Source organism: Sceloporus occidentalis, unplaced genomic scaffold, assembly GCF_023333645.1.
Source record: "Sceloporus occidentalis isolate IW3139 unplaced genomic scaffold, rSceOcc1.0.p SCAF_5, whole genome shotgun sequence".
Lineage (NCBI taxonomy): Eukaryota > Metazoa > Chordata > Lepidosauria > Squamata > Phrynosomatidae > Sceloporus > Sceloporus occidentalis.
Window position 1 is genome coordinate 130,017,928 of NW_028316985.1, and position 121,896 is coordinate 130,139,823.

General features: G+C 38.6%; 4 protein-coding genes and 1 long non-coding RNA gene across 18 annotated transcripts; 2 read left to right on the forward strand and 3 right to left on the reverse strand.

Annotated features, from left to right (window-relative positions):
* Positions 1–6,462: 6,462 nt before the first annotated feature.
* Positions 6,463–18,200, reverse strand: SPCS3 (signal peptidase complex subunit 3). Its single transcript, XM_089525440.1, has 5 exons — positions 17,942–18,200; positions 12,607–12,682; positions 9,488–9,562; positions 8,637–8,752; positions 6,463–6,879 (listed from the first exon to the last, which is right to left on the reverse strand). Exons 1-5 carry the CDS (start codon positions 18,082–18,084, stop codon positions 6,747–6,749), a joined length of 543 nt encoding a protein of 180 aa, XP_089381566.1. The 5' UTR covers positions 18,085–18,200; the 3' UTR covers positions 6,463–6,746.
* Positions 9,618–12,600, reverse strand: LOC149312819 (uncharacterized). Its single transcript, XR_016281308.1, has 2 exons — positions 12,512–12,600; positions 9,618–10,510 (listed from the first exon to the last, which is right to left on the reverse strand). It is a non-coding gene; the product is annotated as an uncharacterized LOC149312819 (long non-coding RNA).
* A 174-nt stretch (positions 18,201–18,374) lies between the features above and the next one.
* On the forward strand, positions 18,375–44,406 carry ASB5 (ankyrin repeat and SOCS box containing 5). 5 transcript variants are annotated; one of them, XM_089525436.1, is made up of 9 exons: positions 18,375–18,392; positions 21,405–21,474; positions 23,411–23,704; positions 37,886–37,965; positions 39,617–39,724; positions 40,884–41,034; positions 41,257–41,391; positions 42,128–42,319; positions 43,376–44,406. In XM_089525436.1, exons 3-9 carry the CDS (start codon positions 23,509–23,511, stop codon positions 43,501–43,503), a joined length of 990 nt encoding a protein of 329 aa, XP_089381562.1. In that variant the 5' UTR covers positions 18,375–18,392; positions 21,405–21,474; positions 23,411–23,508; the 3' UTR covers positions 43,504–44,406. The 5 variants fall into 5 exon arrangements, with proteins under 5 accessions (XP_089381562.1, XP_089381561.1, XP_089381563.1 ...); XM_089525435.1 differs by lacking the exon at positions 18,375–18,392 and having other exon boundaries at positions 20,550–21,474; XM_089525437.1 differs by lacking the exons at positions 18,375–18,392; positions 21,405–21,474; positions 23,411–23,704 and adding an exon at positions 31,937–32,262.
* A 5,023-nt stretch (positions 44,407–49,429) lies between these two features.
* Positions 49,430–56,515, forward strand: SPATA4 (spermatogenesis associated 4). The gene is made up of 6 exons (XM_089527003.1): positions 49,430–49,687; positions 50,828–50,957; positions 51,678–51,796; positions 53,427–53,647; positions 54,366–54,482; positions 56,141–56,515. Exons 1-6 carry the CDS (start codon positions 49,587–49,589, stop codon positions 56,266–56,268), a joined length of 816 nt encoding a protein of 271 aa, XP_089383129.1. The 5' UTR covers positions 49,430–49,586; the 3' UTR covers positions 56,269–56,515.
* A 3,322-nt stretch (positions 56,516–59,837) lies between these two features.
* WDR17 (WD repeat domain 17) lies at positions 59,838–121,243 on the reverse strand. Of its 10 annotated transcripts, XM_089525444.1 has the most exons (31): positions 121,160–121,243; positions 111,839–111,955; positions 108,269–108,397; positions 105,670–105,853; positions 103,838–104,068; positions 101,258–101,509; positions 100,383–100,505; positions 98,359–98,546; positions 94,416–94,584; positions 92,714–92,805; positions 91,107–91,189; positions 89,219–89,305; positions 87,346–87,510; positions 85,440–85,642; positions 85,186–85,335; positions 84,581–84,711; positions 82,434–82,559; positions 81,183–81,338; positions 80,498–80,562; positions 78,515–78,647; positions 76,702–76,793; positions 74,638–74,737; positions 72,700–72,839; positions 70,700–70,720; positions 69,536–69,647; positions 67,408–67,549; positions 67,197–67,299; positions 66,488–66,589; positions 63,206–63,304; positions 62,866–63,049; positions 59,838–60,593 (listed from the first exon to the last, which is right to left on the reverse strand). In XM_089525444.1, the coding sequence occupies exons 3-31, from the start codon at positions 108,389–108,391 to the stop codon at positions 60,474–60,476; spliced, it is 3,876 nt and encodes a 1,291-aa protein (XP_089381570.1). In that variant the 5' UTR covers positions 108,392–108,397; positions 111,839–111,955; positions 121,160–121,243; the 3' UTR covers positions 59,838–60,473. The 10 variants fall into 10 exon arrangements, 8 of the variants coding, with proteins under 8 accessions (XP_089381570.1, XP_089381571.1, XP_089381568.1 ...); XM_089525445.1 differs by lacking the exon at positions 111,839–111,955 and having other exon boundaries at positions 121,160–121,235; XM_089525442.1 differs by lacking the exons at positions 111,839–111,955; positions 121,160–121,243 and adding an exon at positions 112,030–112,245.
* Between the last annotated feature and the right edge of the window lie 653 nt (positions 121,244–121,896).

Here is a 121,896-nt window from a genome sequence, read left to right on the forward strand (position 1 = left end):
ACTACCTACATAGCTATAATCCGTTGTTGATGCTGTTGTCATATGCTTTGAAGTCAACTCATACTTATGGCAACACTATACTGTTTTGTTTTGTTTGTTTTGTTTGTTTAGCAAGATGTATTCAGAGATTTGCCATTGCCTTCCTCTTAGGCTGAATGTCACCCAGTGAGTTTCCAGAGGTGAGCAGGAATTTAGACTGCTGTTTCCCAGATTCTGTAATCCAACATTCAAACCACTACACTGCACTAGCTATCAAGTTGCCATTAGCTGCATTTGCTGAAGCAAAACCAAACTAGCTAATGAAGTATAAAGTATGGCCAATGAGATCTGATTGAAACTGCCACTTACCAAATAGGAAGGAAATGAATCTTACTGCCATAAATCCAAATCACTTTGTTGGACACATTTTTAGTGTATACAAATCTGTCACATTGATCTGACATACAAAGCCATGAGAACAATGCAAATAAGAACACACATATAGAGAAAAAAAATGCTCCTTTGGATTAAAGCCATGAACATATTAAAGAAATACAAGAATAATCAAGTTGAGTTGGAGGTCAGCTCAACTTAAACTACACAAACACATTTGTATTATTTCATGACTGGACATCTTGCAGTAGTGCTGTAATTGTGTATTCCTGCATGTTGTGGTTATACTAGATAGTATTTGTGACTCCTTCTACTTCCAATTCTACTTCCATTTCTAAGTTTGATGACTTGAACCACTGAAAGGTACCGCAATCGTGATGAAAAGGATTGTTCTAATTTAGGTTTACAACTCAAACAAGCCCATCTCACCATGGTTCCTCACTTAATAAAATGCTCTATTGCCATCTTGTGGTAAACAGCAGCATGTGCCCACTTTTTCAAGGCTTAATTTAGGATCAAATGGTGAGCAAGCTTTTAGTCTTCAGGTAAGACAGTGTATTCATAAAAATCCTGGTGGATTCTGCTGGTGGGGAAAATTCCTCTAACATCTTTATTAAAACACTCAGTTTTCCACTTCTGTTTTAAGATGGAACAGAAAAAGTTATATAAATTACATTAGGTTAATACTGTGCTTAAATACAAATAGGTTCTCAAACTGCTCCTAAGGCTACTGCAGAAAAGAAATTATTACCCTGGGGTTCCATGTCAGTGAGGTGATGAATCCACTCCTGGTTTCGGTTAAAAAAATAATTTAAAAAATTCACTGCCTTCAAGAGATCCTTTAAAGTTTTGGCCAAAATTTGTAGTGGATTCACTGGCCCTGACATGGGGTCTCCTAGCTCCAGTGTCAGTGTGAGAGAATCAGAAAACAATAAACATAGAGGAAAGACATGTAGCCTTTATAGTCATAAAGCTGGAGATTTATTTTATGAAGTACATCAAGTTAATAAAACCTGAATAGTATCTAATGGTGAGAGAGCATCTTTGTCCCATGGGCAAAATCTATCATTAGGCTACAAGTTACAGTTCTTCAGCTCTAGGACTGACATCTTCTGTAATATAACATTTCTAATCATATTGAGATCATTACAAACTTCAGTGCAGCTTCATCACCACATACTGTAAAATCCTATCTTTTGCATCCTTTAGTTAATCAGGGCAATAGTATTGCTTCAACAATTACCAGATTAAAGTAGTAGGGAAAATATAGTGTACTCCATTGTACTCCAATGCTAAATGTCATTTATTTTATAATGGCCTTTTTCCATCTTGAGATTAACAATGCTGTAGGACTGCAGCTCCCATAATCCACAGTCAATGTGGTCAGTTGCAAGAAATGAAAGAAGTCATAGGGGTCAAACAGATGGGCAGAAAAAAGAAGCCCAAAGCTGCTTCTTCTGAGAGCGGACTGAAACCCAATTGACCCCTCCCAAGGCAGCCCACATGCCATGACTGCATGGCACAGTATCAAGCCACACTGCTGGATAATTGTTTTTTTAAAAAACTCCCCCCCCCTCCACCATCCATGCACACCATCACAGGACACATCGCCAGTGACTGTGTGGGGCCTAGAGGCCACCCCATTGGATGGCCACTGGTGGTGCACAGTTGCACCTGCGACCCTCACCAGGACATTGGCAATGCACAATCATGCCACCTTCACCACCACTCCCTTAACCCCATACCCGTTCTTGGACTGTCTGGTTTGTGCATGTTGTACTTATATCCATTGGAGGTGTCACACTTTCCTTTTGCATTGTCTTCCTGACCACTGGCTCTGTCCTGTTTAAATGCACACCTGTACCAGTGCATTTATACGTTGTTTTAGATGGAGCTCTCCTTTGAGTGATCAGGGCATTTATATGCATGTTCGAAGGTGCAAACTTTGTGTACTAGAGATGTTTACTTCTTTCCAGTCCAGCTTTTCCTCTGAGTGGGCACAGCATGGTTTCCAGCCACTTCAGGGGCATGCTTCATCTAAGTGCGATTCACCCAAACTGGCCTGAAACCACTTCTTTTGACCTGTCTGTTTGAAGTCATACTCAGACAGGCTCTGGGGATTAGTCTATTTTTTTTAAAGTAATACACACCCCTCCACACACACACACACACACACACACACCACTTGGTGAAAGGACTCTCTTCTTGAAACAATCCAGATCAGTTCTGGAATTTGCATCTGCCTGGTCTACTAACAGAAGTTATTAATAAAATGACATGTTTTGCATGCAAACCTGCAGCCACCTGCCCAGAAAACCTGGAAAACTGCTGAAGTCTTTATGAAGGAGCTGCTCATGTAAGGTAGCTCCCCAGATATGGTGCTACACATCATTCATATTCTTCTTTTTCCCTACTGCATGCAATGAAGGGCAGTTCCACACATGAAGAAAACAGGTTTGGTATTTAAAGATAACCCATACACCATTTCCCAAAAAAGGAAAATGGCACACTTGTGTTTCTTTTATGCTTGTTTTCAAAAGCCTTTGAAAAGTTTTCCTTCTAGTAGCAAGTACAATGACCTCTCCTTGGAAACCAAGATGATCAAACTGAGGCTGTTGTACTTTGGCCAAGTTGTATGTGATGATGAATGTTCCTCCTCTTTCACCAGGAACAAAGGGCAAGATGCAACAGTAAAATCAAGTAGGGTGCAATGGCAATAAGATATCCAGAAAAGAACTAATTCTTTGCTCTTGTACTGGCTGCTGTGGCAGGCAACCTGTCTCTTCAACAGAAAACCAAACTACTAGGGGGCCGGAACAGTTCTAAAATCCACTTGTATGTAAGTCATGGACAATGGGTGGTCGGTCCTCAAGTACAGGAGAGTCTGGCTGGCTCATACATAATAAAACTGTTTAAGGCATGACAGCACCCAACTTGTGTAGATTTACCCTGTAAAGTAACTAAGCTCCCTTTCAGCATTATAGTTCGCCAAACATGACTATTTACACAACTATTACAGTGGATCCTTGGTATCCACTGGATTGGTTTCAGGACCCTCCCATGGATACCAAAATCTGTGGCTGCTCAAGTCCCATTATATACAATGGTGTAGTAAAATAGTGTCATTTATATAAAATAGCAAAATAGGGGTGATGATGATGATGAAATAGGGGTTTTGATTTTTGGAATTTTTGTTGTGGGGGAGGATATTTTCAAGCCGTGAATGGTTGAATCCGTGGATACAAAGGTCTGACTGCACAAAATTAGAAGAGGACTCTCCACACAAGCAACGTCAAGCAATTATCAGGAGAGATTCCCTTCCTTGACATTATCTGCCAATGGGAAACTATTGACATTTGTTTTTTGCACTTATCTACATGTTTATACTGGGCAGCTAGTTGACAAGATGGCATCACTCTGTGATATATCAGACTATGCAGATACACTCAGAAATCCTATTAAATGGGATGTGTGGGTACAGGATTAGAGCCCCACGTGGTTTCAGTGTAAGCATCTTTATATACTATTACTGGATAAAACTAGCAATAGGTTAATTCTATTTCGCTTTCACTCACACACAAATATATTTTCATGTCTCTACAAAGCGACCAATCTAAATGAGTTACCAGGAAAACATGACTCCTATCTAAAGAGATTGCTCTTCTTCACCAACAGCCCACATGGCTGTGAATGTGTGAAGTAAAACTCTTTTATGTGCCTTGCATTTACCTGCCAGCTGCAGCAGATGATCCCAGGTTCTTGTATTATGAAGAAAACTTCCCCTTTATTTTCTTGCACCATGCATATTCCTTTAAGAAGCCTCCCCCTGCTCACCATCTTTCCTAAGTTAAATAGCTCTAAACACAATCAACGTACTTCAAAGGGAGGTTCATCCAACTCCTTAATCATTTGATTGCCCTTTTCTCTTTTACAGCTCTACAGTCTTTCCGACAAAGTGACTACAGTATTTATTAATTTAGGCCATTTTATACCTGAGACATCTGCCAAAAAGGTTCCCAAGGTGGCTAGAACCCATATGCAGTATTATGTCTGTTGAACCTATATAAGGATGGCATATTGGCAGTGTCTTCATTCCTTTTCAATTATTCCTAATATAGAATTTGATTTTCTTACAACAGTTATATGCAAGATTTGCCATAACCCTAAGAACTCTTCCTTTGGTTATACATCCAGCTCAGATCCCATTAGTTTATATGTGAAGTTGGGATTTCTTGCCCCAGTGTCCAAATGTCGCACTGAAGGACCTAGAGATTTCTAGACAGAAAGCTCCACTAGGCTTTTATAGCTCCTCTGGTGCAATTCTATGGCCAATGTCTGGCAGATGTTGACCACAGAGTTGCATTGAGGGACCTAGAGATTCCTAGAGAAATGTTTTTTCAGTGTTTTTGTTATTTGCGGCTTTTCCACATTGACGGGGGTCCTGTGTTGCTAACCCCAGTGAATGTGGAGGGATGAGTGTATTTGACATTAATCCTATTTGTTCAGTGTTTGATTAAAACAATTTTGGTAAAACTTAATTGCATGTTTGCTGAACAGTCTGAACTATAAAACATGACCAGATTTTATAGGGCAACTACAAATCTAAAAGGGAAATCCTCTGGCAAAGAAACTGAAGTTTGATGCTTATGGACCTTAATTAGTATGTGATTTGAACTATTACATATTAAAAGAATTCTTAATTTCCAACATTCCCTAGCACTGAGCCAGGACTGTTAAAGTGTCAGAATTCCCAAAGTGGTCAGATAACTTTCAAATCATAATTTTTTAATTCGCATGTGGTTCCAACTCTCTGCCCATTCATACATTCGGAAAATCAAGTTTCCTCTGATAAGCAAGAGTGTTTGCTGTTAAAAGCTGTGGAATATTCTGGCCTGTATGCACAGTTGGCCTTCAGGTAAAGGTGACTCTAACTTAACAGGACATAGGAACTCATTTCAAGGAGTCATTTGATTTTTGCATTTTGAAGGTACATATACAGTTCTCTGGAGCAAGATAAAGTAGGATGGTTGGACTGTATGAGAGAAGTAGTAGGAATTTTATAAGTAGAGAGGGATGATTTGAAAGGGTCAGATTGGGTAGGCATTGTATAAAAGAAAAAAGAATGAGACACAAGGAAAAAGGGATTTTAACAAGGCTTCTCTTTGGCAGGATAGTCTACATAGTGAAATTAAGCTTTATTTAAAGTACAAATCACTCTATGGGTTGGAACTCAAATTCAGTAAAGGACGTTCACAGTAGAAAAGTTTCCAGTCTTCTCTCCTGGCCAGCAAGTCTCTTAAACAATGTGGATGGAGCTACTAATGAGTCACACAAAATCAAGTTGACTTCCTTGTGCTCCATCCTGAGCATCAGAAGCTGCTTCTCTACTCCCAGCTCATTTGCAGGCAGCTAGTTTGCAGAAAAGTGACAAAAAGCTTTTAATTTATGAACTTCCTAAATTTATGACCAGACTGATACATTAATGTTTGCTTTTTTTAATAGTATTGCTTTATCCTATCCATTTTATTTTTATTTTAAACACACTGGTCAGCATCTGTTCATTCAACTTATGCAAAACTTCTGTAACTTGCAAAAAGGTGCTACATCTTTCTGCTTGCAGAAACACAGTTTTCATCCTAGCATGAATATTGTATGAAATACCTTGCTTGGGTACATAGCCCTGCGCAAATGTTTTCCAAAATGATTACAACTTCATGTTCATGTTCAGGACTGCTTGTGCTAGCTTTTCTAACACTTGTGCAAACACTAGTGGAAACCACTGCTACTTTTAAAAGTACTCTTGTATTTTTCCCACCACCATTTATTTATTTGGGTTATAGGCCACCCCTTTCTTCTAAAATGGGATACAAGGACCCCGTTTTAAAGATCAATTATAATATTCAATAAGTTTTTAGTATCTCTTAAATCTTTTATATAGTGTCTTCATAGGAGGATATCATCTGCTGATAAATATTTTACGCTTGATGTTAAAGCACAGGTTGTGAAATCTCAAGAAAAATCTATCCCAATATATAATTAGGAGACTGAAGGGGTGAGAATGAACTCTCAGTACTCAAATCAAACAAGCTATTTTCTGGTTTCAAAAAGTTTTATTCATAAGAAAGGTTTTTCTTGTCCCAATAGCCAACATAAAAACTTTTAGCCCAAAACTTAAGCAATTAATCACCTTTCCTTGAGATTTCAATTTAATTTCTTTAAAAATTAAAACAAACCCAACCAAATCTTTTCCCTCCCTCTGCTTAACCTAAAGAAATTCACTTCAGTATCTTCCAACTGCACCGGGTGGGAGAACAGTGATAAAATTTGTAATATACAAGTATAAAAATATGTTACTCAAGGTTCAGCATAATAATTTAATAGCTTTTTGCTGTTTTGTAAGTATCTGGAAAAGGAACTGATACATGTCCTGCTCCTGTCACAAGAGGTAGGATGCCTGCATTTGGTACGACATTCCATGAGAGAGTCAATGTGACGTTTCTGTTGCCCCTGCAATTTGAAAAGAACATTAGCAGAAAAAATTGAATAATGAACGTAATGACTGCTATGATACAAGCTAGAAGGCTTATGAATTAAGAAATTTTTTTTTACAGTTCTGTAACCGTATTTGCTCAGCTGTGCTTTGTTATACATGATACTCAATTCTCACCCCTGTGTAAAATTCAGGAGATTTTAATCTTTCTTTGGAAGAAAGCAATTGTTGTCATCTGAAGAGGAAACTGCTTTATTTTCCTCCTTTTCTTTTACATAGGTTCTTACATTTAATAATTCTATTTTACATAACATAATATTCTCATACAATAAAGATGATATTCCTTTGATATAACTGTATTAACTGTTACTAAGCTTCCTGTATTTTTTGGTTTGTGCGACATTATTCTCTTTTTTTTCCTCTTTATTTTCTCATTGAAAGAGCTCTCTCTCTCTCTCTCTCTCTCTCTCTCTATATATATATATATATATATATATAAACAACATATGCATCATTTTTACCACATGATATTCCATCTTTCCTTTCCCATCTGTTCGAAACAAGTTACCTATTTGTATTGTAAAGTTCTACCTTCCGTTATAGTAACATCTTTATGCCTCGCATTATATACCAATTCTTTGTCTGGTAAGTTTCCTCAAGCCCACAGCACATTAATTCTTTCCCATTTCTTTTGGAATTGCTGTTCTGTTTTACCATTTATAGTCATTGTTAGTTTGTCCATTAATGACAAACCATTTAGCTTTCATATCTATTCTTCAAATAATTGGGTATTGCAATACCTCGTGAAGGTTAGGTGGGCTGCTGTAATCATGTCTAAAATAACGCCTATCTCTTTTTGGTTAAGTTTCCCTTTTATATCCTCAGTAATGTTTAATTAAAATAATTCTGGCTTCATCTCAAATTTAATCTCAAAAATGGCTTGAATTTTTTTTTATAAAATATAATATGATATAATATAATATAATTCAAGAAATCCACATGCAGATTACAAATTTTTCTCATCAACAAACTATCTCGCTGAATTCAAAGACATAGCCATGTTAATCTGGAATATCAATATGCAAAGAGATCTTGTAGCACCTTTGAGTTTAACTGAGCAAAAGAAATTGTAGCACAAGCTTTCATAGACTTGGTCTACTGAGGAATCTACATCTAAGGAAGTAGACAATGTCTACAAAAGCTTATACTACAACTTCTTTCACTCAGTTAAGTCTAAAGGTGCTACAAAATTCCTTTGCATATCTCACTGAAGTACTTAATATGCTTCATCACACTGAAGGCAAAACCTCTTGCCATCATTTCTAAGCTTTTTTATCCCACTGTAACTGTTCTCAGTGCATCTTGCTCTCCATCTTATGCTTCATGTCCATTGATTTCTCTTCTTCAGCCAATGCAGGTTAATTTGTGCTGGTGGGTAGGAAAGGGGAAACAACTCCAAAAGATATGTAAACCTTCCAGTGTTTTCCAAATGGCAAAGGCAAAATACTCATACATGTGGATGCAGGTGACAAATTCTGCACAGTAAGCGACACCATCTTTAGCTGTATGCAAAATCTGCTATACTGACAATAATGTGCAAAACTGTTCTTCTTTAAGAAAAAAAACCATTTTGCCTTTAAAGGGAAAGATATGTCAACATGACTGTATTCCTGTAATTATACTCTCTGTTAAAGACTTCTCTCACCTCTAGAAATGAATATGTATCACAATTACAATATGGCTACAAAACAATACTGAATGAGGTTTTACTCACTTCAGACCATTTCCATCATCAAAGAAGAAATATTTTGATTTCATATCTTTCAAAAGCAATTTTGGGTTATCTCCTCTCAAAATGATTTTGTCCCAGAGGACAACCTGGTTCAAAGCCTAAAATTAAAGGTACAATTAATTCACAAGTTAATCCAATGTAAACTTGCAAAAACAAAACAAGAAAATACACACATCCCGAACAAGAGAACTGAAGACATGGATAAGCATGCTTGAAGAATTAAATAATTAAGCATTCTGAAGTCAACCAAGCTAATTTGCACCTCTTGGACCAGTGCCTACTCTGGAACATATACATGTAGATTAGTTTTAAATGCTTCTGCCACATGGTTCAGCTACTTTAAATCTGACAAGGTGAATACATTTTGATTTTTAAAAATGGTGTATTAGTTTTAAGCTGCTTGCAGCAGCTAGAAATCACAAACAGTTGAAACTGCTTGTGAAAATCGCCCCCCCCAAGAGAATGGAAGGCAGCCTGATTTGACAAGTATTTATACACATTGGGAAAGACGAGAATATAACAGAAATGCAAAGCATGCTAAGTGTGGTGATAGATGAGAAGTACAAGCCTTAATTACGTTTTTTTAAGAATTATTCAAAAGGCCATAGGAGGGTTATAAGTACAGATCAAATACAATCACATAACTAGTTGCCTTCATAACACCACAAGACTATTTATTTCTTTCCCTTTTTTATACCCAGAGACTGAAACTACCCAAATAGTTAGAAAACTACTACGTATGAGATTGCTGTATTGTTCTGACATAAAACAAGTACAAATTTTTGTAATGCAACTACAAATTCTTGTTTATTCACTTATAAATTCATACTTACATTGTTCTTTGTTGAATATTCTGCTGATAAATACAGAAATAACTGTTTCACATTCCAGTCAAATATACTATGAAGATGTGAGGAAGTTAAGGAACCCATAGAATATGAAGGTTTGTTTCTTTTTTTAAAAAAAAAAAATGTTCCATGTATCTGAACAATTCAAGCTTTTTTTAAAATTCCCTTTAAAAGGCATTAGACCACCTGAAAGCTGTCTCTTTCAGTTACAGGGAGGCCTTCCCATTTGCAGGGCTTTTGTCCACCCCCCTCACGGATGGGAAAATACATGGAAGCTCATCAAGCTTGTTCAGTATTAAGCAGTGGGCAGCAATGTCCATATGTCCATGTCAGCACAGCTGCATTAATGTGCCACCAATGAGCAGGTTGATCTGCCAGAGTTTTACTCTATGGATGGGTAGCCCAGTGATACAGTATATAACATCTGACATCTTTTAAATCTAAGTTTTGGATCTCTCTGGACCAAACGATTCATTTAATTTGATCTTGAATTATGTACAGGAGGCAACTGTTAGTATTATTGTTTTGATGAAAAATAGAATATCCTTTTCCAAATATACTGCTTTTACCTGGACTTTTCCCTGAGTCCCCATCCCTCTAATTTTTAAGTCTCTTCCAAAACATACTAGCACCGTCTTTTAAAATAAGCAATGTCCACTTATTTTGAGAAGATTCTTCAGTGTTTAAAATGTTGCTTGAAACACAATTTCAAATCTTATAGCCAATAAAAACATGAGAACTACAATAGCAAATGGCTACACAACATTGATATTGGGTGCTTAATAGGTACTATGCAAGTTCAACAAGTTCATTTTATGTATAGGATATGGATATTTTGAGAACTGAAACTCCATGCCTCCTGTGTTATGTGTACTGGAATTCTAAGACAGAATACAAGGACTATGTATCTGGCACTGGATTTCTCAAATCCACTGTTGACACTGATAAGAGTTTCTGATATGATACAATGGGTCCTTTACACTCTCTGAGGTTAGGGGTGCAGGGCTCCTGCGAAAACGGAGGGAAATCGCTAATTAAAAAAACACCACCTTTTACCCGAGAGAACACCTTTCTAGAAATCTCTAGGTCCTCCAGTGCAACTCACAGAATATGGAAGAGACTGCCATGCAAGAAATGTAAATCAAAGCATCACCGACAGATGGCCATCCAGCCTCTGTTTAAAGACCTCTAAGGAAGGAGACTCCACTACGCTCCGAGGGAGTTTGTTCCACTGTCGAACAGCCCTTACTGTCAGGAAGTTCTTCCTAATGTTGAGGTGGAATCTCTCTTCCTGGAACTTGTATCCATTGCTCTGGGGCCTAGTCTCTGGAGCAGCAGAAAACAAGCTAACTCCCTCCTCAATGTGACATCCCTTCAAGTATTTAAACAGGGCTATCATATCACCTCTTAACCTTCTCTTCTCCAGGCTAAACAACCCCAGCTTCCTAAGTCATTCCTCATCGGGCATGGTTTCCAGACCCTTCACCATTTTAGTCACCCTCCTTTGGACACACGCTCCAGTTTCTCCACATCCTTTTCAAATTGTGGTGCCAAGAACTGGACACAGTATTCCAGGTGGGGCCTGACCAGAGCAGAATATAGTGGCACTATTACTTCCCTTGATCTAGACACTATACTTCTATTGATGCAGCCTAAAATCGCATTGGCCTTGTTCGCTGCCAACATTGGGCAGAAGCTGATCATATATAACTACACTGGGGGACTTATAAATGCCTAGAAAAGTGTTTTCTTTAGGAATCTCTAGGTCCTACAGTGTGACTCTATGGCCAACATCTGGTAGAGTTGTGCAGGAGGATTTAAGAGATTCCTAAAGAGAATATATTAATCAAATCCACGAAAGACAAAGCTACAAATGTGGAGGGCCAACTGTATTTGCCTAAGAATGGGGGACACTTCCTGGTAAAATGTTTTCATCAGTGCAACTGGGAGGAAGACAATTTCCCCTTCCCACTGTAGCCCCCTGACCACCCAAAAACTTGCTCTGGAGGGATGGCATACTCCCTAGAGCAAGTTTTTCAGGTGGTTCCAGGGGCTAAAGAGGAGAAAAAAAGGAAGTCTCATTATGCTGCTGCTGTCATGACAACAGGGTCTATTGTATCTAGGTCATTAAACATGTAGTTGTAACTAAGAAGTCCCATTAGAACAGTGCAAGCACTTGGAACAGGTATGCATAACATAAGGCCAGGCCGACTTCAAAAGACCCCAAAAGAACTTCTGAATTTGTTTGCACTGGTTCCCACCTTTTTATAGGAACATCTCCAACATGGAGGTACTTGACTACAGTGAAGGAGGAATGGATGATCATCTGCCTTCCAGATTCCAAAATGCATGGTGACGTTAGCATCAGTCTGTCTGTCTTCTCACAGCCAACCCGCCCTAATTTTCCATTCTATCCAAAACTCTCTCAGTATGGGAATTTAGAGTGAAACCATGTGAAGCTCAGCAAGAGGCAGGGGTAATAAACCCCTAGGGATTGGGTGAGAAAGAAGAAATCGCAGCAGAACAAAAAAACAGGACTGAAAGGGGAAAATGAGGGAATTAAGAAATCAAGAGTACAGGCTATGGGAACGAGACCAGGGAATGTGCTAAGTGACAACAAAAAGGAGCTAAAAGGGATTAACAGAATTTAACAAGTTTTCTTTCATGATCAACACTGACAACCGTACCCTTCATAAACCTGTTAAACTAGTTAAAAGATACTTGTGCCTAGCAATTCTCTGTGCAGATGTTGCATGACACCACAGGATTGAAAGGGAGGGAAAATATACAGCTAAGAAGGAAAGCAGAGGAACTATACAAGTCTGTAATCCACTCAGTCATGGTTAAGAGATCCAGAAATCTTACATTTGCTCAAATCCTAAGAGTACACCGCGCTGTTGTAAAAACCTCAACTGCCAATCTAGCACTTTAGCTTTTAACATCTGCAGCAATCTTATCGCGCATTCTCTGTTCTTACATTTTGCTACAACTAACCTTGAAGATACTCACAAATATTTCATCTTTTCAGCCTTCTATTAAAGTGTACTTGAAAGTAGGATTTATATTCCAGCTGTACTCGACAGTTACCATTTGTTCTAAAGGATATCTGCACTAATGTCAAAAGTAATGATTCCAAGGTCACTTCTTTCTCCTGGGCCAGTGAAATCTTCTACATTTTTTCTAGGGGAAAAAAAAAGATCCATATTCAGTTTTCTTTGAACAGTAGTTAACACAAGATCACATATATGTCTACAAGGAAAAGATATCTTTACTCAGAGTGGGGAATAATGGGGATCACATAGCCAATATTATTGTATATCCCTTGTAATATATAGTTCAAACAATAATGGGTAAAATTTAAAATTAGCTTCATTTAAAGCATGATCAGAAAAAATATATAAAATTACATTAATAACTCACAAATTTGGAATTATTTTAAACAGTAATATAATTATAGTGGTTTAGAGCCAAATTCAGATATAATCTCCCCAGAAATTCAAATTTCAGGTCAGAAAATATACCGTACATGTAATTATAATCCCAGATTTAAGTATAAAAATTCAACTATTAAGATGTTCAGATATAGTCATTAAATGGTAAAGGGGAAACACTGTCCCATCCTCAACTTCATATTGGCATTTTAACACAGGAATGAACTGGAGGTTTCTAATCCGAAGACATATATTCTTTGGTTTATTACAAGAAAGAACAGAAGTCCAAAACGTTCTCATGTGACAAAGTTTTCACAAAATATTATAACATATTGTAACAATTTAGGAATTTTAATTTAATAAAATCCTTCCTGATTTGTGGATTCTTTAAAATGAACTTAGAATTGGGAATACACCTCTAGATTAGTACAAGATTAGGTGACTAATACATGAGATTTCACAGCTGACCAGTGTGTAATTTGGATCCTATGATATTAACTTGTGGAAGTAAAGTTTTCCCGCCCCTCCAACCCCATCTATCTGTGACCCATAACTAGAAAGAGTTTAAATTTCATTTTCCAAACTCTCTGGATATCCTAGCTGAGGTTATCAAGTAGAAAATTACTCTCCAATGTTCCTCCTCAATCTTTTCTAGCAAATTGTTCATCATATATAGTGCTTATCGTCATGTGTATTCCCCCGCCCCCCCAAAAAAATATTCTTGATTTCATCAAATCACCACATATGGATCCAAGTACCTTTTGCTTTTTAACATCTCCAACATTTATTTTGTTGAGTCTTATATATTTTTGAATTTTTTTTGTGGTGTGAGATACCAGCATTGTGCCATTTTTTAAAAGTTTTCTTTTATATAGTATTGTTTTTAAATTATATTGTTTTAAACTTGCTGTTCGCCACCTTGAGTCCCTATATTGGCAGAAAGGTGAGATATAATAATAATAATAACAACAATAACAATAATAATGCCCATGAGGGATTCCAGAGGCCAATGATCAAGGAGTTAAATGGGAATCCAGAAGCATCACTCTCTGGGATCTTCCCTTCAGGAAAGAATGGATCCACTATTAAACTTTGGTCCAAAACATACTGCAGAAATAATCCAATTTGAGACCACATTAATTGCCCTGGTTCAATGCTAGGAAATTCTGAGAACTGTTAGAGAACACTGGTGCCACAATAAACTACAATTCCCAGGATACACTAGCACTGAGCTAGGGCAAAGATACCATGACATCAAAAGCCACAGAGATGTACAGCAGAAACTTCAATGACCGATTCTCCTGCCGATTTATTTATTAAGTACCCTTTTAGGACTAGTAGTCCAATCAAACCACTGTGGGCATGCAATGCATTAAGCAGAACACAATTTGCATGCTGGGGAATTAAGAAGCTGGGTAAAATGTTGGACAAAAACATGACAAAAGAAGGTAAATTATGACCCCTGTGGTTTGGGGCTACATTATTTTCCTTTACTTACTTTCAGAAGCTGTAACAATTGTGATATGATTATATTTTGGCAACTGTCCTTACCCAGATGACCCAATATATGAGAAGTCCATAAGCGCATTCTCCATGCATTGCCGTAACTTCATTAGAGCAATATAACATATCTTAACTGCATATAATGCATCAGATTTCAAACTCACAAAGTAATTTATTCATGCGAGATCCTCCTTCCTAGCTCCAAGCTCCACAAGACACATAAAATCAGCATTTGAGAACTGCAAATGATTTTAATGATATCTGTGCAAGTACTCAGAGTAAAGCTCACTCTTAATCTCTCCAAAAACAGGGCTTGCTTTTGTTAAGTAAAACAAAGAAAAGGGGAATTTCTGTTACAAAGTACTAGTGAACTCCTTTTCTAACCTGCTTTTCTAACCTGCCCAAGGAAGAGCCACCTATCTGATGTGTGCTAGCCCCGAACAGCTGAGTTGCCTTTCCATGCACACCCCTAAGGGAGCCTGGCAGCGAAGGACAAGAGCTCGTGTTGTTTGCTCATTGGCTCATGGAAAGGGGAAATGAGAGAACAGGAAGGAAAACTCTACAGGCTGCTAAGAACAGAAGCCATGCACAAGGTATGAAATTAAAACTTTAGTGGCCCTACAGAGAAGAAACGGCAGCAGAAGCATTTGTAAAACAAGCAAACAATGCAAGCTGATTTTACATCAAGGCCCCTTTAAGATCCATAATTGCAATGGAGATGTGAAAAAGAAGTCTATTTTGGAAGATAGTGTGTGAGATTATGACACTTGGGGCACAGCGTTCATCCTATCAAGGTGCTCAACATCCCACTGTTAGTTGTTTGTGGGGTTTTCAGGCTATGTGGCCATATTCTAGAAGAGTTTCTTCCTGACATTTCTGCTGTTCTTCTAATCCTACTGTTAATTATGCCAGCTGCTGTGCCAGGAGGCAGAAGCTGGTGATGGCGTGGCACAATCCATAACCAGGTTAGAGGAGGCTGTGCCAGGTTTCAGGTTATCCGGAAACAAAATATGGACTCGTTCTGCACTTTGTTGTTGTTGTTGCTGTTAAATGCCCTTGAGTTAAAGACACCATTCACACTATCCCCTTCATCCAGGATACTCTACACTGGGGTTTTCACTGAGTTTTCCTGAAAGATCCGCATCTTCAGCAGTGTGAAAATGCACCTGAATTGATTTGGATTGATCTGTTTCATTCACAGGAATGGAGGCAGCTCCCAAAATGATGGCATGTGTGCATAACACAAGGGTCAAAACGATCAACTCATGGTGACAGTTGTGGGTGAGACATCTCCAAGACCCTCTATCCCAGTGGTCTCCAAACTGTGCCCTTTAAGAGATTTTGGACCTCAGCTCCCAGAAGCCTCAGCCATGTTAGGCAACAGTCTGGGATTCTGGGAGCTGAAGTCCAAAATCTCTTAAAGGGCACAGTCTGGGGGCCACCGCTCTAACCTCTACCGCCCTGCTTTTAAGTCTTGCAGATTCATATTAGTGTCCTTTCTGACTGAGCCTAACCATCTGGCATGTGGCCTTCCTCTCTTGCTACTGCTCTCCACCTTCCCCAGCATCACTGTCCTTTCTCATGTTCCCTTCTCATGATGTGTCCAAAGTACAAGAGCCTCAGTTTTGCCATCTTGGCTTCCAGGGATACTCCTTGCTTCATCTGCTCATGGACCCATTTGTTTGTCTTTTTTGGCCATCCATGGCATTGTTTCCTTTCTAGCGATTCATTTCCCCTCATGATGTGGCCAAAGTACGACAGCCTCAATTCAGGCTGCATCTCCACCGCAGAGTTAATACAGTTTGATACTGCTTAAACCAGGGAGTAGTGGTGATTTTGAGGTTACTCCTTGTCCTACACCAGAGTAAGATATTTTTTCTTAATGTTACTCCTACTTCCATAAAAACCTCTTACTCTTTTACTCCTTACCCCTACTTCCCAATCCCGGGGGGGGGGGGGGGCCTGGTTGCTTTGCAAGGCTGGTGTGTGTGTTTGTGTCTCTCTTTGCCTCCCAGTCCCTTCCCCAGTGCAATATAATGACACTGTTTTTTGGTGTTTGCATGTACAATATGGTCACAGGAATAAGGAGCAACAAATATATTCTGTTACTCCTTATTCCTACTCCTATTCCTGTAAAAACCTTACTCCTTTATTCCTTACTCGTACTCCCCAGCCCTGGCTTTAACTCCCAGTGTTCCCTATGCCCTGGAATTCTGGGATTTGTAGTTCTGTGAGCTACTCAGCCTTCACTGTTAGGGAGTTCTGGTGCCGACACAAACTACAAATCCCAGGACCCCATAGCACGGTGCCATGGCAGTTATAGCAGTCTCAAACCGCCTGGTTTCTCCATCCATCTTGGCTTCCACCTGAGGAGGCATTAAAAGGGAAGGGGGTCCTCTTTCCCAGCAAACACCCTGTAAGGCTCGGCTATGGAAACCCAATGACGGTTGAGTTTGAGCAAGCCACACTCTCTCAGCCTCAGGGGAAGGCAATAACTAAACCTCCTCTGAGGAAACATGCCAAGAAAACTCCATAATAGAGTGGCCATAAGTGGGGAAGGACCTGAAGGCACACAACAACAACTACAACAACAACGAACCAATGGTCACACTCTCTCAGCCTCAGGGGAAGGCAATAACTAAACCTCCTCTGAGGAAACATGCCAAGAAAACTCCATAATAGAGTGGCCATAAGTGGGGAAGGACCTGAAGGCACACAACAACAACTACAACAACAACGAACCAATGGTCACACTCTCTCAGCCTCAGGGGAAGGCAATAACCAAACCTCCTCTGAGGAAACATGCCTAGAAAACTATAGAGTGGCCATAAGTGGGGAAGGACCTGAAGGCACACAACAACAACTACAACAACAACGAACCAATGGTCACACTCTCTCAGCCTCAGGGGAAGGCAATAACTAAACCTCCTCTGAGGAAACATGCCAAGAAAACTCCATAATAGAGTGGCCATAAGTGGGGAAGGACCTGAAGGCACACAACAACAACTACAACAACAACGAACCAATGGTCACACTCTCTCAGCCTCAGGGGAAGGCAATAACCAAACCTCCTCTGAGGAAACATGCCTAGAAAACTATAGAGTGGCCATAAGTGGGGAAGGACCTGAAGGCACACAACAACAACAACAACAACAACAACGAACCAATGGTCACACTCTCTCAGCCTCAAGGGAAAGCAATAACAGAGGAAATGTGGCAAGGAAACCCTATAGTAGGGTAGCCGTAAGTGGGGAGGGACCTGAAGGCACACAACCACAAAAACAACAACCACAAAAACAACAGCCACCAGTCCACCATCAAACCCCCAACAGCAAAACCAGTGCCCCCCAAACAGTGCTCTTTAAAGGGTTTTGGACTCCATCTCCCAGAATCCCCAGCTATCGGCCGTCATGGCTGAGGCTTCTGGGAGCTGAAGTCCGAGGTCTCTTGCAATCAAGGGCCCGGTCTGGCGCCCGAGAGGAAGAAGCCAGGCCCGGCTACCCACATCATGACCCTGGAGACGGCGATGCTGACGGGGACGGTGCGCTCCTTGAAGGCCGTGGTGATGAAGCAGCCGAAGGTCAGCGCCGCCATGACGCTGAGCGAGAAGGCGAAGAGGGAGTTGGCGCGGGTCAGGACGGTGTTCATGGTCTCTCTTCCTCCCTCGCAGAGGCGGCCCGGGAAAGGAAGGCCAGAGAGAGCGGGAAAAGCCGCCCGGAAGGAAACAGAGGGAGGAAAGGCAAGCCACGCCCCTCGGCAAACGCCGTACGCCTCGGCCCCGCCCACCGACGCCAGGGAACCGTCGGACGCGCTTCTTTTCCCAGCAAGCCCTGGAGTCCCAAGAGCCTCGCGGGCTTCCGTAGCTGTAGAGATAGGAAAGCGGAGAGTGACCCGTGGCCTTTGAGTGGGTGTATATAGATACACACATGTATCTATATAGGTATAGATAGATATGGGTATGTATATATATGTGTGTATACGGATATAGATATCTGTGTGTGTGTCTATATAGATACATACTTCACACGTGTATCTATATATAGACATACACGTATAATGTATATACACACAATATATATGTATGTGTTTGGTGTATACCTATATCTATATAGACACACACACAGATATCTCTATCTGTATACACACACACACATATATACACAGTACACACATACATATATACCCGCTCCGCTCTGGACCCACAACAAACTCCAACTCCCAGAATGCCATAGCCTTGAGCCAAAAAAGAGTTAAAGCGGTACCAAACCGGGTTATTTCTCCAGTGTGGCTGCAGCCACAGTCAGTGCGCTTTGACATCGCACTGATTGCCATGGCTGCCTCCTGTGGGGTTCTGGGGTCTGTAGTCGGCTGAGGCACCAGGAGAACTCTCAGGAAGCTGCCATAGCAGCCAAAGCCGACTCACTGGGGCACAGCTGTGGTCCAAGACACACTGCAGAAACAATCCACTTTGACGTCGCTTTGACTGGCCTGGCTCAGTGGCAGGGCATCCTGGGAACTGTAGTTTTGTGAGACATTGAGCCTTCTCTGTCAGAGAGAGAAAGAGAGCGCTCTGGTGTCACAATGAACTACAGTTCCCAGGATTCCTTAGCACTGAGCCAGGGCAGTCAAGGCGGTCTCAAACGGGATGGTTTCTGCAAAAGGGCTCCCTGTGGGAAAGGCCAGGGGAGGAGAAGATCAAAACTTCATAACTGGCTCCTCTGTTCCCCCAGTACTAGTTGTGGTGGTGTTTTGCCCACAGTAAACATGGCGTCAGAAACCACCCGGATATCCGGTCTGAGTGTGAAGGGGGGAAGGCCCTTCAATCCTGGATCAGTAGCGCCACCCTCTGGCTGCCTGCTGGAAAATGACCCTAAACTGAAATCAGGGTCGTCCTTTAAAACAAGGGACTGAGTATCTGCTCCTTTAATGCAAGCTTTTGAGACTTTGGCTGCATCCACACTGCAGAGATAATCCACTTTGACGCCGCTTTAACTGCCATGGCTCCATGCTGTGGAATCCTGGGAAGGGTAGTTTTGTGAGGCATTTAACCTTCTCTGTCAGAGAGCTCTGGTGCCACAAGAAGCTGCAGTTTCCAGGATAACACAGCATGGAGCCATGGCAGTTAAAGTGGTCTCAAATTGGGTTATTTCTGCAGTGCGGATGCCACCTTAATGAAAGATAGAAGAACAATGTGAGGGGGGAAATGGGACAGTTGCTAGAAGTTTGATATTCAGGTATACAGCATATAGTTTGATACTTGTTTTGTGATAGTAGCACAAAAAGTTAGACATATAGAAACAGATACAGATCATATAAGGTGGCAAAATACATTATGAAGTGGAAAGATGCACAAGGTTATACGTAATTTCATTAAACTGTAGGATTCGATGTTTAAAGATTACAGTATATTGAAGATTGAAGGACTGGAAAAAATATAGCGGGAAAACATGACTGGTGGAGAATTAAGGATGTTACAGAATGATAAAAATTATACAGTATTTGTTAGGATAAAAGATGGTAAACAAATATGTTCATATTGTTTATATATGGAAAACAAAAATTAATAAAAAAGAAGTTTTCATAGACTTGAGCTCCTTTAATGGTTGCTGTTGTTGTGCAAACTCCTTCTTTTGAACAACCTTTAAAGGAACAGGAGCCCCTTCCCTAGTTGCAGAGAACTTAATGGGATTTACTTCTGTGCTGTTCAAACCTTGTACTCCTTGGTCTCCACAGGGATTTGGTTCCAGAAATACAAATACACAATACCAAAAGCTGTGGATACCAAAATCCGTAGATGCTCAAGTCCCATTAAATACGATGGTGTAGTAAAATGGTGCCCTTAATATAAAATGGAAAATCAAGCTTTGCTTTTTGGAATATTTTCAAGCCGTGGATGGTTGAATCTGTGGATAAGGAATTGGTGGATATGGCGGGCCAAGTCTATTAATTAAATCATATTATACTGAAATTTAGGATCTAAATCAGCTGGCTTTTATATAAAGAAACTTCATTTCTACCTCAGTTCTTTGTCCCAACTTGTGATTGCCATGACCCCATAGCTAATGTGTCAATACCTTCTTTATGTCTCAGAATTGTGAATTTAGGATTGCTACTGTTTTACATTGTATAAATACCCCAAAGGCACCAGATCCCATCTGATTTTGGAAGCTAAACAGGGCCAGCCTTGCTCAGTACCTGGATGGAGGAACGGCTAACAAATAGCTGTGGGCTATATTTCAAAGGAAGGAAATGGCAGCACCACCTCTGAGTATTCCTAACCTAAGAAAACCCTATGAAATTCATGGAATCGCCATAAGTAGAGAAGCCATTTGAAGCCACACAGACATACACTGTTGTACATACTATGTATTTTGGCATTTGAACAACCAAGAAGTTTGTTTATTTTTAAGCTCTTGGAAAAATCTTGGCGGCTCCTTGGGTAATATTCATGCATATTTAATGGATGGGAGTTGAAAGCAGTGCTAGATGGTGACTCCAGTGTTGTTATTATTGTTGTGTGCCTTCCAGTCATTTCCAGCTTATGGCAACCCTAAGGCAAACATATCATGGAGTTTTATTGGCAAAAGTTGTTTAGAGGAGGTTTGCGATTGCCTTCACTTGAGGCTGAGAGCATGTGACTTGGCCAAGGTCACCCATGGCTGAGCAGGAAATCGAACCCAGGTCTCCAGACTCAAAAGTCAAACCAATATGCCACGCTGGCTCTCAGGTGGCTCCACTGTCAGGCAGACAATCCACTCCAGGTTGTAGTCTGAATTTTAAAAAGTACTGAACCTGTTTCAGGACCTTGGACATATTTAGTCTAAAGCTTGGATTCCCTACTGTACAAATGGAAGTCATCAGTAGGCACTGTTTATGGCACAACCCCATGTCCACGGGGGGTCCATTCCCATGGTTACTGTGGATAAGTAAAACTGTGGTTAACAGCAAACACTGTACTGTATTTCCAGCAGAAGTTCAACGTCAATGTTACATTTGAGGACCTCCAGATGCCTAGATGGACCTTTTTTCCAGACGCAGGTAAGTGAAACTACAGTTACTGGTCCCTTAGATACAGGGGTTGTGCTGTAAAAGCAAATAGGTCTGATGGTGGAATGGAGTTAAAATTTCACTGGGCTCTTGTATTTTGGATCCTAGCTTTTGATCCAGAGTTGTGAATGCTTTAAAAATGCAATGGGGTTTTCTATTTTTTTAAAAAATGAATTTTGAAAATGGTAATGCTAAAATATTGTAAATCGTGGCTACCTACCTCTTCAGTGTGTATTGCCTTTGTACAGTCAGTCCTCTGTAGCCATGGATTCCTTATCCATGGATTCAACCATCCACAGCTTGATTTTTTTTTTAATCCAAAAAGCAAACTTTGATTTTGTCATTTTATATAAGGGGCACCATTTTACTGCACCACTGTATATAATGGGACTTGAGCATCCCTAGATTTTAGTATCCACAGGAGGTCCTGGAACCAAACCGCACCTGATATCAAGGGCCCACAGTACTATTTTTAACCTTGCTATTTGTACTGATCTTACATCAATGGGCCAAATTCAGACCTGACTATCATTAGTGACCCTTCAAGTGGCATCACTAGGGTGGGTGTCACCCCAATGTGGCTTGTGATGTCTGCATCCCTTGGTGGCCAGAAAGTGGCGGGGCAGTCATGGAAATGAGGGAGAGCCCACACGCACACATACAATGCAACTCAATCCCCCTTCCCACAATGCTCAGCTTCCCCATGCACAAGAACACATGCTGGATTTCAGGGAAGCCACTGCCCCCCAAACACCCCCCCCCCCCACATTCTTGGCTTGTAGGAATACTACTACTGACCAGGTGCCACCATTGGGGATACAGGGCTGGCCCAGCCAGGGCAAAGAGGCACAGTGGATCCACAGGCACAGTGGATCCTGCTCATCTTCCTCCTCCCAAGCAAGGGCAGTTGCAGTGGGAGGCAGTGGGACAAAGGGAGTGGAGGCCAGTACAGAAGGGCCTCAGGACTCACTGCCAGCCCCACCAACCAGGACAAGGTCTCCATGGGGCGCCAGGGACAACACCAGCATTAATACCTCCCAGGTGGTGTCATCCCCTCTGATAGTTGCTACCCAGTGTGCACCCCCTCCCCACACCCCCTAGTGACGCCACTGTGACCCTTACTAAAACTTTACTGGTTTGTGTCCTAAAGCAAGACACAGATGAGGGATAGATTGGGACCTTTGATATTTATGTTAAAACAAACCAAAACACTGAAGCCCTCTCTCAACTCAGAACGTTTGAAGTGGGTTCCCCTTATGCAGGTACTGGAGAAAGAGACATGAAGCCCTCCTCCCCCGTTGAAAGATGGCATACTGCTGTATTATTCCTTTCCCCTTCTCTCAACTTTCCAGCAGTATTTGAAAATGTATAAATCAAATTTGAGAATACACTTTTCCTTGAATGAATGAAGTATAAACCGGCATACAATTGGTGATTGTTCAGCTTACTACAGAAAACCATTTTGTCAGGCCTACATGGTAGGATGTACAACAGTGTGATTTGACAGCAATAGATCCTTTTTAAAAAAGTAATCTCAAGTTTTTCCCCCCAAAATGCTTCTTCACACTCATCATCACATTTGAGCAGGCCGCCAACAACCTTCTCTATCAGCTTTGCAGCCCATTGTTAGTGAAATTATGTAGTGAAATCAGAACACTGGATGCCGATATCATTTGACATACATTTTAACTAGGTATAAAACTGAAACAATTCCACACAAGTGATTTATGAGCTGTGAATAAAGAAACTTTTTTTAGAGTAGAGGAATCTGATCCAAAGCTTTTGAAACTACTTGCATGTATTCTTCTCCAGTTGAATACCACCAAGCTAGCAGGAGCTTAAGTGAACTCAGTGCTATGTACAGTATAAATAATCCTCATATTTTGAGCTGCAAGCATCATGACCAGCTGATATTTTCTTTCCTCAGGACCAGCTGTTCCCTAGGAGTGTCTGGCTGGAGCCATATGATCTTATCAACATATTTCAGAGCCGTACCTAAACACTGACAAAGCCTCTTGTGCAGCTATGACTGTCATAGAGGAAAATCGTCCGTTCGCCCAACAGCTATCCAATGTTTACTTTACTATACTTTCACTTTTCTGCTTTAAGCTTTTTGTGAAAATCAGCCTTGCGATACTCAGCCATTTCTATATCGTCAAAGGGAACCGTAAAGAGGCAGCAAGAATAGCTGCTGAGTTTTATGGAATTCCTCAAGCCCAAGGTATGTTCCTGTTTACTTTTATGACTATTGTAATTTGTTGCCATTAACTCTAGAGCTGTTTTTATTAAGCAAATTATGTCTGTGACTTTAAATACTCCCCATGCTATTTTATTAGACAAATTTTACTACTTTACGTATATATTGAATAACATGTTCCTTTGTCATGCCCTATCCTACTAAATACTTGTTAAGCATACTCTATTGAAGGTCAATACGCAATGAGTAAACTGTGAAAATTCATTTATGTTTGTTCTTGAATTTTTTTAAAAAAACCTCTCAGAAGGAGAAAGTTGTTTAAAATGTATTTAGAGTACAGTACTAGTTATCTGGACACATTCATACTGTATTACCATAGTGTATGGAACCTTGTGCTAATTTCTAATACAGTTTCACATATACCCTTTAGGTACCCTTGTTTACAAAGGTCGTTTGTACCATAAAAGTGTGACTAGCTTCTAATGCAAACCTGTTCAGAAGTAACAAGAAGCAGTTCTTAACAACTTTGAAGATAGGAGGACAGTCTTTTTTTTTTTTTTTTTGGTTTAGTTTGAAAATGCTCAACACTCATTTTATGAAGATATGATATTTTACATACAAATCATATTTTTAATTTTTTTTACACACAATATAACTGTAAGGAAGAAATACACATTGCTTGCTTTGATCCTTCTAGTCCAACAACTGACTCCTGAATTAGGATGTAAAGAATATAATACTTTCTTGTCTTTGGTGAGAAAGAATGTTTTAGTGATATATCAAGTTCATGTTAAGAACATGATCTCTTGATATTTTTTAGGGGGAAAAATGCAAAAAAGATTGGTTTTCTTTGCAAAACTCTGTCTATTGTACAGAGGAGGGGATTGCACAAAATTCTTATGTGCCTTTGCACAAGATTCTGATGTCTTTTGAATAAAATACATTTTCCACATAAAAAAGAGGGGGTTTTGGTGTGTTTACAGTATTCTCATAAAATGTCTAAAATGCAAAAAGTCATATCTACAAAATCTCCAGGGGGTGGGAAATGGAAACATTTTAAATACTTTATTTTCATTTATAGAGATGGGAAAAAAGCAAAGGTTTACATAAGCATGATATTACATTTACATTCCTACTTCTGAGTAAAATCCAACTGAAATCTATAGTTTTTATCTTAATGGAAATACAGTTACAATAATGGGCTTAAATTTTGATTCTCTTCTTTTATTAACCGAAAAGGAGTGAGCTGAAACTGTCAGGATCTGCCTCACGGAGAGAGAATATCAGCTGTCATATCCAACACCTCCTAGGGTTTGTTCTCCATCGATACTTGGGAATCCCCCTTACCTTTTAAAAGAATGGAAAAAAAATACAAACAAACCTGAATCTAAAAGAAAAGTAGGATGTTAGTTTAATTTATACATATTAGCAACGATAATAAACTGTCATTAAACTTTATATTTTTCTCAAATGGAATCAGTGTTTGGATAAAAGAAAGGGAACGTTTTATTTTTTTAAAATATTTCTATCACATATATATCATGATAACACTAACCTGAATCATCAGCAATTATGTCAGCACATCCAGATGATATCTTAATCAGAACAAAGTCATATACTTGTTCTAATACTTTATTTCCATATAAGGCAAGCTTCTTTTGGTAAATTTCTAGCTTAGAATAAAAACATTGGACCCTTCCTGGAAAAAGCTTGCCAACTCTAAAAGTCACAGTAGGAGCTGCTCTGGATTGAAACTTTAAAATTATGAATGTTAAAATCTCAAAGTACTGGAGAAGAATGAATGAACTAAAATTTTGATCACTTTTGTCTTCTTTGGACACATGGGTAAGTATGAACAGATACATGTGTAATAGTAGAGGCATTTGTGCCAGCATATTCTGTTCTGCATATCCCACATTATATGAATTGTTTGGAATGCATTTTAACAACAAGGAACTTATTTATGAGGTAGGGAGCTTTCCATAATGTACTCTTGTGCTTGAGCCGCCTTGGGTCCCTTCTGGAAGAAAGGTGGCATACAAATGAAATAAATAAATAAATAAATAAATAAATAAATAAATAAATAATAGTTTGATTCACCAAAATATTTAATATCAGAGTGAGACACCTGCTCCATCTGAATGATGCTGCAGTAACTGGGACCCCCAGGCGTGCAATCCACAGTCCCATGAAGAAGCTTTAGTCACTAGGAGGAAAGAGGCAGCTCTGTAATTCTGTTCTTTGAACTACTCACAGTTGGCTTCAGGCTGGATTAACTACAGCCCTATGCATTAAACATGCAGGGATAGCTGTTTTGGCCATTTAATGAATACAAACAAAAATCAATCAGTGATACCCTTACTGGCCAACCAAAATGCACAATATACTTGTTGCAAGCTTTCGAAGCTCCATGAGCTTCTTCATCAGGCAAGATTTTACAAACCTAATGGGAGAAAAAAATGCCCTATGCTTTAGTTAGGGAAATTTGCCACCTATTGACTGAAGATAGCACTGCAAGTTTCAGATACACAGGTATACTAAAATTGATCCATTTTAAGTCAAACAATCCTCAGTGCCTCCCCCATCCCTGGGACCTTATTGTCTCAGATTTTAAGGTTTGGCTTCCAAGAACTTTAAGCTTTTGACACACACACACTTTTATTATTATGGATTACATTGCTTGAAAGTTAAATGAAAATATTTTATATGAATGTGCCAATGCTGCTCACATTAGAACATATGTTATTTGCATAGAGAGGAAATAAAGCTTTTATTGCACAACTGATGGTCTTTTACAACAGTAATAGTCTCTATATTAAGATGTGGAACATGACTGGGATGCATTTTTATGTGAGTATTTTCCAGTTGGCCTAACTTAGACTAGCTGTAAAGTATCTTTCAGGCTAGTGCCTGTCTATTCCCAAAATGAAATAACAACTGTTTTTACAGTGCAGTCATCTACATTCCTATTCATTGAGTGGCGAAAGATAAAATCCATTGAATTCAATAGGAATTGGCTCTGAAATGCATAGGATTGTACTTTGTCACCTTTCTCTTTTAGCATTAATAGCTCATGATCTGCTGGAAATTATTTAGTAACTCATATTTCTAGATGTGTTATTTGAAGAGATTTACTGCATTCATACAGTTATGACTGATAAGTAATGTTTTCCTACCACTCTGTTTAACAATGGCAACTGATAATGTCACTCAACAACAGTTGTTGGGAGAAGGAAAATAGCACAAGATGTTTTCCCAGGTCACATTCCAGATAGATCATAGTTCTATTAATAAAGACCATATAGACAGAGCCTAGCTTTCTAGGTACAATAGAGTTCTAAGTGGTCATGAGAGAAATGTGGCATGCCACCAGAATGAAGCGTTTCTTCCCCCCCCCCCCCCAAAAAAAATCCCCTTAAGCTATGTTGTAAACCATTGAGCAATGAGAGCTGTGAGCTTGGTTTTCATTTTGGTTTTTTTTTAATATTGCTGGATGATTAATGAGGGAGGAAGCTGTTTTTGACCTAAGGGGAAAATTACTTCTGGACAAGCACATTGCGGAGCACATGACCACTCTCAGTACTAGCATGTGGCCTTGATGTGCTTTCCTAGATCCCATTCATACACATAAGTATTCCATACATATATACACACACGCCCTTGCCACTCTTTGCCTTTCAGGGAGTGGAATATGTCATCTCAGAAGATGGCAGAGTCTTCTTTGTTGGAGGTTTTTAAACAGAAGTTGGATGTCCATCTGTCAGGCCTGCCTTAGCTGTGAATTCCATGCATCGGGAGGGATGCAGACTAGACTTTTGTGCCCCCTTCAAGCTTAGAGTCTGTGATTTTAAGTCAATTCCCAAACAAGCCAGTTCCTCAAGGAAGGCTCTTTGAGGCATTGGCCCAGTCAGAAGCTGGCTTTTCCTTTCTTTTATCTTTTCCAAGAGCCTGTACAGACAGGCCAAAATAAAGCAGCTTCAGGTCACTTTGGACTAGGTATGCTGTTTAAATTATGCATGCGTCCTAAGAGGCCAGAGGCCACGCCAAAGCCACACTCCGGTCCTATGGATTGGAGCGCAGTTTTGGCACAGCTTCTGGCCTCTTAAGATGTGTTTGTCATTTAAACATCATACCTCCAAAGTGATCTGAAGCAGCTTTATTTTGGCTTGTCTGTTCAGGCCCCAAGTGCAGAAGGTAAGGTGAGAGTAAAGTCCTGAGCTGGGGTTGAGAAGCCCTTAAGGCAATGACTCACTTTGCAGCTACTTTCATTTCACCTTTGCTTTCCCACTCAGGAAAGGTGCAGAATGTGCAAAATTAACTGAATTAGGATCTCAAACAACTGTCCCACAAAACTGGAGCTTAGTCAGGAGTTACACTCCCACCTTTCCTCCCTTCTCTGAGTGTGAGGGAGGAGGCTTCTGAAGGGAGAGACTTCATGACCACAAGAAAGCCTGGAAGCTTGAATTTGATCCCTGTCCTGAAGGTTTTCCATCTGTGCAGAAATCTGTTGCACTGTTTCTTGTACTATATAACGAGTCAGTTGTATTCATAGAAATGATACCAGGCTACTATTTTGCATTTTTGGAGTGGCTTTTCCTGCTTTTAAACTACATTTGTTTGCTGGTCTGTTTCAGTATAAAAATGAAGGGGGTGCATATAGACCAGGAGTGGGCAAGGTGTGCCCTGTGGGCTGCATGTGACTCCCAGGTCATTTTTGTGGCCCACAGGACCCTCTAGATTTCAAAAATTATATATATATATATATATATATATATATATATATATATATATATATATGCGCGCGAGTGTGTTTTTTAAAAGTCTGCATTATTTTCATCAGAATTCCTCCAAATGATTGTAGCAGGTATAGAGGGCATTTGCACCATGTTTGGAGGCACCTTGGGCCTCCTGGGATAAAAAAAAATACCCCTATTTTTATGAAATTTTTCTAAAACATTTTTTGCCCCTCATTGCTCCAAAATGTCTACTAGTGGGCATGAAGTGCATTTCCTGCACATTTTGAGCCTCTTCAACCTAATTTAAGCCCAAGAGAGGACTTTTTTGAAACCCAAAATATAGTAAAAATGTGCCCATACCCACTAGAGACATTTAGGGGCAATTGTTGCCCTCCCAGATCTCCTAGGAGACTAATGCAGCCCCCTAGCCTTCCACAGTTCCCTTCCCCTGGTGTAGAAGAAGTCTACTAGCACCTTTTAAACTAACTGAAGTATTTTAGCATGAACATGTGTGGACTTCAAATCTCTTCTTCAAATGTATTGATGGAGTACAGTATTCAAGTATTAGGTATTTAAGCATACCTATCTAGTTATGGGAGAGGGCCAAAGCATTATGGGATATGGAAATATTCAGTTCTGATGCTGGTCATAGACGTTCAAAGGATTGTATAAGGTGTAAAGTATTCATGCATAGCTCTTGACTCTTTTCCTTGCTCTGACTCACCCAGTCTTTTCTTTGGATTGGCTTCCAAAGTAAATGCATGTAAGCCAATGGTGGTGTCAAGGACTGTCACCACTTGAAAGCCAACAGTCTAGTAGATAGGAGGGCACTAGAGATGAAGCCTGACATGGTCAGAGTCCCATTTTTAGGGATTGTAGGTGAAGATGCACACATTGGCAGAAAACATGGGGGGAAATACTATGTCCATTTAAGGCAGGGGTGAAAGTCGTGCAGCCAACCACAGTTGGACTGTGGTTCTTAGCATTCTTCACTATTGGCTATCTTATCTATGGTTACTGAGAATCTGAGGTCAGCAGTTTCCACATGGTTCCTATACCAATCTAAAGCACTGAAGTGCATGTTATTAGGTGTATAAACATACACGTGTTCTTGTGCATGTACATACAAACATGCATTTATATCTGCAAGTGCCCCTTCAACAGTACAAGTATATCTGAGTTATGTGCAGAGCAGTTCCTAGCAGGAATTGTTTTTGTTGTTGATGTTCTTGTTGTTGTTGATGTTAGTCTTACCAGTCTCTCCTGAAGGCTCGAGGTGGGGTACAACATAGATTAAAACACATAAAACCATTTAAACAAAGCAAGTTAAAACCATCAGCTAGAAGTGAATTCACAGACATAATATGTGTAAAACTTTCTTCGCTGCACATATTGCCACCCCATAGGAAGAACAATGTTTCCTGTATCATGTCTTGACATATAAAAGTCAAATTTTCTTCTATCTATGCTCTAGTAGTTGTTGTCCTTCCTGTTTCAGCTCCCTGAGAGTCTCTGTATACCAAGGAGCCTGGTTAATAATGGATCGTAAAGGAAGTTTGGCAGCAACCATGTCAACAGCCTTGTTTAGATTTTGATTCCACTTCTTGACCAGGGCTTTAACAGGATCATTGTAATACCAGCCATAAAACTCTCTATGGCCTCCTGGAATCTCTAGGAATCCATTAGCCTTCTAGAGCAGACTATTTTAATAGTTCCTCCATCCTCCAAGAACAAATTGTAGCTGATACAACCTGACCAGAAAATGATTGGTCCATAACTCAGAGGTACTGGAGACTTCCACCCACAGATCCATATGTTCCAAACTGAAAACCACATCAAGAGTGTGATCGGCTGAACATGTAGATTCTGAAGAGGCTAACTGGGGAAGGCCCATGTTTGTCAAACTCCCAAGCTGTACCTAACAACCTGGCCTATAATGGTATGTTGAAGTAGTCCAGAAGCAAAAGTCTGGGAAACTTCAGCAACAACTCCAAGACCAGTTCTGTGAGCTTGGCCAGGGAGTCTGATAGGCAGCGGGATAGATGGTACGCTAACAGAATTTCCAGTCTATCCCTGGTTTCAGACTCGGGTATACACGCTTGATGTGGCTCAGCAATAGCAAGTATGTTTCTATATCGCTCATCAGTGCACTTAACCACTCCCTAAGCGGTTTACAACGTGTAAGCTAATTGCCCCCAACAAGCTGAGTACTCATTTTTGCAACCTACGGGAAGATGTAAGGCTAAGTCAACCCTGAGCCCCTGGCTGTTATTAAACTCACAACCTTGTAGTTTGTGAGTGAATGGTTGCAGTAGAGTAATTTAACCACTGTGCCACCAGGGCTCAGCTCCCTAATAGTAATCTGGTTAGGTTACGATTGGCTATAGATCACAGCTACCCCATCCCTCCTTCCACTTTCCCCCACCCGCTTGCTAACAGAGACCTGAGCACATCCCCCAGCTATCATCCTCCAGTCAAGTTTCTGGGGGAAGATCCCACCATGAATGGAAATTGCAAGACATTCAACCTGCCATGTCCAATCAAAGGCCCCATTAGTGGCCGTGAGGCTTGAGAAGAGAGGCTAACAAGGACACAGACGTAAAGGTTTAAGATAGGTGATTTGCCTAACAGACATAAAAATTTAGCACCCCATCTTAATATATCATATAACTCTCTGTGTACACTGACCTCTATTTACAAACATAAATGTTTAAGCTTCCTTTCCTAAATGGAAACCTGTATAAATGTGTTGGTACCTGCAGAAGCTTAAGTTAGTTAAACAAAACCACAAGATAAGTACCTCTTTTATTAGGCATTTCACTGCTGTAACAAGATCGGCGCTCCAGTTAATTTGTGCTGTAACTTTATCCTGGATTAGTCTCTTCTGTTTGCTTGTTCATGCAGATTTGCTTCCAGCGTTAGAGCACGGTTATTTTGTGCCATGGCTAAAGGATAGTTACTCTGGTTTACTGAAATTGACTGTTTATGCTCCCTTTTGAGTCAGCATATGCCTAATTAGTTCATTGGCTCTTCTGAAAAAATCATTGTTCCTTATGACTGGTCCAGCAGCTATATTTCCAGCAAACATTGATTGTTTGAATTTTGTAATTAAAAAATTGCAGCACTCTTTTAATACTATATCAGCATTTCAGCAGTATCTTAAATACATTGCATATTGCAAACATTAGCTTCCCTCTTAAATCCCGTGTCCATTGCAAATATTAATTAATGCAGCCATGATTTTCTATAGCTTTTAATTTGCAAAATGCTACCAAATTATTATTATGTTTGTCTTCACCAAATCCCTTAGTGTTAGCTTCCCATTATTCCCTTTTTTATTATTAGAGAACTGACATGAGGCAATTCTATCTGTCTTGAATAACTTTAAGCAAAAACCAAACCCTGTCTTCCATTTTACTTGATGTAAACAGACCCAGGTTGCAGCTAAGCTGATTCTTTCTTGTTTTATAAATAGAACAAGCCAATGCAATCCTTTCCTTCTCTCGCTCTAGCTGACAGTCCTGCTACTAAATGTTGCTGAATGGGCTTCAATGTACTGCAATAGCTATTCTGCAGGAAGCTGTCCTACAGCAAGTACAACCATACCCTTTGTGAGAAAATGTCAAGGAGAATAGAAAGTATTTTGTGGATCTTCCTCAGGGAAGAGCATCTGCATTACTAATACACAGATCTTGGCAGGAGGGGGAAAATCTGTTAAAATTATGTCCACAAATACTGCTGCTGTGAGAAACTGCACTAAACAGAATCTCTCCAAGAGAAGCCTAGAATTCATAGGGGAATGTCCTCCGAAACGAAAAGCTAGCTGGGGTATTCTCACCAGCCAAGGTTAGTAAAGCAACCATTTAACTGACTGACAGGGCACCGGAATTTGCTAATGTAACAAGTTTTACAGCACCCATTGAAAATGATGTATGCTGTTTTTTTAAAAAATTGAAGCTTTAAGTGTAAATAATATCCATCTACAGTATTGTGTTACATGGGAAGTGTGTGTGTGCATGCACATGTTTCTAGTTCTGCCTTAATATAAAACCATCCTCAAATGAGTTCTGCTTTTGCAAATGTTGAAGCCATGTTATATATAAAGCAAAGCAAATGGCAATGTTACTAAGGACCAAGGATTGTTTACAGAGTAGAAGGGGTGGAGCAACCTTTTATGCAAATATACAAGTGGATGTAAACAAGCCAGGGGAACCTTTAAATGATGTAAACACTTCGGAAAGAAAGATGAATATAGATTCTGTTTTTCTGGCTTCAGAAATACTGTGAATCAGACAAATTATGCTTGATTCCAACATATACAATTAACAATCCAGTGCTACTGTCTTTTATATGTTACCCAAAACCTGTTAACAGGTCTCCTCCATCTGGTCATCCAATTATTTCCGGGTCATAAAAATTATCCAACTATATAGAATCCATTTCTTAGACTTGTTCCTGTGCTAGGGCTGAGATTCTCCTTTTAAAACAACAGCAACAACAATGGCATGTGTGAAGGCTCCATATCTAGATTTCAAACAGATGCTCCAAATTTGGTGAAAATTTATCCAACCATTTTCATGTAATGCAGTAATAAATGTTCAAAGAAAGAGAGAAAGGGTGCACCTACACTGTAGAAATAATCTAGTTTGACACTACTTTAAGTTTGCTGGTGCCTCACAAAATTACACATTTCAAGGATTCTGTAGGACAGAACCCTGGTAGTTAAAATGGTGGTAAACTATATTTCTACAGTGTAGATGTACCCCAAAACTTAAATTCTTTTTGTATGGTTCCAGGAATAGTGTGGATACCGAAATCCATGGATGTTCAGGTCCCATTATATACAATAAAATGTAAAATAGTGTCTCTTATATAAAATGGCAAAATCAAGACTTGCTTTTTCTGGGGGGGATTTGGTAATATTATCAAGCTATGTATGGTTGAGTCCATGGATATGGAAGCTAACTGTAAAAGAAAAGCCATTTCAGGCATGAAGCAGATCACAGTGGAGTAGACTTCAAAAGGTAAATTGCATCCAGGGTTCCAGATGCACAGGTATTTTGGGGTGTGTGTGAAGGGGCCAGAGGGTTTCACATGTGGTCTATGGGCACCCTAAACACATGGGCTAAATATGGCCCATACTTGGGCTATATTATATTCGAGGCATCACTGGAGGGGTGCAGGAGGTGTGGGCTGCATTGAGTGACATCCTAAGGTGACACAACTGCTCCCCAAAGGTCTGCCTTTTGGCAGAAATGAGTTGTGGTGTTCACCAACATCCCTTTAAAACCCTGGAGCTCAGTGGAAGAAAAGGGGTGGGAAAAGGAGAGGCCTCATTCTTTTAAAATTTTCTTTAAAACATTACATTTTACCAAATTTTCACTTCAACCACATGACATTATGTACATGTAAATACCTTTCCTCTGTGCTTATGATATTGTAATTTAAAGGTAAGGATTCTGTATAGTGTAATGTGGGAGTTGGTCGATGAGTGGGGGTGACACTATAAATTATTGTACTGGGTGAAGCCAATCTTAGTGATGCCACTGATTATACCCACTAAGTTTTAATCATAATCTTGCAGTACTTCACAGAATAGATTAGATTTATACTTCTGGTGAAATGGGGAGGAATAATTCAGAGAGTTCATTAAATCAATTTAAATAGGGATTGTTGTGTATGTCTTTGGCTATTGAGTATATTATAACCATTCCATTTTGTTACAACGTGCCCTGTGGATCTTTGAAGGAAATTAGATTAGGTATAGATGAAAACTTGATTAGGTATTGATTTTAATAGAATTGCTTTTGTATGAGTTCATGGACTGACTGTGGGAAAGTTCATAGTTCACAAAACTATGTGAGTTTTGTTGTTTATAGATAATGTGAGCTCTCATGGTATTTTCAACTCATGGAATCCTTAAGGCAAAACTATCACAGGGTTTTTTCCAGCAAGATTTGTTCAGAGCGTGTTTGTCATTGCCTCTGAGGCTGAGAGAGTGTAACTTGCCCAAGATCACCCAGTAGGTTTACATGGCTGAATGGGGATTGAAACACTGCCATGACTCAGTGTTATGGAATTCTGAGAACTATCGTTTGGTGAAACATTTAACCTTCTCTATGAGATACCTCTGGTGCCACAATCAACTACAGTTCCCAGAATTCCATAGCATTGAGTCGTGGCAGTTAAAGTGGGATCAAACTGGATTATTGCAGAATCAACCTGAGATGAACAATTGATTTTTTTACCATGTTTGGCAAATCAGTACTGCTCTTTATCTTAGGCCTGGGACAGGCCACCACACAAGGGTGGCCTGCCGGCAGCCTATTTTCCTCCAGAGGGATGCCATAGCCACCACCAAACCGCACTGCGTCCCTCTGGAGTAAAAAGAACCTGGAAAAAACGGGTTCTTTTTCTGTCGTTGGGCAGACATCACGAGTGCGCCAATGGCGACACTGCCATTAGTCTGCCGCCGTACAATGCTGTGCTGGGGTTAGGGACCATGCAGTTGCTGCAAGGTCCCTAACCCAAGGATTGGCAGCGCTTTGGGACCGTCTGTCCCACGTCTTAATTGCATTTTCTTATTTTCAGAAAGAGTCATCCTATGCTTTCATGGTCTGACCCTATAATAATTTTTATTACACTTTAGACCCGTAAAAAGGATCTCTGGTGTTCATTACATTTGCTCTCTCCCTAAAAAAAATTGGAGGCAGGTTACTCATCTTTTTGTACAAATGAGAAACTGAAGTTAAGAATCTCCCCCCAAATCATCCAACAAATGCACAGCAAATGACTGACTTTAATCCAGAGCTCAGCCCAAATGGCTGTTTATTGTTTATTTAAAAATTCTAATTATTTCTTAAACTATGCATTATTGCTTCTAGTATTCCTGCTGAGCACCTAAAGTCAAGACTTCTGTTTACTGCAGAAAACGTGGAGGTGATAGTTCATATTATAATGAGTACAGAGCTCTTTCTAAAAATGGCTGAAGTCTATTCACAGGCATCAGTTAAAGGGGACAGGTTTGGTTTTTTAAAAAATTAAAATGAGCAGGATTTATAACTGCAATTGGCTGGAAACCCCATGGGGAGATGGAGATTTAGGTACTGTATGTGATTTTTAAATTATTCCTTGTTCTTGCCTGCTTATTGTAGTGTTTTAAGTTTTTCTGTGCCGTATTGACAGAGCTGCAGGCTCTGTTCCTAGTACGCTAGCTACCAGATGGCCTGGAATGAATGCAGTGTCTAAATATAGTCACTTGTGCTTTCTGATTCAGTCGGAGAGAAAAGAACTACAAGCGAGGAATAGATTGATATTTTTAATAGAGGATATTCTTTTTTCAGACTATTTTAAGGTGTTATTTAATAGATCCAGGATGGTTTGGAATCTAGTTTTATTTCCATTACAATTACTGGCAAAGCTTCCATACACCTTGGGAAGAATACAATGACCCCCTTGCAAAAGTGCAATAATTTTGTAAAAATTAATACACCCGGAGTATAGTACTACTACCACAACTCTGCCAACAATTAACAATTATTCAGTACCTGTAATGACAAACTGCTGAGTTCCACCATCATACATGAAAACAGTCCCTGGTTATTGCTAGTTACTTGTCCCTGAGAAATTACAACCCCAGTTTCCCAGCTGGTACACATATTTTGTCAGGGATGCTGCACTGTAGAGTCTGCTTTCTGCAGATGTTTGGACTAGATCAGGCATTGGGAAACTGTGAACCACCAGATGTTGCTCTGCAGCTGCCAACATCTGCCACCACTGGCAAGGCTGGCAGGAATTGCAGGCTAACAGCACCTGGAGGAGTTGTAGTCTAACAATAGTTGCCTACCCTTGGACTAAATGATCACTGACTTTCCTTCCAACTCAATCATTGTGTATGCAAGTATTTTATTTTATTTTAGGCATTTGCTTATTGTCTTTAAGCCAACCAGGGCCCCCAATGAATAAAAACATTTAAAAGAGTAAATACAAAAACACTTCTTTATAAGTAGTTCTAAAAACATAAGGAATTATTTTTTTAAAAAAAACAGCCAGAGAATCCTAATTTTAAGGACCAAAGGCCAAGTGAAATTTCATATATATCATTTAAGAGTAGTATATACATTAATGTAGACAGAGGCTTAGTGCAAGCCTTGGATTGTTTTGGCACCAGGAGAGAAGCAAATGCCATGCCACTGCAGTAATATTTGCAGGTATCTTTTGAAGTTGCAAAAGTGAAGACATGAATAGGTATCACATGAATACATATCTTATGTAACATAGATGAAGATTAGCATGATTGTCAGGAAGTAAAATGACAGCATTGACGAGAATCTCAGTTGCAGTGAAATCTGTAATTTTGGTATCAGTTCAGAGAACTTCAAAAATGTTAATAAGTTACTTTATATGCTTGGTGTCCTTTCCCAATGTGGTTGGCAGCAAAACAAATTGGCAGGAAAAAACAAATTGGCAGGAAAGAGTGTTGAATTCTCTGCAGTGAGGATGCATCGTTGTAAAACAGCAGCCACTAATTTTCGAAGCTGTTTCTGGTACACAAGAATTAGCTGCAAGTAAAACATTTTTCTTAATTCACAACTGACTTTTAAAAACATTGCTTCAGATTTTTAAAGCTCCCTGACCTCCATCAAATGTTAAAACTGGTTTTGGGAGAAATCTCTAACTCAGTTGCTCCAGAGGAATCCTTATTAGTCCAATCAATGGACAGTCACTAGAGTTCTCAGGCCTCTGAATCTGAGCCTGTGTTGTCCTGAATGCTTTTTGCACACCTGTCTTGCCTCTGAAGTTCCCATAGGGATCTTGTCTAGTCCCTGTGAAAAGAGAATGCTAGACTAGGTAGCCCTTTGGTTTGATCCAGCAGGTCTGGCAACATGTTTTTAGGTTAACTTCTTATTTAAATGAAGTTAACTCACCTTATTTAAAAGGTGAAAGGTTGTTACTGAAGGCTTCCAGGAGAGGTAATTCACTTCTTTCTAGCCAGTAGAAAGGAGTCTTGTGCTGCTGCTATACTGGAGAATTAATGTAGTTTGACACTGTTTTAACATTCATGGCTCCATCCCATGGACTCCTGGGATTTGTAGTTTGTTATGGCATTAGAACACTCTGATAGAGATGGCTAAATATCTAACAAAACTACAAATCCCCGAATTAACCTAAATTAATTCTGTAATGCAGATGCAGCTCTCAAGGGAAGAATGGGCCACAAAAACAGCTTGAGGGATTGCCCTCCCCACCATAAAAAATTGCCTGGAAACTCCAGACATTGCCATATTTTTCGGTATTAACAATTTAGTGTACACCAGGAGATGAAATGTATACTTAATAAGAACAATGTAGACTTTTTTTTAAAAAAAAAAAAACTTTATTATTTTTATATGTACTTTTTCATCAATTCTTTTATATTAATGGGAAAATGTTCATGTCGTTTAAACTATATGGTTGCATTGTTCTACAGGTTCTTGGGCAGATCGTTCACCGTTGCATGAAGCAGCAAGTCAAGGACGCCTCCTTTCTCTAAAAACCTTAATTGCACAGGTAAAAAAAAACCCTACTTTAAGCATGGTCGTCCCATCCCATCCTTCACTTGTATCCAGTGTTAACATGAAAATGACATTCTGGCATCATTTTTATTCATCATTTCTTCAGACATCTTTGGGATAATAACTGCATACAGCACTAACTCTTTTAAAAACGTTTCCTAGAATGTTTTGCAGGTATTTAGAAAAGCAAGTGTATTATCTGAACATATTTTTTGGCCACACCAAAATATTAATGCTTATAAAGATCAACACATTTTTAATAAAGATTAACAAACAATTTATATGGCATCTTTTCATAGCAAACAAACAAAAACCCAAATATGCTAGAAACATTTAGAAAGACCCTTGTTCAGTTTTGGGTTTGGGGGAGACTTAAATTATGGGGCTTGTCATAGGTCTAAAACTGCATTTCATAAATGTTTACTGCATTTATTACAGTTTGGGTAGCTGAGAATCTGGACCATGTTTTTATTGTTAAAGTAGACAAAAATATAAATATTATTGGAAAACATCTGAAAAAATTAATACATTAAAGAAACAAAGTATACTACAGTTCACAGAATCACCAAGTTGTTCTGTAATACTCCACTGATAAATTATCCACTGTAGAAATCAATGTTCTAAGTGGCATAAAAGGAGAATGTTTTACAAAACAGAAAGCATCCTGCCAGGACTCCAAAGGAATTCCATCATGAGAAAGTTCCCAGCTTGTTAACATTTCCCACTAATTTATATCTTGTTCTCTCTGTCTATACTGAGATTACTGGAGCTTAAATGCTGCTCTTTCCAAAGTTTATCTCTCACTTTGAGAACATTTTAGCATGTGTTTTCATAGTTCCAAATATAGCCAAAAGTATGACATGTGGGAAAAGACCACCATTTTGCTTTCCTGGAAACAGTTTACTTAAAGAAGATAGTGGCAGCCAGTAGCCGCTATATCAATGATATGGTAGTTCTACTCTAGGCTTTATTCTGCATTTTAAAAGAACAATCCAAAAGGCTGGACTTATCTGGGAAATAGGGTTCAGCACCATGGACAACTCCTTTATTTTTTTAAAGGCAAGAATATAACCCAGAGGGTTATATGTAGATGCTGACATGGATCCAGAGCTACCATTATGAGTATAGATCTCCTGGTGTAAAAAAGCAAAGAGGACTGGTAACATCCAATAGAACTAAGTCTCAGGGTGTTGAAAAAGATTATTTTATTCTTCCAATTAGCCCAATGCATTTCAGCCTTGTAATATTTATTTGCCTTCTTCAAGGTCTGCAGAAGCCTCAGAAGAAGGTCATTAATTATTACAGGGCTGAAATGTGTTGAACTAATTGCAAGAATAAAATAATATTTTTCTGTGTCCTGAGACTTTGTTGATTCTCTACACCTTCTCTTGGTGTAAAACAACAATGCTAAAAACAGAAACACAGTAGTTTCAAACGGGGCTGTAAAATCTAACACTCACTGATGATGAGCTATTCTAGGTTTACAAGGTTTTATTCAGTAGCGTTGATTTCAAATGACAATTAAACATGCTTGTTACATATTCCATAAAAATGTGTGTTTCTGTAATTGTTAGACAAAGCAGATTTCTAACTAAGAGGCTGAATAGCTTTAACGAATATCTATTTATTTCTTCTATTGCATTTAGGGATATAATGTAGATGCTCTAACCATTGATCAAGTTACTCCATTGCATGAAGCATGCCTAGGAGATCATGTGGGATGTGCTAGACTCCTTCTTGAAGCAGGAGCAAATGTAAGTATAATTTTATCTCATACCACAAGTTGAATTGTGTCTGGAAAACACTAAGGAGTCAATAGATATTTGGGATCCCTGGTGTAACATGTTACCACTAATTTATATGTTAGAAGACTGCTGTTGCTCTTATGGGTCTTCAGGTAAATTCTGACTTATGATGACCCTGTCATAGGGTTTTATTGGCAAAAATTATTCAAAAGAGGTTCACCATTGCACTTCTTTAATGCTAGGGGAGCATGACTTGCCCAAGATCATCTAGAGGTATCTGTGGCTAAGTGAGGATTCAAACCCTGATCTTCTGGAGTTTTAATCTGACACCCAAACCACTGGCTCAAATGACATTTTACAACAATAATTAGGGGAGAACTTGGAAATAATTCATTGAAAATTAATATATTACCCAAATTTGCAAAAATGTTCAACAGTTCTTTCATTGTTTAAATGCCAACAGCATTATTTTTGAGTAAGTATTAATATGTCTTTTTTTAAACTATAATTTCTTATTCATCATTTCTAGGAAATTTAATGTAATGATATAACAGAATAATTAAGAGATTGATTTTATTGCTTCTTGAGTTTTTTAACAACTTAATTTTAACAAATTAGCACTAATGCTAAGATTTCCAAACTCTGAATTAGAGTAACTTATTCAATTTACTTAAGAAAAATGTATAAACCATCTTTTAAGGCAAACCTTTCCAGTTGTACAATATGTTAAATCCTAAACATGAAGAATAATAAAGCAACGATAAATCCAGAATTAAAAGTTGATATAAGGAGGTTTAACTAGAGTTTAGATTAGTGCACAATCTGTATAGTTTCCACATTCAGTGTGTTAAGCGCCTGTGTTACTTGAATCAAGATGATACACAAGTTCCTGCCCTACTTCATTCTATCTGTTTCCATCTTCTGCACAATATCAGGGGGTGTTTATCCCTAAGATTTTGCCCATGATTTTTCTTGGCACATACTGTACGTGGATTTATTAATGCAGTGGTGCTGGTAGCTCTTTGCTGCAAGCCATTTTGGCAGAGCTTCCATTTTTGCACTGCATTTTCTGAGTAACAGAGGCTTTTAAAAGAGAGATAAGAACAGGGTAAGATCTTAAACACTTTCCATGTATTTGACATGTAAAGTATTTTGTTCCTACTCATAGGTGAATGCTACAACAATTGATGGAATGACACCCCTGTTCAATGCATGCTCAAGAGGAAGTGCTTCTTGTGTAGAGCTTCTGTTGGCATATGGGGCCAAAGCTCAGTGGGAGACATGTCTTCCTTCTCCAACTCATGAAGCAGCTGGCAGAGGTATGAACAGAATGGACCAAGAATTGTATCAAGCATTGGAAATGTCTCCTTTTCCCATCCCTTATTCCTTGTGTGTCATATCTTAAATCTGAGGGAACAGACTGTCATACTACAAAGATTGTAAATTGCTTTGGAAGCCTTTTTTTGGCAAAATGTGGGATAAATGGTTTAAATAAATGTCATGTCCAGTTTGGAAAATTCATCACATTTTATTTTGGCTAGGCCATAGTGATTGTCTGGAACTGCTGATCTCTTGGGGCATAGACGTTGACCAAGATATCCCTCACCTTGGAACCCCACTATACGTGGCCTGTATTTCACAGCAGAAACAATGTGTCCGCAAGCTTCTCCATTCAGGTATGTACAGTTAAATGTTTCCTATTCAGTTACTTTGCTAACTTTTTAAACGGAATTAGCCTTTCACTGTAATAACCTTGACACTACAGTATGTTGCTGATCACTTTATTTGCTCAGCCCAGTATCCAAGATGTTTTACCATTAGTGTTGTTTATTCCCTAAAATCTCCCAGTTTTCTTATCTTTCTTTTAACGCATCTGGCCCATATCTGAAGTGGGTTTTTTAAAATTTTAATTTTATTTATATCTGCTGTTTTCCTAGCATAAGACCACAGTGGCTTACAATAATTTAAAACAAAATTCAGCTAAAAAAATTGCAAAAGTTAAAAAAAACCATGAAATTGTATTGAAAATCACATGATTAAAAACAGATTGAGACATATTTAAAGCATAATTTAAAAGATGAATGGTAAACAGCTCACTACTTTCAAACATCCTTCTGCTGCACGATTTAAGAATCAAAAGCATGCCTAAATAAAAAGATCTTTGCCTGCTAGAAGAAAACAGGCAAAGATGGGGCCAATTGGCTTCCCATGGAAGAGATTTTCACAGCCTGAGAGCAGCCACTAAAAAGACTCTCTTGTGTGTCTTCAACAAATGTGAGATTGAGAAAAAGTCATCCCCTGAAGATCTTAAAACTCAGCCTGACTCATATAGGGAGATGACAGTCTTTTAAGTAGGCTGTGACAATTTAAGAGGCATTCTCTCCCCTACCTTTTTTTTATTACAATCTATAGGTGCAAATGTACATAAAGGAAAATTTTTGGAAACTCCATTACATGCTGCTGCAAAGCAGTCCAATGCAGAAATAATAAACATGCTTCTTGACTTCGGAGCCAATATAAATGCCAAAAATACAGAGTTTGAACGACCACTAGATGTAGCTCCTCCCAGCAGCTTGGCAGAAAGAGTGCTGCTTCTGCATGAAGGTAAAAATTATGTCTGTGTGTGTATAACTGTATATGTATGTATGTGCCTTCAAGTCACCTGTTGACTTACAGCGATCCCATGAATTTCATAGCCTCCTCAAAGCTTTCTGATGAATGACCACTCTAGCATTTCCATTTGTAGGGCAAACCAATGTGTTTATGGACTCTATCAGACTGGCAGAAAAGACGGGAGCACAGCGGTATGCTCCCATCAATATCGAGCAATAACGCAAAGGTTATCACATGATGTTGTGCAATATTGCTATTATCGTACAATTATCCCATAAATAAAGAGGCATTCTAGTGCCACTTTTTATTCACAGGAAGATCCTGTGAATAAAAAGCAGTGCTAGAATGGCTTTTTCTTCACAGGATAATCGCACAATAATCACAACATTGTGTGATATTCTTCGCATTATTACATGATATTGACAGGAGCTTACCTCTATACTCCTGTCTTTTTTGCCAGTCTGATAAAGTTCTCCCTTTCTCTGTGTCATCTGTCCTCCATTATTACCCATTTCCAATAGTGTTCTGGCTGAATTTTCACAGATGGATTTCATAGGTGATTACTTAACTCAGTTCCTCAATACTTTTCACAGAAAATGGTTATAAAATCGGGGGGAAGGCAGTCTTGGAAAAAATGGAAAGCACATTAAATAGGAATATATGTATGTCCAGCTGAAATGTTTGTGTATGTACATGTGCCATCCAGTCACCTGCCAACTAACAGTGACCTCATGAATGTCATATGGTTTTCTCAGGTAAGGAATACTCAGAGGTGGTTTTGCCAGTTCCTTCGTCTGAAATATAACCTACAACACCTGGTATTTGTTGTTGGTCTCCCATCCATGTACTAACTAGGGCTGACCTTGCTTAGCTTACAAGGTCAGACAGGATCTTTTGCCTTTAGATATTTTGGTCTTTATTTAAATTAAAAAAAAAAAACTATTAGCAAAATATCCATTTGAGTATACCAGAGACAACTGTAACTTTATAAAAGATACTTTGCAAATTCCTGACAATATTGAATTTCCACTTTATATCCACTTGCAGCTACTCCGTGTTCTCTTTGCCAACTGTGCCGGCTACGTATCCGAAACTACATAGGAAGAGCCAGATTGCATCTTGTATCACAACTCCAGTTGCCCACCATATTGAAAGACTTCTTACAATATAGATAATTTGGTGACTAGCTTTTCTGTTACTTGAAGAGGAAGTATTTAACTTTATGTTTCACATGAGAAATTGTTAGGATGAGAAAGGGGAATGTGTGTCTAAACTAACATTTATATACTAACATATATCTAACAACTGAAATCCTGATCCAACAGTATTTAGGATCCTCAAGCAATCCAGCATCAAGGTGCTAATATAATTAACAGAAATCATTCATACCCTAGAAGCATGTTACACGCTTCACTGTGCAGTTGTGGTCTCTTCTCCAGCTATTGTATGTTGTTGGACTGCAAAATCCACCATTGTAACCCGCCTTGATCTCTGGAAAGGCGGGCTAGAAATAAAGCTTTTATTATTATTATTATTATTATTGTTACTGAAGGCAGAATAACATTTTCCTAGCAGGGCCATACTGTGAAAAAATACCATTTGCTAATGTTTGCAATACTTCTCCCTCATCCACTCCCTGTAGAAATTAGCAGAACTGGGGGAAAATCTTGCTTGCTCTTTCTGAACAAGAACATCTTGGTATAGTGAAGATTTTATTCATTTAAATGCTGTTGCACCACTCAAAATCTGTTCCCTTCCTTGTTCGCTATTGCAGAAAAAAAATCAAAAGCCCTGTAGTTATCAAGAGCAACAGATTTTTAGTGGACTCATGACTGGAGCTGAATAGTGTTAATTATATATCCAGCATTGAAATTCTCAGTGTTGTGCTAGTAACACTGTACCATAGGTGAGAGAGAACATGTTGAAAGCTTGGGTCTGTACAAAATATTTTGTTCTCTGACATTTTAATTATTGTTTGGTATTGTTATATTCTGGTTCAGGATGTCTGTTATGTATGCATCTAGAAATGTGATGTCTCTAATATATACATATAAAAACTTAAAGGCAATATAAATAAGTGTGTCATTTTTCTTTTTGTCTTGTCTGCTTAAGCAGGTAATAAAGCAGAGGCTGTGAATTTCTCTTCTCCCATGCTTAGTCAGCTACTCATTGTAACAGAGGTGCCCAGAGGCAATCTGATCTAGCGCTAACAGTCCAATCCTATGCATTCTTATTTAGACACAAGATACACCAAGTTTGGTGTATCTTCATAAGTCATAACTCGTTCAACATAAGTCATTCTGGACCAGCACATCTCACGCATCATTCAGGTACCTTGTTTATAAAGAAAAGCAACCTGATGATGGAGGTACCATTTCCTTAGCAGTTAAGCACCTGTTTATATGGATCGTTACATTAGTACTGGACAATGTCAATTTTGTTTTGATCTTACCTATTATGACTACAAATAACCAACCATGATCTGCACTCTCCCTGTGGACACAAATACAGATGTATAAAAACACACCACTGAGAAATGCTGTGTCCAAGTATCTTTACATTGTTTCACAACGCAAGAAAATAGACTTAATTAATGATGATTTACTCTTATACATCCTAACTAGGAAGATTCGGGGTGATGCACAAGGATTTCCATTTCCCCCTCACCATAGTGAGGTAGATTAGGTACAGAGAGCACATAATCAGTAGTTATGCACTGAGGTTCATGGTTGTATATAAAACTGAGATAACTCTTATTTGATGGTTTTTCTTCAAAACTACAGATTCTAGAAAAGCAGTAGACACAGCCACCTAATAGTACAGTTGGCCCTCCACATTTGCGACTTTGACTTTTGCAGATTTGATTGTTTACGCATTAGATTAATATGTTCTTTCTGGGAATCCTTAGGTTACCCAGTGCAAGTTTCACTGAAAGTTTCACTGAAAGGTCTAGAGATTCCTAGAGAGGACACTTCTCTAGGTATTTGGAGGCCTTCCAGTGCAATTCTGTGGTCAATTTATGGCAGATGTTGACCACTGGTAAAAAATAAGTGTGTGTGTGTGTGTGTGTGTTAATTTGTGGTGTTTCCACTTTCAAGAGAGTCCTGCACCTCTAACCCCAGTGAATGTGGAGGGACCACTTTAGTCTGCTTCATGCAGCTGTGTCAGGCATTATCTATAAAGGATGTATACACTTTCTGAGGGTGGCACACCTTATTTAATTGTAAAAAGTAAATCAATAACTATTTTACCTATAATCTAAACAGTTAGAAATATATTTTAATAGTAAACTGGTTTATGTTCAATGATCAACAGGGGCAGAGTTCACAGGGAAGTTTGTATTACAGATATTCACGCATTTCACATGCTACAGAGTCATTCTTTATGCTACATTAAAAGCTGTGGAAACTGGCTCTTTTCAAATTGTGGTTATCCAAGCATCAACAGAATTAAACTCCACAGAATAACCTTGCTTCCAGCTACATTAAACTGGTGAGGTAAATCAGAAACCATCCAAGTGCTACTGTTAAAGATTCAGGCTTTGCGAAACAGATTCCTTTTCCATAACAAAGGCTTGGGAGAAAGCCAAAGTAAACTGTGAATTCCTTCCTAAATGTCACTAGGAACCTATGTGGCTTTGGCATTTGATATGGATCCCTGGATTTATTTTGTCCTTCATATTCATCCAAAGTACTTACACTTACATGCTATTTTAAAAGCAGCTTTTAATCAAATCCTTTAGGAGTGGGATCTCTTCTAATTAGCAAACAGGATTGCCCAAGGTTTGAAGAAACAGGAGTGGAAGAAAATGTAGCAATTAAATTTCAGCACAGAGATCAGCATGGCAGAAATCAGGAGAAAAATCTTGGGAGGAGAAAACAAAGAAGAATACCTACCTATCAAGTTGCATGTGGAGTTACGGTAAACCCATTAATTGCATGGGCTTTCTTACATAAAGACATTGCAAGGTAGTTTGCTGTTTTTTTCCTCAGAAATACAGTGCCTGATATTCTTTGCTGGACCAATATCTAAGTATTAACCAGGCCTGACACTGCTTAGCTTTACAGACCAGATAGGATCTGTGTCATTCAGGATTTTTAGGCCCTTAAGCAAGGGAAAACTCATCTTCAAAGAATCAACAAGTTACAGAATTAACTTACAGCATCTAGCTACATGAGTCCAAAACACACTGCAACAGCTGGGAACTGTGGCTTATTGTGACACCAGAGCAATCTCTGATAGAGAAGGCTACAGTTCTCAGGATTCCCTAGCATTGAGCCAAGGCAGCTAAAGCAGTCTCCAACTGGATGATTTCTGCATTGTGTTTTGGACCTTAATGGTAGTTTAAACATGGAAACTACCATCCTTTGTATTCCTGTCATTGTTTGCTAGCAGGGCTGGATCCAAAGTGAATTAATTGCCTCAGGTAGCTGAGCTCCCACAGCCAGTCCTCCTTCCTTTCCTGCTATGTCCAGGGTCTATCCCATAAAGCCTATCCTTACAGTCCTATGCAGTTTATCACTCAAAAGAGATCGGGAGTTTACCCCGTGAATATCCTGGGGAAAGCATGTAATTACGTGAAACAATTTCACACAAAACCCGCCATTAAAGTGGTTACAAAGAAGCATTAACCCACATCTTTTTACTTGCGGGATTTCAGTGACAATGCATTTTCAATATCACTTTATTTGTACAATTGCATGTGATAATCATTTGTGCGATTACTCGCCATTTTCGCTTTATTTGCAGGATGCTTTAAATACACTTTAATCTCTCTTTAATGCCGAAATTAGCTGGGGACAAGGTATGCGGCACTCCAACCGCATACACACATTTCAACACTGATTCCCCCATCCTCACGAGGGTGCCTTTGACCGGTTCAACACATCTCCTCTCTGGTTCTTACAATACAGTCCAATACTGTTTCACAGGGTTATCTACTCTCCTTGGCTTTAGGCAACATCCTTCCTCCTGCCTTTGTCCCCCAGTGACTATCCTTAAAGTTGAACTTGTCACCTCCATACCCACAAGGTTTTGAATTTCAATGGATATTCTCACACACAATAAAGGCCCATCTCAGGACTCTAGACTCCACCCCACGCATCTGAGGAAGTTGGCTCAAGTTTACAAAAGCTCATGCTACCAATGTGAAGTCGAAGGTTTTCACAGTCAGTGTCCATAAATTTTATGGGTTTTTCGAGCTATGAGGCTGTGTTCTAGAAGAGTTTATTCCTGATGCTGTGGTTGGCATCTTCAGAGAATGCTGGCATAGAAGAGAGTGATATATATATATATATATATATATATATATATAGGGTTGAGATCTGTGGTTGAATGGCACGGCCTCAGGGTATTGATTTAATTAATGATCCATGAGGAGGTTTCCTGGTAGACAATGGATCATTAATTAAATATACACCCTGAGGACTTGCATTCAACCACAGAACAACACACAGATTAACAAGCAAATTGTTTCCTCTCAACCAGCTATATATATATACCCCACTTTCTTCCATGGTGGCAGTATTCTCTGAAGATGCCAGCCACAGCTGATGGAGAAATGAATAAACTCTTCTAGAACACAGCCTCATAGCTTGAAAAACCCACACACAAAAAAATCATGCTACTCGTGCTGTTGTTGGATTAAATGTCCCTTTAAGGAAATACAAAAATAATTATATGGCTGTAAATGGGGGAAACACCAGGTGCCAATCCTTTGTAATTAGTTATGTATATAAGGACTCTGAAACCCAGAGCAGGTGTGAGTTGAGGATAGTGGATTGGAGAGAGAAGTTGATTTGATGAGTTTGGATTGTAAATATGATAGTATATGTCAGAGCTTTTGTTGTACATATAGCAACTGGAAGATAAAATCCTCCAAAGTCATTGGAAGAAGTAAACTGTATCTGTGTGTTCTTAGGTTGGTCAGTGCCTGATTGCCAAATACTGCACACTGGGTTGTGCTTCTGCACTCTGCTGTTTGTGAGCTATTGCTGAGATCAAGCACTTCAGAGAGCGCTGAACGTTGGCACCTCTGTTTGGGCCTAGTTCGTTTTTGTCACTAAGCACTTGCAGCACAAAGAGGGAAGCCAACAGCTACCAGCTTATTTCTTTCAGGAAGGTCCAAAACACACTGCAGAAATAATCCAGTTTGAGACCACTTTAACTACCCAGCCTCCGTGCCAGTGAATCCTAGGAATTGTAGTTTATTGTGGCACTCTGACAGAAAAGGCTAATTGTCTCCCAGTACTACAGTTTCCAGAATTCCCTAACATTGAGCCAGGGCAGTTAAAGCGGTCTCAAACTGGATTATTTCCGCAGTGTGTTTAGGACTTTATTCCAAGGGTGCTACCTCATCCCTTTGCAGCAGCTGGAGTGCAACTCTCAACATCCCCAGACATTGGTTTCTCAGCCTACTAGGGCTGAGGCCAGTTGCCCAAAATCTAGATGTTTTTCATCCCTGTTGTCGGATGTGGTGACGGACACTGTCCAGGCATTAGTCACGAAGTAAAATGTTAGCCCAGTTCACTTCTGCACATGGCAGAGTGTATGTACGAGTGTGATGGGTTTTATACTTTGAGAGACCAGGCTTGGTCCTCCTTTTCCAGGCCACGTCCTACATTTCAGCCTCCTCTTCGGCATCCTCCATTTTGTGCATGACTAAAGTTTAAAACACACGGCAAGAATAATCCAGGCTGCATCTACACTGGAGAAATAACCCGGTTTGGCACCGCTTTAACTCTATCTGGCTCAAGGCTATGGAATTCTGGGAGCTGGAGTTTGTTGTGGGGCTCTGCTCCGCTCTGGGCCCACAACAAACTCCAACTCCCAGAATTCCATAGCCTTGAGCCAGATAGAGTTAAAGTGGGTGCAGCCCCAGTTTGAGACTGCTTTAACTGCCCTGGTTCAGTGCCAGGGAATCCTGGGAACTGTAGTTTTGTGAGGCATTGAGCCTTCTCTGTCAGAGAGCTCTGTTGCCACAATAAATTACAATTTTCCCAGGATTCCCTATCCACTCAAAGAGGACTCGAACTGGGTTATTCCTGCAGTGTGTTTTGAACCTATGATGATTATGAACCAAGACAAAAGGGTTCCATGATGATTTCCACAGGACTGAGCATGCGCAGTCTGGTGGTGGCCTCTCTGTTGGGCCTGCCTGTGTTTTTGTTGCCGTAGTAACCGTCGCCATGGCCACCGCAGCCCAGGCCTGAGGACTAGTCACCACCAAGGAAGCGCTAGGCCTCTGCGCATCCCCGTCATGTCGTACTCCACCTGCCCGAGGAGGACGGGGCTTCCCCGGACGGTCTTGCGGTGGCTCCAGAGCCTCGACCTGACCTTCTCGCCTCGACATTTCCGCAGGTGAAGAGGGGAAGCCGCCTCTCCTCCTTCCTTGGCTTCCCTGGCTCTTCCCAACGCCATTCAGAGGAGAAGGAGAAGGAGAAGGAGAGCCTTATCGAAGTGCTCTGCTTTTCTGGCTGGATCTTTTCAGAGTTCCCCATCTTCTCCAGTCATGGCAGGGCAACTCCTGGCCCTCAAGCATTATATTATTATTATTATTATTATTATCCTTTGGACTGCAGGTCCCATCATCCTTGGTCTTCTTGCCTTAGCTGGGGCTGCTGGGAGATTCAAAGGCGAACACTGTCTTAGGATCTCAGGGTGATCAGAGGTCCTCCTAAACTCAAAGGAGGATGAGGCACTGCCAAATGAGGGCATTCAAAATGGAGGACATCTCCCCCCCCTGAAAAAAGCTAAAAACTACTGTATAAGTGCATGCTTCTTAGTCGTGCTCAGAATGGAGGACAGAAGGTGGAAATGGAGGGCATGTCCTGAGAAAGGAGAAGAGATCTCCTCTTCATGCTTCTTACTCATGCTCAGAAAGGAGGACATTTGGGAATCCCACCTGGACAGAAGGTGGAAATGTAGGACATGTCCTGGAAAAAGGAGGACATCTGGTCATCCTCCTTAGGCTGCTACATTAACACACTTTGACACTGCTTTAACAGCCACGGCTCCATGCAAAGGAATTTGGGGATTTGTAGTTTTGTGAGATGTTTTAGCCGCCCCTGTTGGAGAACTCTGGAATCTCACCATACAAATCCCAGGGTTCCATAGGATGGTGCCATGATAGTTAAAGCACTATCAAACTGCATTAAACCTGCAGTGTGGCAGCTGCTTTGGAGCCACAAGACGGTGTCGCGCCCCCATCACCACCAGAATGAAGTTAAACTTTATTCTTGTGTGCCTTCAAGTTGTTTCCAATTTATGGTATCCTTAGGCAAGCATGTCACAGGTTTTCTTGGCAAGGTTTGTTCAGAGAGGATTTGCCTTTGCCTTCCTCTGAGGCTGAGAGAGTGTGACTTGCTCATGGCTGGGCAGAGATTTGAATCCTGGTCTCCAGAGTTGTAGTCCAATACTGAGTCCACTACACCAGTCTGGCTGAAAGTAAGCTGTCAGTTAACTAATCTCTTTCTCTTTTTGTTTCCTCTTTCGGCATAGGGATTTTTCAAATGGCTACCTCATTGCTGAAATATTCTCTTGGTATTATCCTGAAGACATTAATATGAATTGCTTTGAAAACGGGACCTCCTTACCTTCCAAACTCCGCAACTGGGCACAACTTGGGATGGTAAGCAATTGCAGTGTTCTGCGAATTTCAGATAATTATTTATCTCTTCCAAGGAAGTCAGTGAGATGGAATATTCTTTACTGCCTTTGTAAATAGCTGGCAAATATCTCACATGTAACTGTATACATGACTACTCAAGAGTAAATCGCATCTAGTTCAGTGATGCTTATTTCCAGGGAATAGTCATGACATTCATAAGAGTGATAGGTTGTGCATATCGTTTATGTATAAGTGTGCTAGGAATACTTGTACTGTTTAACCAGTACTGCTGTTTTTATGTTAAAAATACTGAAAGGTGTTGCTGTTGTGTACCTTCAAGTCATTTCTGACTTTGGGCAACTATAAGGTGAATCTATCACAAGGTTTTCTTGTCAAGTTTTGTTCAAAGGAGGGTTTGCCATTGCCTTCCTCTAAGGCTGAGAGAGTACAGCTTGCCAAAGGTCAGCCAGTATGTTTCCATGGTTGAGCGGGGATCAGAACTCTGGTCTCCCAGAATCCCAGTTGAATATTCAGACCACTAGACCACATTTGGTTGCCGGCATTTTTGTTTTAAAAATAAATACCTGTCATGGATATATCCTATTACCTGGGTGCTCAGATTTTGTGTGCTAAGGTTTTGTCTGTTGTTTAACACACACACACCTTTTTATGTAGTAAAGAACTGATACTGAACAAAAGAGAATTAATATATTTGAAATGAATTTCCTTTCTTTCTTAAAGTTCTTTGCAAAAAGAAACCTGAAGCCCATCCGAGAGCTAATTGACGGAACAATTCATTGTAAACCAGGAGCTGCAGAAATATTTGTACAGGACATTTATACAATGCTGACAAACAGGCGGTAAGTTTTGTTATGCACAACATTACACCAGGTTACATACCAGTACCTACATTTTGGTGGTATTTTATTCCAAGTCCAAGGGTGAGCTTCTCTGCCAGAAAGAACGATGATACACTAGTTCAAGTGGAGAAAAGATGGCCATAACTTTTAATTATTAGAGCTGCAAATAGGGTTGGCAAATAGGGTTGGCATCAAGGGTCCAGATTCCTGCATTGACTAACTTAGTGTTGATCAGAGAGCCCATTACTCTGTCCAGCTGGCAGACCTCTGAGATGGCAAGAGAAAGGATTTTCCAGACTAACATAGCTATGTCTTTGCATGCTAATAATAAAATACGCAGTAAAATATTAAGAGCCCAAAATATTTATTTAAAAGCATCTGACAGGTAGTCAGTTTTGAAGACTTACCTGACTGGAAGAGTCTTTGCCTGCTAAAGGAGGACAACAGGGAGGGGACTAACCTAAATGCCTTTGGCAAGGATTTCCTTCCATCCTAAAAAAATCTCTTATCATTGGTGATGGTGGAGTCCCATTCTAAGTGCTGTAAGATTAAAGGAAATGGAAGCCTTGCCTGTAGATTCAAAGTCATGTTAGAAAAAACAAATAGGAGAAAAGGAAAGTAAGCACATTTCAGAACAAGTCCTTCAAATTAAATAATTTTAGCAAATGTAATGTGGAAAATTGGATCCCTTATCTCTAAGTATGTGCATAATATAACATACTGTATACTGTTTCAATTATTTGTTCTAGGTATTTCCATTAGTTAAGATTTTTGTCTTTGAAACCCTTCCATTTTGTCTTTAAGTACATACACACATATACAAGCACATGTATAATATTCCCATCCACCCACACCCTGTCTCTTTTGCGTGGTATAAACCAGGATGTCCTTTCCGCACAGCTACAGTCCAAGGTTAGATGGCAATTGGAGCAATATTTTCACATGGGCAGCTTTAAAGAGAAAACAAATAGTTGAGTTGCCATCTTAGAAGTTCTTCCTTCCAATTTTAGTCTTAATTAGAGCAGACCAACTGAAATCAGTGGGAATATGCATGAGTATTGATGAACAAGTTGCATTCATTTCAGTGGATCAGCTTTAGTTGTGATTAAAATTGGGTTTAGTCCCCTGTGAAATATCTCATTCTGTATGAAATTGTAATAAAAAGTAGTTAGCAAGTTATAGTGGACCCTTTCCATGGACGGTCACACGCCATATTATTCAGTGGTGGTGATGTGCATGCAGATGCATTGGAGGGCCTGTGGACACATGCCACCATTGAATATTATGGGGCGTGACAATCTGCGGGTGGTCAAGTCCGTGGAGCATCATCCTGCTGATATGAAGGGCCCACTATATATGCTTTTACTATTTGGTATATAGTGCTGTCTGTTGGATTCTTTGATCCTTGCATCTCAAGTTACCTTATATACCTAAGTTATAGTCATAATTTGGTGAGCAAGTACAGTCGCTTATAGACTTCTGGTACAAATGCTTTGGCACTACAAACAAGACCCACCTGCTGAACCAAGTTGATAACAGTTGGGATTAGTTTAGTAATTTATGTTTTAAGATGTTTAATTTAAAGATCAGTCAAAATATGTGCTTAATTTACAACTCCTTCCCCTTCAAGGATCAAACATATCCAGGATGAAGAGGTTGACTTTACAGACAGACTTTATCAGGATAAGTTACCAATGGTTGCTAGATCAACTGCTTCAAGGGCTATTAAATCCAACATTAAGCTAACAGAAATAATGGTGGAACCCAATGAAAACAAAAACATACAGAAAATCAATGCCATCATCAATATGCATATGCAGCGAAGGCAGCAAGAAAGGGAACAATATCCAGGTGAGTGGTTCTTTCAAAATATGCTTTGGAGCACAAGAGCATTCTTTATTTGTTGCTATATTATTTGTTTGAATAACGACCTGGTCAAAACATGGAAAGATAAAGCCATGTGGTACACATAAATTTTGCTCTTTCTCCCTGTCAGTACCAGCCATTCCTCTAGTTAAAGCTTTTATCAAAAATTCCTTTTATTTAGTCCGTTCAGACATGAGCCTGTCTGATATCAGACATCATCTGGAACAAGTCTCCCATATGCCTCATCTTGACAAATAGAATTTTTTTTATTCATCAACATCAGCTTCTAGTTCTGATATTTATGGAATCTTATATGACCAGTTATGTTACATAACTTTACATACACTTAGCAAAGTAGCAGAGGTGCTAAGATACCATTTTACTGAATTGCAAAGACACCTAAAGGGTCACCAGTAAGAGTGCTCAATGTGCATCGGGAACATTGTGCACCAGGATCTTTGCTGGCTTTCCTACACAGTAATGTAATATCATCCCTGTAATGGATATGGACTTCACCCAACTGTGCAGTTCTAATTCCCGCATACGCAAGTCCACTTACGAAGACACAAGTTCTCAACAGGATTCTATTCCATTTCTTTAACTTCCACAGGTATTAATCAGTTTTGGGGAAGGACAATGTAGATTTGAAATATTGACATGGTTATCTGCATGCATGTTGCTCATGGTAAATTCTGTTTTTAAGCACGTTTTGGTATTAAACCAACACTGGGGCAACGTGCCGTTCGTCGTCCTTCTGTTGTGGCACCTTCCTTGAGTATGACTAACCTTCCAAAGGAGAAACCTGTTCTTGCACCAAGTGGTAAGCTTTGTTTTTGTATTCTAAAGTCTAAATCTACACTCTTAATCAGAATATTGTGACAATATTTCTACTACACCAAGTGACACTTAATTCATTTATTCTAAACCAGAACTAGACAACTTCTGTCTCACCAGATGCTGATTGATTAATTCCCATCAGCACCCGTAGGAGCAATTGCAGCTTCTTCTTACTCAGCCTTACTCACAACAGCAGAGAGGTTGGTGTATTGAGCAGAATCCATTTACTGCCAGAAGGAAAATTCAGTGGACCGAGTGAAGTGGGGGCTTCTTGACACTGTGCAGCACACACTACAGATCAAAGCTAAATTGAAGCGCTGCTTCCGGTCTCTTTCTATAGAGTATTGCAAGCCGAGTCCACAGTGAACATTGTGTATGCATGTGCAAGAGACTGGAAACAGAAGCAGCCCAATTTCTTTTGGTTGCATATTCTCCCACTGGCCCTTTGATATTATTAAGAGGATGTGCCATGGTGAGAGAAATCTTGGGAGTTCCCTGATAAGGGGAGCCCCTTTCCCATTCTACTCTACCATCTAATGCAGGGCAGGGAAAAGGAGGAGAGATGGCCAGTTATTACTTATTGTTTGATCCTTATCAACCAGTTCACATTCTTTCAAAGGAAAAAAAGCAATGTAAAGTCGAAGGCTTTCATGGCCGGCATTTTTCCATGTGGCCATGTTCCAGAAGTTTCTTCCTGATGTTTCGCCAGCATCTGTGGCTGGCATCTTCAGAGAATGCTTTGCCTGGAAAAAGTTGGATGTATATATACTGTGTGAGCCTGGGAATGCAGGAGTGATTTGCATGTGTATTGTTCTGTGCTGATGGCCGGCCTCAAGCTGGGAGGCTAATGCAAGAGGATTAATGTCTGCAGAATGAGCATCCTTTCTCTCAAATAGATGTTGTTAACATTTGGTCCTAAGAATTTATATACTTTTTTTACTCCCCCTTGCAATAAAAAGCTATCTGGCTCTATTTGAAGCACATTTGTTTAGGCCCGAAACAGACAGGCCAAATAGAATGGTTTCTGGCCACTTCAGGGGCGCAACATTTAGATGACACATTCCCCTGAAGCAGCCAAAAGCCACTGTGAGGCCACTGGCAAAAGGAATGGATTTAATCCTCTCCTGCCGGTGGCCCGTTTAGGACCACAGTGGCGGCCCGCTTCAGGAGCAGACCATATAGTCGTCACAGACCTGTGTCAATCGGTAGGAGCGGCTAGAGGCTGCTCCTTCTGGGCCATCTGCTTTGGCCCCTAGTCTCATTACATCTACACATTATTAGGATTGACAAACAACCAGCAAAAGCTCTACCCACTCTGTTTGCGACGGAAGCTCAATTTACAACACATGAAGATTTTTTATTGTATGTTGAATACTGTCAGTGTCTCTAGAATAAATAACTAAAGGTAGTGGGGCCAGTTAAGTTGAGCAGATGCTGACAACATTGTACTGCTGACACTTTGGTGCTGAGCATTCAGCTTTCTCAAATATTCCTTGACACAATTCCAGCAGTGGCCCAGTTTCATAAAGGCTGATTTGTACACCATTTCTTAAGATGTTGCTAAAAGTGTGTACTGTATGTATTTTATAGTGCAATTGTTCGTTTGAAGAATACTAACCCCTCTTTCCTATTTTTGTGTAGCTTCCACAGAAATCAGAGGCAAAATGGGTGTTCACTTTAAAGCCATCCAAGTGAAGCAAGCGGAAAGACACCCTTTTGATTCACATACAAATGCTGATTCTACAAGCGCACATTTTAAAGGACTGTGACTAGAAAAGGGGATCTTTGCTTATTTTTAACTCAACAGAAAACTCATGAACATGTTTCTTTATTATATCAGAAACATGGGATTTATGAAGAAAGCATTAACAGTGAAATAGAATACAGAATAAGAATTTAGGTAATCTGTGCTTTTCTTACTTCCCTTTCTTACAAGAATCTTATTCATTCTACATCTTCTAATATAGAAAGAAGGAAATATCTAAACTTCAGCATGTGTCTAGCCTTGTACTTTTGGTTGATGTTCTAATAAAACTGATTATTGGGATAACTCAGGTCTTGTTGTCAAATTTAGAATAGTGCACTCTAAAATGTTCTGACTAAATTTACAGTCCTGAGCCAACTGTAAAAGTGTGTTGTAGAAAAACTGTTGCACTTATTTGTTACCAGTTTGGCTGGCATAATAACCCATCCAGCTGTCTGTGGATTCCATTCACTCTCACAAAGGAGAATCCCTCCCCCCAATAATAGTCAGTGTAAGACACAAACACTTGAACAGAGACAAAGTTGATGAGCTTCAGATTAGTCGAAACCAAAGTGGGCTGTTTTCTGAAGGGGTCTTAACTGAATCCCATGTGTGGTCAGTGTACATACTTAATCTGTGAGTCTTGGGTCGTTGCATTTGACTTCAGTTTAATAATGGAGTATTTTTGACCTTGGATAAAAATTACCACTCTGAGGAAAAAATGAGAAATGCCTCCAAAGAATGAATAAGTGTGGATGTAGAAAACATTTCAATATGAGAATTTATTGTTAATTTATGAACAGCAGCTTAGGTACTTATGGCCAGCAACTTGTGTGTGTGTATGTGAGAGAGAGAGAGAGAGTGTGAGGTGTTCCATTTTGGAATGATAATATATGGAATATTGTGGCCAAAATTATTTATTGAGGAACGAATGCTGAAGTGTAAGGATAGAAATAGAGGTTTTTGAGGATGTGGATTTGACAGCATGGCGTAGTGGTTTGAGTGTTGGACTATGACTCTGGAGACCAGGGTTCGAATCCAGTTCAGCCACATAAACACAGTGAGTGACTTTGGGCAAGTCACGCTATCTCACCCTCAGAGGATAGCCATGACAAACTCCCTCTGAAGAATCCTTGCCAAGAAAGGTTCGCCTTAGGGTCACCATAAGTTCGAAATGACTTAACAGCACAATAACAAAATATTGGAACAATGCCATTCTACTTTTTATAATAATGCATGCTGGAACTCTAGTAGTTCATAGGAATTACTAGAGTATTGACAGGATTGTTGTCATTATATGTCTTCAAGTCATTTCTGATTTAGGGCAATTCTAAGGGGCTTTCCTGGCAGAATTTGTTCAGAGGGGGCTTGCCTTTGCTTTCCTCTGAAGGCTGAGAAAGTGTGATTTGCTAAAGGTCACTCAATAGATTTCCATCTCCAAATGGGGACTTGAACCCTGGTCACCCAGTGTCTGAGTCACGCAGATCACTACATCACATTGGTTCTTTTATGACAGGATGCTTCTGGGTTCCTTTTGGAAGATGGCATAGAAATAAAATAAATAAAAATTATAAATAAATAAAGTATTTGTGAAATGTGGAGTTCCTGCTAAAATGCTCCAGGAAGACACAGGGTATATGGAAGTCTTCTATGATCAAATACTATATCTTGTCCAGTTCAGGCATGTTCTGGCGCCAAAGCTGGCTTTATAACATCAAGTATGTGCTTCCTTTGAACTCCAACCTCTTGTTTGTTAAACCATAGTTGCCATAATATTTGAATTAAGAATCTCTGTTTTGAATACACTCTACATAGTAGAACTGCAAATAGGGCTAAAATTGGGGCGTATATGCCTGGGATCCAGGAATCAAACTACAGATTTCCTATGAAACTACAAATTAAGTCTTATCTGGAAAATGTCCAGTAAGGGTGTTCTATGAATGAAGCATGTTACAGTTCCAACAAGCCTTTGTTTTCTATACTGAGAACACAACAGCTGAATCAGCTTTCAAGTACATTTGAAGTATACAGTTGGCCCTCTGTACCCACAGATTCCTCATCTATGGATTCCACCATCCACAGCTTAGAAATACTATATATATATATATATATATATATATATATATATATATATATATATTACAAAAAGCAAACCTTGATTTTGCTATTTTATATAAGGGGCACCATTTTACTACACCATTGAGTATCCAGGGATTTTGGTATCCATGGTGGGGGAGGGGAGCAGGCGGGCGGTCTTGGACTCAACACCAGCCGCTACCAAGGGTCCACTGTATACACTGTGCCTCTGGTCTAGATTACTTTCTCTGTTGAGGTTATTACAGTTACTTGAGTGTCCTCAAGTGGAAGGCAATGTGGGCCAAGTATTGGAACTTTGATAAGATGGGTTGAGTCATGGCACACTGAATAACAATCTGAGGGAAATATTAACAGTTTCATCATAGGCAAAATGCAATGTGGTCTGAAGAAGTGGTCTACCATTTGAGTATGGATATCATGAATTTAGCTATCTAAATAAGAATAAAAAGACTAACTGTAGCCTCCAAAGTTCACATCCTGAAATGAGAAGAACGATTTAAAAAAAAATCAGTAGTGTAACACTCAGAGAATCTCTACCTTAACTGAGGAGCAGAACAGACCGCTCCTTTGTGCTGTCTTCCCGGTGGCTTGGGGGCATGGTGTTTATATGCCACACACCCCCAAGCTGGCAGAAAGCTGTCCAGCCATTTACATGGGGGCAGCTTCATGATGCTCCAGCAGCATGGAGTTTACATGCTGCATGCCACCATAGAATCATAGAATCACAAAGTTGGAAGAGACCGTAAGGGCCATCCAGTTCAACCCCCTGCCATGCAGGAAATCTCAAAGCATCCCTGACAGATGGCCATCCAGCCTCTGTTTAAAAACCAGGAAGGAGATTCCACTACACTCCAAGGGAGTTTGTTCTACTGTTGAACAGCCCTTACTGTCAGAAGTTCATCCTCATGTTGAGGTGGAATCTCTTTTCCTGTAGCTTCCATCTATTGCTCTGGGTCCTAGTCTCTGGAGCAGCAGAAAACAAGCGTCATGAAGCCGGATTCCGGCTGCAGTATGGGCAGAAAAGCTGGCTTTTGCTGCTCCTTTTTTGGGCAGCGTCAAGGCTGGATTGGGGCCATGGTGTGTGGTTTCTGTGGCCCCAATCCGGCTTCAGAAGGGGTAGCTTCAAGCTGCCTCTTCTGTCGGTCTGTTTCAGCCCCGGGTCTATTTTCTATCAAATATCTTCAAATGATGATGCTCATGGTCAACGTTAATACTTACATGCAGTATGATACAAAAATTTTACCTTACACTTCATTTGACTAATACGTTCTTTTACTGGAGCATAATCATAGCTATAAATCCTTTATATAAAACATGAGTAATTTATTAACATATCAGAACTTTGAATACCATCCATTTACAATCACTAAAATTAAAGGAATTAAATTCTCTACATTTACATCATGTATTTTGATACATTCCAATAAGTAATTTACTTACATGGTATTTGTCAGAAAATAACTTTTAGAAATAAGCTTATTCATTTAAAATAAAGACAAATGTCAAGTGTAAATCTAGATATTCAAAATATAAGAAAAATTCTCATGTTAGTTGAAGTGTAAAACTAAATATTTCAAAATACCCGCTAAACAGAAATCTGTATTATACAACCATTTGATTTAGACTCATTAAGCATTAAACCATTTATTGGATTTATTAGAACACAATCTATCATGAACAACAGCTGCATAAACTTGATTTGTTTCAAGGGTTTTGCACTTCTTGTACTGTGCTCTTAATTTCCAACAAGAGGAGACAAATACACAATTTAATCTAAAACATGGATCAGGTACTGCTCATGATAGGCTCATAATTCTAAAAGCAGCTTATAAGAGACTTTTCAAAGAGGCATAAGTTACTTATGCATGAATGTGCTTCAAATTGTGCTACCCTTGCTGTTTTGCCTTTCACACATTTGTTCACGGAAACAGCATATTCAATCCTTTTTAAATAGCCCATGGTTGCCAATGATGTGTGACTTTCTTTAGATTATTAACTATAATATAAATTAAACGAACAATTTGCAGAGTTCATGAAAATATTCTTCAAGGAATATTTCAGTCTAATAACCTTCGACAAATAATGACCATATTGTTGTACATTTTTAGTAAAGTGGAGTAGTGTTTTCTTGCATTAGAATGGGTTGAGCCGTATTCCTGTTCCCAGTGGAGAAAAGGGGTTCACTTTTGCCCACATCAATGCATCATTAAGCGAAATTGCTGACTTTCCATCTTCAAGAAAGAACACTGGACCCTGTATAATGTAAGAAGTATGAACAAAGGAAACAAATATTATGAATCTGATGCATAATTCTTTAAAAAAAATTACCACAGCAAAAACCAATGGCTTGAATCCTAAATTACTCTTCAGTTCCCCCAAAGGAAAGATCAATTTCTGCCAGCTCCCTCCTTTTCTCCATCAGCACCATATCCCCATGCCATTCCCAAAAGTTCTCCAACCTCTAAAAACAGATTTTCAGGGGGGCAGAGGGGTCTGCAGAGGAAGGGGGGAAACAAGAATCAGGCTTTTGTGATCACATGCAGTCTTTGAAAGTCAAAGATTTTTTTTATTTACAAATAATTATAGAGCACTTGCATCTTAAGTTTTCAGTACAACAGACTACAATAATAAAGCACACCTTGCATTTGTTTTGCTATATGTGAAACAAATATGCAATATATATATATATATATATATATATATATATATATATATATATATATATATATATATATTATCTATAAGAATATTCAGAGTGCTGGTGGTGAACTATAAAGCTCTATAAGGCTCAGGTCCAGGCTATCTGGCAGAGTATATCTCCCCTATATAAGCCTGCCTGGGTCCTGAAATCATGAGAAATGTTCTCTCAGTTCCACTACTGATGCAATCAAAGTTGGTGAGGATGCAAGAGAGGGCTTTCTGAATGGCTGCCTGTAGACTCTGCACTTCCCTTCCCAAGGAGGCCAGATTGACCTCCTCCTTGTTGCCCTTCTGTTGGCAGGCTAAAACCTTTTTACTCAGAGGCTTTTGAAACAAAGGGCTGAAGCAGACAGCCACATAGATGCCAGCCACATCTCCTGAGCACAGGTAAAGGTTTTTCCTTTGATGAGATTGTCATGTCGTGTCCAATAGTAGTGGGTGGTGCAATTGCTGGGACATGTAAAGTATCCGGAGAAGGACACTTCACACATAGGATGAAAACTTGCTCAATGTCTTTCTCCAAACAACTGCAGGATTAAAATTGGGATCTAAGACTAAATAAAAATCTATGGTAGTGGCCCTTTCTTACTATTTTATAAATATATAACAGGAAAGGCTGTCTTACTATATTAAGTAGGAAAAAAACTCAATGGAAGATTTTTCATTAAAGTATTAATTGTAAAAATACATGAGATCTGCTAGTTATCCAGATTTTGGGAGAGGGCAGTTATTACTGGCTTGAAGATTATTTTGATTGCTTAGTTTTTTGTGGGTTTTTCAGGCTATGTGGATTGCTTTTATACATTTTGATTTTGGGATATAAAATTTATAAATTAATTATTAAGCCAAATATTGTTGTTATTGTGTGCCTTCAAGTCATTTCTAACTCATGGCGATCTTAAGACCATGATTGGTTTGATCATGGGGTTGTCTTGGCAAGTTTCTTCAAAGGGGGTTGCCATTGCCATCCCCTGAAGCTGAGAGAGTGTGATTTTCCCAAGGTCACCCAGTGGATTTCCATGATCGAGCCAGGATTCAAACCCGGTTCTCCAGAGTCATAGTGCAACACTCAATCTACTACACCATGCTGGCTCTCATAAAGCTAAATATATTACAGAATAATTATTTTAAAATAATCTGCACCATTAATTTCTGGTCATAACTGATGACAGCTAATATTGCTTTCTATTTTCACAATGGTCACCAGCACTTTGTTTCATCAAGAAAGGAAAGGAACTTTCAAGACCTAACTGCTTAAGCAGAGAAGAATTCTGCAATAAGTCAAAAAGGAAACAAGGATGAAGAATAGGGAAAAGTGCAGTATTATTCTGAGCATGGTTACTTAAAAGTAAAACCCACTGAGTTCAGTGAGACCTACTCCAAAGTAAAGTATAACTAGGACATCCACAAGCCAAAACATTATAAGTACAACTATAACATACTACATTGCATTGTACAAAAAGATTATGTGAATGCAAAGCTGCTTGTGCAATAGGTTTCTCTCATCCTCTTTCCTAGAACACTTACTTCAGCGCCAGATATTCTTAGGAAAGATTGGGATAGGTATTTTTTTGGCAAGGGCCAAAATCCGAGGGGGCAAGGAAAATGCGAGAAAATCAACCTTGTGTAATGCCTTGCCTAAGGGTCTTGGATACTTAGGAGTTTTGTTTTTTTAAGGAGATGCCGGTGCCTGCAGCAGCAAGAACAGAGTGGAAAACCCCACTGTTGAGCAGCTTTCCACTTTTTAACTCCTGGATATAACCAAAGTGTGTCTTATTTGCAAAGATGTCAGTAAGTGCCACTCATCCAGTTCTATAACAAATACCTGTATCCTCAAGCCTGTAAGGCAAGAGACATGAACATCTGAATGACTAGGAAGGTTAGAGCCAGTAACATAATCTGGCCCTGTCTTTACTATCAGAGGTTCTTCTTTTATTCGTGACAGTAGTGTTTCATAAATCTCTAGTTGTGATTCAGATGGAGGTGTATGTGGACATTCATCAGACGATCTATGAGAGAAATACATGTTATTTGTTATGCTGAATGAAAACTAAAGGATAGCATCTATAAATTCTCAGAATTCCTGATACACTTATCTTCAACTAAAGACAAAAGATCACACATTCAAAACTACTTAAACTCTGTTAGGATCACTGAAAACCTACTTGTTTAGTGGTTGAGTACAAGCTCTCCAAGCATCTAGCTCCTCAGAGAGTTGTTCAATTTTCAAGGGCACACACACCTCCCGTCTTTTTAAAAGCTGGCTGGAAAAAAATGCAACATAACAGAAAGGTTGAAGGCATATGACACACATTATAGTTCTATATGACTGTTTGTTCTGATGAATGATTCAATAACCATTCCCTTGATTTTTTCTTTAAACTGAGCACAAATATTACAGACTGCTTTTCTCATCTCATCCCGAAGGCTCTGCCAGGCAACTATTATGTATATACATACAAATACATGCCCAAAGAGATTAATGAAAAACCATGCAGCATCATTTGCTCCCTCCCATTTCCACACTGCAGCATTCTTCAAAAGTATTAACAGCATAGACGAACCTATATTCAACTGTGACAATTAATACGCCTTCAGTACTGTGGATTACACTGTTTCACAGTAGTCTGTGCTCTTGTTTCCACATGAAACATGAAGGAGAAATATCTATTGTTAATAGCCTGGCTCATTGGTAAACACTGTGGTATCAAACAACCTCCCATGCATTCAGTGATAAAACATTTTGAATGAAAGGTTCCAGAGTGGCTCACAAGAATTCAAGTGTCAAATTATACAACTGAAAGACATATAACATATTGTTATTTCTTTTTTTAAAAAAAATAATTGTTGGGAAGGGTATCTGATTTTTATTGGCGCTCTCTTCACACACGTACAAAATTAGGGAGGTCTCTTCCAACTCTGTGATTCTAGGTTCAGTCCTTGACTGTCCAACTGTGGATATGGTGTTCAGAAAAAAAAGTTCAAATGTGAATCAATGGAGGCAATAACTACAGAATGGGTGGTTACTGGAGAATTAAAATTGTATTTTGCAAATGAAGAACTAAGCCTCCCCTCTCTGCATAGCTGTTCATAATACAATTTGGACTACTCCAGTTTTTGTTTTAAAAGGAGAAGTACTGCCTACATCTTTAACGTGCTGCTTGACCCTAGGAGAATCCTAACAAGGATTTGCATGTATGCTGAGATCCCCCCATCCCATTTTGAGAAAACTATCTTGGCACCCACCTTTTAAGCCCATCTGCATAAAGTGTAACTCTATCGTAAAGTAAGTTTGGAATACTTTAAAGATTAACAATTATTATTGTACAAGTTTTCAAGGAGTGGAAACTTCAGTTCATAAAATGTTATATTCTACTGTAAAGTATTACATATAAACTGTATGAGAAACTGTAATAATTAATATTAAATACAGAAACAATACTCATTTATAATCTTTGGCCCTATACAGACAGGACAAAATAAAGCTGCTTTGAGTCACTTTGGAGGTATGATGTTTCAATGATGCATGAGTCCTAAGAGTCTGGAAGCTGCACCAAAGCTGCACCCCAGTCCTTAGGACTGAAGCGTGGCTTTGGTGTGGCTTCTGGACTCTTAGGATGCATGTATCATTGAAACAGCATACCTCCAAAGTGACTCAAAGCAGCTTTATTTTGGCCTGTCTGTATCAAGCCTTTGTTAGAAATTTTTGTAGCCTCATATTTCCATTTTGGGTAATAATAATAATAATAATAATAATAATAATAATAATAATAATATCCCTATGGATCGAGGTGGGATTACATCAATAAAAATGATATGATACATCTGTAAAAGTAATAAAAAGAAATATAAACAATAAAATATTAATATTACTATTAATTCCATAAAATAGCTAGGTCGGTGCCTGGATGTCTAAAAACACACAGTCATACTTGGAAGTGGAGTCTTTTATCTCAAAAATCCTATAAAAGGTCGGGTAGGTAGGTTCACCAGAAGAGATCTGTCTTAAGTGCCTTCTTAAAGGCATCTAAGATGGTAATAAGACAGATCTCCTCCGGTAAGCTGTTCCACAATTTGGGGGCTGTGGCGGTAAACGATCTATGGGAAGTTGTTGTTAACTTGGTTTTGTGATGTTCCAATAAATTCTTCCTGATGTTCTGAGAGTGCAGGACGGCTTCCTTCAAGTAACTCAGGCCCAAGTCATGTAGGGCTTTAAAGGTAATTACCAACGCTTTGTACTGCGCCTGGAAGCTAACTGGCAGCCAGTGAAGAGATTTTAAAACTGGTTATATGGGCCGTCCTATGTGTTCCGGTGACCAATCTGGCTGCCGCATTTTGAACCAATTGAAGCTTCTGAACTTGGTACAGAGGTAGCCCCATGTACAGTGCAATAGAGAAATCTAAACAAGAGGTTACCAGTACATGTACCACTGCTTCAAGGTCCTTTTGGTCTAGGTAGGGATGCAATTGGCGCATCAACCGAAGTTGGTAACAAGCACTCCTGGCCATCGGATCTACTTGAGATGACAACTGTAGTTATGAATCCAGGAGTAAACCCAAACTGCGAACTTCATCCTTTAGGGGAAGTGCGACCCCGTCCAGGACTGGTTAACAAATCTCCATCCCTGGACTTGGGGTACCTATCGCAAGGACCTCCGTTTTCTCTCGATTCAGCTTGAGTTTGTTTTCCCATATCAAGCCCATTACCAACCTAAGGCAGGCATCCAGAGGAGAGATGCCATCCTTAAGTCAAACCAAACCCAAACCAACTTCTTAACATTTGTTTTCTGCTAGTTATGGTACACTGTTTTCAATTTTATGTCTTATTTTGAATTTGAATTTTTTTATGTCTCTTTATTAGAAATTTTCCAGAAAATGTTCTAGTATGGGGGTGGCATACAAATCCAGCAATCTAGCAATAAATAAATAGTTAAGTCAAGGTAGCTGGAAACAACTAATGTATGAGCCCTGCTGCAACCGGTAAATAAGACATGTTGGTCTGAAACAAGACTAGTTCTGTTTCAGAGAGATTTACTCATTCTTCAAGTACCAATGAATTTTGTCAGTTGTTTGTGGAAATCATTTTAGCAGAAACCTGATAAATAAGGACTCTTTAAGATCAGACTTGGGGAAAAGTTACTTGGGAAAGATTGAGAGAGTTTGATTTTAAAAAAAGTAATTTGCTACTATTATAGTTCTAAGGACTAGAGATGTAGCTTGTTTTACAGTAAAATCCGATTTTCACATTTCTCAAAAAATAAATAAAAGTCTTAAGCACTTTAATTTTTTTTACAGAAAGCATTTTAACTTCATTTTTTGAAAGAAATCAATTACAAATAACCAGTTATTTGCAACTAATTACTTCCCAGCTCCAGGAAGAGGAAAGTATACATAAAATCTATCCTAATCCCAAATAAAACAGCTGCTGTAGCAATAATGAATATTACCTTGTATATTCATAAAGTGCTGGCACGACACTAATGTATTGTCTTCTAATAGCCAGTAAAGCACCAACGTAACCACATAATATTAACAATTCATTGCGAAACCTGAAAATAGAAAAGTATTCATAGATGAAGGGTCTATTATTTTGCCCAGTCATTATGTATGAATATCACTTGCATACTATTTACCATATTTCTGTACTGTTTTCCAGCTAATTTGCCCCCCAAAAATGGTTTACAGAGCAAGTAAAAAACAAGAATTAAAAATTTAAAAGCAGTAAGATGCAATAAAATATACATATATAAATAGACTTAGCCGGGGTGAAAAAAAGACAAGCTATCACCTGATTGTGGGGACATGGAAAGGGATGTTACTGGAGAGAAGGGTTGTTCCACAAGGAGATGCTGAATATCTCGTTGTGCAATAGCTTTAAAATCACATAGACAAATGTTATGGGAGGCTGTGACTGCACAAATCAACAGCCACTTCTAGAAAGAAGAGATATGTATTTAAAGCATGCTTATCTAAAGTCTTAAATTTATCAACTCTGTTGTCAACTGTAGCTTTATTTCATTTTATTCAGATTGGTTATGCTGAAGCAATGTAGTAAGATTTACTAGTTGTACAAGGCATGCAAATGCAGCTATATAAGGCATATGAAGCAATCAGCTAAGAATCAACTTTCACAACCTTAAGATGAAACATACTTACTCACTACATTTATGAAGCAGTAACTTTTCTGTGCGTATATAGCTTAAAAGATCAAGAAATGGCCAGACTGAGTCCAGGGTCCAGACTGAGCTGACGATGTGCTCTAGAGAATACAAATGGGAGAAAAAAACCCTAAACATAATAAAGGACAAAGGAGTCAAGCACACTGAGTATTTTTGTTCAGGTTCTTTGAATTTATTTAGAAGTCTACCTTTTACATGCTGAATGCCTATAGGAAGTGCTTTTTCTGGCTCTGTAGTTAACAAGAAATATTTTATTGACTCAAACGTATTTCCTTCCATTTGAGCTGTCTCTGCTAATTGCATACATTTTTCGACATCTGGTAAGCTGCACTGGAAGACAGAACACATACAAAGAAGCAACAGCATTGATGAAATTATTTGTACAGAAAAGTGCAAAAAAATGTTATCTTGAACACAGTGAGCTTGATCTGCTTGAGAATAGACAGAATGCCCAAATATGAAGAAGTCCTCTTTGCTGCCCAGCAACATGAGGACACAGATACATGCACGCAGACAATACAAAGTAATATCATAGAGAATGGAAAGTATCTACATACATTCTTCTCATATCATCAGCATTTCATCTCTGTACTATCTATGTTAGCTACATAACTTGTATGGCATGTGTAGAAAGATCTCAATAGTAATATACCACAGACACACAGATTTGTCATTCTCTGTAATGCTACTAGCAATAGCACTTATATTTCTATATCACTTTATGATGCTAGGCACTCTCTAAGCAATTTACAACATGTTAGCCAATTGCCCCCAACAAGCTTGGTACTCATTTTACCAACCTACAAAAGGATGGAAGGCTGAGTCAACCTGGAGCTCTGCAGGATAGCCCTGTTTAAATACTTGAAGGGATGTCACACTGAGGAGGAAGCCAGCTCGTTTTCTGCTGCTCCAGAGACTGGGACCCGGAACAATAGATGCAAGCTACAGGAAAAGAGATTCCACCTCAACATTAGGAGGAACATCCTGACCATAAGAGCTGTTTGACAGTGGAACAAACTCCCTCAGAGTGTAGTGGTGTCTCTTTCCCTGGAAGTCTTTAAACAGAGGCTGGATGGCCATCTGTTGGGGATGCTTTGATTGAGATTTCCTGCATGGCAAGGGGTTGGACTGGATGGCCCGTGCAGTCTCTTCCAAATCTATGATTCTAGGATCAAACTCACAACCTTTTGGCTGCAGTACTGGCTACATCGCCTGTACCTGTGTTGAAGATTGCAAAAACAGAGTTTATTGTATCCTGCAGCCATGCTTGGCATACATGCATTGTGCCAGGTTTAACCAGATTAAGTCCATCATATGCACAACTAAGTATGTATTACCCTCAAATTGGAGAAGGATAATTTCCTTACTTTAAGAGTGTAAATCTACTTTTCATGATGATGCAATTACTGTAAGGTTATAATTTCACAGGTCTAATAAGCTTCATCCGTATAGAGGTTTCCTATTTGCTTTTGCAGGAAAAATTACTGGCAATCCCTCCAAAAAAAAAAAATCTGTTTCTTTCTGCACAAATACTGATCTGTGCAGAATCAGATTCTGTGGCAAAATAGTTAAAATATGTTGTCATTTTTTCAAAACGGAATTTATAATGTCCATTTGTAAATGTTAACAGTTAAAAACAATGCATTCCTAATTTTGTATTATCAATAAATTTTAATAAGATATTATCTCAGACTTTGATTCTATTCTAGCTCCAATTGAAAATATAAAATTGAAAGAAATAAGAATTAAATGAACTAGAAAACAGATGACAAGTCTCTGTAAATGTTGTGTTTTGTGTGCCTTCAAGTCATTTCAGATGTATAGTGACCCTATCACAGGTTCTTCCTGGCACGATTTGTTCAGAGGTGGCACACAATGTGTAAAGTAATGTAAAGTAAAGTAATGTGGAGGGAAGCCTTGTCTGCAACTAAGCATGCAGGCTCTCCCTTTGTATCAGATCAGCTGTGCAAATAAGTGGGAAAGGTAACACATGTACACATATAAATACATGCACACAGCCAGGTTTCCCTTTCCTCCTAGACATGTTAATATACATTTTCCTTCATCAGCTGAGGTGTGGACAAACTGGGAGGACAGGACAGCTGGGTGATAGTGGTTAAATCTCCCCTACCCATGTGTAGGGGACCCAATACACTCGGTCTCACCCCTGTGTGCTTTGTTGCTTTGAAGTAGTGTTTCCCTGCACATTTTATTTAATGTGTTGCCTAGTTCAACCCCAGATATTAGCAAATTAACAGGAAATCTCTTCTGCTACTCACATAAATGGTTAAGAGATAGTTGGCCTTGCAAGTGTACCTTTTCATGTAGATCATTTATCTCTGCTGTGCATCCAGGATAGAAAGCACAAAGTTTTACTAACTGTAGTTCATTATTGGGAATCATCATGAGCAGATCTGCTGCTAAGTCCCTGTGAAACAACAGAGGCAATTCACATTTCACCCAACTTATACAAGGGAAGAAGTAATGACAGAGATAGAAGGCTTGTTTTGCTTCTTTTCCTTTTTGACCAATGACAACTACAGGTGACAAGAAGCAGCTTTTACACAGAGGACAGTTTTGTGAGAAAAGGTAATAGAAAACACAATGAAATACTGAGGGTGAGAGAAGAGAGCAGTTAATGTAATTGCTCCATGCAGACATACACATCCAATTCAGATGATCACCTAACCTAGGCATGATGAATCTTCACAAGTCCTCCACATGTTGCTAGCCTTGTGCGATCAGGAATGAGCTGTAATGAGCTTTAGGCTATTTCCCCATGATCTCACCAAATAAGAAAATGAAATCCATTGTTCCAGGATAACCCTAAACTAGGGCTAATATGATTTTGTTACAACCACAGTTAGTTACCTAATTTTAAAAAATGAAATTATGGTTTAATCCTGCTTTGGTATCGGTATCCTCGGGGGATCTGTTCCATATCTCCCCCATGGATACCAAAATCCACAGATGCTCAAGTCTGCATTGTCCCCAATGGTGGTGCATGCATGTGTTGACAGGAACCACTGATATACAGTACATGTACATTTCTGGTTACAAATAAATATTTATTAAAAGACTGGAGTCTTTAATTAATTTGCCTGATAAAAGGGCCATACACTTGGAAGAACTGGGCATCAAAAAGCTAATTTTCCCTCCTAGTGTAATGAATATGCCCCAATCCCCAATGCTAATGTTCACCCTGCTACAAGTTCAGCAGAATGGTTTTTGTAAGCCACGGCCATTTACCTGCTGCATTTTTCATGCTCAAGTATATGGTTAACATTTTTATCATATCTTGAGTTATCACCAGTATTCTTCTAAAACACTATTCTTTGAAAACCCATTCAACAAGCTTATAGTGAAAAAATATTTTCCTCTATGAAAAAAGCCAAAATAGACTCTTGAATCTTTTTAATCTAACCACAAGGAACATGTCCCAGAGGACTGATTAGAATCTGTCTATAAACAAGCAAATACCTGTATCCAAGTGATGGAAAGCTAAAACAAAGATATTTAAATTGTAACAAAAGTACCATTCAGATAGTAACATACAGTACATACAGTGGAAATGACAAGAGATGGTGGAAACAGTTGTGATTAAAATATGTAGGACAAGAAATACAAATTAACAAAACTCCCATTGTAATAAATTCAGTTTTGACACACAACAATTACAACTTGATCTTATTATCAAACATGCAAATTGTGATTAGTATTTCCTATGCCCAAGTACCTCTCAAATTTAATAAAACTAAATATGAAGCTGGGTCAAATCATGTTGTTTTGGCAATTAAGCAGTTCTGTCACTTTTCACATTATTTCCTCTTATTAGAAGTGACTGTAAGTCATATACAGTATACCTAAGGCCATATATCTGTTCTTAATCATCATGGTTCAAGTTAAAAATAAATAAAAAGATACCTAATTCAGAAACCAACATAATGAAACTATTATGTTTTCACAGAAGGAAAAAGTGAAATGTTCTGACTGTTGACAAATTTTGTTGCCCCCTCTCCACAATAGTCTGAGATTATAAAATAATATTTCATAGGCTTTTAATTCTTGTATTAAATTGATGTCCCCTTTTGGACTAACAAAACAGTCAGGGAAGTGATCTTTAGGAATCTGGCCTCTTCTCTGCCCCAAATCTGTTCCCATGGGTTGGGGAATCCTTTATTAGAATATGGGAGTTAATAAGGGCAGGAAAAATATTGAAACTTGCTTCCTCTGAGAGATGCTAACCTGGATCAAAAAATATTTAGTTAGCATAGGGACATGACTTAGGTAAGAAAGTAAGGAGCAGCAAGGTAAAACAGAGGCCCATTTAGTTCAATATTCTGTTCCCACATGCTTATGAGAAATCTACAGGCAGAAGAGATAATCAATAGCATTCAGATTTGGCACACAACCATTATATATGCAAACGTATTTTCCTGTAATTGGTAAACAGGATCCTGGAGGTAATATAACTAAGAACATAAGAGGAACCTAGTTAGTCCAAAATTCAGTTCGTATAACACCCAACTAGTTGCTCAACATGGTATCCTGCTAGCAATACATGAATGCACCTGCACCCTCCATCCAGCAACCGATATATGGCTAATATACTATTTTTGATACTAGAGATGATATATGGGCATCCTGACTGGAAGACATTGATGGTGCCATCATTCCTGAACTAGTAGCACTGTCCTCCATAAACCCTACAACGTTTTATTTGGATGAATGAAGAAAAACAAAAAGACATCTTAACCAAAGCATCTTAATATTTGGAATGAACTATAACTACATTAGAAACAGAAGATGGACATTATATCATCTGACTCTCTTTTAAGCAATATGAGAATAATTTATTACTTTTTAGTTTATTTTTATTTTTGCACACTTTATTGCACTCATTGACCTATGCCAATTCAGATCCATAAATGGCAGGGATCCTTAATGAGCAGCATGAAAAAAATTGACAGAGATTCATATGTACAGAGCTATGTGCTTACTGCAGCTGATCTGTACAATCAGTTTTATGCACAGTTGGTGAAATGTTGCCCACTGAGTTCTTAAGTTTATATAGACTTAATGGTGAATGATAAGGGCAACAGCACTCACACAGATGTCACTTCAGTTACTAAAGCAAGCTACTAGCCCTAGGAATCACCTTAACACAACTAACCTTGAATAATCTTACTGTAGTTATTGCTTTAATTATATAAAAGTGCTTGATAGTAGTTGAATGAACAGGTTTTGACTATCCTCCTGCTAATTTTATACATTATCTCTCTCCAATAAGGGCAATGGCACTAATTTATAATATGCTTAACTTGTTGCTGTAGATGAGGTTCAATTTTTGATTTTTTTTCTGAATAAAAAAAGGATTTCTTCCCCCAACAAATGATGATTTTTTGGTATACAAGAATTCTTGTCTATAATAATGTGTATGGTTTGTCAAAGAGAAAATTCTTTGGAGTAAGCATTCTTACCATGTTGTTACAGTCATACATTTTCTTGCTAGTAACTCTAGTGCATAATGTGTTGCTTGGGCTGCACATTCTCCTAAGACAGTACCCACACTGACTGCCAACTCCAGTTCATTTCCACGAATCAGGTATGCCATGGCAAGCTTGCTCAATAAGAAAATCATATCGTTAAGCATCACAAGCACTTCAGAGATTCAATGATGCCATCATGTTAACATTTATTTTCAAGACTACTCTATTAGGCAACAGAAATATGCATTGCTGAAAGAGACACAAAGAGCCTGTTTGTCCATCATGATAAGCCATGGTCTATGTAACCCCATGAATTGTACAGAAGATCTACCAACCAAAACGTGGCTTATCTTTCCTGTTTTGGCTTGTTTCTTTCCTTCCCCTTTTACCAGTTTGAGTTTTAGGATTTCCAAGGGTGAAAACAAGCCAGGAACAAGCTATACTTAAGTCTGGACATCACAACAAGCCATGTTTTAAACAAGCTAGAGTTTGTAACAAGATATCATAAATTTAGCCTGTAATTTATAACTGGACTGCTTAATAATTCATGACATGTTAGCAGAGGTAGCTTTGCAAACCATGACAAACCATGATGTGGTTTGTTGAAATACGACTTGTGATTTATGAACTCACTTCTAGTAATAAGCCAATGGTGTTAACCAAACATAAACCAACTGAGTTTAGTTTGCTGTATTTCCCACCATCATACAAATATTCCTTCTATTACCTAATGTGAAGCAAAAGCTCCACAAGTCTAGCTAGGGCCATCTAATGACAGCTCACAGAATCCCATGAGAAGGGGCTTATGGGGCCAAAATCAGAGGCTTGCATGTAGTGACACATATAGGGGCCAGTTCTAAATAATGTGACAGCCAGGAAGAGGAGAATAGAGAAGATCTGAATAGGGGTTTTGGGAACTGAGAGTGTGGAAAGAGTTCAAGAAAAGGTTTTTTGTTTGTTTGTTTAAAACATAGTTACTATATGCGCAAGCCTGGCTAGGGTCAATATACTATATAAACACTAGATATTTATCTTAACTGGTACAATAAATCTTTACTGTTTTTATTTCCCAAATCTCTGTCTAGATGTTTTAATTAAATTATTGACAAGGAGGAACAGTCATACTTCTATTCCTTCTATACAAAACTGAATCCACCAACCAACATATCCATTTGTTTAGCCTAGTGGTCACCTTGAGGTCTGAACACCAGACCCAGAGAGGGATCCTAAAGGTAAAAGGGTAAGGGAGTGATAGGATTGGAGTCAACCTGGGTATGGGTTCTGTCACACCTTGCAACCCAAACAAACAATGTAATGGAGGAAGATACCGAGATCTGAACCTTTGCCAGTTTCTAGAGATATTAGAATAAAGTAAGAAGTTTTTTTCATCATTTAACTTGCTGAAGATGAAAAGGCAACAGGATTTCAAAAGAAATACCCAAATCAGGGGTAGAAGAAATCCTGAGCTTTTAAAACTGTCAGTTGTAACACTTGCTCTACAAGGCCAAAGATGCTCATTAGAGACAATGCATATTACTGCATTTCCATCTCCCATGTAACATATAATGCTACACAATGTGTGACATAAACCTGCTTGTCTAAGCATATCTGAGCACCCTGCTTTTCAAAGCAACCTTGGAAATTCTGACTGCTTGCAAGTCCTGGGCATATCTATAAGAGGTAGATAGGAAACAACATCAATAAATAGATAATAAACACTGCGGCAGGGTCCCCTCTTGAGGTCTTCTAAGAAAAGAACCAGCCATGTGGATACAAGTTCTATTGCCATGCTCTGTGTGTGTGTGTTCCTTCCCTCCTCACCCACTCCTCTTCACATGTGGTTGAAGATCTCATATTCTGGATATTCTAAGATGTAAAAGCCAGCTTAATTTTACAGATTCTGTATAAATTTTAAATAAATATATTTACCTCAATATTCTCAACAGCTAAATGGCAACAAGCAGCCAGCACTGCGCAGCCATCTTGAAAATACGACTCAGCAAGTTCTCTACTGACCTTATGGAGGAGCCTGTAAAGAAACAATTTTTGAATGAATAATTAAAGCTATTTAATTAACGATAGTCTTAATACAGACTTAGTATCCCTTATCCAAAAATCCAAAATGCTCTAAAATCCAAAACATTTTGAGTACCGGCATGATGCTTTGAAACAGCAGCTGCAATGATTCTGCTTGTTCATTCACAAGACAAAAGCCTTGTTTCAATTCTCTTTCATGCACAAAATTATTAAATGTATTATGTATAAAATTACCTTCAGACTATGTGTTTTAGGGATATAAAAAATATAAAGAATTTCATATTTGCACACTGGTCCCATATACAAAATATTTCATTATGTATATGCAAAAATTCCAAAATTAAAAAAAAATCAAAATCTGAAACATTTCTGATCTCAAGCATTTCAGATAGGAAAGATTCATCCTGTGAGGTAATGTGGAGAACAGCCTAAAGTAAAACAGCTAAAATTCGCAGACCCGTCACGAATGGCTTCTCAATTTCCTCATGAAGATCCTGTTATATATATCTTTCAATTTCTGCTATATCCACAGCACAAACTGGTTTATCAGTGGCAGAAGGGAAACCAGTCATCATCTATACAATGTGCAGTTCAACCAAACAACTTTGTTAGCTCTTGCTTTCAATGATTCTTTCAATGTGCCAATCATTTTTCCTGCCCCTGCAACTACAATGAATTATTTTTACTGTGGACATCCAGGATAATCCCTGCAATTGGCATATGCATGCTGAGAACCTAGTTTTATCGTTGTTCCATATAAGCTATATAAAAATTAAATTAGTTGTGTTGTTTTTTACATTGTACCTCACTTCATTTATTCTATTCCCCCCCCCCCCCCCACTTCATCTTCAATAAAATCTTTGTAATTGGATGCTTAGGTCTCTCATTCAATGAATAATCAATCCCCATATCTCACTCAATTTTGACAACGGGTTTTAATAGTGAGGGAAGTAAGAGGAAATAGATTGTAGGCCTGGGATTTAGCTGGCTAGCTACTGTAGGACTTTCTTCACACATTTTTGTACAGTGTTGACTAACAATAACAAATGAAAGTGTGGGTAGTCACATTGCTTCTATTTATTGCTCTAATGAACTTGGAAGTAAAAACAAACCAGTGACACAGGCAACAGGAATCTCAGATGGTTACTTCTATTTTCTTAAATACCCTAAAGGCATCAGATCCCTCCTGATCTTGGAAACTAAGCAAAGTCAGCACTAGTTATTATTTGGATGCGAGACTGCCATCAAATATCAGGTGGTGTAAGTTGTATTTCAGAGAAAGAAACGTGCAGCACCAGTTCTGAGTAGGCCTTGCCATAAATCCAATAGGCAACTTGAAGGTGCACACACACACACACACACACACACACACACACACACACACACACACACATAAATAACTGAACTGGGCTCATTGTAGGCTCTCTAAACCAATCCATGTAATCTGCAAACTTCAGTAACTTTGGAAGTCCAAACAATATTTATTATGCCAACATAATCGGCTACTTTGGGGTCAAGCAGACAGGCAGGAAAAAGAAGCCAGAGGCTGCTCTGCCTGTTATCGCCTGTGGATTGCGGCAACTGCACAGCCTAAAGCAGACTGCCGTTGTAGTCCCAATTAGCCTGCCAGGAAGGAGTGCTTTTTTGCACTCCTTTTTCAGGTGGCCTCGGGCCACCTTATGCGGCTTCAGGTCAGATTCTGGCTGCCCTGGGAGCCAATGTCAAGGCAGCTGAAAGCGATTCTATCTGGCCCATGTGTTTCAGGCCTCAGTGTAAGCAGAGTATCTACTAGAACTGGCAAATATGAGGAAATGTAAAACAGCAGCTTTTCAACTTCAACAGAAAGCATCAAACCTTATTTGAAATAAATTATGAATGCTAATACACTAATTTATCAAATTGTCAGAAGGGACAAAAAAGATAGCACATTAAAAATAATCTTCCAGCATGACTCACTCATTGTAATCGTCCATGGTGCTTCCTTCAGAATATGCTGATCCATTTGATGCAGAACACTGGAACATCTGCATATTTCCTTCACATGCTGCCTATAAACATTAAAAGAACATCAGCCCAAAGCAACATAATTTGCTTACCATATTATTGGGGGGGGGGGGGGGGAGTTAAAAACATCAAGCTAATTATTTATTTAATGACTGAAATATGAAGCAGCCATAAGAGCGTATCAGAAAAATAATTTCAATATGGATTTGACACACTGAAACACTGCCTCAGTTTTACAGCACTACTCTTTTTGCTACCTTTGCACATAATACCTACAACTGATACCAATTCATAGAGACATCTGAGAACAGTACTAGGTATGCCCAGCCTGTTGAAAGCCAAGTTTCCTGGCATTACAAACACAAGCATCATTGCCTGTTTCACCAGCAGATAATATATGCAGAAACAGGAAAATCTACATTTAGCTATTATTTCTTCTTTTGCTTTCATAATTTCCTTTCTGATTCTTAAAGAATATTTTCAGCTTATTTTTCTACATTTGCTGACACAGATAACAAATATATGAGTAAGTGGGCAAAATTTGCAATATTATCCTTTAATCATGGGACATGGTGGCTCAGTGGTTAAGAGGCTGACTCTGACGACTGCAAGATCAGCAGGTCAGGAGTCTGAGGTCCAATTGCTGCATGACAGAGTGAGCTCCGTCACTAGTCCCAGCTTCTGCCAACCTAGCAGTTTGAAAGCATGTAAAAGCGCAAGCCGATAACGGTACCATTTCAGTGGGAAGGTAATAGTGTTCTGTGCAGTCTTGCTGGCCACATGATCACAGAGTTGTCTTTGACAATGGTTGCTCTTCCATTTAGCTTACTTGCTGTTCACCACTATGATCTTTGGAATAGCGGTATATAAATAAAACAAATTATTATTATTATTTAGTAATGGAGATAAGCATCTCCCCCTACAGTTGGACACGACTTGACAAGCTTTACCTATCCTTTAATAGTGGATTTGAAATACAATATTTGAAACTAAGCACATCAAATTTAATACTAAAAGTATGTACAGCATTTCTCTTGTCCTAAGCCTTTGGGTAAAGAAAAGAGCTCTTACCACTACCCATGTGCTTCCAGAACCCTCTTCTCTATCTTTTCCAGACAGGAGACAGGAAATAGCAATATAGCAATGGCATGTACATTTCTAAACCGCTTATCAGTAAACTCAGCACTCTAAGTGGTTTACAGTCTGTAAGCTATTTGTCCCCAACAAGCTGGGTAATCATTTTACTGACCTAACAAAGGGTGGAAGGCTGAGTCAACCTTGGAGCCCCTGGGATCAAATTCACAACCTTGTGACTGCAGTATTGGCATTTAACCACTGTGCCACCAGGCCTCTTTAACCAAAGAGAACCAAATTAAAAACAGTTCTCCCCCTCCCTGAGGAAGAATGCGTCCTCTGTGTGCAAAACAGCCAAGCACTCAGAGACTTAACAGTGAGTTTAAGAAATGTTTATTCTTAACTACAGAGATAAAATCAGAATTCTGAGCATAATACATCAGAGCATTCGTCTCCTGGCAATAACCATAGAAATTACAGCATTACAAGAAACAAGTCACAGTGTTCAGGGCATTTGAAGAAGTGGATTGTTATCCAAAACGGTTCATGCTAAAACAGATCAATTAATATTAACAGTGCTCCTGGATTCCTCTTTTTATTTTATTTAGGTAAGCACAGTATAGCTAAGATGTTTATTACACTGTAGAATGCCTTGTATTTACTAGTGAATTATAAGCACATACAATGGTACCTGTGCGACTAGCATAGCTTCTTTAAGCTGTCCTCTTGAAGTAAAAAATGTGACAAGTTTCTTCACATCACCAGTAGCTATGCAGTAGGGAATAACATCGTCATTTTCTTCTTGAATTAACTGGTCAGCTCTCCTAATCAAACATGTAAAAAACAAAACAAAACAAAAAAGAGCTTAGCTACTTTGTTTCACTACAATTATGTTTCCATATCAGGACTAACTGAAGATTACCACTGGGGCTTCAACATTCATAAAGCTAGTTACAATAAATCAGCCTTTTCTGATGCACAGAATTCTCTCCTAAAACAGTGCTTTTTTTTTTTTTGGGGGGGGGGGATAAATTTGAATTAAAAATTTGCTCTCACAATTATTTTTCATTTTTTGTATCAGATCTTCATACCAGAGAGGATTTCAAGATAGTGTACATAAATGAAAGTAAAATAGTCAATATAATAAAAAAATTCCAAACATAAATACTTGTTTCAGAGAACAAGACTTCAGCTTTAAGCTATGGTGAACATGGAGTGTTCATCTTGTCTTATAACAGAAGCACACTCTTAAGCTGTATCTAGACTGCAGAAATAATGCAGTTTGACACCAATTTATCTGCCAAGGCTCAATGCTATGGAATTCTGGGGCTTGTAGTTTTGTGAGATATTTAGCCTTCTCTGTTAGAAATTTTTTTTTTATTTTAATTTTGTGTTGTAAAGATTCATACACTGAATACTGATTATTATACAATACATAATTCTATATATATATTTCTTAGATTCTATTACAAGTTATCTAAATCTCTTTAATATCCCACCTCAGTGCTCCCCTTCCCCGGAGCCATTTTCACCCTTATATTCCATCCAAAATCTCAATACCACTTCTGGAGGTAATCTTCCATCTTTTTTTTCCAATACTTTCTCAATGAATTCTTTCCAAATTTCATAAAAATCACTTCTTTTCCATAACCCCCCTTTTACTTTCAATTTGCATGTCAATTTATCATTAATTGCTAATTTCCATACCCCTTTATACCAGTTCTCCAATTCTACTGTAATTTTCATTTTCCAACATCTTGCTATTATTAGTCTCGCTGCTGTAATCAAATTTGTTACCATTTTCTTCTTCTTTTTTCCATTGCTCTGAGTTATATAATGATAATAATACTATATTCGGACTTCTATCTATTTTTATACTCGTAATAGTTTCTATTTCTATTATCACTTTCCCCCAAACTTTTTGTACATATTTACATTGCCAACACATATGCATATATGACCCTACTTCTTGACAACCTCTCCAGCAATTTTTTGAATTATTCTTATCAATATTATGTAATCTCATTGGCATCAAATACCATTTCCAAATCATTTTATAGTAATTTTCCCTAATCCGTACCTATAAATTCTTCAAGTGTCTTTGTTCCCAAATTTTATCCTATTCTTTATCACTAATTTTACATCCTAATTCTTCTTCCCATATTTCTCTCAAAATATTTCCTTTATTTTCCCCTTTTTATTTTCCATCAATGTTTTATAGATTTTACTAATCATTTCTCTTCCTTTCTGAATTAATTGTTCAAATTGTGTATAGTCTGTCCTTTCTATATTTCTTTTCCTCCAATTTTTAATCCATTGTTCTATTTGCATGCAAAGAAACCATGAGATTTTTATCCCTGTAAGTTTTTCCTTTATACTCTCTTTCTCTACCCTTACATCCATCATTTTTTTCTATTTTTTTCTATTTTCCTTTCTTTTAACTCCTTATCTAACAATCTTCTCAAGTTTTGTTAGAGAATTCTGGCACAACAAATCCCAGGATTCCACAGGATGGAGCCATGACAATTAAAGCAGTGTCAAACCACATTATTTCTGTAGTCCAGATGCAGCTCAGAAGTGTCCTTCTCCACCTACCCCAATATGTCAAAAAGGGGTAATGATACAGCTTTATAAACAGCTAGGAACTAAAGTAAAGTATTGCTCTTCATCTTACCTTTGCATTAGCTTCTTCCAGTATGTCATGGATACTCCTGGTGCAACTGAAAGTGCTTTATCCCACTAAAATACAGAATATGTTTTGCCTTACATTATTTCTATCTCAAAACAAAATTTTATTTGTTTAATAATTTTTGAAAACAGTTTTGATCTGCATTGATTTCTTCAGTTCCTAGGCACATAGCTAACAAATTGATTAACTCTTTCCATTTCTGTTTAAATATGAACAAGACCTGGAAATTGAGGTTGGTAAAAAGCTAATACATTATTTGTCCCTATTCAAAATAGAATTACAGACCAATTCTGTGATTACTTCAAAGAGCTGTATGCTTGAAATATGTCTGCTTTGAAAGAACACTTTTTCCAGAGACTGCAAGACTGGAACTACACGTTAATTTTTGAAGCATGTTTCTGCTTAACAACAATACAGGGCGGGGAAGAGAGGACATTTGCAGGGGAATATGTAGACTTGAAGGGATACTTTTAGTCGCTTCTTTCTACTTTCTACTTCAAGCTTTTCCCCAAGCCCTCCTCTGAGCCACACAAAGATAGGACTCCTGCATCTGCCTAGTAAAGTATAGCTGCAATGTGAAAGACACACAAACCCAGGGAAGTTCGGGGAAATGCTACTTTACCTCTCATCAATGGAACTACATTTATTATGCAGTAATCTAGTGGTTTACCTCTCCAAGTTCCACCATAAGTTCACAATATCTCTGAATTTGCCCTAGCCTTAGATGTATCTCTGCTGCTTCTTTCAGCCTTTCCTCCTTACTAGGTGCACCAATACCACCTCCAAATTTAGACATCTTTACAGTTGTAAGTTCTTGGGCTTTGGACTGAAACAAGAATGTTAAAAACACAGTAAGCCATTTTCTGCAACATGAAAAACACTGTCAAACCCCCACCCCACCCCACCCCTGCAAAAATATATACCTACAATAACTTGTAAGGCAGAAAAGGGAGGTGTAGTTGCCTAGTAAAAGTACTGTAATATTTCAGTTGTCCCAGTGTAATGTTTACATTTGCCTCCATGCATTATTTACAGCAGGCTTTTGCATGCCCGAGAGAGAAGATCCTCTAACAGAAGCCAGCCGCAGCTTGTTAATTTTGAGAAGCAGAGGCAGGTATCTGAAAATTGGTAATGCATGGATCCTGAAGCTAATAATTAGTATTATTCACATTAGCTAACATATATCTGACATGCAGGAGATCATTCCATGACTTCTTTCATGTTATTTGCATGTGTATGTAAAGAATAAAACCAACTGGTTACTCTTTGAAACCCCCTAAAACCTTATCTAAAAACAATCTAATACTCTAGCAAGCCTGTTACTTGATGTATCTGTTCCTGCAAAATATATTATATTAAACAATTAATGTGTATTAGTCCAACTCCAGGAGCAACTTGAGTCAAAACATTTTTTTTAAAAAATGAGTAAGAATTTAAAAAAGCCAAACTAAGAATTATTTTCTCAAAATTTCTACTGGAATATAAACTTTACTTTCCTCTTTATATCCAACTAAGATAAGCAGAATACCAGTAATACAGATTCTGAAATTACAGGTCTATTTACACATCTGGTATAGCTGAGGGTTCATATGCCATTTACTTGTTCTTTGTAAGGAGAACTGCAGACTAAACTAAACAGATTAAACAAATAGGCAATTCTGCACTCACTTGACCTTAAGACATGCACTGTCTCAAGGAAACTGAAACAGGTACAAGTATCTTACACAATGGGTGGGAGATAACTAAAGAAAGTTATTATCATGTGTGTATTTTTGTAAGTGTAATGCATATTTTCTCACTCAAGCTACAGATCTTTTTTATAACAAGCATTTTGCTTGGTGAATCAATAGAACCCCATTTCTTTTGTAACTCAGAGAGCTGAAGTAATACACAAAACAGTCAATCTGAATGCTTAGCTTACCATTCTAAATCTAACCAGATGTTTCATGTGCATAATTCCTTTGCAGTAACTCTGTGGAAGCATGCTATCATCTTGGCCTTTTATTACAGCTACTAGATCCCATAAGTTCTTACTGCCTCCTGGGGGCTGGAATAATAAAAATAGAATAATTCATGTTAGAATTAGACCTCCAAAGATAGATGTTTTTCAGTTAGATCAAAAGTAAAATCAAGTCAGTTAAAAAAATAAATGGGCTACTACTGACTCCAGATTTTTAAAAATCCATTCTGAACAGTTTTTCAATCCCGCCACATATACATAGATGTTGCTACTACTTATCTAAACCATAAATTTGCATAGCTCTGACCACTGTGAAATGCCCCTTATTAGAGAAGTTGAGGGAGGGCTTGATATCACATGAGAGACAATAGAGGAAGGGGAAAGAAATGGGAATGGGGTAAACAGGGAAAAGGTGTGTGTTTGTGTTGTATTTATACTAGTTTTATAGTAAAATATAAACCAGGGAATAAATCAAAGATTTCACAGGAAAGGGAATGTCTTGAAGAAATATTTTAAGGAAATAAAAGAGGGAGGATTTACTATACAGGAGGTATAGTAGGCAAGATAGCAAAGTAGCTATTGTGGTGTAGTTGTTTGAATATTGGACTATGAGTCTGAAAGACCAAGATTCAAATTCTTACTCAGAAATCCATTTAGTGACCTTGGGAAAGTCACACTCTTTCAGACTCAGAGGAAGGCAATGCCAAACTCCCTCTGATCCAATGTTGCCAAGAAACTCCCACAATAGGCTTGCTTTAGGGTTGCCATGAGTCGGAAACAACTTGGCACAGAATAACAACACTTAAGACCCATTGGTTGCAAAGTCTATATCTGTACCTGAAATCCAAATAGATGTTTGCTACATATACACTACTATTCATTGCCACAAAGTACAAGTGAAAAAAATGCATACTGAAAATATACAATAGACATGATTCAGGAACACTTGGCCATTCTTGGCTCTGCATTCTATGTCCATGTTTTTTAGTGTATACACAGCACAGCATAACTTCTGTGTTAAGTGAAACTTATACTGTCAAGCTACTATAGATATCTTAACACTGGTTAAAAAAAACTTAAATCCATGTAAACAGTATTTTCTTATTTACAATTACTACATACACACAATTCTTCTTCGAAGCTGTGCAACACCTTACTACACATCCATTTATGGACACTCTTTAACAGAGCTCTTAATTATGTTTATTACAGAAGCTCTGAGTTGTGGATAGAGCAGAACTTGGAAAATCATTTTTAAGAAGAAGAAATATTGTAAGTTCTAAAATCAGGAAATACACAGTCTCCTGTAATGAATTTATCCCTGCAATAAAATAAGGCATCATTAAGTTAAATTATGATTGTAATTTAAAAGATTACCTTTATTGTACCATTTGAAAAACTTTTATGATAAGGAAAATGGAGTAGTTACTTTTATAATAACGGAAATGGAGGAGGAACATCATCATGCCTTGTGCTTTTTGTGAGGGTTACAAGATGAACAGGAGGTAGGCAACAAGCCAGCGGCTTGTAACATTCAGCTCTGTGTTTTAAATTAACTATAAACAACAGTAGCTGCTTTAGGTACTTTTGAGAAAAAAAAGAAAAAGAAAAGAGCTAGCTTTAAAAATATTGTAACTATGAATGAACTACAGAGAGCACTTGGAATTCTAATAATAATGAATTTTTAATTTTAATTTTTAAAAGTAACATTCCAAGCTCTTGAACATGATGAAATCATCCATAACTAACCCAGGGCATCATCGTACCATTCCTCAGATATAATTGGCTTCAGCATGTCATTATGTTCATTCTTCATAAAAGTAACTTTACAAGATTGTTTAGAAGCACCTAGACTTAAACACAAAATACTTAAATAAAAATTTATTCCGATGAAAAACAGCAAAGAAAGAACTTGGTCTAGGTCTAGACCAGCTATCCAAGAGAAAGGCAAGATAGATAGATAGATAGATAGATGATAGATGATAGATAGATAGATAGATAGATAGATAGATAGATAGATAGACAAACAAATAAACCTAAGCTGATGAAATTCCTATAAAGTATTTCCATATTGTGTGCGGGCATAGTGTCTTCTGTTTAATACTTACTGATAAACATTCTGAAAACCATCTCAGTTTTCTTCCTCGAGGGTTACCCGACACTTTATCCACTTCTTGTTTAATATCCCTGGATACTTTGCCACACAACAAGGGAGGAACACCAATTTCAATTGCCCGATCTAGTAAAAACCAACAGTTACAGATCTTAGAGCCAATATAATGTAGAAACAATGACAATAATATAAAGATTTTCCTTAGAGTTCCAAACTTTGGGGGACCTGGGTATACCAAAGTTCCTCTAATTCATACATCCCTAATGCAGCATGCTTCCTATGTTTTGCATATCCACTGGGTGACCTTGGACAAGACACATGCTCTCAGCCTCATGGGATGGCAATGGCAAACCTCCTCTGAACAATTCTTGCTAAGAAAACCCCATGAAAGGTTTACCTTAGGGTTGCCATAAGTCGGAAACGACTTGAAGGAACACACAACAACAACAACCAGTTTCATAGAACAAGGCAGATGGTTAGAAATGATGGAAGATGTAGCCTAAACCTTCTGGAGGACTTCATTGGGAAAGGCTGCCTAGTCATTGGATTTTGACAAACGTTATCCTTAATGTCTGCTTGTTGTATAACACAGTCACCCACCTGTGTTTCCGATGATCTCATCCCATGATCTGTCTGCCAATATATTTATCTGGAGAGGATTTATCAGAGGTGTCAAAGACCAAAGTCTCACAGTAGAATCTCGGGAACAAGATGCCATTGTGAAGGGACGGCTAGGATGACAAGTCAATCCTAAAAACAAGACATTTTAATATTAGCTTTTAAATATTCAGTAGAATTTTTTAGGTTTGTGAAATCTAACAAAAATATATAGTGTAAATGTTTAAATACACTACCATAGACATCTGCACCATGATCATGTACTGTGTCCAGGCATGTTCCATCTCTTGTATCCCATACTTTTATTGAATAATCCCAGCTTCCTGATATTAATAAGTAAGGTATTTCTGTATTCCACAGCAATCCTCGTACTGGTGCTTTATGCCCACTAAGAACATTTATACAAGCATCCTGTGTATAATCCCATATTCGAACAGTGCTGCAAGTAAGAAGTGAAGTAAATTGACTGTAACATTTGGCCATCTACAATGACTTTTACAAGAATTACTCAAGCCATAATTCTCAGGTATTTTTTCTTTACTATAAAATTAACAGAACCTACTGTAAACTACCTGTAGGAATGACTCTAACCAGTTCCTGAACTGGAGAGATTCTTCACAACTGCAGAAGCTCTCATCTCCACACAAAGTTCTGACTCATCGCACAGTCGAATAATGCATACATAAAAATACACTGCCAAATTTATACATGCAGCTTTTCACACACAAATGCATCACCAACACCATAACTACATGTGAAGCCTTCTTTTTGTAGTTTTCCCCTTCTGACTTTTGTACAGTTTTCTCTTTTAATCCCCCCCCCCCTTTTAGCAATATATTGATATATCTGTGCATATAAATCTGGAACCCACTGGTCTGAAATGGAACCAATTCACTAGTATGTGTGCACAGTGTAGCAGCTGCATGATACCTACATCATACAATGGTGGCGTATCCACCATATTTTAGTAAGGACAGAATCGTTCTTTACAACAGAAAACACAAATTCCATCACAGAATCCCAGAAATTTATGTTTTTTAAGGGTTGTATAAATCAGTCCTCAAGCTGATTCAGTACTATTCAGTACAGGTTGCAGTTTGGACTATGCCCAATTTATTTTAAAGGGTATTTAATTAGCAAAAAAAGCAGTAGCAATGAAAACAGTTATAACCCCCAACTCCATACTTTCTCTATATTATTTTTCTTGATCTCTACAGATAATCTAGGCTGCTGCAAAATTACTGCAGAGTCTCAGCAGTGTTCACCTTCTCCCTAGAGAAGGGTCCCAGCAAAAGCCGCCAGCTTTTGCTGGGACCCAAGGAAAGATGAATAAAGTTGGAGGCGGTATATCTTTGGGGGATTTTAGGTTTCACACTGATTGCTTCCTTGGCTGAGTCCTAGTGAATTAATCAGAGCTTAGGTCACAGTACACAGATGGAAGGCAACTGAGCCTTTACCAAGCCAGCCACAGTTAACATCCTACCGAGCCACGTGCTTGCTATAAAGAGCTAGATTTAGCTAATGATTAATCCTTCCCTGCAGAGATCAACATGCTTCTATCCACCATCATCCCTCCAATCATTAAACCCAATCTCTAAGCACAACTGGAGCTCTGGAGTCATCAGGCAACATGGGCTCTCTCAGAACATGAGCACATGTTGGCAGTGTCATTCAAAGTAGCTCCATTCCTTGTATTCTGTATTTTAAGAACACCAAGTTTTGCAGGAAGTGTAGGGTATAAAATTAATTACTGATACAGTTGGCCCTTCCCAAATGTGGGCTTGCCATCCGTGGACTGGAGCATCCACGAATGGCCCCACCTCGTTCTCACCAATGGCAGTGCATGCACATGACTGTGCCAGTGTGGTCATGCATGTGTTGCACCACCATTCAGAAGCACGGGACTTGAGGTCTTGCATTATTTGCAGGGAAGTCCGAAGTAAAACCTGCACAGATCTGAAGAGGCAACTGTACTTTGAAATTTAGTCCAAAATTATAAATAAAACTGAACAGTATGAATACCAAATGCAATTTATCCCTTACTGAATTAAAGGGAGTTACCCAAATGGCTTTAACAGTCATGAATAAAAACTAATGGTTTACATTACACATACCACCACAGTTTCAGCCCAGTATGCTCACCCATCATCAGAACCACTGCAGAGGATTCCTTCCCTCAGAGGAGACCATCTTACATGAAACACTTTTGCAGTATGCCCACTGAATACTTTGAGTGGTTGATCAGAGCTAGTGGCTAGGTAATAGACACGGACATTTTTATCTTCACATCCAGTAGCTATCATGTCTCTGCAAAAAAGAAGATAGTCATCAGCTCTATTACTTTACTGTTTCAAAATGCTAATACCAACAAATGTAAGCAGAATTTTTGAAAACCTTTCCTGCATTTCCTTTTGATTTCAAACATCTAATGGGCAGAATGATCACCTTGTTATTGATCTTAGGTTAAATGAATAGCTATAATTGCTTCTAACTATCAGTGTTAACTGACAAAAGCTCCACCCAATCAACAAAACAGGGACATGGGAAAAAGAAATAGGCTGGGCAAAACTTTGGCCTTCTAATTCATCTTTCCAGTGCCAGGAAAAGTTACTTTTTTCAAACAAACTGATTCTAGAATTCTTTATGGCAGGCATACAATGCCTGGAAGATTCTGAGAGTTGGCATCCCCCCCCCCCCAAAAAAAAAAAAAAAAAAAAACTTTTTGAAGCATCTGTCCAGGTTAATTATTTTAAATACTGATTCAGACAAGCCCATGACTCCTTCTGACGCCACTTTAAGTGATATAGCTCCATCCTGTGGAATTATGTGATCTGCAATTTTACAAGGTCTTTACATTTCTCTGCCAGAGTGCTTGTGTCTTACAAAGCTACAAATCCCAGGACTCTGTAGGATAACACCATGGCAGTTAAAGTAGTGTAAAACTGCATTATTTCTACAGTGCAGATGCACCCCAAGTCTATGAAAGCTTATGCTACAACTTCTTTTGCACGGTTCAAGCACTGGACTATGACCCCTGCTCACCATGGAAACCCACTAGGTCACAGGCAAGTTGCACTCTTTCAGTCTCAGAGGGAGGCAGAGACCACTCTGAACAAATATTGTCAAGCAAGCCCTGTGATAGGTTCTCCTTAGAGCCACCGTAAATCAGAAATTACGTGAAGGCACACAACAACACCTGACCCCCAATTTAATTACCAGATAGCTTCAAAGTTAATTTCATATGTAATTACAGGTCAATATTTAGCTGTGTGCTGATAATCAACCAAGGCTTCTTTAGGTTTCAGTGGAAAGGAAAAAGATATTCACATCTAACTGGACTACAGCAGTGCTAAGCTGTTTGAAGGACATAACTGTACCATCTTGGTGGGAGAGAAGAAGCAGGCACAGCTCGATTATGCCTAGCCCTAGAGGCAGATGAAAGGCCTTCCCATCATTGCAACTGCCATCGCCCTGGCATTAGAGGGAGAGAAGAAACAGGCACTGTTCCACTATGCCTTGACCAGAGGCAGAGGAAAGGCCCTCCCTTCATCTTACCACCCTGGCATCAGAGGGAAAGGAGAGGCAGGCAGAGCTCCACCATGCTGAGGCCCAGAGGAAGATGAAAGGCACTCCTTCTGTTCTACTGCCCTGGTCTCAGAGGGAGAGAAGAACCAGCAGTATTTGCTGGACTTGGTCCCCAAGTTCTTCTTCCTTTTGTCTCATATTTTTATAGATTGTAAACCTGAGGGAAGAGAACTATCAAAGATGCTCTGAAAGCATTTGTTTCTGAAGAAAGATGTATAAATAAAATAAATAAAAATAAATGAATGAATAAAATCTCTAGGCAGACCCAATTCAAAACAAATTTTAATTAGTTTATGATGTTACTGAATTAGATCACAGCAACAATTATACTGCATTACCTACATTTATTTTAGAACAAGCTTGTTTTATAACATATGATTTGGAATTATGAGATAAAAAATAGGAGAAAGCTTACAAAAATGTAACTCACTTGTTGTTTTGACTCCAATCACAGCCAAAAACTGCAGCTGGATGTTTGTACTTGTGGAGAATTTTGCCATCAATGGTTCGAATAACACTGAATGAATTGTAATACAGAAATAAAAATCAGAAGTTTCCAAATGGTTTATGTGAGAAATATTTAAGAGAAGTTATTTATTTAATTATACTGGCCCTTTGAAAAACAGAATAAACAAAAGGGGGTACTTAATCCCACACACTGCACATTGATTCAATTAATTTTAAACATTTAATGAATTTTCATTACTATATCATTTTCATCACTATATACCAACTACATCAAGGCAAGAAAAAGGAAAAACACAAATATAGGCTGAGTGACTCCTGGCTTAAGAGCACTACATGTAAAAAGGATCTACAGATCTTAGTAGACTAAGAATATGAGGGAAGAATTTATTAGAACACTATGAGCCCAGGATAACAACAACTTCTCATAGATCAATTACGGCCGCAGCCCCCAAATTATGGAATAGCCTACCGGAAGAGATCCATCTTGTTATCACCTCAGATGCCTTTAAGAAGGCTCTTAAGAAGGATCTCTTCCGACGGGCGTACCCACCTGACTGCTTATAGGCGATCTTAACATAAAACGCTCTACTCTGGTTATAACTATATGTTTTTGGATGTTTCTGGTTGTTCAGATGATGTTTTAGTTTAAAATTATATTGTTAGTGTTTTAGTATCTGTATTTTTATACTTTATTTTACTATTTTATTGATGTAATCCCACCTCGATCTGCAGAGAGAGGCGGGAAATATAAATAAAATTATTATTATTATTATTATTATTATTATTATTATTCCACAAGGTAAATGTGAATCAACAGTGTGATGTGGTGGCCAAAAATACTGCTGCAATTCTAGGCTGCATCAAGTGTCCACATTAAGCAAAGTAGTGGTGCCACTCTATTCTGCTTTGGTCAGACCTCACCAGGAACACTATATCCTTTTTTGGGCACCACAGTTCAAAAAGGAAATTGACAAGCTGGAACATGCCCAGGGAAGGGTGACCAAGATGATCAAAGGTCTGGAAACCAAACCTTATGAAGAATGACTTAGGGAGCTAGATATATTTAGCTTGGAGAAGACTGAGAGGTAACATGACAGCTGTTCCTTACATTTCTTATTGGATATCATGTACAAGTTGAAGCAAGCTTTTTTTTCTGCTGTTCCAGTCTAGAAATAAACCTATAGATTCAAATTAACAGAAAAGATATTCCGCCTAAATATTAGGAAGCATTTCTTAACTGTAAGTGGTGTCGAAAAGTGCAATAGATTGCCTTTGGAGAGAGTAGATTCTCTTTTTTGGAAGATACAGAGGTTAGATAGGCGCAGTAGTTGTGTATTCCTGCAAGTCAGGATATTGAATTAGATTACCCTTGTGACCCTACCTCTAAGGGATGAAGCAGATGGGCAGCTAGGAGTGTCCTCTGGCTGCTCCAGCCACAATTGGGCTCTGACCGGCCTGGAACCAAGGCAACTGGATGGCTTGTTCCCAAAGCAGGCCATGGCAGCAGTCCCAAATGAGCCTCCAGCAGGAGAGTTTTTTTGCTGCTTTGGGCCACCTTAGGTAGCCTCAGAGTAGCTTCCATCTGTTTCAGGTCTAAGAATCCATTACAATTAAAAAAAACAACAACAACCATTTTGGAGCTTTATTTACAGAAATTCAAATGCCATTGAAAATGAGACCTTTGAGCATCCATATGTAGATGCTAGATATCATATGACTGGGTCATCTAGAACATGAAGCTCCATGTCAGTACATTTTATCAATTCACCTTTTCCACAAAACCATTTATAAGAATAATGCATCAAAATATACATTGCAAATACAAAAGTTGCGTCCAAATGAACACTCACCAAAACCCATCACCACTGCATGTTGCTATCCTTTTGGAATCTTTATGACTCCATGCAATGCAGAAGATTCCATTCTTTCCATGCTTCAAAAAATGTAAAATGCCTATCAATAAGAAATAATTCACCCCTTTTTCTCTTATTTATACATTGTCCTATGATCCTCCTCCTTTTCCAAGCATGATTACTAGCATTTTCCACCAACCTTTGATTCTAGCATGCATACATATCCCCCCACAATGCATTTCCTAATGATAAAAGGCAGATTGCAACAAAATACACAGACTGATATTGGTTACAGAAAGAAAGGGACCAGGAAATTAAACAGATTCCAGGGTTCCCTAGCTGCTTGTAGTAGAGTAAATGATAATTTAGCACAGGATGGAAGTATAGACTGTACAGTGAGAACCAAGTAAAGGTAAGCAGAGTTAATAAGTTGCAGCAGTCGCTCAAAGTGTTCTTAGTAGCAATACGTTACATAAACTGTATCAACAAGCTTGCTCTAGACCCCATTGTGGGTAGGCACCTCAGTTTAGACCCACATGAGATGGGAGAGGCGCTGCAATCATTATTGCAACCTTACCTCCTGCCCTTGCTTCCCGCATGTACTTCTCTTCCCTGCCTTCCGCACCATGGACCTCACAGCATCTTTACTGCCACCTATTTACCCACCCCATGTATAAAATAGCATGAGTTACACATAGCAGGCATCATTGCTTTACACAAGCATGTCTAGGCTTCAAATGCCCAGCTCCTATACATACAATATTTAGGTAGTGGGAAGGTACAGCTGATGCCAGACAAGATGAAGACAAAAATGGAAGCTGAGGCAGCAGAGAAAGGAGAGGGGAAAGGTGATTGCCAACAATTGCCACCAACTGTCTTCTGAAGGGAAGCGAGTAGCAGAATTCTCCACTTCTAAGAGAGATACCTTGCTCTGCCTAATAGATAGCCCAGCTCTGTTCTCCCAAAACTGATGAATGCAGGAGCTCTTTCCTCAGTTCTCTAAAGCTTCAAAACAGGAGTAGACAACGGCATGAGGGCCAGGAGCCAATTGCCATCCTCCAGAGTCCTGTGATTCTCACATACATGTCCTGTCTAGCTAAAATGCCTTCTTTTTCCTCTGCAGTACCTCACAAATGGTGATCAGAAGTGACATTGCTTTACTTATTTGGAAAGGTAATGTTGAGGAAAGGACAGGCTACATACCCAGAACTGTCATTTTTAAGTGAATCACAGAGGCCACAAAGAAGAAACAGACTTTTAGGTATGTAAGGTACATGTGCTCTCTTCCTGTAGAGGTGGGATGGAGTATTTTTACTTTTACTTATTGGGGGGAACTGTTTTCATAGTTTGGGGGCAAAAATTGCCTGAAAATCAAACTATTTTAATGGAGGCTTTGAGGGACTGATGGGAGGCTTTAGGGACCAAAAATGTAGAGTCCAAGGGCTGTATGCCCTTCCCTGCTTTAACACATAAAAGAAGTTTCTCCATTGGGCATGATTTCAACTGAGGTTCTGTAATTAGATTTTTAGGGTACGGTGTCAATTCAACTTTCACAAATGAGATTTTCATTTAAAAATAAACCTGAAAAACAAATTTTATTTTACCTCACTGAAACGGGTTATCATTTTGCCCCGTGGAACATCCCAGATGAAAGCACCATTCCTGGAAGTTGCCCCAGCTATGCAATTCAAGTCTCCTTTAGGAAAGAAATAATCAAATAAACAATGGTATAAAATTATACATCTAATTATTATTCTTCCACTACCACAACGGTGTGCTATTTGAAAAGCACACTTTCTTGAAATGAAATGCCACTATGCTCCCAAACTATATATGTTTCACATGCTTTCAACAACTTCATCTTTCTACTTCATCTAATCTGGAAATTTCTATCAGGTTGTATGCTTTCAACAACAAGAAATATACAATTTTTCATAGTTTTAATTATTTTACAGTAGTTCTAGCAAGTTAAAAACACCATCTGCTTACTAAGTGTTCAGCTTCAACACTATCTTTAACGTTGTCTAAGGAAAAAGTCATAAACTGTTTTACTGTTTCACTGCTGTTTGCTCAGACAATGCTTTCCCATATTCTTCTCCACAACACACACACACACACACACACTTAATCCTGGATGCTTCCCTGTTCCCTTTCTTTCAAAGAATATGCCATGTACTATCACATTTAGTATGAGATAGTACAACACTCCCCATTGTCATGACATGACTTATATATTATTTAGATCCTCATAGGCTGTTTCAATTAAACGCCTTTCTGACCAATTTTTCTCTTTCTACTTCTTCTAACCTGGAAATTTCTATCAGGTTGCACATAGCACCTTGTAGACCTCTTTCCCAATGTGGTGCCCATGTAGTACACACACAGCTCTGTCAGTGCTTGCTCCTCTGCCCTCCACAACCTCGCCTTGCACCCCAAAATATCCAGTAACACCAATTTCTGGAAGGCCAAGCACACTGCAAAACAATCTCCAGGTTTTAGGCGTAAAGGAAATAACAATAGGAGGCATATGGAATGTGATGATTCACTTTGCAATATTCAGTCCACCAGAAAGGAAAAAGAAAGAGGATCCAATCAATAAGCTTGCCTGGTAAGCTAGAAAGATGAATAAAAGGGAGAAACTTGTGTGCCCATGTGCATAATGGATTAGTGGTTTGTGTGCTGGGGGGGGGGGGAGATAAAAATGGAAACATTGGGGTGAAAGAGAAAAAGGAGGGACTGCTTTTGAATGTGTTATATTACAAGAGAGTGTGTGGGTGAGTTGGTGGGAAGATATGATAATATCAGGGTAGTAATCCTGGGAAGCGACAAGGAAGTTCAGCAATCCATTTCCAGTTCTGCTTCATGCTCCCCAAGGCTGCTTGGACCACCCGGTCCAAAAAATTAAAAAATCCAAAAAAGGAATAGGATGTGAAGTAGAGCTGGAGAAGGAAAAATGAGCAGATTGATCATTAACTGATTAAGAAATTACCTCTGTAATGAATTTGGGAGAAAAGGCCCTATTAATTTGGGGAAATAAACTGATATTAAATTAAGTTTGCATAACTTCTCTATCATAGTGTTTTGCGGAGAAAATGAAATGCAGAAGTAAAGCTTGTGCCAGCTACATTAAATCTTAAAAGTGTGTTGAGTCCTCATGCTTATTTGATACCACCACCACAAACTATTAAGTAAGTTAAAAATGCCACAGCCACATGTTTCTGCCAGAGCTGCATCTCTGGAAAATCTTAGTTGGTATTCAAGAACTATTTTTCTATACTATTTGAAATTTAATGAAAATATTCTTACCTGGAGCCCACGACAGTGAATATATTACCCCCTCATTACCAGGAGAAGTGTAGACAGCTGTTAAAGTATTTATATCCCACACCTTTATTGTTCCATCAAATGATGCTGTAGCTAGAAGGTCAGGGTTATCAGGTTTGAATTTACAATCGAAGATGGTTTCAACATGGCCCTAGAAAAAAAGTTAAGTCCCACTGTAAGAACTATTTTACATTTTATATTAGTTAATTGGAAATCTTTATCTGTTGACATATATAGTAAAGTTATTTTTTCTCTTCAAGAAGGAGAAACAAACACTAAAGCAAGCATGTATTTAATAATTTACTAGTATTTATATTACTCTTCAGCCACAAAAGTGGGTTACAGAGCACTATACAAACATAAAACTATACCGAGAATATAACCAAAATAGTCAGTAAATTTTTGTTAAAATTTCAGTCTCAGAAGAATTGAAGCAAACTTCAATCACAAGACTGATCATAATAAACTACAATAGGTTTATAGTTTTAAAATGTGAAGATTAATTGACAGCTGTTAACTTCATAATGCATTTCACTTCCAAAAGGCATTTGGATATATCAGTATCTTTAAAAAACAAATGTCAGTATGGGAGAAAGTGCATCTTAAAGGTTCAGGAGGGTTCTAAAGTGTTTAGGGCTTAAACGATAAGCCCCGTGCATTTGGTTTGGAAGTGAATTGGATGCCAGTGCAATTTAGAACTTGAGCAATATGGTTGCCATATTCACACTAGTCAGAAGTCTAACTGCCAAGCTGAGTAACAGGCGAGATTTCCAACTCATCATTCTGACCAACCCTATATACAATGAACAGGAATATACAATATAAATTACATTAAGAACATGCTAAGTACAGTTTATTAAAAAAATAAAGCTGAACAGGGAAATATAGCTTTTGAAAAGTCTGGTGAAGATTTAAAAATGCAAAAATTTGTAATGTCCAGCTTGATGCATACTTGTTTTTCATCTTCAGGTATAACTGGAAATACTGCAATAGTAACAGTCAGTTCAAATTATAATACCTCTGCTTTTACTGTGTCAATATCATTTTTATTGGGCCATCACAAAGATATAAACATATACTATGATTATTTGTGTCTCCAGTATAAGCCCAACAATAATGAAAAACAAATCTCTTATATTCCTAAAACTAATCCTGAACACATGCCTGATGTTAACAGTCATCGTCATGATCTGACACAGAACTGTGTCTTGCCCAATGCTTTCTTTGGCACAAAGAACTGTCTACTAAACCCCCAAGTGAATAATAGTCAATATGGATAGAAATGAATGACCAACAGGGACCTTGCATCCCATAACAAACTTTAGTACATCCAAATGCTTGACAATGTCTTGCATCGTGAACAACTGGATATGACTGTATGCCATCTCATCAAGGATACTCTTCTAGAGCTAGATAGCAGGGTGGACAATAAGCTCTTTAATCACTTATACTTACTTTTGGAATTACAAGCATGTATCCATGGCCTTGTGCCCCTCAGAAACACTAGAGCAGACACAGTTCTACACCTTCTAATACAAAACACTGTCCCTAAAAATATGGATGACTGGTGTAGTCCAATGATTAGTTTGGGGGTATACAGCCTTAGTTTTGAGATGCCATTATTGGGATGGGGCAGTACATGACAACATTTAGCCTGAAGAACAGAAGGTTAAGAGGTGATATGATAGCCCTGTTTAAATATTTGAAGGGATGTCATATTGAGGATGAAGCAAGCTTGTTTTCTGCTGCTCCGGAGAATAGGACTTGGAACAATGGATGCAAGCTACAGGAAAAGAGATTCCACCTTAACATGGGGAAGAACTTCCTGACAGTAAGAGCTGTTCAACAGTGGAACACACTCTCTCGGATTTTCCTTCTTTGGAAGTTTTTAAACAGAGGCTGAATTTTCCATCTGTTGGGGGTGCTTTGATTGTGTATTCCTGAATGGCAAGGTGTTGAACTGGATGGCCCTTGTAGTCTTTTTAACTCTATGATTCTATGATCTTTTAAAAAAAAAATGGAGGCTGGGGCTTATTGTAGATGCTACTCTCCTAAAAATAAACAATTAAAGATGTGCAGTGTTGCAAAGTTTAATAGAGAAACACATACCCTTGACACCCTAACACACTTTTATATACATTGGCTATTTATAGTATTTGAGTACCAGGACTTATGGTGTTTTCTGCTGTCAAAAAGTCACTTCATGTTTGGTTGGATCACGGTCCTACCTCTTCTCAAAACTTGGGAAGACATCTCAAAGCCTACAGAAAGCCTTTGAATAGTTCACATGAGTAGACCTTGCTATCCCTGTAATGGTTGTTCCATTCACTCCACGACAAAATCATCCTGCCACTCGTGATGAAAAGCCTTTTTCACTTCAAACTTGATATAAATAGTCTCATAGACAAGAATAATTTAACATTTTTCTCTTTGCTGTGAGGAAATAGCCAAAAAGTGTACACTTTTGGAAGACTATATGCAGTTCAGGTCTTATTCTGTGCACACAAAAACAATCACTTTGGGAGCAGAAATATTTTTGTACAGAAAATATGGTTTTCTGAGAAAAAATATATTTTCCATGTTTTGTGCACAGAAATGTTATTTTCTGTACATTTTCTGTGACTGAGCGAATACTGCTTTCTCTTTCATTTTCTGGGCAAAACATGCAATTTCTTCCACACAGTATGTTCTGAAATGCTAAGGTTCTCACCTGTCTGGGATAATCCACATGAGTTTTCCTGATAGTCAATAAACCCATTTTTAAACCATTTTCCAAATGTTTTAAAGCATTCTTTCCATCCCTACTAGAGACTACCAAAAATGAGTATGTTTCATATAAAATGGAATCATAGCGTTAGCAGAGGCTATTGGGCTTTTGAGTCCAACCCCCTGTTCAATGCAGGATCTCAAGCAAAAGCAAGTAGCTGTACAGCCTCCAGAGGAGAAATCTCCACCTCTCAGGGCAACTGGCTTCACTGCCAAACTGCCTTTACTGTCAAAAAGTTATTCTTATGTTCAATTGAAATCCATTTTCCTTTAACTTTAAACAATGAGACCAGGTCCTAACCCCTGGGGCAACAAAAAATGGGGTAGTCCCTTTCTCTCTGTGACAACCCTTGAGATTTTAAAAGAGTGTAATCATGTCACCCCTCAGTCTTCTCTTCACCAAGTTAAGCATGCCCAGCTCCTTCAAGCTTTCCTCATATGTTTTGTTCTCCATAAATGTATTATCCTTGTTGCCCTTCTCTAAACCTCCTTCAGCTTGTCTATTTCCTTCTTAAAATGAGGCACCCAAAACTGAATATAGTAGTTCAGATGAGGCCTGACCAGTGCAGAATATAGTGGGACTACTATTCCCCTTGACTTCAAAATTATGCTTCTATTTATTCAGGCTACATAGCATTCACCTTCTTTGTTGCAGCAACACACTGCTTTGCTCATGTCCATATCTACGGTCAACAATAATCCCAAGGTTCTTTTCACACGTAGTACTGCTGACCCATGCATTCTTCTTATGTTGGTCTGTTGTTCAAAAATACATTTCTTTTCCAAATTTCTTTGTTTTCAAAATTACATGTATTTTCTCAGCTATTTTAATGGATTGTGAATTATCTTAATGCTATTTATAAAACTTATAATGCTCTTCCATGGATGAATGCAGGTGGAGAATGTAAAGTGTGTCACACAGCATGGGACACCAACAGCCACCCGGGAATCATTCCTATTTGATGACTGTAGAAGCTGAAAAAATAAGCTACCCATTACAGAAACTTCAGTTGGGCAGTAACACTTGTATCTGTGATTGATCCAGATCACACACAATATTTTCCATCTGAATATATCCATAAGGTACAAACACCTTACTGGATGATCTTAGATATGTGAACCGAACATTAGTCACAATATCAGAAAACAGCAAACATACCAGATCCCTAAGAAAATCCCACTTTTTGGCTCCCATATCATAAAGTCCTATTCCACCATCCATAAAACAGCATACAGCATGTCCAGGGGGTAGTGAAAATGCTTGGTTTTGGGTAAGAGTTGGAGGTGGAACAGCCTCACTAGTCGATGACATGTGATGGTTTTTAGAAGGAGACTGTGAAGAAAATGCTGAATTAAAAGATAAAACATATTAGCATACCTTTTGTATTTCCCATTTTTAAAAGACAACAATATTATTGACCACTTGGTCCTGGTAGTCAGAATGTTTTATTGTGTAATCAATCACAGACTAGTCACTTGAATTACAGCTGCATATAACTACCTCTACTACAGAAAATGTCAACCAATATATACAAATCTGTGTTAAGAATTTTTTCAAGTTGTTTCTGTCTCTGTGTGTTTCAGTTTAACAGCTGTACAAGTTTGGTAGCTGATTTTAAATAGCTATGTCTTATTCAAACATGCAGAAATTGGCATAAATATTCCTCACATCTTCAAACATTTATTTCTTATTTATAAAATAACATGTTTCCATGCTCAAAATGGTAATGTATACTTTTGTTTCAAAATTATGTTTAATAATTCAGGACCAACTATGAATGGTATGCAGGTCTTAAAAAGTAAATGAGCAACAAAAATAAGGAGAGAGAAAATGTGTACTGTATGAATGATATTACGTAGTATGTATGACATTTGCATTTTGGACTGAGCAAATATCACACTGCAAAGATGCCTGCTTTCCCAAGTTGTTTTTACAGAGCATTTGCAATTGGTTAGACAACTTGGAGTCCTCCAGGAACTGTTGGAGTAAAAAAAACTCATCATCTATCACTATTTGCAGAGGGTTGGTGAGAGCTACAACAATATTGGGGTGTGATGGGGTGGGAGCTAAAAGTCGGAACTGGGAAACAAGTGAGTAGTAGATATTAAAACAGTGGATCAAATATGAATCTCAAGTCTTTGAGAACAAAGACTGGCTGGAAAACAATGTTGACAAAGCAGAAATTAAAAGTTATCAAAATCTTAACAGTGGGAATAATCAGGAGACATGTGCATCAGCAAATTCCAAGTAGTAAGCAATATAAGGAAGCAATGTTAATTTACATTAAATGATCTGAAAGTATATTATTTTGAAAGATGGAAGTGTCTTCTCTTGAAATATAAAGGCTCCTGAGAGCCAATTTCTATTCCAGTTGATACAGGGAAATCAAGCCTGACTCTTATTCCCACTGCCTCACTGTTTGACCTTCTGCAAGTCACAATCTCTCAGCCTCAGAGAAAGGGCAAACCAGCTCTGAACAAGAAAACTACATGATAGGTCTGCCTTAGGATTGCCATAAGTTGGAAATGACTTGAAGGCACACAACAACAACATTCTTTGAGTTAATTTCATGTCTAGTTTTGCACTTAGCTATTATGGCAATGTTTGTAAGTCCTTAAACAAACAAGAAGGATTGACACAGTATCTTCCAGGCTTTTATCTTAGGAGGAACAGAATGTAGGGTTGCTGCTCTCACAAAGGCAGAGGAGATCTAGCTAGGAAAGACACACACACAGAGTGGAGATATTGCAAGTGCCTCCCATCTTAAACAAGGTGATTCTGTTCCCTTTCTAGACTGGGAAAAAGTGTTTCCAAAGAAAGGATAAAAAAAGAATAGATTTCTTGGTGTTAAGGTGAGAGAATCAGAAAGGAGGGTAAGGAGAACAGACCAGACAACACAAGGATTTGTGGATTTTCAAAACTATTTGAATTGTAGAATTTATCAGTGCATAAAGAGATGTATTTTTGCCAACATCCATTTTGTATTATAAAATGAGAATCTGTGATGTATTCCAATAATCCTAGGAAGGAATTTCTGTTACTCTTGATCTTCTAAGGAAATTTATCTATATTGTGTTGGAGACCTAACAGTGTACAAGTGCCGACCTCAAGTGGTAAGTTAGTCCATTAATTTGGTATATATTTTTCTAGACACGAATTAAAAACCAAAACCAAATACTTACATTTTTTCTTTGGAGGAGAACTAAGAACATGCAACCCATGGAATCCAGTTTTCTTCAGTTTAAAATTATCTATTGGTGTTGTTCGTGATACATTCCAAACACGCAAGACACCCACTTGAGAATCTGTATTATAGAGTACAAACCACATTTAAGATTTCAGCCAGAAGTCCATTAACTTGAATAACTAGCAATCTTCAACAGCAATATATTTAATTGTTTTGGATATGTTTGTACTCACAGTTATTCATAAATATTTTTCATAGATAAGATAAAATTGGACACAAACCATCTCTGTAGAATCCCCCCTCCCCCAAAAGCAAAAGAGCAGTTTATGTTCATTTCAGTTACATTTGAAGACAGAATCTTCCATAGCATGAGACTTGTTTTCACAACTGTCACCACAAACACATACATACAAACTGAACATGGTGATCATGAATATGTCTTCATAACAGATTGATGTCCCTTATTATGCACTAAATGAGTCATCAGGCCTTCTAGAGGCATGAAAAGAAAGGTACACAACTTTCACATTACAAAATCTTAAATTAATGGTTAAAACCAGGAATGATTAATAATAGCCAACAAGTATCCCCCAAAACCACTTTCCCCCATTCCCCCTTCACTTTTTGTTTCCAATTACTCAAGTCCCAAATTAGTCCCAAGACACAAAAATTTAAACAGGTTTCGACAGCACAATGGTGTCTTCAAACCACATCTATTCCTCTTAAAATATTATGGCTGTCCCTACTTTTAATGAACTAACTATGCAAGTCACATTTTAATAAAACCAGCAAGAAATTGATGGACGTGATCCCACATTACCTATTTTACTGTTTTATAAAACAATGTTTGAAAATGTTTGTTCGTTTTACCTCCAGTGATAAACATTCCAGGAGCACTAGGAACCCAAGCTAAACACTGCACCGATGCCGCAGAACTAGGAAAACTAAAGACTGTGATACAGGAGAGAGACTCTGAATCAACTAGACGGATGCCATTGTGCAAATTTGCAGCAAGAAGATAATCCATTGACAGGGGGTCCCATTCCAGAGCAGTGACAGGGTCTTCTTCATCTGTCCCTTCAAGAGATTCTGGCCTTAGAACATGTTTCTGACTTTTACAACCTGGAAAAGTACAAAATTAGACTTTGAACAAAACAAAAAAAAAATTGGAACTGCAGAACAGACATATATTTGTAGTGAATATACATTTTATAAAGTACTTATTTAATTGGTTCCAGGGGACAGTTTTAGGTGAATACTTCATACTGTGCCTTGAGAATCCAGATTATGATTTAAATGAGTTATAGCTTGATTGAGGAATTAACAGAGTAGAGCTATATCATCTATTTATTATCAGGACTGCTGAAACAAGCCTGGGATATCTAATATGATTTAAGAAATACAACAAGTATTTATTAGCTTTTATCTACTGTTAAATAATAATGTTTAATACGTATTTACTTATTAAAATTGAGTAAATCTCTTATTGAGGGCCAGCATGGAGTAGTGCTTTGAGTGGACTAGAACTCTGGGAGAAATGGGTTCAAATCCCCACTTAGTCATGGAATTCTATTGTGTGACTGTCACACTTTCTTAGCAACAGAAGAAAGCAATGACAAAACTCCCTCTAAATGAATCATGCCAAGATACGATCAATATAGGTTGGGGGGAAAAACTGGAAGGCATGTAACAAAAAGGTTCCTATCAGTTGAGTCAATGCCTATGTCCAACTACCAAAGGGACAGAAAGGAGTATTAAATTAAGAAATTTATGTAGTACCAGAGGGAAGTTGATAAATGATTCTTGTAAGTAACCATACTTAAGCTGTGTTGTACTAAAATAACACTCAGAAATGAAGTGAACCTCCCACACATCGGGGCTGTGGCAGTGCATACTATTAAGGTCCTCCACAGTTGCCAACCCCAGCACTAAAACTTCCTTGTAATTCCCTCAACAGATATGTTTTTGGACTACTGGAGAGAGAGAAGCCAATGCAATTAAGAACAATTCTCTACTTTTCTTGCTAACTGAAGCTTATCTTCTAGCAACCTTTCTAATAGACATTTGTATGTCTGGATGTGTCCCTTCAGAATTGGCTGACAGTTGCTATTATCCCTGATCAGCTTGCTGTTGGCTGGAGATAATATGGAAAGTACTCCAATGTGTCTGGAAGCTACAGTAAAAAGGAACACAAATACTGAGTATATAAAAAGTTCCTTGCTTTCATTCATTTCGATACCATGAAAGTTCATACAGGCCTAAAGCTGCAATCCCATACACATTAAGTTTGGAGCAGGTTTACTGAACTTGGTAGGATATATTTATAAATAAATATGCATAGAATCAGCCTGTCAAAATGGTTTCTGAAGACGTTGGACCTTTAGATAAATATCAGCTTTTAAACTAATATTACATATTTCTATCATTTTCTACATTTTCCTCCTGGAATGCCTCTGCTGTGCCACTACTAGTATCTAGAGAGCCCTTCTTAGTTAAAAATAAAGTGAATACAATGGACAAAATGCTGAAATACTAACAATTAAAGACACTGTTGCATTGTGCTAATTATTCAATAATGACTCAGACGTAAATTACAGTCTTGAAGATGCTTTACTGTTCCTGGGAGTCCAAAACAACAGAAATTTTAGCATTGCACGTAACTGAAGTTCAGTTGAAGTCAATGGCTGAAATTTAACATTCTGGAGAAAACAACTAATAGTACTTTTCACTTTAATGTTTATAATTACAGACCCAAATAATACTACAACAGACGAAGTTCCCAATTGCCAATGGTAAATAAACCTTTAATCAGATCACAAGGATCCCTCCCTGCTAAGCACAGTCTTGAATGATTAACACAGGGAGGAACCCAAAATGTCCCCTCCTTCCCAAAATCTATACTGACATAAAACTGTAGTATTTGCTACAGCAGTATGAATATGATCTTTAAGAGTCTGTTTTCATTTATGTAAGAGAATCTGCTGAAATAACAAACCTAAGTTTGTAACTAACAACATACAGAACAAACCACTGATGATCAGCATTCTTGTTCTAACCAAAAATATTCTGAAAAATTAACAAACTGCCCAAAGTGTAGTTCTATGATTGGCCAATCTTTCTTTCAAATGGGAAACTAATCCATGAAGTGACTGCATAAGTGAATGATATATTTTTTAGTCAGTGTCATTCATTACAAATGAATGCACTTTTTGTTGTCTGTCCTAGTGAGTACAAACAGTATGACAAGAACACTTTTGTACAAGCTAAGACTTTAAATGAAGCTGTCCTACATTGCCAATCTAAAATCAACTGTGTAGTACAGATTTTCAGACAACTACCCCTGAGTAATTCAAGAGCAAGAGTATTAGTGAACAACAAACTCTCAGATACAGCAAACCCCTTTCCTGAAATAAGTGATGCATATAATATTGGATGTCTTAAAATTCTTACCTGGCTGAAAAATAGAAAGACTTCCATCAGTGTGTCCAAACACTACTTTCCCCTTCTTTTTGGGATGCCATCTAAACAGACAGATGTCTGACAAAAAACTGTGAGCATCTTTATGTATAGTTACACCACAATCAGGTCCTGAAACTGTCCAGATGTACAAGGGACCTCTATGGGAGACAAATGCAACTGCATCTCCTGCATTCCAGCACCAGCTAAGAGATGCAGGAATACCTGAAACATTAAAAAAAAGAATCTAAAAAACATTTGCTGCCTTACCTCCAGTATTGCAATGATGAACTTAATGAAAAAGACAGCTTAAACTATCTTCTCTCACTAGTTTGTATACTGAAACTTAACACTAAGAACATAATAAGAATGTGTGCCAGTTCTAATATTATTTGCTCCCTTCCCCCCCAAAAAAATCCTGTGAAGCAACACATTTGGATATCCTTATACTGAAATCATTTTAAAAAGATCGTATGAGTTTGGAAGAAAAGGGTTTTGTCCACTTGAACAAAAACCAGCGACTTTCCACTCCTCCTCCCCATTCCCTTCTCCATTCTTATTTGTTCATATGAACCTGTTGAAAGCAGACCTCCATGTGAAATATGTTACATTAAAATTAGCTACAAGTATATCTATAAATACAGTTCCATATTGCTCAAACCAAAATGGACTAATTCAGGGGTGAGAAATATGGTCCTCCAGAGGTTGTTGGACAACAGCTTCCATCAGCCCTAGCCAGATTAGCCTAAGATGAAGAATGAGGAAAGTTGCCCGAGAACCCTTGAAGATCCATGTAGCTCCTCTCCTTGTCTAAGCTGTGGGCATGGTGTACCACAGACAATAGTTTCCAGCACAGAAACCTTTCAGTCCTTGCCCCTTGGTAAGTCAAACTGAATCACATCTCTCACATTTGTAGATTGTTTCACTGCTTTCATTGGGCAAGATCTGAATGGCCAAGAAACACTCACATGGAATCTACTTTTTCCTTAGAAGGAACATTATTATTATTATTATTATTAACCTTTATTTATAAAGCGCTATAAATTTACACAGCGCTGTACATACAATGTCATAGTGACAAAATGATGTTTGTGCATCTATCCCTACATTCTTTTCATAGTTTTTACTCTAAAAAATATAAGCAGATGTTTCTGAGTAACAGCAAATTTAAAGAGCCCCAAAACAGAGGCTATTATGATTGCTAACCAATTAGACATTGCAAGGAAGTAATCAAATAACATTATTGTACTACTACAACCATATTAGAAGAAAATATATCAAAATTAACAGTTGTGCATCAATTACAGTTAGCACTTCCTCATTAGGAAAAACAAATTAAATAAAAATTTAAGTTTCAAGTTTTCATCCAGGAAAGTAACCAAATCAGTTTCATTTGGTGTCATTTGACCACACTATATCATTACAATTTATTACTCAATGAAAAACAAGGGGAAAGTTCTGCCTTTTGCTACAATTAGATATGAAAAAAGATACAGGCTACTTAAAAAATTATTTCAGTCTGAATATGAATCCAAAGGTGCCCTTCTGTAATGAAAGAACTCCCTTCAACCCACTGAGACCCACTGGAGGTGTATGTGAACACAAAGGATTTTATGATTTCATCCTCTGCACGATCTCTCCCCTCTTTCAGAGTCCCTTGGTCTTCTGAACTAGATTTGTGGGCAGCACACCAACTTGGACTCATAACCATATGCTCTGTCCCTGGAAACCTGTGATTTAATCATTCAAACTGGATTTAACCCATGATGAAATATGAATGACTGCTTTTGCTTTCAAAAAATGTTAGGCTTGAGTTCCTCACATACCTTTTGTGCTGTCAAGTTTTGCAGCAACTTTTTGTTCAGCCACATTCCAAATTATTAGTAAGTTATCTGCACTTGCACTTGCAAATAAGTCATGGTTGTGGGGACACCAAGAAATGGCTGTGATTGTCTTCTTGTGCTCAGACATAATTCCCCATAACTTGAATTGATTGTACCGATGATCTAACTAAAAAAAAGAGCCAGAGAAAGGGTTTTTTTTTTTAAAAAAAGTTTTTAAAACAAGAGATAGATTGATTGTCATCCTCAACTCACCCACACTTCTAAAGTATTGTTTCCTCTCACATTACCCAATGATACCATGGACATGCCCTAACTATCACTAATTCTGTAAAATCTGATTCATATTCATTTACTTGTACAAGTTTAAATTTAGAAATAGATGTGATCAAATTCTTAACCACTTCATTACATTCTTAAACATTTTGTATTTAGCTTGTGTCCTATGGTCCAATTAGCAAGTGGCCCAGGAAGCAGGTTGTTGGAGTGCAAAAGGTGTCTGGTAGTTAATCCAGTCCAGATAAGTCACAGGTTATCCAAATAAGATGAAAGGTGAAGCAAAAGAGTGGCTGTCAGATGGTCCTGCAATCATTATAGCAACTCAGTTGTCCTGATACATAAAGCCAGCAAGGAATTAACAGAGCTGTCAAATTGTGGCCAGTCCAAGATCAAGAAAACATGACCTCCAAAGAGTACTGCCAGTTACCTAAATAAGATGGTTGCAAGCAACAAATATGCCAGGGAACTGCCAGGAGATTTATAGGCAGCTGTCTCGAGACACCAGGTGCCTAAATAGTCAGTGTCTCAGCCACTGGGATCATCACAGTCTCTCCTTATCCTTTTGACAATCTGCAAAGGATTGCAACATATCTTTAGTGTCTCCAATATTCTGCTAGGGAGCAGATTCCCCCACTGCTTCAGTCTCCAGCTCCTCAGACTCAGGTCCAAAACACAGTTCAGAAATAAACCAGTTTGAGACCACTTTAACTACCCTGGCTCAGTGGTAGGTAATCCTGGGAACTGTAGTTTATTGTGGCACCAGAGCTCTCTGACAGAGAAGGCAAAATGTCTTCCATGCCCACAGCTTAGATAAGGATAGGAGCCACGTGAATCTTCAGGTGTTCTTGGGCTACAGTTCCCAGGATTCCCTAGCATTGAGTCAGGGCAGTTAACATGGTCTCAAACTGGATTATTTCTGCAGTGTGTTTTGGACCTCAGCAACAGGAGCTGTAAATTTCTGGACATTTTACTCCTCTGAGTCTGAATCACCCAGCTCCATATCATGCATTATTACAGTTTGTTACTTTGGCAAATATAAAAAGAAAAGGTATAACATTAATTTTAAAATAATATTGTCACCTTATGCACTATGAATGTGGTCATAAGGCAAATTAACTTAAATACATTAATGGAAGGAAAGCATACATTAATGGAAGGAAATCTTCCAATCCTCTTGCAGCCATCTGCACATCTTGAAAAGGCTACCTGGAGTATCTGGGAGCTATACTGAGTAATGTAGGAAAGAATTCAGGGAAGAAGAGCTTTCCAAAACTCTTTGGAAGTCTACCCAATTTGGGGCAGTGCTACATTCCTAGCAGTCCACCCTCATGTTGTGTTTAATACTTTTTTTCAGGATCATAGTATTTCTCTAGATACAATCTGATGACATTTTCCAAACAGCCTATGTTAAGTTAAAATACATTGGCATCCATGACATTGAAGGAATGAGATGCAATCCAGAGGGATATGCATAAACATCTGACCTGTGTGCATGTACAATTACACTCATCCCTCCACATTTGCTGGGCTTAGGGGCACAGGACCCCCCATGAATGTGGGGAAAAAGCAAATAACAAAAACACTATGTTTTTACCTTAGAGAACACCTCTCTAGGAATTTCTAGGTCCTCCAGTGCAACTCTGTGGTCAACATTTGCCAGACACTGACTACAGAATTTCTCTGGAGGAACTACAATTGCCTAGTGGAGTGTTCTTTCTAGGAATCTCTAGATCCTTCAGTGTGACTTTTGGTTAAATTCAATAGAGTTGCGCTGGAGGACCGAGATGTTCCTAGAGAGAACATATTAATAAAATCCATGAATAATCAAATCTGCAAAAGTCAAAGCCACAAATGTGGGTAGATTGCAGAATAGTTTACAGAAAAACCCAAGAGGAAAATATTGTTTAGGTAGAAGTAATATCATCCCCGTAATGTGCTTTTGTGCCAAATTTCAAGGGGGCTTATAGAGCACTTTGGGTTGGGGATTATATGAATACCGTTAAAGGAGAAAATGGGATTGGGATAGTCCACAGAATGACTGTTGAGCCACCTCTGTTTGGAAATGCACAACTAAACTGGAATGTTCACGTAAGTAAGCCCAAATGAGTTTGTTGAATGAATTTGGTGAAGCATACATAGATCCTTCTCTGAGGCTACTGATTACACATAAAACTTTCACTACATCAAAGTCAATGACTTTCTGACATTGGCTGCCATATTTAGATATAGAATAACTTAAAGAAAGACTAGTATGCAAGCAAGAAAAGAAAAACATTCAAATGAATGATAAACAAATTAATCTTACCTGATATATATAAATAGCAAGAGTTGCACAATAGGCAAATCTATCCCCACTAGCAGCACATACATCTTTATTCCATGGCTGACACCCAGCAGCTAACAGGCCCACTTGCTTAACCTGTGCCATTTTTGCCTGTCAAATAAATAGAGAAATATGGTTATTAAGGCAGCTACATATTATCTCCCTATGTACAGATACAAATTTTTAAGGGACAAGACTGATAGAATTGGATGCATTTATATATTTAAAATATTTATTTGCCATCTGTCATGACCCAATGTCAGGGTCATGTACATGATTCAGAAACACAGTGAGATTTAGAGACTAGCAATTAGTTGATCAGTTTAGCCCTACTTTAGTACAGGTGTCATATTCTGAAAGCCATCTAAGGATTTCCATGTCCACTCCAAATCCCTGCAGATTCCAAACATGTAGCCTCAGACTAGCTGTAGACTGAAACTGCTTTATTTGGTGGTTGAAGAAATTAAACCCTGATATTGCAAAAACTTGTTTCTGCAGAGCTAAGCAGCTGAAGTCTGACTATCTATTTCAAAGTTCCCTAGGCATCATCTATATCAACCCAAAATCATGGCTTATAGAAGCCTTTCTTATACATTTTAATGCAAAATTAAATAAGCAATATAGGTTTCTAATTCCAATTTCCTTTATCACTTGGGAAGCCAGGTCTCGCAAAGAGAGCAAAATAGAGGCAATTGGATTTAAATGGAGAGGTTTTTCCATGGGAAGACAGGTCTTGCAAAACAGAGCAAACTGGATTTAAATGTAGAAGTTTTACTTTGGCAAGCCAAGGCTTGCAAAACGGAGCAAAAGAGAAGCAATTGGATTTAAATGAAGAGGTTTTTCCTTGGGAAGCCAAGGCTTGCAAAACGGAGCAGAGAGAGACGCAAGTGCTTTTAAACAGGGAGTTTCTGAATTAGGAAGCCAAGGCTTGAGAAACGGACTAGAGCAGGGAAGGAATTGGTCTTCAAGGGAGATTGGGGCATCAGGCTTGCTTGCTTGTTTGGGACCCTTCTCTAAGTCTTCCCCAAAATGTTAAAGCCAATTTTGGGGCATAAATTTCTTGACTTATAGTTGGGTATATACGGTAATTTTAAAAGCAAGAAGGCCATATGGATGAATCAAGACTCTTTTGCTACTTACGGCTTATCTTCTTATGGTTCCCTCCTCAAACTTTTACATTCTGAAACCGAAAGGGTCCTCACCAAGTGTCTCTTGTCTAGGGAATCGGGATTTCTTTTGTCATTAACTTCATCCCTCCATCAACCATCCTGTTTCACTTACCACTTATGTATGTTGAAAAGATATACTCAGGTTGTGTTGGGAAACCCTGGATTCCTGTGTTTTAAAACTGATAGGGGAAAGGCCACATACCACATTTCCCTCCCCCACGCCCCAAATGCAGAATTTGTGGAAGTACTTTGAACATAGTATCTTTTTAAAAATAGAAGGGAAAAAAGCAAAGAATATTTTATAGATAGTTCAAACATAAGTACTTTGTTACAGAGGCTCATGCAACAGCAGTTCTTCTAGTCATTTAATGAAATATACACCAGAAGAGATATGGAACACATCTAGGTTTTTCACTAACTGCATTCCAGAAATGAAAGAAACAGACCAAGGCAAATTAAGCTGAAGCAAGTTTAATTATATTTGTTAAATCATATTACATGCAAAGCATGTGATAGTGATCATCTGAATAACTGTGCTTTCACATGTGTCTTTGAAATTACATTGATTTACAGAAATCCAATTCCCCATTATGAATCAGAAGAAAGGAAAGTGAAAGAACATAAGCCCACAGCTGGTTGCCATAACTTTTAGAAATAAGATGAATGATTCTGCCTCATTTTTTCTCCTCTGACATCCTTCCAAATCTAAAAAAAATAATAATTCCAGACACTGCAAATGTACATGTGGGAAGCCAAAGATATAAATTAGGTAATCAGGAAAGCAATAGAGTCTCCTCACCACCACCTTCAGATTAAGAAAAATAAACTTGGGGGAACTATAGCTCCCAGAATCGCTCAGCCAGCATGGCCAGAGGGAGTTGGAATCGTAAAAAACAACTTCTATGAGTTCTGAAAACAACATTAGGAGCACAACTAATTTCTTTCTCTTCTCTGTTGCAGATGGTTGCTACGTTGTCTGGAGAATTCTGGGATTGTACCCCAGGAGGATTTCATAGAAAAATATAGTAGAGAGGTGAAGTTCATCCCTGTAAATCTGCCCATTTCTAAAATCCCCAGATTGCCCTTAATAGTGCCATTGGCCAATTTAAATTTTTTGTCAGCATCCCAAGAGCTGGAAGATGATGGCCCTGGGAAACCAAAGGACTTCAATCCAGTGGCTTTATTTTCCACGTGTGAGCAGGGGGAGACTTAACGGTGGGTTCCCATGCCTCTGTCCTTTTTCTCAACCAACCACATAGCTATTATAATAACTTCTCCTTAGTAATTTGTTAAAATCAAATGAGTACCTCTTATTAATACAGCAATACTTTTGAAGAAATATTTCAAATATAAACACAGCTTATGATATGTTATCTAAGGGGCATTCTCCTATGTCCCACAATTGTGAATAAAATGGCACATTTCCCCTTCAGTTCTTATACTTGTGCAAAAAACCCATTCAATTATCAAGGGTTTTTTTTTAGCCACATGAAAGCACATATGCACAACAGTATGAAAAAAATGAAACCTTCATCCCCATTCCTCATCCCTATTGCCCATGTGTTCACATGGAATAACATAGCGATTCTTCTGCCTGATCATTCCTAACATGCCTCCCCTTGTTTCAGCCTATTTCATTCAGGTTCTCATTTCATGGTCTGAAGACAAACTGCTCAAACCTTACTGGTGCTAATTCTGGGCTCCATGATACAGGATTGAAAATAGCTATGAAAACCTATGTATGCTGCTTTGCATTCTATGAAGAAAAGCCAGGATAAAGATCATAAACAAATAACTGCTCATAATGCAATGCTCAAGCTCTTTTAATCATACATCGTATCTAAAATCATTCTCATCTGTTGATTTTTTAACAGGCTTGACTTGACTATTTCAGCCTGCAGTTCCACTGCATAAAACATGCAGATACAAAAGACAGATCATACCAACAAAAAGGATCTCTGGAGATGCATTTGTAGGGGGAGGAGGATTACATTCAACTTACAACCATACATTCCCCTTTTTAAAAAATCAGACACTCCACTCCCTCCACCTTGTCTTCAATATACATAGACAATAATAACACTCACTAATTTTCTGGAACATAGGCTTGTCCAATATCTTTTTAAATGCCCTCCCCAACGTTGTACAACGATTGCCATAGCAACCTATTTCTTATTCTAAAATAAGCTTACACCTTCCTAGAGAATCTGAATTAAAAATTATTAATTTTTCTGGAAAATGGCATCTATTCTAGCTGTAATCTGTTCTTAATTAATTCACACCTTTAGGGTTATTGCACTTAATTTCTTTCAGTTCAACAGACCTTTTAAAAGTATATTAAAACACACAGCCAAACATCAGCATTTGTCGACTGGTAGCTTACCTTTAGATCTGTACACTACACTGTAATTAGAAAACACTGTATTATAGTAATAACTCAGGTTTCATCTCTTCAATAAGTATTTCTGATCCAATCATAGTACTGCAGAGCAAAATGGTACTAGAAACACACAATAAACAGAAGACGCAGTGAGACAAATACTTAAGAGTTATTTTTTAAAGAAAGAGTCTTACGCTTTGTTGTCCTTCATACCAATCATCTTCATCAAACCAATACGAAATACAGGTCATCCAAGCCATGTTGTATTAGAATTCAAAATGATGAATTGATAACTAAGCACCTGAATAATGTTCTGGCAATACGGATTCTGTGTGAAATTTTACCGAGACTACACAGACATGAGCTCTGCACTCTGTAAAATCAATTGCTCTATAATAGCAAGACTTAAGACTATGAATATTTAGGAGAAAATGTTTTTTAAAAATCTGAAGAGGATTAGGACATAAATATGGGGTTTAGTCTAGAAAATGGGAATTGCATTATGAACAAAATATTATAACATTGCACATGCACACCTTAAAATGTTTTAATATTATGCAGTGTAAGAAAAAACAAAAATCCCTCTGAATTTAATGGGCCTTTTGTTGTTGGTGGTGTATAGCTTTAAGTAGTTTCTGGCTTATGGTGATCTTAAGGCAAGCCTACCATAGGTTTGTTCTGCAATATTTGTTCAAAGGTTTGTCCTTGCATTCCTCCGAGATTGCGAGAATGTGATTTACTCAAGGCCACCAAGTGGGTTTCCAGGGATGGTTTGGTCTTCAAAGTCATGGTCCCACGCTCAAACCACTACATTACTCTTTAATAGGCTTTACTTTCAAGTAAAGGTGAATAATATTGCATTTTAAGCACTAACAAAGTAATCACCTTATAAAAGTTAAGTCTCGGTGCTTTTGATTGGTCAGGTATCTGAGCTGACTTACTTAAGAGAAAGCTGGCTGATATGTCCCAAAGTAACAACTCATTTATCTTCTGTCCATTGTCTGCCATGCTCCTAGTCCAATCACAGTTACAAAGAACACTCATCATTCCACATTTGCTGGGATTAGGGTCATTGGACTCCCATGAATGTGGAAAAACCGCAAATAACAAAAACACGACGTTTGTACCTGAGAGAACACTCAGATGCATATGAGGAAATAAACCAAGCCTATGAAAGCTTATGCCACAATGTCTTTTCCTCAGTTAATCTCAAAGATGCTACAAAATCCCTTTGCATATAATATTCCAGATTAACATGGCTATGTCTCTGAATTCCACCCACAAAGAATTTCCTCTCTGCCCACCTAGATGTTTATTTTAGCAATATGTGGTAATTAAAAAAAAGAGTTGACATGAGATAGAACAGTGATGGAGAACCTATGGCACGTGTGCCAGAGGTGGCACTCAGAGCTCTCTCTCTGGGCACATGTGCCATCGGCCCAACACAGAGTTTGCCAGAGTTTGTTACTAGAAAGCCAGAGGGACACAGCACTTTGCAATAAATAAGTGGGTTTTGGATTGCAATTTAGGCACTCGGCCTATAAAAGGTTCACCATCACTGGGGTAGAATGGTGTTTAATTTTACTTTCACAGGACAATTCTCCTGTATAAATGTCTGCCTCATCCTAAACTTTATCAGAAAAAACATGTTTTCATTCTTGCCTGACTTCTAGAACAGCATAACAGTCTGAAGGAAAATGACCTGGAAGGGGATCTTATGACCTATGTTCCAATCGTTGAAAGCTTATGCCACAATTAATTTGTTCATCTTCCAAATATCACATCATCCTTGCTTGTTTTTGCATGAACAAAGGTCCAAATTACACTGCAGAAATAATAAACTTTTGAGATTGCTTTAACTGCCCTGGCTCAGTGTTAGAGAATCCTGGGAATTATAGTTTATTGTGGCACCAGAGCTCTCTGACAGAGAAGGCTAAATGTCTCACAAAACTACAATTCCCAGAATTCTCTAGCATTGAGCCAGGGCAGTTAAAGTGGTCTCACACTGGATTACCCCTGCAGTGTGTTTTAGACCAAAGATAGCTACCATTTTATACAATGGAACATTTTATACCTGAGAATAAATCAGAAAAAAACCAAATGGGATTTATTTCACAGGAGACATGTGCATTGCCAAAAACTCTCAGGATTTAAACTCAATAGAGATTGCTTATGAGTCAATTTAGGTCCGGGTAGAAAATAAAGTGAATCACACTGTGAACGCCTGTTCCTGTTTTAATATATTTAATGCTACACTGTAAGACTTCTACTCAGTACACCTCCTCTTTTTAAACAGCAAGGAATGCTCAACAAATACATTTTTCCAGTCTATGAATCAGATACTGTAATTCACTTAAAATAAAATGCATTCAAGTTGTATTAAATCTATAGCTAGGAAAAATGTGAAATCCATTATTTGTTCTTAATATAGACCAGCTTTTGAATGTAAGCCCTGTAGTTTTCAAGGTAGGCACATATGCAAATCCTATCCAATGTAATGCTAATTACTTAATTCGGTCATTTGTGTCACCATCGTGATAAAATCTGTGATTAAACATAGACAGAGAACTCATGAATATGCAATTTGGAGAAGAGGCCCCTAAAACTGGACACACCTTTAAGATACAGAAGCTGCTACCACTGTAATTGGTTTATAGATTTTCTTTACCACTTCCCTGTCAAAGCCATAAACATAAAAATTAACATTAAAAATTAACAAAAGCATCCAACGGTGTATTATTAAGAACATTAGTAATGGAGCAAGCTAAAAGCCATGCTTAAAGATTTGTGTCTAAAAGTAGAGGGACTGGGATGTTTCACAGCTCTGAGGATGTGCATTCCACTATTTGGGAGTGATACATGAAGGGTGCTCTCTCACATGTCCCCATTACATAGGACTCTGCAAGTGTCATTAGAAGTTCCTCTCCTGAAGGTCTGGTAATTCAACAGATTCACAGCAAGATTGGTAGTTCTTTAGATGAGCTATTAAGCATATTAAAATGTCAAAATCAACACTCAGTAATCATTACTACATGTAGTAGTAAGTGAAGATTTTTTAAAGTTCTATGGTGATATAATGGCTGTACCATTTCCCAGTTAGCACCCTACACAAGGTAATAAAGACTCAACTAGACTCTTACAAAACAAATAGATACTAAAGCCCAGTTCACACCACAGAAGTAAACTAGTGTGGAACTGGTTTATTTCTGTGAAATTCACACTTGCCCCAACTGCACTTGGTGCAGTTTGCAGGGAGCGGTAGTGACCAAAAAGCCCACTTAAACCAGTGCATTTGGCACCGGACCTTTTAGCAGTTCTTTTTTTAGGAGCCACAACCGGCTGCATTTCCGGTAGTGTGACCACGCTACTGAATCGATTCGGATTGCAGCACATCGTTCCCACTAATGGAGGCACCTCCATTTTAAATCGATCTGGTGGCAAATGTGAATGGTGGCAGGGTTAAAATGGCAAAGAAAGATGTGATTGTGGTAAACATAGTGGGAACACCGAATGGATTCTGAATCGGTTCTGAATCAGCATGGAGATGTGAATCTCTTCGTTCAAAAAAATAAGTGTGAATGACCACAAGATACGTGAGAGAAAAGACAACATGAAAATGAAAAGTAACAATGATTCTGCAAAGGTAAGAAAATGGAAATATAATTGCTTCTGCTTAGACTCTCAGAAGGTTAAAAGTTCTTAGTCTATTTATTGTCTTAATTTATACACATGTTCTAACATAGTATACAGAAACTTCTGTAGATGAATACCAAGAACAAGAGATGTGCCCCACAAACCTTACTGCAAAGTGTTATTTGTACCCCGCCCCCTCAACTGTACTGTTAGTGTCTCCTTCAAGGAAGATTTACTGAAAATAAACAGCAAATAATAAACCAAGAGAGAACTGCCAGACACCAGTGTCAGTCAGTCAGATAAACTGGTTGGCTGGTAAGAATGCACTATTTCCAAATACATTTTGTGTTGTTTAAACAGAAGCATCCTAAGCAACAGCCCAATATGGTACAACTTTCTATGACTGGGATTCTACATGTCTATAAGTTCTACCTTTGTAAAGCTGGCATCATGGGACTGATTATCACCTCATATGTTGTCTAACAAATCACATCATATGCTGTCTGACCAGAATATGAAAAAACAGAATGGTTCCCAATAGGCAAAGGAGTCAGGCAAGGCTGCATATTATCCCCATATTTGTTCAGCTTGTATGCTAAAAATATTATACGAAGAGCAGGGCTAGACTCAGAAGCAGGAGGAGCGAAGAAAGGAGGAAGGAAGGTCAACAATCTAAGATATGTGGACAACACAATATTAATAGTGGAAAACAATTACTAAGGAAGGTCAAGGAGGAAAGTGCAAAGGCAGGCCTGCTGCTGAACATAAAACAAAAATAATGACCATGGAGGACCTACATAAATTCAAACCAGACAATGAGGAAATTGAAATAATCAAAAATATCTTGTTCCTGGTATCAAGCATCACCCAGAAAGGAGACTGCAACCAAGAGATAACAAGAAGACCAGGACTGGGAAGGTCAGCCATGAAAGAGCTAGAGAAGATCCTAAAGAGTAAAGATATACAACTGAGCACCAAAGTTAGAATTGTCCAAGCCATAGCATTCCCAATCACCATGTATGGATGTGAGAGCTGGACTGTAAAAAAAACAACAACAGATAAAAAGAAAATGAACTCATTTGAGATGTGGTGTTGGAGAAGAGTGCTGAGGATACTGTGGACAGCCAGAAAGACAATCAAATGGGTCCTTGAGTGAATCAGGCCAGAAATACCCCTGGAGTCCAAGATGATTAAATTGAGGCTGTAATACTTTGGCCACATCGTGAGAAGGCATGGCTTTGGAAAAGACAATAATGGTGGGAAACATTGAGGGTAGAACCAGGAGAGATAGATCACACACCAGATGGCTAGATTCAATTAGGGAGGACACAGGCATGAAGCTGCAGGAAGTAAGCAGAGCAGTGGAGGAAAGGGAGACTTGGAGATATCTCATCCACAGCATTGCCATGAGTCGAAGTCAACTCAAGGGCAGCTAACAACAACTGAGCTTCCCCATAGTAAATGCTGAAGTAGTTGCTTGGTAGTAACTGGTTGCATGAATCCAACTGAACTAAGAAGAACTATCTGTAGCTAAACTATTCTCAAGCTCCCTTAAATGTACACCAAGTGCCCCTTACAAAATAAGACATTCTGGGGAGACATCGTCACCCCCTTTGGCTGGTTTACAATGTATATCATTGGATTACAAAATTCCTCAGGGAATCTAATTTGGAGGTTATCTACACAGTTAGTTTTGCAAATAATCTCATTCATATATTCCTGATTGGTTCACATTATTATTTTTTAATTGGAACCACATCTCTGTGCATCTCTGCAAGTTCTGTTGTCCACACATGTCAGCACTACAAATGAAGATGGAGTCAATGATCCTGATATATTCAATACACATTCAAGACATAAAGAATTTTATCCTGGGTCCAGCTGACAATGCAAATCTTGAGGAAAACTGAGGGGGGGACCCTTGAGATAAATTAATCTGGGTTTTGGGGAGTATCCCCCCCAAAAAATGTAATAATTGACACATTCAAAAACCATGCGAACAAGACAGATTCAACATTCTACCGGGATTATTTAAACCATCTGAATAACCCCTCAGTGACAACAGGATTCAGTGTACCAAGCAAGGTGGCTAACAAAGAGAAGGTTGACTGGCCTGTGCATTGACCATAAAGCCAAGACTCTTTTAAAATCGACTTTCAAATTTTAAAAACTGGACTAGCTTTTTGTTTAAAGCACTAAATATGCATTTAAGCAGATTAATAACTTGCAGGGTAAGGGGCAAAAGCTTGTTCAAAGTATGACCGTCAGGATGAACAGAGAAGAAATCTGTTCTGAATATTAGAGGACCACAGACAGAAGAGTGAGAAGGAGCAGAGTTAACTCTAACGTTCAAAAACATTGGCTCCTGTGGGGTAGGTACATCTTTCTGCAATTAAACATTACTATATTGTACAGTGTGTAAATGAATCCTTAGGTGACAAGTTAGCACCATCTTAGAAACTCAATTCTCTATTAGATTAAAATGAACTTTGTGAAAAAATCTGTTATTAGAGAAGCTGATTCCCTGAAGTGATCCAGTATGTAGTGGCCCCACTACCAAGATGTTATTAGTAAGTAAAAGTTTCACCTCTTTTCAAAAATACATCTATGACCTAACATGTATTTGTTTCTTTTAGATTGTCAAGTTCCACGGAGGGGATACTCCACAGTCTGTAAGTTTCATAATATATAAGAAAAAAGAAAATGGTTGTCTGAATTTTCCTTTGGCACATTTTTGGTTTAATAGTCTATTAATATATTCCAGTTTCTTTGTGCAATTACCTTATTGTATTGTTGTTCAACAGCTTTTCCATTTATATGTGGCATCCTTGCTGTTCTGTTGCTACTGTTTGTTATAATAATAATAATAATAATAATAATTATTATTATTATTATTCTGTTTCTTACCCGCCTCTCCTCACAGCTTGAGACATAGTTAAAACATCATCATTGCATAAAATATACACATTAAGCTGCATAAATGCACATATTAAGAGATCTATGCACTATTTATATTACAATTCATAGAATGATAATTAATAAAGTATAAAATTTAAAAATTAATGATTAACAACTGCCTGGATAGGCCTGCCGGAAGAGATGGGTCTTGAAATGTGTCTTATATTCCGACAGCTGGTTTAGCTGTCTTCTGGCTGGTTATTCCACAGTCTTGGGGGAGGCCATAAAGAAAATCCTCTGGGTAATAGCTGCCCCCCCAGAGGACCTCAATATTCAGGGCGGATTGTACAGGAGATAACCTGGACCCAAACCATGTAGGGCTTTGAAGGTCAAAACCAACACTTTGTACTTTGCCTGGAAACTATTTGGCAGCCAAAGGACTGACTTGAGAGTATGGGTGTAATATGTTCACTCCTGGATGTTCCTGTAACCAATCTGGCTGCCATATTTTGAACGAACTGAAATTTCCAAATTTGGCACAGAGCTAGCCCAATGTAAAGCGCACTGCAGAAGTCCAACTTTGAGGTTACCAGCACGTGCACCACTATCTTTAGGTCCAGATGTAGGGAGGGGTGCAGCTGGCATATCAGCCGAAATTGATACTAAGCACTCTTGACCGATGCATCTACCTGGGCTGACATTTGGACTGACGGATCCAGGAGCACTCCCAAGCTGCAAACACAGTCCTTCAGGGGAAGTGTAACCCCATCCAGAACTGGTTGACACAACTCCATTCCCAAATTAGGACCCTTGATGGCAAGCACCTCTGTTTTGTTTGGATTCAGTTTCAATTTGTTTTTCCTCATCCAGCCTATTACCTCCTCCAGGCATTCATTCAGAGCTAATTTAACACAGCTATTTATCGGTATGATATGGAATAGCTAAATTTAACCCAGCTATTTACCTGCATGTTATGATGTGGAATGATTTAACACAGCTATTTATCTGTATGTTACCTGTATTTATTTGTATGTGCAGGTTAGGGCTAGTATTTCAATACTATGCCTGGCTTTTTTCCTAAGACAGCAAAAATGTTACAGTCATCACTTCATTCTTCCTCCAGGCAGTAAGAAAGATCAAGGTGTCACACTGTCAAAAGGTACACAGAAACACGTGCATTTAATATAACTGTCTTTTTATTTGAGGGGCTGAAAAAGATATTTTCCATTAATCGTTTTCTCATGGACACTCAAACCACCAAATTAGAAAGACTGTAATATATATATATATATATATATATATATATATATATATATAGTGTAACACACAGAAAGCTGGTTAACAGGGGCAGGCAGGTGTTTTATTGTAACCACTTGCTAAGACCTCTGCTTCTATTTCTCCTTGATCAAGGAGCAAGGACACAAAGGACCAACGGATGAGTAAACTGGTGGAAGTGAAAAGCACAGGAGGATTTACAATTACACTCCCCACATCCACCCACAGAAGAGTGAAAGAAAGGCAGGCAACAGCACTTCCTCAGGCTTAAAAAGAATAAGGGCTAAATCCAATTAATGGATCCAGCTAGAATAGAGTCATGGTCATGGGACACCAGTGTGGCATAGTGGCTTGAGCATAGGACTTCAACTTTGGAGACCAAGGTTTGACTCAGATATGAAACACACCAGGGGCCATGGAGGACATAGATCTCCAATAGTCTTTATCAAATGCCAATGAAACCTGCAATTTTGACTTCACTTTCGAATTCCCCAAATTCAACTATTCTAAAATATCGGCAGATTTTTTTTAAAGAGCCATTTTAGATGGATGCTATTACAGAGAGAGGCATACGAGAATAGACCATGCCCTTGTAACGAAGAAGAAATTGAATCCATTGAAAACGTTGCGCGTGCCAAACTACTTGGTCCTATAATGAGTAACTTTCCTGGCAGGACCCTGAATTGGCACTTAAAGTATTTCCTAGAGGATACAAACAAGTCCGTCACAGAGCTAGTGGCTAAAGTCCAGAACACACTGCAGACAGAATCCAGTTTGAGACCGCTTTAACCACACGGCCGTAGCAATAATGGTTCATGGTAGAAAAGAATGCAGCTTGACACCACTTTGAGTCTGGTGGCTCCATCCTATGAAGCATTGCATTGGGATCTGTAGTTTTACAAGGTCTCCTCTGCCCAAAGAGTGATGGTGCCTCACCAAACTACCAACTCCAGGACTCTGTAGGATGGAGCCTGGGCAGTCCAAGTGGTGTCAAACTATGTTGTTTGTATAATGGAGATGTTCCCAATGCCCCATCAGATTTCATCCCTCCAAACTCTGTGGCACAGTGGTTTGAGTGCTGGGCTATGTCTTTGGAGACCTGGGTTCGAATCCGGACTCGGCCATAGAAACCAACTTGGTGACTTTGAGGGAGGAGGGGAACAAGTCACACTCTCTCAGCCTCAGAGGATGGAGTCACACTCTGAGTCACACTCTCTCAGCCTCAGAGTCACACTCTCTCAGCCTCATGGCAAACCACCAAATCTTGCCAAGAAAACCCCTTACAGGGTCGCCCTAAGACAGAAACGACTTGAAGGCGCACAACCACCACCTCCACCTCCATCCAGGGCCCTCTCTTTTAGTCCCAGAGGCACAAGCCACACTTCTCCGCCCCCATTCATTTGTCCTTGCAGCTGCTTGGTCCCTCCCTCCCTCCTCCCTCCGCCTCGCCTGCTCCTCTCACCGCAGCCTCTCCAAGGCTCTCCTCTCCTGGCTCCTTCTTCCCCTTTGGCTCCTTACCTGCCAGAGTCGCGGGAGTCCTGGCGGACAGCCTCAAGAGGGACGGCTGCAGCAGCCAGCCAGAGCTAACCTCGTCTCCATGGCAACCCCGGGGGCCCGCCTCCGCTCCCTCCCCTCCTGAGGAGGAGGGGGAGATGAAGCCCTGAGCAGGTGACGTCACCTCGAAGGCAGTCGGCGGGGCGGGGGCATGTGTTGCCATGGTAACGGGGAGACGTAAGGAGGAAGGCCTTGAAGGGAAATGACTATGAGAGGCTGCCTTGAGCAGCAGTGTTTCTGAGGCCCAAAACACACACTGCTTTCCACACCTGGCTTTCCCTTTGCTCCTTACCTGCACAAATAATCCAGTTTGAGACCACTTTAACTGCTCTGGCCCAGTGCTAGGGGATCCTGGGAGTTGTAGTTTATTGTGGCACCAGAGCTCTCTGACAGAGAAGGCAAAATGTCTCACAAAAAACTACAGTCCCCAGAATTCAATATTAATATTTATTAATATATAATTATACATATATAATCAATATATAATATATTAATATAATATTACTATATTATATTAATATGATATTAATGTAATATATTAATATATATAATTAATATATAATCATATATATATATATACACACACACTTAAAACATATATATATTGTATTATAATTATTATATTATATAATTATATATATTATAATTATTATTGTATAGTATTGTTCATAATCCTGTAAGCTGCTCTGAGCCCCAGTTTT

What these genes read in the sequence shown, in the direction of transcription:
- SPCS3 (XM_089525440.1), bottom strand. Translation starts at nt 18,084, where the DNA reads ATGAACACCGTCCTGACCCGCGCCAACTCCCTCTTCGCCTTCTCGCTC. An exon ending in GCCGTCTCCAGGGTCATGAT is followed by an intron (nt 12,683 to 17,941) that starts GTGGGTAGCCGG and finishes TTTTTCCCCTAG; the next exon opens with AAAAAATGTAGAAGATTTCA. An exon ending in AATATTCAACAAAGAACAAT is followed by an intron (nt 8,753 to 9,487) that starts GTAAGTATGAAT and finishes CTTTAATTTTAG; the next exon opens with GCTTTGAACCAGGTTGTCCT.
- ASB5 (XM_089525436.1), top strand. Translation starts at nt 23,509, where the DNA reads ATGACTGTCATAGAGGAAAATCGTCCGTTCGCCCAACAGCTATCCAAT. An exon ending in CCGCAAGCTTCTCCATTCAG is followed by an intron (nt 41,392 to 42,127) that starts GTATGTACAGTT and finishes TACAATCTATAG; the next exon opens with GTGCAAATGTACATAAAGGA. An exon ending in AGTGCTGCTTCTGCATGAAG is followed by an intron (nt 42,320 to 43,375) that starts GTAAAAATTATG and finishes ATCCACTTGCAG; the next exon opens with CTACTCCGTGTTCTCTTTGC.
- SPATA4 (XM_089527003.1), top strand. Translation starts at nt 49,587, where the DNA reads ATGTCGTACTCCACCTGCCCGAGGAGGACGGGGCTTCCCCGGACGGTC. An exon ending in ACTGGGCACAACTTGGGATG is followed by an intron (nt 50,958 to 51,677) that starts GTAAGCAATTGC and finishes TCTTTCTTAAAG; the next exon opens with TTCTTTGCAAAAAGAAACCT. An exon ending in ACAATGCTGACAAACAGGCG is followed by an intron (nt 51,797 to 53,426) that starts GTAAGTTTTGTT and finishes TTCCCCTTCAAG; the next exon opens with GATCAAACATATCCAGGATG.
- WDR17 (XM_089525449.1), bottom strand. Translation starts at nt 112,095, where the DNA reads ATGGCTTGGATGACCTGTATTTCGTATTGGTTTGATGAAGATGATTGG. An exon ending in GATTGGAGTCAAAACAACAA is followed by an intron (nt 87,511 to 89,218) that starts GTGAGTTACATT and finishes TCTTTTTTGCAG; the next exon opens with AGACATGATAGCTACTGGAT. An exon ending in TGAGATCATCGGAAACACAG is followed by an intron (nt 84,712 to 85,185) that starts GTGGGTGACTGT and finishes GGTTTTTACTAG; the next exon opens with ATCGGGCAATTGAAATTGGT.